The sequence below is a fragment of the Protopterus annectens genome, chromosome 3.part0, assembly GCF_019279795.1.
Source record: "Protopterus annectens isolate FY-2018-M chromosome 3.part0, PAN1.0, whole genome shotgun sequence".
Classification (NCBI taxonomy): domain Eukaryota; kingdom Metazoa; phylum Chordata; order Ceratodontiformes; family Protopteridae; genus Protopterus; species Protopterus annectens.
In genome coordinates this window covers 405,743,897-405,888,075 of record NC_056731.1, presented here as the reverse complement: position 1 = coordinate 405,888,075, position 144,179 = coordinate 405,743,897, and positions in this window count along the sequence as shown.

The window sequence follows — 144,179 nt, the reverse complement described above, 5'->3', positions numbered from 1 at the left end:
AATGACTGAGTCATACTTGTACTTGCAGTTGAGTGACCTGAGTGCTTGCATTATGTGGTGGATTCCAGCGCCCAATAGGCAGCTTACTGTGACCTTCTCCTTACTTAATCTGGTGAGCGGGACGTCACTGTGTCTGACAATGGAGTCACCTATGACAGGTGTGTCTGGCATTGTGTTTGGCCTTAAGGGCTGTGAATGTTTGGCACACTGACTCTGTGGTCTATGTGTTGCATGTGCTGTGCCCTGTGGAGGCAGTTGTTTTGGTGTCTGCTTTGGTGGCCTCTGCTGTTATGGTAGACCTGTGATTAGAGGCTCCGAGTATGTCTTTGTGTGTTTATGTGTATGATTTGAAGTTGTGATAGTGCTATGTGAGACTGGGTTTGTAGTGTGTGTGGTCACCTTCTCCTCCTCTCTGGTCCTGCCAGTCCTATGTTGAGAGAGCTCAGCCTCCAGTTTGGCTATATAGTTGCATCTCTTGCATGCATTTGTGTTTGTGGGAGAAGGAGAGGGTTGTCTGTGTACATGAGTCAATTGTAACATTGCCTCAATATTCCCAGGTTCACCAGCTGAGCAGGAGAGGACACTAGCAACTGATCCCTTGACATGCTAGAAGGAATAGACAAAAACTGTTGGAAGACAGGAAGATATCAAGCCCCCCAAACCACATTATATTGCTTGACTGACAATACCTACACATACACCATAGTTTCATAGTTTCATAGTTTACTACTAGGCTATCTGCCCTAGTGCATTTATAAGCCTAGCCATAGTGATGTGGCTATTGCCACCCCTTATAGTGGTAATAAGTGTACAGAATAGATTCGAATATTGTGCCTCTCACTTAGTAGTGACACATTATGACCCCATACATAATTGAATACCTTGACTGTGCCTCTGTCTAGTAGTGACACAGGAGGACCCTGGGGTAAAACTACAATCCCACATCCAGTTGTCCAGACTTCTCTTGAAGAGAGTCAGTGAGGGACTCTGTCTAACATGAACTGGGATACTCTACTAGAGTGTGAGAAGCCTCTGAGTTATGACTCTGTCCCTCCAGCATGTCCTATACATGTATGTGCTGAGGTTGAAATCTTCAGCTCCCATGGTTCTGGTGGAGTTGGATTGCTTGTAGTGGAGCATGTCCACCACATCCTGATTGGACATGGTCTTGTATGTCAGGCATAGGTCACCTGTAAGTATGCGGTATGCCACTGAATAAAGCTGGATTTCCTTTAGTCTGGAAGCATATGACATGTGTTGTAGACCCCTGATCTCCTTGGTAAGGTACTTTTGGGGTCTCTCCAGCTGTTGCAAGTGCTGGGTGAGGTACATACCAAATGGGGCTTTGTATTCAATCATGGGACTGACAAGGGAGAAGTATAGTGGTACAATGACCTCCTGTGATCTGGATGGAAAACCCTTCATGATAAGGTGGGCAAGATAGAAAGTCTTTCTAACCACTTTGGCAACATGGGTGTCAAACGAGATGTCACTATCTACATGTGTCCCCAGGTGTCTGATTTGTATTCTGTGCTCAGTGGGTTGCTGTCTATGTATTGATTTGTGGGTACTTTGTTCCTCCCAAAGGGGATGACTACACATCAGTTGCAGTCAGTTTCAGGCCATGATTCCGGCACCAGCTATCTGTCTTTGTAATGGCATTCTGTAGGATGTGTGTGCCGGCTGATGTATTCACTTATGGTGCCTAGGTTGCAGTCAGCTGCAAACTTTGTCAGCCACAACCCTCCTATGTTTGCTTTCACATCTGAAAAGTAAATGCCAAATAAGAGGGGTCCCAGGACAGATCTTTGTGGGACACCAGTTGTGACTGGCTTTGAATCTGACAAGGCACCTGCAATGTCGACTTTATGGGTTCTGTTTCTTAGCCATTTTGCAAACTATCCTGTGACATATGATGTTATATTTCAGCTGTTGAGCTTGTCTATGATGCCTGAGTGGGGTATTGTGTCAAAGGCCCTAGCCAAGTGCAGGTAGGCTGTGTGGACCGCGTAGCCCTCATCAATGGCCCTACTGACAGTATCAAAATAGTCAACTAGGTGCAAAAGGCAGGATCTGCCCTGTACAAAGCTGAACTGGGTGGGATCAAGGGTCTGTAGGTCACCAATGTCTCTGTTTAAGAGCTCCATAATGACTCTTTCCATAGCTTTGCAGACAAGGCTGGTTAAGCTTGTGTGGTGGTAGTTCCCAGGGTCTGTGGAGGCATCTCCTTTGTGGAGTCGGACCACTGTTGCTGTACGCCAGTGTTCAGGTACATATCCTGTAGCAAGGCTAAGGTTATATAGCATTTGTCTATACGGGATTAGCTCCTTCTGGAGTTCACATAGCATGCAACTGGGGATACCATCAGGTCCCATTGATGCTGTGTTCTTGTCTTTGCTGAGTGCGGCTCTCACATGGACATCTGAGATGACAGTGAGGTTACATTCATCTGTGATAACTATCTTCTGTTGGGGGTGAGGGAGGGGGAAAATTGCACTGAACCTGTCTGCCAGAATGTTGCCAATATCTGTCAGGTCACTGAAATATATGTTGTTGTGTACCAACTCAGAGCATATTTGAGGGTTCCCACCCAGGTGTCTGACATAACTGAAGAAGGCAGTGTGGTTATCTTTATCGTCTTTGGTGTTTATGTCTCAAAGTTGACCTTGGATGTCTTTATGAGAGAATGTAGCTTTTTACTAGTGCTGCTCACAGCTGCCTTCCCTTTAGGAGATGTAGCTCTGTCTTGCATTAGTATCCTTCATCTGTTATACAGTTTGCTTATGGCTGGGGTCCACCAGACAGGCCACTTTCCCTTGGTGGAGAGGGTCATGTTTTTATTTGTGATTGCATGGTCCATGCTATCTCGGAGATGTCCGTAGAAAGTGTCTGTGAAGGAGTCACCATTGTGTGTTGTGGTTTCCACTGGCCCAGTGGGCTTAATGGATACCATCTCAGTCCAAAGAAGTGTGAAGTCAGCTTTTGAGGTGTTTGTCACTATACTCTTTGTATTATACTAGCACTGACACAAGTATAGACAATTTCCCAGATTCCATCAAACAGAATGGACATGCAAAATGTAACACTTCCACAAGAGGGGTAAGCATACTGGATGTGATAATCAGAAATATGTGTACTGGATGTCAAGATGAGAAGTGTATCCCTCACTGGTAAGACCAGACCATAGAGTACTCACACTGTAGTTACACATCACGACCCCAGTCTCTGGCCAGACTACCACAGTGAAACACATGTATAAAGCATAGCTTGCACCCCTACGAACCAATGTGGAATCCATGAAAAGCCCTGTGCAGGTCCAGAATATAGGACACACTGCAGAACATGTTATACAGGCGTACCATGAACACAGCCAAGACTGCTTTGAGTCTGCAATCACAAACAACAAGACACAATGCCATACACCCAGGCATCTGGCATGCTGGACACCATAAATTACTAAACCATTGAAGAGAATGAGGAAGCTACCACATGATAGATCAAACATGAAAAGTGAAGTAATCAGTGATCACTAGTATGGCAATAAAATGTGTCTACACATACAATCCACTAAGGCCAGGCAAAACAAGTATAATCTGTGAATCCAGTGGCAATGTGACACCTGTCCCAAGTACACACACAACAACAACTCACCCCAATAAATACAAATGTATGTGATAGACGCAACCAGGTAGCCAAACCGGGGCCTGAGCACCCCCTAAATCAGTACTGTCAAAAGTAGTCAGGAGGACAAGGTAACCACATACACCACAAACCCAGTCCCACATAGACCTACAACGACTATAAACCAAACACATAAACACAAAAACATTCCCAGAGGCCCTAATTACAAACACACAACACCAACACAAGCCTCCAAAGCAGACACCCAATAAAACAAACCCCAGACATAGCACATGTAACACATAGTACACAAAGCTGGTGTGCCAAACAGTCACAGGACAGAAGGAGAAACAACATGCCTGATACAGTTGTAATAGGTGACTCCATAGTGAGACATGCTGCTGTCCCAGGGATGGCTTGCACCTGTTACCCATGAGCATCTGGATATTGCCTAAGGCTTTTGCAAACTACAGAGATCCTCCCATAGTCAAGGCCGAAAAGAGCAACCCACCACCATAGAACACAAAACTGGAAAGAAACAGAAGGGTAATGCTGATCAATGCCAGATGTGTAAACCTCAATATGCATGCTCCTGAGGCCCTCCCAGTATGGAGAACATTGATGTCTGTCCAGTGATACAAACCTGCTGCAAGCCTCGTGACAGCACACCAGCACTACCAGGTAATACCACATATCATGTGTTATGGCCTCAAAACCTGTAACAAAACATAAAAGGAGGGTGAGTATCCATATTCAGCACAGACAGCCATACGTCCAGTTAACTGACAATGCTTATGTCATTGCAGTCCACCCATGTGCAACTAACTGTAGGCAAGACTGCTGTACAGTCTGTAGCATGCTACAGACCACACTCTCACACACAGGAACCCCACCCCACTGTCCTGAAGACAGTGGACAGTATGAATGTACCACCAAATACAAAACAAGGTACACACAAATTACCACATAGGTGGTAAACCATTATGTGTGGAAGGAGTAATCAGGGACCTAGTGACACAAGTGGACAGTCACCTGTTATGTGACAGCCATATCACCAATTTGTCTAGGAAGACTGTCTATATTGGACACTGTATCATGAAAGGATTCACATCTACGTCAACAAAGGTCATTGTGCCCCTATACTGTTCCCCTATCAGACCATATTGTAATACAATGCCTCATGTGGGATGTACATTACCTGGCACCTGCAGCAGTTAGAAAGACCTCAAAGGTACCTCAGCAAGAGTCAGAAAGGGTCTCAACTATATCTCATATGCTGCCTGGCTGTAGACACCACAGCCGAATGCAGTCACATACTGCCAACACAGAGGCATTGTATGTCTGTTGTACAAGTCCATGTCCAACACAGAAGTAATGGACATGCTCCACCCCAGAAAAATCAAAGCCATCGGAGCTGTGTGAGTCAGAGATGTCAACCTTAACACATAATCAAATAGGATGTGCTGGAGGGACAGATACCTAACCCTGAGTCTCTCCACACCCTGGAACAGAATACCACTACATGTTAGGCAGAGACCCTCACTGACACTCTTCAACAGGAAGTTAGCAAAATGGATGGATAATTGTAGATGTACACTGGGGGTCTTTACTGTGTCATGTCCAGACAGAGGCACAGCTAAGTAAATCATAAGTGGCCATAATATTCACATAGCAAGGGGTGGCAAAAGCCACATGCACTGTGGCTAGGCTTACAAATGCCCTAGGGTGGATAGCCTAGTATGAACCTATGAACCTATTATGATACAAATTGTACAGGACACTAAGGATAACCCCAAGGCTGCTGCAACTGATGGTAGTAAGCGTGTTGTGAATTCCTGGATATGCTCTGGATCACACAAATATTACAAACAACATACCAAACACACACACGTATTGCCAACATACATCCTGACAGGTGCAGTGCAAACCCCCCCCTCATAATGCCAAATATCTTTCCCAGCAGACTGCTGCCTCCCTGACATTATGTCAGCCTTACCACAGGATATGTACCCAAAGAGCAGTGTACAACAACAGTGGGTGTTCTCAAGAAAGGTGTCGCCTGAATGGATACTAAAAACAACCACCACAGAATCCTGAGAAGCTTGGTCTGCAAAGCTATGGAAAGGAACAGCATGTACTGCAGACATAACGATATTGGGGATCTATTGACACCTGACCCTACCCAGTGTGGGTTTATGACGTGCAGACCCCGCCCCTAAACATGTGTGACTCAGTTGAAACAGTGATTGAGGTCACTGATGAGGGCAATGTGGTCCACACAGTGTAGCTGGACCTTGCAAAGCCTTCCATACAATACCCTACGTGTTCAATATAGATATGCTCACCAGCTTATATATACACCCCAATGTCACTAGAGGGGTTGCAAACCAGATCAATGACAGAACTGACATGACCAGACATGCTGCAGCCATGTCAGACTACAAACCACATATAACAGGTATCCCACAAAGCTTGGTCCTGGGACCTTCCCTGTCTGGTATATATGCCCCATAGGTACAGGCCAACATGTAAGGACTGTGCCTGAACATGTTTGCAGAGGACTACAAACCACCTAACATATCTGACACTCCAGCTGACACAAGCATCCCACAAAAGGGCCACATATAAACAGACAACTGGTGCCATAGCCATGTCAGCATGTGAAATGGAGAAAACTGTATAGTCAACCTCTGTGGATATACAGTAAGTGACCACCAATTACCACATAGGTGTTAACCCATTACATACTTCACATGTAATGACGGACCTGGGTACACAAGGTGATAGATATCCTGCATAGGACAAACATGTGGCTGTAGTGTTAACAGAAACAATCCATATACCAACCTAATCATGAAGGTTATGACATCTAGATAAGGGGAGGTCATTGTGGTTCTGCAGTTATCCTTCATCAGCATTACAAATGACCACAACAGCCCCTGTGGGGTGTACCTCAGCAGACACCTCCATCAACTGTAAAGTCCACAACAGTACCTCACCAGGAGTATCAAAGAGCTGGAACACATGTAATGTGTTGCCTGATTAAACAGAGTGCAACTCCACACACTGCCATGCTGGCCACCCAGACGCAAGCTGTGCCTGATGTAGTAAGCCATGTCCAAGCTGGAATCAATGAACATGCTGCACCTTGTACAATCTGAATGGCAGTGAGCTATGCACATGAGGGACCTGAACCCCAGCACTGACATACATAGGACAAGCTGTACTGCATTATCCATAACACAGAAGCCCATGAGTAAACTACCAGTACAGGTTATCCATAGAGTCACTCATTGATTCTCCTCAACAGGAATCTTAATGAGTGGATGGGAGATGGTAGGTTTACCCTGGGTATCAATGTTATGTCACAGGTAGACAGAGGCACAGTATACTAAACAAGACATATGTCATGGCAAACTACACTTACAATGTGTCAAAGGACAAACACACTCTCTGACTAGCATTAGAAATGGCCTAGGGCACATCAGTAGTGTTTGCCAATGCACACCTATGTTGTGGAATACACTACTGATGTTGGATGAGGCTGTTGTAAGTAGTTCATATCCGAACATAATGCAACATGGTCAGATAGGTTCATAGGTTCATAGGTTTATACTAGGCTATCTGCCCTAAGGCAGTTATAAGCCCAGCCCAGAGTTTTGTGGCATCGCCACCCTTATATGGAAACAATACTGTGCCCATTAGTTTGTCGTGCCTCTGTCCAGCAGTGACACAGAGACGATCCCGGGTAAACCTATGATCTCCCATCCACAGGTAAAGATTCCCTTGAACAGAGCCAGTGAGGTGCTCTGCCTCACATGGACCGGGATTGTATTCCACAGCATAGGGAGTCTCTGAGTGGTACATCTATCCCTCCAATATGTCCTACTTATATCCCTGCTAAGGTTTAAGTCACTTGCCCTAGTGGTTCTGGTGGATTTGGCGATTTTGAGGTGGAGCATGTCCATTACTTCCTGGTTGGACATGGCCTTGCATGTCAGGCACATGTCACCTCTGAGCAGACGGTATGTGACTGAATAGAGCTGGAGTGTCTTCAATCTGGCAGCATATGACAGATGTTGGAGACCCTTTATCCTTTTGGTGTGGGACTTTTGGGGTCTCTCCAATTGCTGCAGATGTTGGGTGAGATACATCCAGAATGGGGCATTGTACTCGATCATTGGTCTGATAAGTGAAGAGTACAGGGGAACAATGACCTCACTAGATCTGGATGTGAATCCCTTCCTGATCAGGTGGGCAATGTAGAAGGTCTTTCTAGCCATGTTAGCAATGTGAGTGTCAGGAGAAAGGCCACTGTCAACCTGGGTCCCCAGGTCCATGATAACCTCCTCTGTGCTTACAAGATTGCCACCTATATGGTAGCTTGGGGTTACCTTGCTTTTCCCAAAGGGTATGACTATACATGTTTTGGCATTTACCATCAGGCCATGGCTCTGGCACCAGCTATCAGTGTCCATGAGTCCCTTCTGAAGGATATCCGTGTCTGATGCACTGTCCAGTATGGCGCCCAGTTTGCAGTCATCTGCAAACCTTGTCAGCCAAAGTCCTCCCATGTTGGCCTGTACCTCTGAGAAGTAGATGATGAACAATAGGGGGCCAAGGACTGAGTCCTGTGGGACACCACTTGTGACTGGCTTGGAGTCTGACATAGCACCAGCAACTCTAACCCTGTGGGTCCTGTCCTTAAGCCAGTTTGCAACCCATCTTGTGACATATGGGTTTACATTTAGGTTGGTAGGTTTTTCTACAATACCCGAGTGGGGTATTGTGTCGAAAGCATTTGCAAGGTCAAGGTAGGCTGTATGGACTGCCCTTCCCTCAGCAATGGCCTTAGTGACTGTTTTGAAGAAGTCGACCAAGTTCAAAAGGCATGATCTGCCCTTGACCAAGCCAAACTGGGACGGGTCCAATGTCTGCATGTCCCCTATATCTTTGTTTATGAGCTCCATTATGATCCTCTCCATAGCTTTGCAGACTAGACTTGTTAAGCTTATGGGGCGGTAATTACCAGGGTCCATAGAGGCACTGCCTTTGTGCAGATGTGCACAACTGGACCCTAACCAGGCTGTTGTGCACACTATGGAAATGTAAAGCAGTGATAGGACTAAAGCCCAGGATACTGTCCACCACAGTGAAAGTGCTGAACCACTACACTATACAGTACAACAGTGTTAGGTCAGTATGAACGGATGTTGACAATTGTATGCAAAGTATCCCATGCAAAACCTGCAGGCACAGTATAATCCCTGTTGTGTTCACAGAAAAAGCATTTGGACAGTAACTACACAACATGGCACAGAACACACAACCATAAACTGGAGATATTTGTTGAAGGTCACACTCATCCACAAATGTGATGGGCTGCAGAGTTCAACATATGGAAAGCTCACACTGGGCATGCTCACACACACAGATAAATGAGACATCTTTCACACAACATGCCATGGGAAGGCTGAACTGGGCATGCTCACACACTTAGTCCAAATGTTACTCTTAGCAACTGTGAAAACACACCAGAGGATGCTCATTCCCCTTTCTAGACACTGATCATGTCAGCACCCTATAAGTATATCAGGAGAAAAGGAATCTCCCAGTAATCTGAATAGCGTGCTCCGCTAATGTGTCCATCTCTAGTGTCATAACATAGTTAAGTAGAGGTTCAAATCCAGCAAGTGGAAAGTGTGTATGAAGGAGGGTAAGTGTGTATGGAAGGAACATCCTTTTTGGCAACTGTGAAAACACACCACAGGATGCCCATTCCCCTTTCCAAACATCGATGATGTCAGCACCCTATAAGTATATCAGGAGAAAAAAAATCTCCCAGTAATGTGAATAGCGTGCTCTGCTAATGCGTCCGTCTCTAGTGTTATAACATAACTAGGTAGGGGTTTGAATCCAGCAAGTGTGTGTGAAGGGGGGTAAGTGTGTATGAAAGGAACATCCCTTTTGGCAACTGTGAAAACACACCACAGGATGCTCATTCCCCTTTCTAAACTCTGATGATGTCAGCACCCTATAAGTATATCAGGGGAAAAGAAATATTCCAGTAATGCAAATAGCGCGCTCTGCTAATCTGTCCGTCCCTAGTGTCATAACATAGTTAGGTAGGGGTTTGAATCCAGCAAGTGTGTGTGAAGGGAGTAAGTAAGTGTGTATGAAAGAAACATCCCTTTTGGCAACTGTGAAAACACACCACAGAGCAATTCCCCTTTCTAAACTCTGATGATGTCAGCACCCTATAAGTATATCAGGAGAAAGGAAATCTCCCAGTAATGCGAATAGCATGCTCTGCTAATGCGTCTGTCACTACTGTCATAGCATACTTAGGTAGGGGTTTGAATCCAGCAGGTGGCAAGTGTGGGTGAAGGGGGGTAAGTGTGTATGTAAGGAACATCCTTTTTGGCAACTGTGAAAACATACCACAGGATGCTCATCCCCTTTCTAAACTCTGATGATGTCAGCACCCTATAAGTATATCAGGAGAAAAGAAGTCTCCCAGTAATGCGAATGGCGCAATCTGCTAATACGTCCATCTGTAGTGTCATAACATAATTAGGTAGGGGTTTGAATCCAGCAAGTGTGTGTGAAGGGGGGGTAAGTGTGTATGAAAGAAATATCCCTTTTGGCAACTGGGAAAACACACTACAGGATGCACATACCCCTTTCTAAATGATATCACAATTATTTATGGCTTTTGATTACAGACATGTCACGTGTGTTTTGCCCACACAGAATGCCCATGTGTGCGGGTTGTCTCTCACAATAATGCATGACATTGATTAAGCCAATTATGGCAATGCACACATGATGTATGTGTGTGCCAAATACACATATGTACCTGTGACATTCAATAGTTACCATGTGTGATGCCTGCCACATGTGAATACATGGTATTTGCACAGGGTAACATTATGACTGTGGTCTTCTGTGCAGATGCTGCATGTGGGATGTGTATATACAGTGTGAGATGTAGATGCTATCAGCCTAGTAGTGAGGGATACACACCTGGTCTGGGGCATATAGTCTACATGTTGTTGATGAACAGGTGCTGCATGTTTTCACCTGTTGTGGGAGTGGTAAGACGTTGTTCCATAGCAATGCAGTGACCGCATGCTAAGAACCGTTCAGCTAGGATGTTGTAGCTACAGTAATTCATTAGCATTCAGTAATATGTCAGCATCCCTGGTGAGGGTCTGATGCCAACCAAGGTCAGGGTTCTACCAGCCTGTGTCACTTGCTCAGTGATCCCTTCCATGTTCCCTATCATGTATCCCAGTGAGGGACATCACACATCAGCTGTAGTGGCATGGACAATGACTGAGTCATATGTGTCCATGCATCTGACTGACCTGTATGCTTGTGTTATGTGGTGGACCATAGTGCCCCATGAGCATATCACTGTGACCTTCACCTTGTCCAGCCTGGTGAGCATGTCCTCACTGTACTGGACAATTAAAGTACCTAACACAACTGCAGCAGGAGTGTTGTATAGCTGTACAGACTGTGCTTGTTTGGCACACAGGATTTGTGTGCTATGTGTTATGCGTGCTGTGTGCAGGCCTAACGTATGCCTGTGTGCCAGCTGCAGAGGTGTCTGCCAGTCATGCAGGATGCTATCCTTAGGCTCCACGAATGGGCCGGTGTGTTTCCGTGCTTGTATTGCTGTCAGTGTAGGTCCACATCAGACTGGTATTGCAGTCACTGTAGTATTTCATGCCACCTGACAGGTTATGCCAGTACTGGGTTCAGAGTGCTTAGTCCACAGTTTGGCCATGTGTTTCCATCTCATACATGTGTTGTACATCCATGGGTAGGGATAGGGTTGACTGTGTACATGTGGCAGCTGTGACATTACTACATGACTCACATATTCCACAACTGTACCATAGAGGTGGCTGACAACTGACCTTTGCACATGCTACCATAGTATTGAGATTGCATTGGTGATTAACAGCACATAGGGCCAATGGTGAACAAGATACATAGGTCCATAGGTTCATACAAGGATATCTGCCCTAGGGCATTTATACACCTAGCCAGAATGTGTGTGGCTTTCACCATGCATTGTAAATCTATCTTGCTATGCCCTTTTCCAAGGTTAGTATACTGTGCCTCTGCCTAACAGTGACACATAAGTGATACCCAGGGTAAACCTACAATGTCACATCCAGTCATTAATATCACTCTTGAAGATAGTCACTGAGTGACTCTGCCTAACCTCTATTGGGATAATATTCCAGAATGAAGAGAGCCTCTGAGTTATGAATGTGTCCCTCCAGCATGTGCTATGTATATCACTCCTGAGGTTCAAGTCTTTCCAGCGTGTATCCTGATGGGATCTGGATATTCTGAGGTGCAGCATGGCCATTAAGTCAGGGTTTGACATGGCTTTATATGTCAGGCACAGATTGCCTATGAAGAGGCAGTATGCCACTGAGTAGAGCTGCTGTTTCTTTAACCAGTCAGTATGTGGCATCTGTTTGAGCCCTTTGATCCTCTTGTTGAGGTACGTATGTGGTCTTTCCAGTTGCTGCAGGTGTCTGGTAAGGTGCATGCTGATAGGGTTATTGTAGTCAATTATGGGCATGATGAGGGATGAGTAAAGAGGCACAATGTCCTCCCCTGATCTACATGTGAATCCCATCATGATGATGTGGCCCATATAAAATGTTTTCCTAACCACTTTGTCCATGTTGTTGTCAAATGGTAGAATGGTATCAACCTGTGTACACCAAGGTCCATAATTCCTTCATCTGCACTTAATGGATTAACACATATGTGGTACTTTGTGGTCACTTTGTGTTTGACAAAGGGGATGACTATACGCTTTTTGGCATTCAGCTTGAGGCCATGGCTGTGGCACAAGTCGTGTGTTTGTAAGAGGCCCTTTTGGAGGATGCATGTGTTAGCTGGAGAGTTGATTATGGCGTCTGGTTTGCAGTCATCTGCGACTTGCTCAGCCACAGTACTTCCATGTTGGCCTGTACCTCTGATAAATATATAATGAACATGACAGATCCCAGGGCTGAGCCTTGTGGGACACCACTTGTAACTGGTTTTGAGGCTGACATGGCTCCAGCAATTCTAACCATGTGTGTTCTGCCCTTGAGACACTGTGCAATATCTGTAGTGACATAGGGGTTAATATGTACACTGGTGAGCTTCCCTAGAATGCACAAGTGGGGTATTGTATCAAAGGCTTATGCAAGGTCCAGGTAGGCTGTGTAGACCTCCTTCCCCTTGACAGTGGCCTTGGTGACTGTTTCAAAGAAATCAAACAGGTTTGAGAGGCAGGATCTGCCATTAACAAAGCCAAACTGTGTATGTTGACATGTCTGTAGGTCCACAATATCTAGATATGTGAGGTTCATGATGATCCTTGCCATAGCTTTGCAGACAAAGCTAGTCAGACATATGGGGCGAATAGTGTCCAGGATCCGTGAAGGCACCACCTGAATGTAGAGGGACCACTGTTGCTGTACGCCACTCTTTGGCCACATATTGTGTAGTGAGGCTGGGATTGAACAGTAGTGTTATGTCTGGGTGTAGCTCTTCTTGGGGTTCATGTAGGACACAGCCTGGGACACTGTCTGGTCCCATTGATGCAGTGTTTATTGCTTTGGAGAGGGCAGCTCTTACCTGAGCATCTGGGATGTCAGGGGGGGCAGCACTCTGCTGGGAGACATATTTGCCCTTTTGGTGTGGTGGGGGGAGAAGGTAGCAGTGAACCTGTCCACTAGGATGATGGCAATGTCTGTGTGTTTGGTATTTCGTGTGACATCTTGGACTACCTCTGAGCATATCTGGGTATTACCACCCAGGTTCCTAACATAACTACAGAAAGCCTTGTGATTATCCTCAGTGTCTTGTGGAATCTTCTCTCAAAGATGGCCTTAGACAATCTTATGAGTGCCTGTAGTTGTCTTCTAATACTCATCAGTGATGCCTTCACATTTTGGGAGTTTGTTGTATCATGTAGTGGCTTCATCCTTCTATTATATAGTTTGTTTATGGCTGGTGTCCAGCACACAGGACGTCTGCCTTTGGAGGATTGGGTCTTGCTTTCATATGTGATTGCATGATCCATGCATTCCTGAATGTGTCCATAGAATGCCTTTATACAGGTATCTGCAGTCTGGTCCATATTTTCAACAGGCCTGGGGGCTTTGAAGGTTTCCACATCATTTATGAGGAGTGTGAACATGCTTGACATGAGCTGTTGAATGATGTCCCGCCCTCCAGACTGAGCAAGGTGAGGGTCACATTTAGCTACCTGTCGGGTGATAGAATGTGCCACATAACACAAGCACACAGGTCACTCCACAGCAAGTACAAGTATGAGGCAGTCATTGTCCATGCTGGTGTGAACAACCTGAGACGTACCTCCCTGGACCACATGGAAAGAGACACAGAGGAGCTCTTACAGCACCCTCTCAAACTCAGGACTCCCACACAGCCTTCATGCTGACACAGGAGAGTATAGATTTCTCTGCAAACACCATCATACTGGGTGACATCAGCTACCCAAACATAGACTGTGAACATTACTCAAGCCACAATACCCAAGCTCTAGGGTTCCCATAGTTCAGACACTCTTTAGCTATGGAACAGGTAGTCAACTTTCCCACAAGAGGGGCAGATATACTAGACCTGATCATCACAAACATGAGTACAAAATGCTCACCACTTGAAGTATATCCCTCATTGTTGCAATTGAACTATATACTAATCACACTGGAGTACTGGATCCCCCACATATGCAAACCTCAAACACATCAATGTGTGTGTGGGAAATGCCCCTATTAGCAACTGTGACAGTACACTACAGGATGCAGATTCCCCTTTTGAAACACTGATGATGTCAGCACTCTGTAACTATATTACCTAAATTAAAGTTCGCCAGTAGTTTGTGTAGCGCGCTCTGCTAATTCGTATTTCTCCGGTGTCATAACATAGTTAGGTAGGGGTTTGAATCCTGCAAAAGGAATGTATGGGTGGGGTTTGTGTGTGCGCATAATGCTGTGAGGGGAAAAGTGCCTTTTGCCAACTGGGAGAACACACTACAGGGTTCACATCCCTCTTCCTAAACACAGATGATGTCAGCACCCTCTAAGTACAGCATTAGAAAGGCTTTCTCCTACTAATGCAAATAGCACACTCTGCTAATGTGTCTGCCTCTAATGTCATAACACAGTTAGGTAGGGGTTTGAATCTTGCAAATGGAAAGTATGTGTTTTACTGTGGGTGGGGTTAGTGTTTGTGCACAATGGTGGGGGTGAGATGTGGCTTTTGCCAAATGGGGCTATGCACTGCAGGGTGCACATTTCCCTTAACAAACAGTGATGTTGACAGCACCCTATACAAACAAAACAACAAAAGAGAAGGTGTTAGTACTAATAATGCATGTAAGGTAACACTTCTTCAAGTAATGTCCGCAAAACAAAGTAGGATAAACGAACAATCCTTTTACTCTATATAAACAACATGACAACAGACAACTGCCAGTACTCAGTATAGTGCTACATGCTGCTGTAACACGCACATGTACCAGAATAGACCTAGATAGTGTTTTGAAGCCTGAATGTGGCAAGTGTGTGGATGTGGGATGTTTCTGTGTGTGCATTTTCATATGGAAAACATGTTGGATGTGGCAATCAGGGTACCACAGTACCTGATGCACATAACACTTTTAAACTAATGAGGTTGCCTGCACCCTGTGAGTACAGGTAGAGAGGAGGAAATCGGTAGTAATCCACATAGTGCACTTTTCAAATGTGTACCTGTCATGTATAGACAGCTACTCATGTAGGGTAATAAATAATGGGAATGGCAGGTGAGCGTGTGCATGTGTGGGGGTAGCAGGGTGTGTGTAAATGCATGTGTGACAGAACAGATACATATAGCTGAATATACATAACAGCACATGATGCACATTCCCATAGTCAATGGTAGCATGTGATGGTGTGCAGCTGGTACACTTTGGTAAGTAGTATGGGTGCAGATAACAATTCAGGACATTCATACAGTTACTGCAGCAGGAATGCTGGGATATACACACAATCATAGTGGAACAGTGAACAGTTACCAACATGTTACTACTAATACACATCTATGTAGTCACCCTGTGCATCAGCAACGTGTTTACCTTTTCCTGCACCAATGTTGTAGTATGCAGGAGGTGGCACAGTGTCATCATATGCACAGGGTGTGGGTTAGGTATGCCCAAGCCAGCCACTGGTAACACCAATTGACATGTGTGTGTATGTGTGTTTGTGAGGGGCAGCAGTACAGGGTGGACCAGTGTTGGTGCAGTGTGTGTGTGTGTGTATGTGTTTGCCCTAAGTGTTAAATTTCTGCATGTGTGTAAGCACGCACACAGTCCCACATAATGGCTGCCATGTACAGGGTTTTGTGGACAGCCACAGACTGCACCTGTCAGGTCATCCAGATCAGTGTCTGTGGGCATGGACACGGTACCTGTGCCTGGCAGGGGTGCTACAGACCGTATCCAGTACTAACCCAGACTGGGTACTGTCATCGGAAGCGGGGGTGTGTTGACTGGACACAGTTCCCTGTTGGGACTGTCCAGAGCCATGTGCACGTGGTCTCCTGGGGCGTCCTGATGACAGCACAGACCCAGCATTGCTGGGGCTGGTGCTGGCACTTGAGGTGCGTGAGTGGGCCTGTTGTTGTCTGCGGCCACTGCCAGCTGGTGCTGTTGCCGGCATACGGCCATGTCGACATCGCAAACGCACACCATCGCCCTGGCCCATGGACATCTGGTTGTGGAGCAGCTGTTGTATGTCCCCACAACATCTGTCAACGACATCTGTGAAGTTACGAATAGCATTCGCAACGTCACGCATGCCGTCTGTCATGGCTGTGCGACATGCTCTCAGCTCCCTCAGTTCCTGTCTGGTGTACCTTTCCATATGAGCCTGTGCCTGCATAACAGTCCGAAACATAGTGGAGGTTGACTCCTTGGGCACGTCAGCCAGAGGCAGTATGGCCACGGATGCCCCCACGAGAACCCATGGGCGACTGTCTGTGTGGTACCATTGGAGGACCCTGCTCATGGCTGCTTTGTGGGGATGCATGTACCACAGGTACCACATTACCCTGATCTATGCCCACTGCATACTGTCCATCACCTAGGGACAATGGTGACAAAGGATGTAAAGGCAGGATGACTGTGCGCATTGAAGGGGTTGACAGCTGTGTACTGTCAATTGGCTGACCAATGGCGGACCCAGACACACCTTCCTGCACCATTATAGACATTTCATCATCATCAGTACCTGGGGCACAAGATTCAGGTTCCCTGCTGCAGGTCACCAGAGCAGCACCAGAACCTACGGGAGGAAAACAGGGAACACAGATTACAGTCTCAACACATATTTGACAGAGATGCACTTCAATACTAATGCACACATTCAGAAATGGACACACGCACTCATGGACACACACACACATGCACACATGGGCACAGGCACACTTGCACACATGCACACCCCACAGTAAACACACACATCAGTACTGAGTTACACTACTCTTACTATTGTTAAACTGGGTATTGCAGGTATTATTAAACACACTCACCAGCATGTATACTACAGAGTTACACTACTCTTACTAGTATTATAAATTGTTTTTCAGGTAAAGTTAAACACACTCACCAGCATGTATGGTCTGCCTCATTGCTAGATGGGAGGGACCTGGAAATGTGAAGAAAGTAATGTCAGTGGGCACAAGTGTGCCATTTGTTTTGCATATGATACAGTACAGTGGTACACTAGTTCCCTTATACACATCAGCTGCTCATAATGTCTGTATCACACATGCACAATTACATATCATGATGACAGATACATACCACGTGCACACCTTATGCGTGCATGAAGTAACAGTGTACAGAACAGTCATATGTACATACAAGGAGTTAACTTTAATCTCACCCTTACCTCTCTTCAAACAACAAATCAAACTGTACTTCCAAAACCACTGGCTTTGTTCTTGTAGTACTCCAGGCTAACTTCCCTCTCCCCACCCTCTCTTTACCTTTAACCCCTCATCGTGCGTAAAAACTAGCTTCTACCCTGTTTCTTTTCCCTTGCTGTCACTCTATGCTCTGACCTACTTCTCCCATCCCTCCCACCTCCTCTTGACTGTCTTCCTTCTTTTCCTCACTTCCCTTCGTGACTCCTGCCTCTTCCCTATTATTTTATCTTTCATACTCCTTCTACGTCTCTACCCTTCTGAGCTTTAACTATTATCTATATGGCTTTTGCCTTATTGCATAACCGTTATGTTTTAGGTAGAATTGCTTTGAAACCGACAGAACATTGTGTATGAGTTTAAACTGTTTGAGTTCCTTAAATGTATGTTGATTTTATTAACAAGCTGATTTATATTTCTATTATTTTGTATGTCTTTATTAACAACTTGCCTGTCTGCCTTTATTATGTTATGTGTGGAGCTTTTCTCCCCAGGCCTCTACTGAAAATGGACATATATCCAGCTAGACTAGCCCAGTCAACAAATGTAAAATTAATAACAATAAATAAATATGGCATCTTACCTGCACGCTCGGTGTCTTGCTGCTGTGTGGACCCAACCTCCATCATGATGCACGACTGATGCTGTTGTTGTTCTGGGGCTGGATCCACAACACTTAGCAGTAGCCCCTCCTGTCTGGTGAGGGGGGATGTGTGGCCACCCCCCACCTGTGGCAACCTGTTGCCTGCGGATATCTGCAGCATGCTGGCGGACATTTCTAATCAAATCACTGCAGTGATGTCTCACCTGCTCATATGTCCTCTCATGCATGCCAACATCATTTATCCTGCTAACAAGGTTTTGCCACAGTGCAGACCTCTCCTGCTGATTCTGGGTGGTGCGTCAAAACAGGATGGCATAGTCACACACCAGGCTCTGGTGGATCACGTCATCCTCTGCAGCAGAGTAGGCGGGGTTCATTTTTGGAGCCATATTCACCTGGAAAAGTACACAAACAGGTTATCAGCATAGTACCTCAGCAATATATGGTACACATCCTATACAGGGAGTATTAAATTGTACTTATTGCTGCTTGGTTGTAACTTGATTAAAGTGTAGCTATCATTCTAAGTCTTTTGGATTAAGCACTTGGCCTTCAGACCAGTTGTTTTACATTAGGGGGGTTTGTGGCAAGCACTGTGGTGGCAGGACACATAGCTTTCATCCTTCTAAGTTGGGAACTGTTGATTGAGAGCCCAGTGTCCAAGTGTATTAGTTTTGGTATAAGCAGTTGGCCTTCAGGCCAGGTATTTAACATTAACAAGGTTTGTGGTCTGCACTCTTGTGTGAGGATAGGCTGTACTCTGCCATTCATAGCTGGGAACTTCTGGTTTCAGGTTTATAGTGCCTGCATATTTGAGCTGTATCTTACTGACATTGGTACACCTTGTTTGCTGTAGCAAACACTACATCCAAGCCTCCTGAATCTAGCTTTGTTTATATGCTTGTTATCTGTTAGCTTGTTATTTCACTGGTACACTACTTCCACATAATACACAGCTTCTCAACACTTCTGTGACTCACTACTGATATCTGCATTGCTTACTGTACGTATTTCCTTGTTACACATGACAGCAAGTGACTGCTTGTCATTTTTGCATTTACTTAATTGTAACACATTGCACTTAAGTTACCTGGCACTTGCTCACTGAAGCTATTATATCAGTCAGCAGTAGTAAGTAATATCAGTACACCCTCACTCCCCACTGGACCTTGTTTTCAATTATTACGGAATTCACAATAGTATTCTAGCATGTCCAAAGGTCAGTTGTCAGTCTCCTCTCCAGTCCAGCTGGTGAGTGTGGTAATCCAGAGGCAATGTTATAACAGCTGCATGTACACAGACAACCCCCTCCTCCTAACAATAAATTCAAACACATGTGAGTGATGCAACCATATACCAAACTGGAGGCTAGGCTCTCTCTACTCAATACTGCCATAACCAGTCAGGTGGAGAAGGAAACCACACTCACTACACTTCCAGTCTCACATAGACCTACCACGACAGCAAAACTAACACATAATCACACAAAAACATACTTGGAGGCTCAGACTACAGATCTGCCTATGCAGCAGAGACCTCCAAAGCGGACACCCAAGCAACCACTACCACAGAAACAAACACGTGCAACACATATCTCACAAAGCCAATGTGCTGAACACTCACAGCCCTTAACAGTAAACAACACACCTCAAACACATGTAATAGGTGCCTCTATCATCGGGCACACTGACATCACGTTCACCAGGCTTAGCGAGGAGAGGGTCACAGTGTGCAGCCTGTCGGGCACTACGACCCACCACATAACACAAACACTCAAGTAACTCCAAGGCAAGTACAGGTATGACTCACTCAATGTCCATGCTGGTGTGAATGACCTGACACATACCTCCCTGGACTACATGACATGAGACAGAAAGGAGCTCTCTGAGCATGTAGCCCATGACAGTATGACCCTGACCTTGAGTAGCATCTTACCCTCACCAAGAATGATGCCACAATATCAAGGCAAGATGATCCCTTTCAACAATTGAATGAAGTACTGGTGTCATTCACAGGTGAGCCAATGCCTGTCATCTTGGGGTGATATGCTGTACAAGCCACGATGCTTTGCTAGGGAGAGCTTGCACCTGTCACCCCTGGCCTTTTGGATTTTGGCAGAGGCTCTTGCTACACCCATAGTGCCTTTATTAGGCAATGCTCATAAGGCAAACCCACATCCATACGTATCACAAAGGATGAGGAACTAAGAGTGATGCTACTCAACACCAGAAGTCTAGACCTCAGGATACACGCACTCAAAACTCTACTTAGCATTATGGACATCGATATCTGTGCAGTAACAGAAACCTGTTTCAGGTTTCCCAGGAGCACACCAGCACTAACAAGTTATACCTGTTACCATTCTTGTCGGCCCCAACACTTGGACCAGACAACAAAGGAGGGTGAGTATCAATATTCATCGCAGATTCCCACACCTCCACATTGGTGGCAAAGTACCACATAGGTGTTAAGCCATTGAGTACAGAAGACGTAATTGGGGACCTGGGGAACAAACTTGATAGCAATCTGTCATTTGTCAACCACATGGCCAACGTGGATTGAAAGACATGTTATATAGCCCAGCTAATCATGAAGGGATTCACATGTACAGGGGAGGTCATTGTGCCTCTTTACTCATCCATCATCAGGCCTATAATTGAGTACAATGCACCTTTTGGGATGTACCTAACCAGACACCTACAGCAACTGATAAAGCCCAACAGTACCTCATCAAGAGGATCAAAGGGCTCAAACAGATGCCATATGCTGCCCAGTTAAAGAAAATCCAGCTGGACTCAGTGGCATACTGCCTGTTCAGAGGCAATATGTGCCTGCCATATACAGCCATGTCCAACCCAGAAGTAATGAACATGCTGCACCTCAGGAAATCAAAGTCCCATACAGCCACACGCTCAGGAGACCTGAACCTTAGCACTGACATAAATAGGACATGCTGGAGGGGCATATTCCTAACCCAGAGGCTCCCTTCACTCTGTAATGAACTCACAGTACAGGTTAGGCAGAGTCCCTCATTGACTCTCTTCCATAGGAATCTGGATGAGTGGATGGAGATCATAGTTGTATCCCGGGGTATCACTTCTATGTCACTGTTAGACAGAGGCACAGTATACTAACCTCGGAAAAGGGCATAGCAGCATACATTTTAATTGGGTGGCAAAAGACAAACACATTCTACTAGGCTTATCAATGCCCTAGGGCAAATAGCCTAGTATGAACCTATGAACCTATGTGTACTGCTATAGTACTTCTGCCATATGTTGCATGTGTGTGTGTTGTGGGGGCAGCACAGGTAATGGCCAGATATTTCTGCACAGGCAACACATCTGAAACACTCTGGGTGTTCATCCCTACATACTGTATGTGTGTTGCCATCCAACTCTGTGATGTGGACACACATTACTCAGCCTGGATATACATATCCCAACAACACCACAAGCACAGTACACTACCTTGCTATGTATGCATGTAATTACACAGTTATTCACTAGTTAGGACTGTGATGCTATCCATGCAGCCCACTGGGCCAGTGGAAGCCACAACACACACTGCTGGCCCCTTTACAAAAGCTTACCACAGACATCCCACATAGTGCATGTACTGTGCACACACATATCTAACCCAGACCGTATGCACACCACTTATTTATCCTGCCCAGTGGACTACAGATACAGGCACATTGTATAACAATAGCAGGAGGCTACTGCAGCACGGGGCAGATTCACATGAAGGCAAGGCATCTGTGGTCAGCAGTGTTAACATGCTTCACATTCACCACATGCACAGATATTGGCAACATTGTTGCAGACAGTTTAGGTGCAGGTACCCCCCCCCATTCTCCTACACAAGTGGAATTAGTTATCACAGATGACTGTAACCTCCCTATCATCTCACATGTCCAGGTGAGGGCCACCCTCAACATTGCAGAACACATAGCATCACTGTTACAAAATGGTATCCCTGGATGTGTGATACGTTCACCCCTAGAGGACATAGCACCACATTACAGACTGATATTAATCCCTGGCCATACTACAGGATATGTACCTGAACAGTGCCATACATACACAGTGGTCCCACACCAATGAGGAGGAACCTCTACTGACCCTGGGAACTACTGCATCATATGCATAACTGGCCTTGTGTTCTAAGCTATGGAAGTTTTAAGTATGGACAACATGTACAGCAATATTACATATGTTTATATTTCAGGACTATGTACACACAACCTATCTCATGGACATACCTATAGATAGTGAACTATGATACATTTGGTGGTGTCACAGTAAATGCAGTATTAACCTGCTACTTTGCATTACCTGTGTTTGTGGCAGCTGTTGCTGTGTCACTGGTGCTGCTTGCTGCTTGCTGTTTGCTGCTGCTGCTGCTGATGCTGCTGGTTTTGCTACTGGCTGTCTTTATTTCTGTTTTGTTCTCTCTCTGTCTCTCTCTCTCTCTCTCTTTCTCTTTCTCTGTTGGTTTTGTGCAATGAATGTATTGCATGTGTGGAGTGTGGGTACTGGATGCTTTTGTAGGTACCTGCATAGGTCTATGTGATGGCCTCTGCACCAATTGTAAGGCAGCATTTGCTAATTGCATGCAGCCAGTTGTGTACTGATTGCATGTCTTACTGTGATTTCAGGACAGTGCTATAAAAGGGTATGTGAGATAGGTGTTGCCCTTTCAGATTGTAAGGGCGTGGACCATGCTGGTATGCTGTTGACAGTGTTCTGTGAGTGTGAAGGTTAGTACGTCTCTCATGCTTCATGCTGTGTTGTAAATTCAGGTTGCTGCATTACTCTCACCTGTTCCCTGTAGTGAGTGTGTATGCATACTGACACCTACAACTATATTTCATATGTATTGCTATATATATATATATATATATATATATATATATACGTGTACATATATATACTTTCATATATGTACATTAGCTGACATTATTGGGTACAAGCTAACAATTAGCAGGACTGTTTCTGTTAACACTAAACTAGTATGGGAATCCAGTAATTGGGACAGTAAAAGTCTGCCTGACATGCTTTGGGTAGTACACATCCTATATTGCCTTTATCTTCATTCCTACTATTACATGTTCCACTTATTTTAGCACTATATTCCTGTATGAGAGTCATGGCTTACTGGTAGGTCATACAGACTAGTGTTACAATGGTCTTGTGGTAGGGCCTACTAGTATGCTTATATTTTGCTTTCAAATTGAGTACAGGGCCTATCAATCAAAGTGCTGGAGGCACCTTTAAGCAGTTAAAGGGGTTAGTAGGTCTCACAGGAGTCAGGCTGTGTTGCAGATTCTGGTTGCTGCATTTATCTTCACTGTTTCCTGTAGTGAGTGTGTATGGATACTGACACCTACCACTATATTTCATATGTATTAATATATATATATATATATATATATATATATATATATATATATATATATATATATATATATGTATGTGTACATATACATACATATATATATATATATATATGTATGTGTACATATACATACCTTCATATATGTACATTACCTTACATTATTATGTACAAGCTAACAATTAGCAGGGCTGTTTCCATGAACACTAAACTAGTATGGGAATCCAGTAATTCAGGCATTAAAAATCTACCTGACATGCTTTGGGTAGTACACATCCTATATTGCCTTTATATTGATTCCTACTATTACATGTTATATATATTTTAGCACTATGCTCTTCTATGAGAGTCATGGCTTAGTGGTTGGTCATACAGACTAATGTTACCAGCGTCCTGGGTTCGAGACTAACAGTAGGAATTTATTTTTCTTTCAAACTGAGTATAGGACCTGTCAATCAAAGTGCTGAAGGCACCTTTACACAGTTAAAAGGGTTATTAAGTCTCACAGGGGCCAGGCTGTGTTGTAGATTGTGGTTGCTGCATTTATTTTCACTGTTTCCTGTAGTGAGTGTGTGTGAATACTGACACCTACCACTATATTTCACATGTATTAATATATTTATATATATATATATATATATATATATATATATATATATATATATATATATATATATATGTGTGTGTGTGTACATATAATACTTTCATATATGTACATTACCTTACATTATTATGTACAAGCTAACAATTAGCAGGGCTGTTTCCGTGAACACTAAACTAGTATGGGAATCCAGTAATTCAGGCATTAAAAATCTACCTGACATGCTTTGGGTAGTACACATCCTATATTCCCTTTATATTGATTCCTACTATTGCATGTTATATATGTTTTAGCACTATGGTCTTGTATGAGAGTCATGGCTTAGTGGTAGGTCATACAGACTAGTGTTACCAAGGTCCTGGGTTCGAGACTGGCAGTGGGAATTTATTTTTCTTTCGAAATGAGTACAGGACCTGTCAATCAAAAGTGCCAAAGGCACTTTTAAGCATTTAAAACCAGGTCTGCGCTCGTTTGCGCGGAGTTCACGCATGCGCACTGGCGGTGAGCTCCACGCACACAAGCGCACACCCGCGCTATTTTCTTTGAAAGAAAAGAAAAAGGGGTGACAGGAAAGTGGTGAAAAAGGGGTCACAAAGAGGATAAGACAGTAGGGAAACAAGCTTGGAATTTGCAGGAAGGATGTAGGTGAGGCCCATAGCTGCCCATATCTTTCTCAGCAACAGCTGTGCATTTGTATGCAATTTGGTGTGAAATTTGGAACCTTCCACCCCTGAGAGAGGTGTCAGGACAACATTAATACCTGCTGTACAGCCAATTGTAATTAACAGTTTCAATGTCCAGCGGACATGTGTGCAACATGGACAGCTATGTATGGGGCGTAATTTTTTTGTGGGTACAGAGTGCCCTTTTTTTTGTTTTATCAGGTGAGAGTGGTATGTCAGGTGAGGTAGTCGGTATAGCTGGGGAGGTAGGTTGGGTAGGTTAACAGACAAGACAGACAAGACGCATACATGGGGCGGTGTATGACACATGTGGGGGGGGTTACACAATTGACGGGGACGGAGGTTGGGATATCCAAGACACATGAGCCCACAGATGGCAACAGTGGAACTGATATCCCCACCCATAGGCAATTGCCACTGTTCCTTCACAGCCCAGGACGGGGCTGTGCTGGGGGCTGTGCAGGCGGGACAACAGTCAAGCCGTGGCTGTGCCACCCGGGCCTCAAGCTGGCGTAGGGGCCCAAGAACAGAGTCTTGGATCTCCCTTTGCACCACAGACCGGACACCTTGGAGGGTGAGTGGACGTGCTCCTCCGGCCATGCTTGCAGAGGGGGGACAGGCCCCATCCCCTGCAGCGCTTCCACCCGAAGGTGGCACAGGGCCACCGGAGGAGGGTCCGGCCTGGGCACTAGTGCCAGGTGCAGTCACCAGCTGAGGTGGGAGAGGTGGGTCCGCTGGGACCTGCCTTCCCAAGCGTTCTAGGTTTGTGTGTATGTTATGTTAGTTTGGGTTAGTGGCATATTATTTCATTCAAATTAGTTGTAACAGCATGCATTGGTATTCCCATTAAACAAACACCCAGATATTAACACCATTGAACAACGGGCATATCAATATCACATGCATTATTTGAACGGAAATACACAATCAAACAACATGCAGGGTTGATTAATGGCAACAGGCCATCAGGTTTGCAGGTTTGCAGGTATGACCAGGGCACATGCAACAACAGACATGCATATATTTTTGAAACAGGACAAATGTCCATGGTTAATGAAATGTTCACATGCCAATATTTAGTGGTTTTTTTAATTTGCAATTATAGGGTGGGGTGGAGAAAGAAAATGATGACACATTCATAAATTATACATTGATATACATTTGTAATAGAAACACAATTAACTTGTGGGTGATAGTTTCAAATGATTTTTACTTGACTGTCATGCTAGACCTGTTACAGATACATCACTATCCTAGTTATTTTGAATTTGATCAGATACATCATCCTGCTACACTTTGATGACAGGGCAGGGGACAACTATGGATGTTTAGTATGTCAGACAATCATTCATTCTATCTGCAAATTGCTGACTGTGATCACCATATACAGATTTTGGCCTGAACATTCAAGAGTCAGACACACTGAAATCAGTTTGGGATGTTAAGTTTTAATTCCCACATGCATTTAGTTCTGTAGAACCACACTGAAGCTTATATATTCAGGTGTTATTACTACTTTATTCATTGATACATGACCCTTTCTGTCACTCTCACACATCCTGCAATTTCACAGTTCAGGTTGGTACTTCTAGGCTTTGTTCACATATTAGACCTGTGGGGATTCCAACACTTTCCAGCAGCCTCACTTCTGTCATGATTCAGCATTTCAACAGGGGATATATCTCACATGTGATTACCTCAGATTCTGAAGCTGTACTCTTGAGACTACTGCAGGTTATACTACATTTAATTAATGGTGGGACATCTGTATTACAGCACTATTTATTTCTATCACTTATATTTCCAATTTCACTTGCATACTGATGAACTTGTTGCAGCCATACCTGCAGACTTTTACTTGCTGCTTGCACATTCTATTACTTTTAAGCAATACACTGCAGTGTTCTGCTACATGCTACACTATAATATTTATTTACAACTACTAGGTGGGGTTACTAACCTGTCGATTCATAGACCGGACACCTGCAGCTGTAATACAAAACAAGTAATATTGGGATACACATCTCCATGGTATCAGCTAGTTGAATTCCTTACATACATAAGTAAAATGTAACTTACTCAGTAGTGGGGCGTTGGGCATATCCCGGGCCTCCTGGATCCATTGGGTCAACTGGTCTTGCTTACGTCGCTTCAGGTCCGCATGGTGGTGACGGACCTGCTCACCACTGCGTGGAATCCCAGTAGCACTAGTAAGATCATGAGCCAACTGGTCCCATGCCTCCGCCCTGTACGCTCCCCATGAGACCTGGCCCTGCATGAGTTGGGCCTCATGATGGTGAACTAGGAGCCAGACCATGTATCTGGACTCCTCAATGCCCCACTGCTGTGCTCAAAAGCAACGTCCCTCCCCTACTCCACTCATTCTGCCTGCAGGTGTATTCTACAATCGTTTATGCTGTGTATTCCCGCCTATGGGGCTTATATATGCCGATTTTCCCGCACATTTCTATGATTGGCCGGTTTAGAATTGTATCTACTTCACAGAAACTGCTTTATCATGCTCCATTTTGGATTACATCCTATATATATGCTATTTCTGCATTTCTAAGTACTGCTGTCATGGCTTAGTGGTTTAGTACCTTGACTCTAGTGCATGGTATCCTGGGTTTGAATCTGACCACTGTATTTAAATTTTTATGACTGTCTAGAAATGACTTCAGGACCTGTCAATCAAACATGCCAAAAGCACTTTTAAGCACTTTAAAACCAGGTCTGCGCTGGTTAGCTTGTGGGCACGTCGCGCAAACGGTGTGCGCTGGGTTACACCTTAATTGGCTAGTAACACACATGTTAAACTAAGCACAGCTAGTTGCACATAGTTTGAGCCTGTTAAACCAGTGCTTAGCTCTGAGCAAGCAATTTGCAGTTTGTGAAACACTACTTAGCTACGGGCACTCTGTCTCACTGCAGTTTAGCTTTCAGTACATTTCTAACAATTTTTATTCTTGTATTACTTGGAAATATATGCTCCATTTCATTCCATTTTACAAAAGGAAATACTTTTACATTTGTGCAATACTGTCAGGGGCCTTTTTAGTGCTTATTTACCAAAGAAAAAAAAAAGGGTGTTGTGTGGGCTCGAACCTTGCCTGCCTGCTCTCAAGCCAACAACTCTACCGCTCTGCTATTACTTTTTGGCTTACTTTGCATATTTAGTTCTTATATCCTTTTCCACTGATTGCTAACTGCAGTTGCGCTAGTAGCACACCCGCGCACACAGTAGCAAACATTTACGGGGTTTAAAAAAAATAAAACAGTTTTTATTTTCATTTTATAACATCTGTTCACTCTTTACATTGCTGGTCTGTGGGGGCATGTGTTGTGTAGTGTGTTTATTCAGATTTCCATGGCCTTTCTCATGGCTGTTTACTTTCAGCCATTATAGACTTCCGGGGGCGTGTCAGCTTGCAGGGCTTAGCCAACGGACACGCCCCCTACTGTCTTACACGGTCCGTGTAAGAGTTACAGTGTGATTCAGCATGCCTCATGCACCTCATGCATATGCATGACATGCTGACATCACACCGTTTAACTGCAGCCTCCGTGTAAGAGTTATAACTCTTACACGGAGGCTTCCTGAATCTGGCCCAATGTCTGATAGGTAAACATGCTGTTGTTTGGTATTCAGTAATGACGTTTTTTTGTCTTGATTGTTTTTGTTTATTTAAGCTGAAACACAGCTGCTATTTTGAAGAAAAAAGAGAATTTATACATGGTGTCAAGTAACTAGCTACCTTTAGATAATTACGTTTTTTGTCAAATCACAGATAGAAGACTGTGAAGGAGAAGGGGTAACAATAAAAAAATAATGCCATGATTTAACAGACCATGTTGATGTCCTGAATTAATAGAACTAGGAAATAAACATTTATTTCTTACTTTATAGCATTCCTGAATGCCATATAGCTAAATGTACAATGTTCATCAAAATACGAACTTTAACTGTATTGCGTGTAATACTGGAGTTTTATACTCAAAATAGCTACTTTATCATCTTTTAATTCCCAGCATTAACTTCTGCCTTTTGAAGCCTGCTTAGATGATAAAAACTTCAACCTTTGTGTATGAAATGAAGATCTGAACATTTTAGCAATGCATTGAAGCCAATATTCTTAAGAAATATATAGCACAAATCATTCTGCACAGATTAACTGATTTGCTCCGCAGTGCTATGTACTGATTCACAGCCATCCAAATTTCCAAAAGAACAACATCTCATTACATGGGAATTTGCATGAATATGAATCACTCCACAGTGCATTTGGAAAACCTGCACAGTGGAGCACCTACCACTTCCACTGTAGCACAGGTACCTATGTTGAGAGGTGGGTAGGTAAGTACTAGGCTAGCTGCCCTTATGGGCAATTTTAAGCCTAGCCAATTTCCATTTTCCTACTTGAATTAACCTGTCCCATTTAGTTAATATGGAAAACAACCACTTTGAGTTTAACTCAGAATCAGTGATGTCATTTGTTGCTACCAGCCCTACCAGGTCCCTTAAGGACCAGTTATTTGAATTTGAGAAGTTGTTAGTTAGAGAATAGCTACTTGCAAAATAATTTAGAGAACAATATAATTAAAAAGAGATTACAGATGTGGAGATTTCATAATGGAGTAGTGGTTGGCTTGGAAAAACAACGTGAACTAATGGAAGTATTCAACAGAGCGGGTTGTGATTTGTTGAGAATTATGATAAAACACAATAATTTGATTTTGGAACAGTTAGCGGGAGACATTGATGCATTCAACAATTCCATTACTCATTCTTTATTATTCAAACACTTTGAAATTAATTACCACAACATTTTTAAATCAGTGGATAAAACTTGTGACATCATATTAAACAGGAAGCTCTCTAAGTTCAAAAGAAACAAGGAGAATTGCGCTAAAAGGGCAGCTTATCTGAAGCCTCCAATCAATGCTAACCATCACTCACACACCCATAATGACTGGCCTATTGGTGAAGGGGCTTACAGCTCATCTATTCAACATTTGAACGATGGTGTCCTGGGTATCCAAGGGAAGGTCTCTTTGGAACCAAGTTAGGTTGGAGAGAGTTCAGAACAAGAGACAACAACCAATCATAGAGGAATAGTCATGTAGCGAAGAGACTTTTATCCAACATGGGGTGAGGCCGAAGAGTAAGTTTTCCAATCGGAACAACTTCAGGAAATAGTGACTTGTAACACATTTTTAGTTCAAGGATATGTTAATTTGATTTCCAGTACATTAAAAGATTTTAAAATATAACAGTTTCTCTAATAAACACATGCTGATGTACTGGCAAAAGGATTGACTTATATACCAGCAAAAAGGGCTAATACTGTACACGTTTTAATTGATCTTAAGTTATTTACATGCAAGTTTAATTTAGTGTTATTATTTTCAAATGCTTATGATCAATTAAGTTTAAAAAGCTCAAGTTGTTTCAACCCCCCCCCTAAACAACCATATCAGTATGTATGAAAAGATTTGTGAATTTGAAATTAGAAATTTATTGAATCAACCTTCTACATGTAAGTTTTTTAACTTATCCCAATAAGAATTGGATTGTTTGAGGGATATTTGCGATGATAAAAGCATAATTGTCATGAAGCTAGACAAGGGGGAGGTCTGGTTGTCATGGACAGCACTGATTATGATCATAGAATGCTTGACCTTTTGTCAGGGGATGAATATTGTGAAGTATCCCATAATGAAGTATTCATGGCATTTACTAAAATCGACAGTGCATTAACTGATATGTTATTTTCAGGGCCAGTTGTTTAAAGAGGAAATAGAATTTATGTTAAATGACAAACCAGCCATTGCAGGGATTTTTGGAATCTCCAAATTACATAAATGTGTAGACAACCCCCTTTAAGACTGACAGTAGATGCCACAAGATCTAAGACATACTATATTGCAAAATTTTTAGATCACATGCTTAAGAGATGTTTAAAGAAGTTGCCCTACGTATGTAAAAATTCTTGTCAACTTTTAAAGAAAATAAATAAACTGGATTTAGGTTCATAGGTTCATAGGTGCGCTCATAGGTGTGTACTAGGCTAATGGCCCTGGAGCCTTTACAAGCCTAGCCCATAGGATTATCCTGGCATCGTGCCACCCCGACATTAGTTGTCAGTGCATCTGTCGAGTAGAGCCACTGGAGTGATCCCCCGGGGTGAATATTCTGTTTCCCATCCACTCATCAAGATTTCTCTTGAAGAGGGCCAGTGAGGTGCTCTGTTTGATATGTATGGGAAGTCTATGCCATAGCATGGGCAGTCTCTGGGTTATGAATCTATCCCTCCAGCATGTTCTGTTGATTGTGGTAATGAGGTTGAGGTCTCTGGAGTGTGTGGTGCAAAGGGAAAAAAAAATCAGCACTGCCAAGTCTCGAGCCCTGGACCCTGTACACTATAGTCAGAACAATGTACCATTACACCATTGGATTTTGCAATTAACAGCGTTTTTGTGACCACAGATGTAACCAACTTATATTCAGACATCCAGCTTATATTCAGTCATCCCCCAAGAGATAGGTTTACAATGGTTTGAAGAGCAACTTTTTGCCTTGTCTGAGTTAGGAAGTGACAAAGTAAACACAGCTGTTGCACTGATGGATACAGTGTTAAGGGACAATTTCATCTACTTAAGCAAGTGACTGGAGTGGTGTTGGGGGCAACTTGTGCCCCCAATTTTGCCAGCTTAGTTATGGCTCAATGGGAAAAGGATTGTGTGTTCAGCAGTCAATTTAAAGGGTCATGGTCACCTTATACATATTTCTTGGATGACATATTTTTATTATGGCTAGAGACTCATGAAAAATGAAACAGGTTTCTAGATTATATCTTGATGTTGAATTAATGATAAATTTTGCCATTTTATGTTATGTTTCCAGTGTACATCATAAGGAGACTTTTTCCAACATATATTTACATTTCAATAGTTGCCATCCGAACGTTCAAAAGAAAGCCTTGGATAAGGGCCAGATGGTGCATCTGGCCCATTTGGTTTCAGATTTTAGTACTTTCATTACTGAACGAGAAGGATTGCTAGATATGTTTTTGCAAAGAGGGTACCCATTGAATTTTTTATCAGAAATTATAGTATTATTGACAAAGAGATTTCAATAGGTTTTATGCCCCTTTTTAAACCTGAACACATATATCAGGAACATTAATCAAGGTATTGAGAGCAGCGGTGAGAATCATGTTTCTAAAAATTTTAAAAACAATATAAGATTATTTATAAGCATGTATTCTATTGACCAATCACAAATCAAAAAAAACAGATCTCTTAAGGATTTGTTGGAAAGTGTGGTACCAAGACGAACACATACAGGCACTGATCACATCCATTCTAAGATGTGCAGAACATAAACACACACACACATACACACACACACACACACACACACACACACACACACACACACACACACACACACTCACACACATGCAGTGACACACAGATGTGCACATGTATACACTTATATTTATATAGAGTGCAACATTAATTCCACTGGTTAACTGTTTACTGGGCAGGATGAGGCAGCTTCAATTTACTCTGACAGATTCCTACAACTAGAAGCCTATACTTTTGCTTCATAAGAATGCAAAGCAAATTTAATACCTTTGGTACCCTGCCCTGTACTAGTTTGAGTGCTAGGAATCCCAAACTACACAAGTACTGTAGACCTTTTCCACAGAGTACTATTTTGCATGTAACTCTCTGAACCTCAGTGCTTAGTGTGCACAGTGATTATTCTAGGCATTGAGGGGGGTGTTATGAATCAAAATGATCTTGTGGAGTATGCAAGACTGCTTACATTACTCTTGCATACTTCACAAATTACCATGAATTCCAGCCATAGTGTATTCTAATGTAATTATGTTTCTGAGAAGCAGAGATATGAATTTTACTTACTGAGGTAAGAAGCTAAAAACATGCATTTGTCAATGCTGGATGCTAGCTTGCACTGGAATTGCATTGGATCATTAGCAGTTAAAGCTGCTTGATCATAAATGATCATGTAGAAGCAATATACAGAATTTTGGTCTTAATAAAAATATATATTGCATTTATAAGCACTGCTAAAGCACTAATAAATAACTGAAATATATTATGCATGCCTCAATGAAAAAAATTATCACAGGAAAGCAACATACCTAATTTTTATTTTGATAAAATCTCAATTATATTGCTTTTCCAAGGGCTGTCAGAAGTTCTACCAAACAGTTAAAATTTACAAAAACTGGGTGACACATTTATGCAAGTAGTAATGCTACTCCTTCCATTTTTGTTAAGTTGCTTTAGCTGATGATAAGGTATAACTGTTGATTTAGGGTGTTTATGGCAGTTCTGTTAGTGTTTATTTCTGTTTCAATATGTATTTATGCATTGTTTCACTTTTGGTGGAGTCTTTCTATTGCATTTTGTACGTGAGTGTGTGTGTGTGTGTGTGTGTGTGTGTGTGTGTGTGTGTGTGTATGTGCGCACGTATGCGTATGTATAAGTGTGTGTATGCATGTGTGTGTATGTGTGTGTGTGTGTGTGTGTGTGTGTGTGTGTGTGTGTGTGTGTGTGTGTGTGTGTGTGTGTGTGTGTGTGTGTGTGTGTGTGTGTGTGTGTGTGTGTGTTTAATCTGACTATAAAATATTGTAGTTAATTTTTTTTGCTGCTATGGAGACTCTTGCTTTTTTTCACAGAATTCACTTCTTTTATACTGATTCTTTTCCTGCTTGTATGATTTACACATTTGCTTTCACCGGGAAGATTTATTTTACAGATTTGAATATATTTTTCTGTTCCTTATAAGGTAATATATTTTAAATGCCATTAATGTTGTAATGTGTGCTTAATCTGTGTCATAATACTGATTTCTGTTTTATTTATTTATTTTTGTCATACTTTTTTGCAGAGCTAGTCATTATTTGAATTGGGGTGCGTATTTCTAATATTTGGTGTTTTTATAATCATTTTAGTTTTTCCTGTGTTTAATAGCTTTTCCCCACTAAATGGCTTTAAGATAGTGGCAGTTTGTAAGGTTTTAAAGTCTCTGCGGTGGAAGGGATCTGTGGTTGAATGTGAAGTCTAGGTGGTCTGCATTAATTTTCTCCCATGCAGCAAAGCTGATTTGATGCACAAAACAAATAATTTCACCCTATAGTGGTCAAAATGAAGCCAATAAGAAAAAAAAATACTATTCCATGGCAAGTAGTAGAAGGACCAAGAACACAATATTAGCATATCACAGGTTTAATCTTCACATTCATCTTACAAAAAACTGACTTCTTCAGAATAAGCACAAATTAAGACACTCGTTATATAAAAACTAACAATCAAAGTTATGGGCTCAGAATAGGAAGTTTTATACCAACTTAAGGTCTGATGAAAGAATTCTCATGAATCAACTGAGGGGGGATAAGGGACTGCGTATCATGACCCCTGACAAGGGCGGTAGTATAGTAATATTCAGTTCAGAGGGTTATTCCAACATTATGCAGAATATTTTATTTAATGAAGAGAATTATGCACAGGTTTCTAAGAACCAAATAAATATTGCATATCAACGTATTGACAGTTATTTAGAAGAATATGCCCTGGACAAATGTATTACTAATGACCTCCTTAATTTTCTTACTAATTCCTATCCTAAGGTGCCGGTCATATTCGGCATCCCAAAAATACACAAAAGCATCATTGAACCACCTATTAGACCCATTGTTGCTGCCAGTGGCTCCAAAACACATAATCTGGCACTGTGTGCAGATAAAATTACTAAGCATGTAGCGGAAAGAGCAATACATCTAGTTAAGGATTCCTGGGATTTTCTAGGACAGCTTAAACAAAATCTATGGGCAGCTGATTTGGTATTTTTAACCATTGATGTGAAAGATCTTTTTTCTTGTATTCCTAAGCAAGAAGGACCAGAATTATTTGAAGAGTAAGAGTAATTAGTAGAGTAAGCAGATTTAGTTTGGTAATGTTTAACAATGCATTACATTTCCTCTCTACCCTGTTACTAACTTTTTCATAAAAATGTTGATACTGTGAAAACAGCAAGGGCCGGATTCACAAAGGCTTGCACGGAGTAGAGTAGAGTAAGACTCCATGCAGCCAACATGTCCGCCGAGCGATCTAGGAACAGCCAGTAGGGGCGTGCAACAGAGCTCTCAAAACGAGTCCTACATGGACAGGGCTTGGATATGCAAATTACCTCAATTGCAGGCGAAAGCAATGCAAATGAGGTAAATTTGCAATCCAGGAAACCCGAACCTGTCCGAGTAGGAGTAGTGTTATTTGCAGAAATGTACTCAGTTGACAACTGTGTACGGTTCTGCAAATAGCAAAACGAAGCTGTGACAGCTCCAAAAAAAGGATGCATTTACATGAGTAAGCATGCCAATGGCCAAAAATACAGCCATTGGCAACTTTACGTGCTGCAAAATAAAAATAAAATAACTTTTCTTTTCATCCCGATCTCTGGGGTTCAAGCGTAGTGCAGTGCTGCGCAAACGCGCTGCACTCTAAAAAACAGAAAATCAATAATGAAGATCCACAAATGTGGATTTTAATGCTAATATGAATTTACAATGCAAGTAAATGGCAGGCTGAATACAATATGGCCACCGAGTAGAGGTTGCTAAGGGGGGGGGGGGCTCAGTCTAAGAGATGTAACCAAGCATTAGTAGGCAATCCTATGTAAATGAAGGTTAGGATAGTGAATCGCAAGTTTACATAGCAAATGAGAACAGTCAGTGGAGTGTAGGAGTAGGATAAGGGGAGTAACAGAGTAGAAGATAGGTGACATCACGAGGGGGGGTATGTATGAAAGAAGTGAAGCTCATTGGAGCCGAGTGGCATGTGTCAGCTGTCATTTACACATCATTGAAAGAGGTGTGTCAACAGGTAGGCTAGGTAAAGGCAAGAAATTGAAGGTGTGTGCCGTGGATAACACCAAAGTTTCTTGCTGAACGTGTATGCGTGCATGTGTGCACCTGTAAACCCAAGTAAGACAGTGTGCACGCGTGTAAGCGTGAGTGCACACGTTTAAGCTGGAGTAAGCATGTATAAGGCTGTTTAAAGAATTGTAAGCGCATTTGCGCTGGTGTGCCCGCGTTTTAACAAGAATAAGCAAGTTTTAGTCTGTGTAAGCATGTGTGCACGTGTGTGAGCTGATGTGTGCGTGTTTGCACTTGTGTGCGCACCCCCCCCCCCCCCCCGAGGAAACAGAAAGGAAAAAGGAAGCACAACAAATAGTAGGAAGCTACCAGGGAGTACTAGCAGAGCTAGCAGGTAAAACCAATCAGAATCAGGCAATTACACAGGCAGTACACTAGCCCAGCCCAGCACTTAAAACTCTGCTAACAACAGTCCATTATGTTTCTCTCAAGATACACTGCAAAACTGCAGTAAGCTAATAGAAGTGAAAACTGAAAAAGCGTTACTGAGACAAAGAAATGTTAGGGGCTGCCATTGCTGTTATAAGGTGACATATGCAACATGCTGAGGATGGTGACAATGCAAATGTTGCTGGACATCCCACAGTGAGGAGACGGAGAAGAGTGTACAGGACCAGGGTAACCTACCAGGGGCTACATGAGCTGGAGATAGTGGAGCACTATAGAGTGGACAGAGACCTCTTGCAGCAAATTGTTGAGCTGTGCAGGCCATGCCTCACACACAGAACCAACAGAGGGAAACCCATCCCAGGGGAAACCAAGGTATGTGTTGGCCTAAGAATATTAGCAACAGGTATCTTCCAGAGACCAACTGGTGATATGATGGGGATATCACAGGCCTCAGCATCCAGGGTACTGCACCAGTTCCTGGATGCCATGTCAGCACATGTCAGTGATCATGTATATTTCCCCAATTCCCATGAGGTATTGGCCAGCAATATGCATCTCTTCCAGCAAATAGCAGAATACCCTGAGGTAGTGGGTGCAATAGACTGCACGCACATACGCATCAAAGCACCAGCTGGTGAGCGGGGTAGGGTCTACTTCAACTGCAAAGGCTTCCCCTCCATCAACTGCCAGGTCATGTGTGATGCCCAGGGCATAATACTGAATGTGTGTGCTGGCTGCCCTGGAAACTACCATGATTCCCGTATCTGGCATCTGACGCAGCTGTACCAGACATTTGCCAATGGGGACATCCCACATGGTCACCTAGTGGGGGATGCTGGCTATGCACTGGAGCCGTGGCTGATGACACCTATCAGAAACACACACACACCTGAAAAGGAACGCCATAATGAGGCACACGCACAAACACGAAATGTAATCGAGCATGTGTTTGGGCTGCTCAAGTCATGGTTCCGGTGCCTGGACACATCTGGTGGAGCCTTGCAGTACTCACCAACTACATGTACCCAAATTGTCATGGTATGTGCTATGCTACATAATATGATCCTGCAAAAACAGCTGCAGCAGGACCAGCATAGGCCTGGGCCAAACAGCCCCCCACCATTGCCAAGGCCATCACAGGCAGAGCGTGACTCGGAGGAGGAACAACCTGAGCCTGCCCCAGTAGGCAGAAGGAGGCGTGCCCAGTATGCTTTGGCCTTGGCAAAGAGGCAACGCATAGCACATACACTGGCTCAGTAGGAACTCTGAAAATTATACCTCTCTCTGACTCGCACATATAGTAAAAGGGATGCCTAAGTTGACACTACCTCCTTTCAAACATGTATAAGGAGTGTAGTATGTGCATCCGACATAGGCAGCCCTGCAGCACCACCTGAGGCATGATTGCCATGTGTTAAGCAATATAAAGCAGTGCTAAACAGCATTTACCACCATGTAGTATATGTAAACAAAATCACACACACCAACTAGCACAACTGTGGTCAATGTTGAGTAATATTGGGCAACGTCCAGCAATGTTGGTTAATATTGAGCAATGTCAGACAAGCTTGGTCTAAGTAGGGCATACCTGAACAAAAGCCAACATGCTCATATTTGCTCTACTGGCCCTTAAGCAGTCTGGTCTGCTCAGTATGAAAATATAAATCAGTGATGGGCCTCGAACCCAGGATACTGTGCACTATAGTCATAGTACTGAACCATTAAATCATGACAGTATTGCAGTTGTCAGTCTGTATGAAGAAATGTTGATAAGTCTATGCAAAGCATCTCATGGAAACCCTGCAGTCACAGCATAATCCCTGTTGAGTTATGACACAAAGGTGAGTCCTGCAGTAAGAATAGAACCTGACTTTCAACACACACAGTATAAATGTTAATATTAGTCATGTTCACACACATCAACAAATGTAGTGGACCTCAGACAGCAACATACTGAAAGGTCACACTGAGCATGCTCACACACTTGAATAAATGAGACAAATGTCAGGCAACAAAACATGGAAAGCCTGAATTGGGCATGCTCACACACTTAGGCCATGTCTGAGTACAGCAGTGGGCCACACATATCTGGCAGTTGCATGTATTAACCCAGGAACCTCTCACTATCCAGCAATCCACCCTGTGCACACATTTATATGACAACAGACACATATATAATATAGTGGAACCCTGTCATAATCAAATATGTTCTGCAGATACCTAAGTTGTTCATAGAAAGTGGGAAAGCAAAGACGATAAAAACCTGCAAACAGTATCATCAATAAACATTGTGCATCCTGAACATTATCATAGGTTCAGAGGTCGATACTAGGCTATCTGCCCAAGTGCATGTACAAGACTAGCCAGAGTGTGTTTGGCTTTCGCAACCCTGTCAGATTAGTACACTGTGCCTGTGAATAGTAGGTCACACTAGATAGCCCATTTACATTTAGTCTATTGTGCCTCTGTCTAGCAGGGACCCAGAAGATATCCCAGGGTAAACATACGATCACCCATCCACTTGTCAAGATGTCTCCTGTAGGTGGTCAGTGGGTGGCTCTGCCTATGCAAAACTGAGATTACAATCCGGAGTGAATGGAGTCTCTGGGATAAGAATCTGTCCCTCCAGCATGTCCCATTAACATCTGAGCTGAGGTATATGTCCCTGGAGTGGGAGCTCCAAGGGAGTCGGATATCCTGAGGTGGAGCATGTCCATTAATTCTGGGTTGGATATTTCCGTAAACAACAGGCACACTGCACATCCGAGTAGGACATAAGCGACTGAGTAGAGCTGGAGTTACTGTATACAAACTATGCAGGGAATCCGTGTGAGTCCCTAGATCTGCTTGTTGAGGAACTTTTGTGGCCATTACAGTTGTTGCAGGTGTCGGGTAAGGTACATCCCAAATGTGGCATTGTAACCAAGCATGGTCGTGATGAGTATAAGGGCACAATGACCTCACTTGATCTAGATGTGAAACCGTATGGGATAAGGTGGGCTATATAGAAGGTCTGTCTAACCACTTTGGCAACGTGATTGTCAAAGGTGAGAGTACGAACAAGTCGTGTCCCCAAACCCTAACAACACCTACTGTATGTAATGGATTACTACCTATGTGGTAATGTGTGGGCATGTTGTTATTCCCAAAGTGGATGACTATGCAACTAATGGCATTTAGCTGTAGGCCATGGCTCAGGCACCAGTCATCCATCTCTGTGAGACTCTGTTTGAGTATGCATGTGCCAGCTGGAGAGTTGATTATGGCACCCAGTTTGCAATCATCTGTGAACATGGTCAGCCATATTCCTCCTGTGTTAGCCTGTACGTCAGACAAATATATACTGAAAAAGAGAGGTCCCAGGACTGAGCCTTGTTGGATGCCATGTGTAACTGGTGCATAGTCAGACATGGCACCTGCAATACTGACCATGTGAGTGCTATCCCTGATCCAGATAGCAATCCATCGTGTGAGATATGTGTTGATATCGACGCTGGTGAGCCTATGCATAATGGCTGAGTGGGGTATTGTGTTGAAGGGTTTTGCAAGGTCCAGGTAGGCTGTGTGGACAACCGTCCCTACGTCGATGGACCTGGTAACTGTTTAAAGAATACGAACAGGTTCAAGAGGCACGATCTGCCCACAACAACACTGAAATGTGTAGGACACAGTGTCTGTAGGTTCCTGATGTCTATGTGTATGAGTCCCATGACAATACGCTCCATAGCTTTGCAGATCAGGCTAGTTAGGCTTATAGGGCGATATTGTCTGTGGTTCGTTGTGGCACCAACTCTGTGGAGCAGGACCACTGTCGCTGTACACCATTTCTTGGGTACATATCCTGTAGTAACTCTGATATTGAACAGTGACTTAATGTGAGGGTTACGTCTGTCATGAAGCTCGTGTAAGACACAGGCCGGGACATCGCTTTGGGGAGGGCAGCACTCACCTGTTTATTTGTGATGTCAGGGAGGTTACACTCTGTTGGGATGGATAGTTGCTCCTTAGGGGGGATGGGGGAGACATCTGCACTGAACCTGTTTGCCAGGATGCTGGCAATGTCAGTGGGTTCAGGGTATGTTTAGTCAGTATGCAGTAACTCACAGAATATCAGTGAGTGTCCACCCAGGTTCCTGACATAACTGAAGAAGGCCTTGTGATTGTCCTACGTGTCTGGTGCAATTGTCCGTTAGAAGCGGGCCTTAGATAAATTCATGAGTGATCATAGTTGTCTACTAGTACAGATCACAGATGCCTTCCCTGTCTAGGATTGTGCTCTATCATGTAGTAGCTTCCTCCTTTTGTTGTACAGCTTATTAATGGCCGGGGTCTACCAGACAGGTCCCCTGCCATTGGAGGAGTGAGACTTGTTGTTATTTGGGATAACACGATAAATGCAGTCCACTAGGTGTCCATAGAATGTGTATGTAAAGGATTCAGCAGTCTGAGCCATATTTATCACTGTCCCAGGGTCTCTGAAGGATACCATCTTGGTTTGGAGAAGTGAGACGTTTGCTTTTGAGAAGTTCACCAAGATTACCCAGGATGGGTGTGGGGACAGGATATGGATGTCCAGTAAGATAAATGTATGTTCTGACCTTACCAATGAGGATTATATTGTTAGTGTGGAACATAGAGTCCCCATGTTGGTGATGATCAGGTCCAATATGTTTTCTCCTCTTGTGGGTGTGGTGACCGGTTGTGCCATAGCATATGAGTTTACAAATAGTAGCAACTGTTGGGCAAGGGTGTTGGGGCTTGAGTAGTATTCCCAGTCAATGTTTGGGTATTTGAAGTCACCCAATATAATGGTGTTTGGGGAGACCTTCATATTCTCCAGTGTTCCCAGGAAAGCTGAGTGTGGTTCCTGAGTTTGGGAGGGTGGTCTGTAGCAGGCAACAAACTGAAAGGCAGTTTTGCACAATGTTAGTTGCACATGTATGGTCTGTGATGCTTCGTGCAGTGCTACTAACCCGGAGGTGTGTGTATCTGTGATGTATATGGATACTCCCCCTATTTGTGTTGGCCGTTCCAAGTCTTGTGGTCAGAAAGCATGGTATGAAATATAACCTGGTAGTGCTGGTGTGCATTTGTGAGCCTGAACCAGGTGTCTGTTAGTGCACAGATATCGCTATTCTCCATACTGAGGAGAGTCCTGAGTGGGCGCAATTTGAGGGTAACACATCTGGCGTTGAGCAGCATTACCCTTAGTTTCATTTACTCTATAATGTTTATGGAGGTGGGTTTGTCTTTTGAGCCCCGCTAAAAAAAGGCACTATGGTGGTAGCAAAACACTTAGCCAGTATTTGAAAGTCCAAGGGTGACAGGTGCAAGCTGTCCATAGCAAAGCTACATGGCATGTCGAGCATGTCACCCCAGGCTAACAGACACTGGATTCCCTTTGAATGACACCAATATGTTAGCCAACTGTTAAACGTGATAAGTTTGTTTGTATACTGTGACATTATACTTGGTGAGTGTAAGATGCTACACAATGTCAGGGTCTTACTGGCCTAGGCTACATGATCAGAGAGTTCCTCTATGTATCATGTCATGTGGTCCAGGGAGGAACGTATGAGGTTTTACGCACCAGCATGGACAATGATGGAGCCATTTCTGTACTTGCTTTGGAGTGACCTGAGTGCATGTGTTATGTGGCAGATCTTGGCACCTGACAGACAGCTCAAAGTGACCATCCCCTTGTTCGGCCTGGTGAGTGGGACGTCAGTGTGTCTGACAGTAAGTGTCACCCATTACAAGTGTATTAGGTGTGTTGTTTAGCCCAAAGGGCAGTGACTGTGTGGCACACTGACATTGTGAACTATGTGATATGTGGGTATTGTAGTGGGGTAGCAGTTGTTTGTGTGTCTGCTTTGGAGGTCTCTGCTGCTTAGGCAGAGTTTATTTAGAGCCTCCGAGTATGTTTATGTGTGATAATGTGGTTTGATTGCTGTCACTATAGGTTTATGTGAGACTGATATGTGGTGTGTGTGGTTACCTTCACCACCTGATAGACTGTGCCAGTCATGGGTCGAGAGAGCTCAGCCTCCTGTATGTCTATATAGTTGCATCTCTCACATATATCTGTGTTTGTTGGGAGGAGGAGAGGGTTGTCTGTGTACATGAGGCAGTTGTGACATTGTGTCAAAATCACAATATTCACCAGATGAACTGGACAGTACACACAAAACCGACCCCTGGACATGCCAGGATATTATGATGACATACTCTGTAGACTGATCACAAAGGATCAGTAGGGTGTTAAGTGTGTAAAAGAGTATAACAGGGATTAGTGCTCAGGTTTGTCTGTGTTTTGTAAAGAGTAGCTGCGAAGGAGTCCAGACGGAATCATGACACCTCCTTCAGCTATGTCATAAATAGTAATGTACACTTATATATGTCCTGGGTCTGGGCCAACTGTACCTGACTGACAATGCCGACATCCTGTCAGACAGGCCCATATATACATACCCACCTCCCACTGACGAAAGTCCCTATCATCATACCAGGAGATATCACATGTAGAATGGGTGAACAGCTCCCCTGAAAGCCAAAAGCATGGCAGCAATTGGATTACATTGTTTCCCTATATGTGTCATGAATGAACTACAGAACAAACAGACCCTGCACCTGAGCAGTCTGTTGAGCCTCACCCTCTCCACAGGATCTGGAACCGTTGAATGTGTTACAGCAACATATGGCACTCCCCACAAGTGTTGGTACACAACACACCATGGGAAGTATAGTCCAGTAAGCCTATGAAGTCTGATCTGCAAGGCCATGGAGTCCATCATGGTTGAAGTCATAAACAGAGCTATTGGAAGCTGACAAACACACAACCCTACCAACTGTGGTATGTTCATGTGCAGATCATGGTTCCCAAACATGCTAGACTGTTTGCAAGGCAGCCACCCAGGACGTACATCACTGAACGGAGCTACACATGTCTCACATAGACTTTGAATAGCCCTTTATCAACATGCATGCCATGTTAATGTGTATTTCTGTAGTATCATAACATAGTTAGGTAGAGGTTTGAATCTTGCAAACAATGACAGTGTGTGTTGGCGTGTATGTGTGTAATTTCCTTTGAGAGGAATGCCCTTTTTGGAGACTGGGAAAACACATTAAAAGAGGTACATTCCTCTTTGGAAATTCTGATGATGTCAGCATCCTGCAAATATAGCAGGAGAAAACAAAACACCCAATAAAGCATATAGCACGCCTTGTTAATGCGTATCTCTCTAGTATCATAACATAGTTAAGTAGGGGTTTGAAACCAGCAATTGTTGAGTGTGTGTGTAACACTGTTGGTCAATGCGGTGTGGGTTTTGCTTTTACTATAGTATGACATATCAGGATTAAAACAGTATGTGCATTGCACACATCAGGTATCTGTGTGGCAAATAAATATATGTACATGTGACCTCAATTAGTACATAGGTGTGAAGCCTGCATACTACATGAATACATTTGTTTCCTTTGACAGATTGTGCCTCTGCTTCTCAGATCGTAGGTTGCATATGTATGTATGTGACAAGGCCGGCCACTGTAGTGATCTGTGGCCAAGGTCATCTGTGCCACACACACCCATGACAGTTACTATAGAGTAGTGTGAGTGAGGGTACATGCCTATGGTATATGTCAGACATGTTCATACACAGCAACGACTGGCAATAATGGACAGTCATTATAGGTGTACAACAGCCTTGTGGATATGCATTCAGGCCCCTAATGTCTTATGTGCTACACCGAGGGACTCCACAATACCTCTGGATATGTGGATACCAAGGGACAAATGACATAACACGTGGCTGTAGGTACACATTGGTACCCAACATACATGTTGGGGGCTACCACCTATGTGGTACTGTCGGGATAGTATGTATAGTAAATGTGGATGACTATGCCATAGTCGGCTTAGTGCATACAGCATGTGTCGGACAACAGGTATCTGTCTGTATGATACCCTTGTGTAGGATATGTGCCCCATCCAGAGAATACATTGTAGGCCAATGCATGCATTTCCAGACATGGATGGACATATCCCTAGTGTGTTTGCATGCACCTAAGAGGCCTATATGCCAAACAGATGTGGTCCCAGGAACAGGTGGCAGTCAATACCACTGGTTACTGTTATAGTAAAGTACTGGAAGGATCCCACTGTTACTGAGTTCCCTACAACTGTGTGTCAGTTGTCAGGACATCATCTAATGATTGGTTATAGTCATGCTGTTGAGGTTGTGTATACTACCAGAATGCAAAACATTGACAGATATTAACAGTATCACCCACAGCATAGTGTCAACCCATGTCATACACACATGTGTACCCATGTTAGTACATATCTGTAGTAGAATGCATACTGGCCATCGAGAGATACTATGAGATGTTAACAATGTGTAAAACAGGGTATGTAGCACATCCCATGTGTCCACTATGCACGTACATGCAGACAGTGCGCACCCACCATGTTCACAGATGTACACCTGCTAATCTGTACTGCACAAATAACACACGTACTGTCCACTCACTAACACATGCTGGCAACACTATACACTTCAGCCAAGTGGCACATGGGGGGACAATACATACTCAGACCTAACACTGGTGTAAACAATGCTACATTGACAATCAGAGCTTTGATGCATCATGATTGCTCAGATATACCTACAAGGATATCATTACACTTTCCTGTTGACAACTTGCTAATATTGCTACACTGCTATAATGTCACCCTGTGCAGCAGCACCATGTTAGCCTGTTCCTGCATCAATGTTACAGATGACAGGAGGTGGCACAGGTGTCATCATATGCACAGGGTGTGTTGTTGGTTTGCCAGAGCCCAACACTGACCCATCCAATCGACATGTCTGTGTGTGTGTGTGTGTGTGTGTGTGTGTGTGTGTGTGTGTGTGTGTGTGTGTGTGTGTGTGTGTGTGAGGGACAACAATACAGCATGGGCCAATGTAGATGTAATGTGTGTGTGCATATGTGAGCCCTAGTTGTTTGGTTAATGTGTGTGTGTGTCTGCATGCACACAGCTCCACCATGTGGCTGCCATATATGGGAGGATGTGGGACAGCCACAGACTGTACCTGCCAGGCTGTACAGATCACTGTCTCTGGCCACGGACACAGTACCTGTGCCTGACAGGGGTGCTACGGACAGTATCTGGTACCAACCCTGACTGGGTACTATCATCAGAGGCAGAGGAATGTCGAGTGGACCCATGTCCCTGCTTGGACTGGCCAGAGCCACGTGGTCTACTAGGACAGTCAATCGACAGGCCAGCCCCAGCATTGCTGGGGCTGGTACTGCCACTACAGGAGCGGCTGTGATCTGTGGGCCATCCACGACGACTGCCAGCTGTTGATGTTGCTGGCATGCGTCCGCATCGATGTCTCAACCGTCCCGCATGGTCCTGGCTCATGGAAAACACATTGTGGAGGGCATCTAATGTCTCCCCCCAAGTCTGTCAATGACCTCGATGTAATTCCAGATGGCACCGGCAAGGTCATGGATGCTGTCTTTGATAGCGGTGTAATGGGCCCTCTGCGCCCTTAGTCCCTGTCTGGTGTACGGTTCCATATGTGCCCGTGCCTGCATTACAGCCCAGAACATACTCGAGGTTGTAAGACCTGTGAGGGCACATCTGCCAGGGGCAATATGACCAGTGGTGCTCCCCTGAGAACCCTTGGACATCCGCCTATGTGGTACCATTCCAGGAATCCAGGTATGGCTGCTGTGAGGGGATGCAAGTGCCATGGGTACCACAGTATCCTGGTCAATGCCAACTGTATGCTGTCCCTCGGCTAAGGCCATTGGTGATGAGGAATGTATTGGCAGTATGAGTGTGCGCATAGATGGGGTGGAACGCTGTGTACTATCGATTGGCGGACCAACGACAGACCCTATCAAACCTGCCTGTGCCACAATACATGTCTCATCATCTCCACTATTTGTGGCAGTGACTTCAGGTTCCCTGCTGCATTCAGCCACCCCAAACTCAGCACCTGTGAGAGGAAGACAGGAAACACACTTAACAATCTGTACATGATGTTAGCACACATGCACACATGCACACATGAACACATGAACACATGCACACATGAACACTTGCACACATGAACACATGAACACATGCACACAAATACACTCCTCACTACAGCAGATACACACACACCAGCAATCCAACACATACTCAATAGTGGATGAAGGTGGGTGACAGTATCACAAGGCAGTCACCTCACATGTGTCAGCATGCAGAATATATGTTGCTCAAGACCATGCAGTGTGAGTGTAGACGACCCTATTTAATGACAGTATACATGGCTTTGATGCATGTGTGTAAATGTTCAGTGATTGGCTACACCCTGGAACACAATGTGTACATGGACATAACATTGCTGTGCAAGTATTATCAGCTCTGCAATGTCCTGTGCACCATCACTCACAGGTATACATGCCATGGCTGCATGTGTTATCTGTGTGACACATAGATTTCCATGTCTGATTACAGTGTGTGTGTCCATAGCAGATAATAGTGGGCACAGGTGTAGCACATGCATGCTATGTACACACATGGGATGAGTGGTGCATGTAGACGTGAATGAATCCAAATGCTCGACATGGCCATTGTACAGCTGTTATGGTGAGTGTGGGACATATTGCAGATATGTCGGTGCCAGCCATGACATGGCATGCTACACGACTGCAATATTAAACACCACACATACCCAATGTGTGTCATGTGACCTATACACCCAATGGCATTCCAGGACATATATGTGTCACTTTGTACAGATGATGACTGCTATGCATATTGTGTATACTGGCATATGTAAGCACACACACAACATGCTATGCATATTGTGTATAGGTGCATATGTTTGCACACACACAACATTGAGGTGCAAAGCAATGACTGCTATGTGTAGTACTGTGGTTACTGTAACTGGATGGGGTGTAGTACCATGAGCCATCATCATCATGCATCATGTGATCACTCATGGCTACTAATGTGTGACAGACCACTGCCTAGCATGCTGTACCTGAACTGCAGTGCCATGGCTACGTTCACAATTACACAGCCACTTTGTACATGGGTGTGTGTTGCCCAATAGGGAGCATTGCCTAACATGACTGCGTTATGTGTTGATGAGTGTTGCACAGCCCCATGATAGGCCTCTACCCCTGCGGTATATCATGTGTGTGTGGATGACATGTGGGATACTGAAGTGTGACCTTACAGCAGGTGTGTGGTAATGTCATATGTAGCATGTTGAGGTGTACTGCGTATGATAAACGTGTTATGTTGTGTACAGCTGTAGCAACTATGCCTATCCAATGTGCAGTACGGTGTTGTCACAACTGTGTCTGATGCTCTGTGTATTGCATGTCATTGAGGCAGCTACTGACATTACTGAGCTGTGCAACGTCTTACAGCAAACATGCACGGCATGCATTATGCGTAGGTGTGTTACGTGTACATGGCCTACACCTCACCTATGACATGCACATTTCATTACCAGCATTGCAGTTATACCACACTCACCAGCATGGATTGTCTGCCCTGCTGTCACACTAGAGGGACCTACGAGAATATGAGAGAGTTTGTCAGTGGCCACAACTTTGGCATTGCTACTGTGGGTTTGCTAAACTACAGTAGAACAACAGTCGACAGTCACAGGTGTACAGATAATATTTCAAATATCAGTATTGCACAACACTAGGCAGCACAATTGCTAAACACACAGTACACATCTCACGTAGACATAATCTAACAATACAGGTAACTGTAGTCTACAGATAGGGCATGTTACTTGCACGCTCCATGTGAACATGCTGGGTGGCTCTGGCCTCCATGACAACACATGTCTGTGGGAGTTGCTGTTGTTGTCCAGGAGCCACCATGCTTAGGAGCAACTCCTCCACTCTGGTGAGGGGGGGGAATGAATGGCCACCCCACCACCTGTGGCAAGCTGTTGTCTATTGATATCAGATGCACGCCGCCGGACATCTCTAATTAAATCACTGCAGTGATGGCGTACCTGCTCATATGTCCGGTTATGCATGCCTATGTCATTTACCCGATGAACAAGATCTTGCCACAGTGCAGTCCGCTCATGCTGGTGCTGGCTGCTTCTGGAAAACAACAGTGTGTAGTGCTGCACCAGGCTTTGCTGGATCTCCTCTTCCTCTGCTGCTGTGTAAGAAGGGTTACGTTGGTGGGCCATCAGGCTGAAAGAGAAATGAACAATATGTGTGAGCGAGTCCTGTGGCACACTTTACACCCTTAACCACAGATATCACTTCACTGCCATATATACCATCCGTTTGTCTGTCAGAGGATACACACGTTCAATACCACATATTGGTTCTCAGGCCACAACTGACTAACAGTGCCTGGCACACTCTACATATCAAACCACTATACAACAGTACCCAGCACACTGTTTGTGGCACAATGCACAACCTCGCCACAGGGGTATATATCATGCTAATGCATGAACAAAGATGTCATCCATTGCAATGAATGTAAAGTACAGTAACAGTAGTACCAGTAAACCACCCTAGTCATTGATGCCATAGCACTGCCTAACATATGTGCACAGTTGTTAATATAGGTGGCATACTGCTGTAACAGAGTATATATGTTGCTAGATACACACGTATACCCTGTAACACACATATGATTGCGGCCATGGTACAGGCATAATTACACACACATCAGACAAACATGCAACACACCACTGTATGCCAACACAGATGAGCTTTACCTGTGTACCATACAGTACTGTGTGCCACTACTTACAAACCCTTATGCCTGAGTTATGTCCTTTGTGCAGACTACAGGAAACACACAAGACAGTGTTTCCAAGCAATGTGAGCACACACCATATTGTGCTGTTTAGGCCTACAGCTTCAGGTAGTACTACAGTTCATATGGGAGTTGGATTCACCAGCAGTACCACTCACTAAGCATACATGTAATGCTTTAGCCTACAATGGGACACCACAGTCATCAACAAGGAACTACGTCACATCATATGCCATACTACTATGTCTGCTTAACAATAACATACACATCTTTTGCTGGCCTCACAGCTAGGATAGACACTACCATGTCAGATATAACTTCACACTATGCTATCACACCTTTACAGACCTTGTACATATTCAGCGTTACACTTATTCAACCTCACATAGCAGGTATTGCATTGAGTACATGTGTGAGTGCATAGTGTCATAGGTAGGTGAGATGCTATTGGTCCTAGGGCCTACAGCAGCCTAGCCATAAGCTATCCTGGCCTTTGCCACACATGTACTTTGATTTCACTTGCCCCTGTCAACCAGAACCACAGAGGGGATTCCTGGGGTGTATTGCCAATCTCCCTCCTCAGGGGTATTTATGACAACTGCTAATGAGGAGCCTTGCTTGCTATTGCTAGGTGGTCTATTCCAGAGTATGGCATATCTCTGAGATAGGAACTTATCCCTCCAGCATGTGCTGTTTAGTGAGCTGAAGAGGTTTAGGTCCCTAGAGCGTGTAGCCTGGAGGGATTGTGATATGTTGCCATGGTGGTTGTCACACAGCTATGGGTCTGACATACCTCTGTATGTCCTGCAGAGGTCACCTTTGTGTGGGCAGTATGCAATACAGTCTAGCTGTGGTTTTGTGAGTCAGTCTGCATAGGGCATATGTTTGAGGCCAGTATTACCCTTTGTGAGGTATGTCTGTGGCCTTTCCACTTGCTGTAGTTGTCATGTTAGATTCATAGATTATTAGATTCATAGATTCATAGATTATTACTAGGCTAGCTGCCCTCATGGACCATTTTTAAGCCTAGCCAATTACCCCCTGTGAGAATCAAACCCTGCACCTTGTGCTTCTTAGGTAAACACCTTAACCATTACACCACCCTCCAACATACCACACGGGGCATTGTGATGAATAGAGGGGAACACTGACCTATATTTCCCTAGATGACACACCTGTTGTCATGGCACATACCATATAGACAGATTACAAGTCTAGTGTGGCACTGTCTTTGTCAAAGGGGAGGCTACTGTCCACCTGTGTCCCATGTTCCCTTATCACACCTTCAGTGTTAGGTAGATTTCTACCTATGTGGTAGTTAATGGGTATAGTGTTTTGGAAATGAGGAATGGCACTGCAGTATCAGCACTTGTCTACAGTCCATGCCTTGGTCACCACACACCTGTTGCAGTACATATGGCCCCATGTCTCTCTCTCTCTATATATATATCTATCTATATATATATATATATATCTATATATATATATATATATATATATATATATATATATATATATACATATCTGTACACATACATGTACACATCCATTGCTGTACATATAGATGTACATATAGGCACATGTACAGTCCACCTTTCATGGTGGGGATATCACTTATGCGACAGTTATGTGATCATATTGCACAGTGCTGTGCAGAATGCACTTTGGTGTCCTCAGCCCATGTAGCTTTAGCAGGCCTCACTGGCTGTAACACAGCAGATCTGACAAATCAGTCCCACAGCGTTTAACCACCACATGACATATATCAGCACTGCATGCTGTTTTCTATGCCTCACATTACGATCTACATAGATATATGCACATAACAACCTTCAACGACATATATGTGTCCACCCTTCACTAACAGTTGCAGTATGTCCCTTGCCCTATGCACATGTGCAGATACAGATAGATATGTACTGCTGCTACATATGGATGATTTGCAGTGTGTAGAGTACTCTTCAGGAACATCTACTACATGCCGGCACATACATATGAGTTACATACCTTACCTTTGTTTTCCCCTGCTCCATCTGTTGTTATTGTTTTTTTTTTTTTTTTTTTTTTTTGGTTGTTTGTTTTGGGTTTTCTCTGTCTGTTTCTGTCTCTTTTCTCTGTGTCTCTGTCTGTGTCTCTGTTTCTCTTTCACTCTCGCTCTCTATCTCCCTGTTCCTGCAATTATATTATTGGATGTGTGGACAGCAGGTACAGCCTGCTTTCTAGGTATCTGCACATGTGCATGTGACAGCCTCTGCACCAATTGCTGCCCACCATTCAGTAATTGCATGCAGCCTGCTGTGTGGTGATTGAGTACTCACTGTGATTGTAGCCCACTGCTATAAAATGCTAGGTTATGTAGGCGTAGCCCTTTTAGCTTTCCAAGGTGGGGTCCATGCTTGTTTGCTCTGGACACCATTGCGTCAGTCAGAAGGTTGGTATATGTCTCTTATTTGAAGCTAGGGTTGTAGCCAGTGATATGCATGTTGTACTCAAACCTGAATGTTGCTGCTTCCAGTACACACTTCTCAGTTTAGACATGTGCTCACCCCTCTAAATGCTAACACAGGATACATGGGAGTATGTACTTCCTTTCTGAATTAGACAATTAACTGCCATACAAATGTGGTTATTGCAATGTATTCCTGTGGCACATGCACTGTTTGTGAATTGATATACTGTAATTATTAAGTTACTCACTTCTGAACAGTTTGTGGTTTGTTTGTGTTGACATTAGCACAGGCTGATCAACACAACTGGACATATTTCAGTACTGAGTATGCCTACCTACACCCTTGTTTTTGCCTGAATACACAGGTATGTTGTACCTTTGGGTAGGGGTGCAGAACCAGAAAGAGCATTTTTTATTATCGTGTGAGGTTTATCTTGCTGAACATACAGGGTTGCTGTGTACCTGTTAGTCTATCAAGGCAAGTAGTCTGTCTGCGTAGCTCCCACCTGTGGACATATCCAGATGGTACCTAGAGGTTAGCCTATTATTCTTTGTCTGTGCACCACACCAGTCTTTTCAGCACTGGCACAATGGCATTGTCGCAGTTGGTTGCTAGCAGTATGGCTACATCCTGTGATATTTCTGTGTTATACTCCTACATAAGGGCATGCTTGTGGAACTCCTTCCAAAGCTATTTGCAGAGTGTGTAACAGCAGGAATGCTGATATGCCTGTGTGTTTCTGCCTCTGCCAGGCCTCAGATACTCTCAGGTATATATTTGAACGGCCTCAGTGAAAGGTACATATAAGTGGGATACACCTGCAATATATTACAGACATATTGCAGTTGAGACTTTCTTGGTAATCGGAGCATATGTATTACTACACCATTTCTGATGTGCAAGCAGTGTCTACTCTCACCTATTGACATTATTCATTAAGTGTGATTCCCCACTTTTCTGCCTAATGTTAATACTTTTCAGAGTAATTCAGAGGGGCACAGCTAACATTTGTTTACAAATCAGGGACATACCTGTAAAGCAGTCACAGTTGGGGAGTCTGGCCTCTGCCCTATTCAACTTTGCCAGTGTTTATCCTGGTCTGATAATGTGTGGTGTTTGTAAGGTGCTACTGTAATATTATTCCCTGCTAGAATGGCTGGTTCTCTTTTCACAGTCATGTCATGCAATTCCACAACTGCTGGTAAAGGCCAACAGAACAGGATTTGTGTTATGCCATTCCTAATTTCCATTTACATTCCCTCATTGTAATGCATGATATATTTATTTCAGCACCAAGTTATTCGTATATCTGCTGTGGCTTAGTGGTAATTCATGCAGTCTATTGTGTCAATGGTCTGGGGTTCGAGACTGAGACAGGTTTTTTCTTTTGCTGCTGAGCAGAACAAGGGCCCTGACATAGAGTGACTAAGGCACTTTTAAGCAGTTGTAAGCGGGTTTGCACAGGTTTGCGTGACACATAGCTAAGCGCACACATGTGCACACTCGCTTAAACCCGCTAACTACTGCTTAAAAGTGCTTACTCCCACTAACTCCCGTGCTAATTTCTTTGAAAGAAAAGAAAATGGGGAGATAGGAAAGTGGTGAAAAAGGGGGCACAAAGAGGGACAGACAGTAGGTAAACAAGCTCGGGATGTGCAGGACGGGTGTAGGGAAAGTCCATAGCTGCCCATTTCTTTACCAGCAACAGCTGTGCATATGCAGTAAATTTGAAGTGAAATTTGAAACCTTCCACCCCTGGGAGAGGGGTGAGGACAACAAAGTATGTTGTACTGCCAATTATAATTATCAGTTTACATGTCCAGGGGTTGGGAGGGTGGCTTAATGGCTAAGGTGTTTGCCTTACAAACACAAGGTGCAGGGTTTGAGTCTCACAAGGAATAATTGGCTAGGCTTAAAATGGCTCGCAAGGGCGGTTAGCTTAGTACTAAACTATGAACTATGAACCTATGTGTGTGAAATGGGCAGCTATGTATGGGGCATAATTTTTTTTGTGGGTACAGATTGCCCTTTTTTTTTCAGGTGAGAGTGGAAAGTGAGGTAGAGGAAGTAGGTATGTTTGGGGAGGTAGGTTGGGGAGGTTAACAGGCAAGACAAACAAGACGCATACAGGGGCAGTGTAGGACACATGGGGTGGCTGAACACAATTGACGGGGACGGATGTTTGGAAATCGCAAGCCCATGAGCCCACAGATAGTAACAGTGGAACTGAGATCCCCATCCATGGGCAGTCACCACTGCACCTTCACAGCCCCCAGGGTGGCTGTGCTGAGGGCTGTGTAGGATGGGCAGGCTCACCTGTGAGACATGCCACTCTTGCCTTGAGCTGGCGTACGGGATCAGCGACTGAACGCTGGATCTCCCTACACACCACAGCCCGGACCCTTCAAAGGGTGACAGGTGGCCCTTCTCTGCCCATGCTTGCATGGGGGGGATGAGCCCCATCCCCTGCAGCCCTTCCACCTGAAGGTGGCACAGGACCAATGGAGGAGGTGAGCCTGGGCTGGGAACCGTACCTGCTGGTGCCAGGTGCACTCGCCAGCTGAGGAGGGACAGGTGGGTCCGCTGGGACCGGCCTTCCCATACGTTCTGTGATTAGGTGTGTTTAATTACAACTTAAACAACAGCATTCCAGATTAGTTGTAACAGCATGCAGTAATATTCCCATTAACCCAACACACTAAGGTTCCAACAGTTGAACAGCAAGCATAACACATGCATATATTGAATGACAGTGGATATTCCAACAGCATGCAGGGATGATTGGTAGCAACAGGCCACCATGATTGTGGTGTTTGAACAGGGTGCATGCATCAAAGTGAATGCAAATATTTATAGAACAATAGGACATATGTCCCAACAAATATTTGAGATTACACATACCCACTGAGGTGTGGAATTGCATGGTTTATGCACATACAGTTGGGTGGAGAAAGAAACCTCAATTAACATCTTATAAGTACTTTTAGTCTACACTACATTTCTAGTGACTGCAAGTGTATATCCCCTACATGTATTATTACACTTGCAAACATGCATTAGGTTGTGTAATGGGTTTGGCTAGTTCAATATATATCTGACCTATATCTGACATACAAACTGTCCAAGATGCAGATATTACTCCTACATATTTCTTGATTTCATTTATATTTCTTTATCTACATATCTGGATGTTTTCATATGACATTTTCACTTCTTTTTATACAGAACCCTGCATTTCTTGAAGCACAGTCACATTTCTGGGGAACAAATTAACATGCTACTCATGTGCCAGATTTACTTATGCATGCCAGCCAGTAACTGACTGTTGAGGACTGTATATATGCTTCACAGCTACTAGCACTTCCATCACCCACTTTAGATGGAACTGCACAACTCTGGGTTGCCAGCACTTATTAAAACAGTACTATTTGTATAATGCAAGGGTACAACAACATTTCAAAGTTAGTGACACAGACACACTCTGGGTTTTATACCTTTATTAACTTTATTAATTACATTACACACTTTTACACAGGCTCACTTCTTTATTTGATATAACAGTGCATATGGAAGATAAATTCAAGACATATTATACCTTTATTAATAGGTTAGAACACTCTTTTTCAGGCTTACTCACTTATTTTATATGACAGTACCTGCAGAGATATTATTCCGGACATATTTTACCTTTCTTAATGGGTTACTACACTCTTTTTCTGGTTATCTAACTTTTTTATATGACAGTACATGCAGAGGACTTATTCAGGGCATTTTATGGCTGTATTATTGGACTACAACACTTTCTTTCATGCTCTCTCCCCTATTTTATATAACAATACATGCAGAATAATCACTAACCTGCCTGGTGGTGCAGCCTTAGCAGCCTATCTGCATAGGCTTGCTGATTCGCAGCACGGTCACCTGCAGCTGTGAAGTGAATGAAGGGATATTGAGACATACCTATCCATTATACATACTCAATTATCAATTCTTACATACTGCATTCCATGGCTACCTACTCAGTTGTGGGACATCTGGCATCTCACGGGCCTCCTGTATCCATTGGTTCAGGCGGTACTGCTTCTGTCTCTTCAGGTCTGCATGGTGGTGACGGACCTGCTCACCAGTCCGAGGAATGCCTGTGAGGTCATGACCTAACCGGTTCCAAGCTTCTGCCTTGTACTCCATCCCTTGGAAATGGCCCTGCAGGAGTCTTGACTCATGACGGTGGCCAAGGAGCCAAACCATGTATTTCGACTCCTCGATGCCCCAACGTTGAGCTCAGAAGCATGTACCCTCTCCAGCACCAGCCATTCTAACTGCAGATGTAAGTTACAATCAGTTATGGCGAGTATTCCTGCCTATGGGGCTTAAATATGCTGCATTTCCCGCACTTTTTTGTGACTGGCCATTTTTGAAAATTCTTGGCTGACTGCAGACCTGCTTAGGAATGGTTAATCTACCATTGTTAACAGTGGCTGTTTCTCCTAAGCTGTCATGGCTTAGTGGTTCAGTACTTTGATTATGGTGCACAGAGTCCTGGGTTCGAGCCTTGTCATTCATTTTATTTTAATACTATCCAGACAGGCTAGGGGGTGTGGCTGTGTTTAAGCAACTTTGCTCTACATTGCTCCACATTGCCCTTACGGTGCCCTGGTTGGCATGGCGTGCACGTCCGTGCAAACCGATTGCACTGGGTAAAGCGCTATTTAACTATGGGCAACACTATTGTGCTGGGTACAGCGCTATTTAACTATGGGCAACTCTATTGCACTGGGTAAAGTGCTATTTAACTATGGGCAACTCTATTGCGCTGGGTAAAGCGCTAATTAACTATGGGCAACTCTATTGCGCTGGGTAAAGTGCTATTTAACTATGGGCAACTCTATTGCGCTGGGTAAAGCGCTAATTAACTATGGGCAACTCTATTGCGCTGGGTAAAGCGCTATTTAACTATGGACAACTCTATTGCGCTGGATAAAGTGCTGCTTAACTGCGGGCAATTATATATCAGGATCCTTTAAAAATATATATTTTGTTCACTGATACAAAGGCCATTTCACTGCTTTTTACTAATATTTTAATCATATATGTCATGTATTATTTCATATACTGATTTAAAACACATATAAGAAGGGGAGTGGTGGGACTCGCACTGTGAATGCCTCCTCTTTGTGCGAATGCTTTACCATTACGCTATTGCTATTTGGTGGGATTTGTATAAACATTTATTTCTTATGCTCTTCCATGTCGGAATTGTAAACCCCCATCACAGTTATAAAAAGTAAAACATTCATTTTATTTTTTTTAAATTCCCGAAATAGCTGCCCATATTTGTACGTGTGTGCATAGGGGCTAGGTCTAATGGCTGTATGAACAGGGAAGCTGGGAGAGTCTACTGGGATAAAAGTAATACTCTAATCAATGAAATGGAAATATGGCTAAGAATGCAGAAATCATTGTTATAATGTGTTGTTCTAAGTAGCCTAGGGTAGAAAGGGTTAACCAGAGAAGTGATCGAGAATAATTAAACAGAGCTATGAATTAATAATATAGCAAAGTTTGGGCTTAATTGGTCTAAAAGGCAAAAAATGGAAAATAACCAATATAAATGGACCCCCTTCCCAATGGATAACAGGGTAGTTGGGGATGGTGGGATGAATTTTAGAACTTACTGAAACCTCAGCACAGAAGCAGCTTCTTAACTTGACAAGGAAAAATTCAACATGGTGACCTTAGTGGAGTTTGCTAGATTTGTCGAGGAATGCCTACTTATCCAACATGGTGACCTTAGTGGAGTTTGCTGTTTATGTTGAGAAATGCATACCTATCCAACATGGTGACCTTCGTGGAAGTTGCTGGATTTGTTGGGCAATGCCTACTTATCTTGGAGAGAAGTCAAGATGAGGCATGGAGAGGAGGCAACAGATAATAGTATGGCTTAGAAACAGCATCAGATTAACAGGGCACACAACACAGACCACTTGAAGTGCAGGAGTCAGACAGACAAGACAGAGATGTGCTGTTGTAAAGTAATGAAGAAATGGTGGCTAGTTAGCTTCCAATGAAGGATGAAATGGTGACTAGTTAGCTTCCAATGAAGGATGAAATGGTGACTCTAGTTAGCTTCCAATGAAGAATGTTCTGAATTATAAAACCAGTCAAGTGCTACATGCTTTTTTTTTTTTATAAATCTGGAGAACTCCGAGGAAGGTTTGCTATGAGCATACATTCATGTGTGTTTTTTCTTTCTCAGGAAATGTATCTAAGTAGCTATTATCTTGTCTGACTTGAGTTACCTTCTTTACTGGTCCCTATTTATCTCCCCATATCTACTGTTTTACCATGCAGCTGCTCTCCACTCTGCCTTACAACTCTAGCTATCTTGTGGGTGGTTACTTACCTTTTTTTTCAGGTTAATACCCACATCTATAGTACCACTGCAATGTTATTCTTCTTCCCTCACCAAAGTTCTTTAAAGTATATTTGATAAGTTTATGGTTTCATAGGTACTTACTAGGCTATTAATCTGTGAAAATCTTAAGAAGCCTAGTCTTACATTCCCATTGTAGTTTTTAGCCCTTGTACTTTACATAAAAATAACCATAGGTAGGCAGAATGAGGAAATGTTAGGATATTTATTTGTTACCCCTATTTACCAGGGACATGGGTTCTAAACCAAGAGTGAATACATATGAATAGGGTAAGAGAAGTACTTTGCACTTTCTGCACATGAGAAATTCTCCTGTCTTCTTCTACTTGGCTTTTAACTTCGGCTGATTAAATGGCACATGCCTTTTAACATTGCTGAATTTAGATGGGACACGTTAGCTCTAGGTGATTTTTTGATATCCCATCCTGACCCTGAGCTCATGTAAAAATGGGAAAAAGGAGCATTATGATGACGTCAGGGACTAATGGTGCTAGAGCTTCCCCAGCAGTCCAAAATGAGACTGATTTACTTAATAAATAAGACCGTCATATGTCAGCTTTTTCCTCACGGCAGGCAGGATTTTATCATTTCTTTTGGGAGATCCAGTTTTTATGTTGTTTTCATCTGTTGAGCCGTTCTTTCTTACAAAGTTTTGAAGCAAGCTTTTCATTAATTAATTAATTAATTAATTAATTAATTAATTAATTAATTAATTTCCAGTTTGGTTACAGGGGAGGCCACTGGGTCAACATGACCCATTTTCAGTGGAGGCCCGGGGAGAAAAGCTCCAAGAAAGCATTGTACAAGTTCAATTACAATAAAATGCAGGAGTATACAAGATAACATTGTATTGAGAAACACAAATAAGAATTTACAACAAGCATAGTAGGCAGAATCTGTTAAGAGAGAAGTTAAGGGTGATTCAGTTACTTTTGATGCAAGGGAAAATGAGTGTTCAGAGTGAGTGTCAGTTAAATTACATTTGTTGAGGAATCAGATTATGCTTGTTTTATATACATACTTAAAGTACAAAGTAGAAAATTATTCACAATATTTACATTAATTACAGGTTTAGTCAAGTGAGCACAGCTCTAGGAATTTTAAGTTGATTAAAGATAGTGAAGCTAAAGAAGTTAAAGAGAGCTTGTAAAGGGTTATAGGTATGAGACTGTGGGAGATTAAGAGAGCTGAGTACCAGGGGAAAGGACCCCTAGGGCATAGAGATAGCAAAGATTAAGTAGGGTGGAGGCAGGTGCATTTCCATTTAGTGGACAAGTGTTTGAAAAGTTGACTTTTGAAGTTGTCAGAGTTAGAGGTGACTCAGTGTGGAGGGAAGGGAATTCCATTTTTTGCCTGGAGCATAAGAGAGGAGCAGTTGGCCAGCAGGGCACTTAGGTTTGTGGATAGCAATTAGATTCTGGTGCTCAGATCTAAGTGTTCTGTTAGGAATATAAGGGGCAAGGATATTAGCTAGAGCAGGGCATTTTGTGGGATGGAATATAAGTCTATGTGCTGTGGATAGTTGCAGGTAGTCCAGGTGGTTAGAAATTTCTAGCCAATTCAAGGATTGAAGGGTGAAGCAATGATGGGTGGAATGTTTGGAATTGGTGGCAAATTTAGAGATTTTATTGTAGCAGTTTTCTAGTTTGGAGGTTGTAGAGGCAGACAGGTTGGTTAGGAGAGGAGCACCATATAATAAGGAAGGAAGAAGATATGTAGTGGCCAGAGTATGCCTAGTGGAATTAGAGAGAAAGCAATTGTTCCTATACAACATACCTAGCTTTTGGTGTTTTTTTTAATGTTTCGTTGAATGTGGATGTCGAACTTGAGGTGTTCATCAACAGTTATGCCTAGGAGTTTAGCAGAAGGTACCACTTCTATGGGTGAGTTTGATTGGCTAAGGACTTTGAATTCATTTTTGTTATGGGAGTAGGTCTTAGAGGGGGGGGTATAGTAGGATTTTAGATTTTATTGCATTGAGAGAGAGGTGGTTTTGGTGCATCCAGTTTTCTGTTGTGAAGAGTGCAGTTTGAGTTTTTGTCAGCAGTTCAGAGAAGTTAGTAGCAAAGCAGACTAAGGTACAATCGAAAGCATATTGAATGATTTTTGCATCTGGAATAGCAGTGTGGTGGTTACTGATGAAAATGTTGAAAAGCATGGGCCCGAGGATGGATCCCTGTGGTACGCCTGTTAGGGTAGGTAAGAAAGAAGAGATGAGTTCTTCCATTTGATTGCCTGAGATCTGTCTGCTAGATAACTAGAGAACCAGGATAGAGTTTTTGTTGAGAGGTGAAGGTTTGAGAGATGGCATAGTAAGTGGTTGTGGGAAACAGTGTCAATTGCCTTAGACAGATCTAGTAAAACAGTAGAAACTAGGTGTCCAGAGTCTCGGGCTTGATTGACAGTTTCAAGGAAAGAGAGAAGGGCAGTTAAGGTGCTGTGCGCTGGGTGGAAACCATGCTGGGTGGGTGTGAGAAGATTGTTTTGGGTTAGGAATGGCATAAGTTGGTAGTGAATGCATTTTTCAAGGATTTTAGAGATTGGGGAGAGCAGAGCAATGGGGCTAAAGTTAGAGACACTTGTATGTTTGCCTCCTTTATGGAGAGGGATGATATAAGCTGAGCGCCAAAGTTTGGGGACGTAGGATTCATTTATGGATCTGTTTATAATGATGCTGATTGGGAGAGCAATACCACCTGCCGCATATTTTAGGTAGGAGGGGGGAATATTGTCTGGAGCGTTACTGCATGGTTTGAGTTTGGAAAGGACTTTTCTTATAAAGTTTGTGGAGACGGGTTTAAACTCAAACAGAAGAGGAGGGTTGTTAGGAGAGTTTGGAGGCTGAGAGTGAGGGGCAGTTGGGTTATTGTTTTGAAAAGATTTGGTAAGGGCAGAGATGCTTTCTATGAAAAATGAATTGAATTCAGTGCCTAGTTCCGGGTCGGATTTGCTTGGGTCAGGACAGGGATTATTCTTTGTGCCTGGATGGAGGAGAGAGTTTATAGAATTCCAGAATTGCTTTGGGTTTTTATTGTTATTGGACTGGAGCTTGACATAGTAGGATTTTTTGTCCTTGGTGATTAGCTGTTTTACTAGGTTGTGGAGCTGTTTATACTGAAGCAGGGTAGTGGGCTGTTTATTATTTTGGTAGAGCTTCCAAAGTTTGTCTCTTTGGTGCACAGCCTGTTTTGTTTGTTTGGAAAACCATGGAGCTGTGTTAGTTTTTATTCTTTTATATCTTGGGGGGGGGGGGAGGCTAGGGAGTTTGCCAGTTCATTTGTTTGAGTAAGTTTGAGAAAGTGGTGGGGTTAAAGTTGGTGAGGTTACGAGTGTAAATGTATTGATGTTGGTATGGGGAAAAGCTAGTGGAGCGATGGATGAAGGCTGGGAGGTGGTCACTAATGGTATCTGGAATTATGCCTGTGTTGGTTATTTTGTTAGGATTTGAGACTAGGATCCAATCTAAAGTGGAACCAGGGGGATTTGTTTTATTAGGTCGAGTGTTAGCGTGGGTTATTTGAGTAGAGTTGTAGAGACTGATGGATAGGGATGGCGAGGGTCTAATTATTTTATTCCAGTCAATATTCACATCTTCTAAGATATAGGTTTCGTAGTTAATTTTTGTGGATGACCATAAGAGAATCTCCTCGAGAGTTGAGCTGTTATTACCAGGAGAGATATAGAGGGCAGTGAAGCAAATATTATTGTGCTTGTTTAGCTTAAGTAGTCCAGCAGTTAGTTCGCTGTTTTGGAATTGTGGGATTGGAATTTGGAGGGGAATTAAGGTGAGGAGGTTAGAGTAGACTAGGGCAGTGCCGGCACCTTTTTTTCTTAGTCAGTCATTTCTGAGAATATTGAATCCTTGGGGCAGGATCTCTGAGTCAGCGATGAAGGGTTTGAGCCAAGTTTCAGCTATGGCTACGATGTCAGATTGGTTGTGGTTTAGCCAAGTATGGAAGTGGTGAGCTTTGTTACAAAGACTCTGTGCATTGATAGTAATGATCTTTAGGTGATTAATGTGGGAGGAAGAAGTTGAGGGGTTGGTGTTGTTATTACAGTGAGTAGGACCGGGGTTGGGATGGATATCACCGGCTTGGATTATGTTGTTGAAGGGAATGTCTTTTAGACATTTTGGTTTGCTAGGAATGTGTTTAGGGAGTTTTGAGGTTAGATTAGGTGACAGTATCTTAGCTTTGCAGGGGAACAGGAAGAAATTATGGAGGAATAGGTGGAGAGGCTTGGGCTGAATAAGAAAGGGGGAGAAAGAGTGGAAATGTGAGTAATAGTGAGGATGAGGATGGAATTGTATGGAGGTTACTTTTATGGGTAGTAATGGACAAGTAAGGGAGGAATATGAGCTAGCATAGCATAAGGGAATTAGGAAGAGAGAAAGGAGACACTGGACCTGGAAGGTGTGGTGATTTAAGGAGGTCATGTCAGATGAGAGAGAGAGATAAGTGTAGATATGAAGGGGAGAGAAAGGCTGATAATGAGAGAGGGTTTAAAATGGGATTGAGGTTTTCTAGGAATTAAGGGAGAGTGGAGGAGAGTATGTCTGAGTAGGTGGATTATGAGTGGAAGAGTGTGGGAGGGAGGGATTTTGGTGGGAGGAGTAATTAATGTATTACTTATCAGATCAAAACTAACACTTAGTAGTCACAGGATAACTATATTATTATAAAAGAGAACATACACTCTAAACAATTAGAATTATACACACAGTAATTATAATATACCGGTAAGATTGCTATTATGAGACAAAACAAGTAACATTAATAAAAGGCAAACGTTATCTATATCTATAACAAATCTATCTATACACGCACACACACACACACACACACACACACACATATATATATATATATATATATATATATATATATATATATTTTTTTTTTTTTTTTTTTAAATAAAATAGCAATAGCACCACTTAGCATCTCAGCTCATGTCTAATAGAGTCAAAAGAACATTACATCAAACACTTGCAGTTTAGATTAAAAGATCAACAATTTTCAAGCAGTTGCAAACATTGTCTGACACAGTTCAACTACTATGTAAAATGATACCTCTAAAACAAAATATTACTAAAATTTATGTCAAAGTTTTACATAACATTCTTAACTCAAACCCTTTCAGTACTAGTGTACCAAATTTTAAAATAATCACTGTTTCCTTATAAAATAAACATTGTTTAGTAGAATAAGCCTCCTTTTCTGAATATGTATAATTGTAGCTTTTAAAAGAGACGTCTACTCATCACATACCTTATTACCGTCTCTAGCTACTGCTTTAATCTATCCCTCTGTTCTGACTTACATCGCTAAGATGTTCCTGCAATCTCACTTTAAACTTCCTGCTAATTTGTCCAAGATATACTAAATTACAAGTACATTTAAAAACATAAATGGCAATTTATGTGCATTGGCAACTAAGATCTACTCTCTTACTATTAATATAATTAAATTGGGGATCAGTAGGGGGCAGACAGAATACCTCCCAAACTGGAAGGTACTTTTCTTAGAAACTCTCAATGTGGAAGATATTTTCCTTCTTTTTTGTTGCAGTTATTTCTAACCAAGTCATCTTTCAGGTTCTTTCCTGTCCTGTAAGGAGACACATATACTTGCAGGCAAGATATTTCTTAACTCTTTATTCTCTCTCAGAAATTCTCAGCCCTCTTTACTGTATTTACCAATCAATATGTCAAGTTATTATATTCCATAACCAAATATATATGTCTTGCTTCTGTTTATCAAAAACCTTATCAACTTCTTCCAGATAGTAAACATAACTAGCTTTATTTACTTCCCTCCAATGCATGCCAGATGCTTTATTATAACTTTCTTTCTCTGAATTCTTATATCCAGAACATAAAATCTCAGATTAATTTTATTAGCGTCCCTTAAAAATAATTCTCTCAGTGTAGCCCTTCTAGCTGTTATCAGATCACCATATGGGAATGCCCTAAGTACATAGACAGGGTGACAACTCAAAGTATACAGGAGAGTTCTGTTATTAGTTGGCTTTCTAGAAAGGTTGCTAAATATCTGTTGGCCAAAAATACTTGCGAGAGTCACAACTAAAAAAATGTATAGTACAATCATGAATTCCATAAGAAAAACTAAGACCAAATCTTTTAGTCTTTAACTTATCTACATGAATAGAAACATTGTTGTCACCTTTATATGAAAAGACAAAATCATCTATGTAACCAAAGTATGCTACCATCTTAGCCTTTAAAAATACTGTTCATACGTTCCTTCTCAAGTATCCCATAATACTCTACATACATTCCTTCTCATGTATCCCCTAAAAATATCATATGGAGGAGCAGAATTTGGCTACATTGCCATTGCTGACTGTCGCTTAGACATATCTCCACAAAACTGGATGAAACTACGAGTGAGGCAAAATTCTCTACGTTCATATATTTAGCTCTAACAGTGTCTCCAAGATACCTACACAAAAGTTCCATTCCATACTCATGCTTAATATTAGTAGAAAAACTATCCATACTCATCCAAAACAATGACATAGGTCCATGTATATATGTGTGTGCAGATTCAGTAAGATATGGGAAGGCATACATCGGAAATACAAGTAAGCATGGTGATTGAAAATGGAACAGGTGCACTGAAATGCAGTGAGTGCTGGGGTTAGGCATTTGCAGTACCATATTAAAATGCACACAGAGGCATAGTTGTGCATGTGTGAATGGAAACCAACCAGGAAAAGTGTAATGTAATTATCACTTCTGTCTGTCCACTATCAAATCATGCAAACAAGAAAGCGTGACCTCACATATTGTACTACTATTGTCAATATCATTACTAACATATGCCAATGTCAAAGAGGTAATGCATGTCACAAACTGAAGCTTGTCACCTGGGTCAGATACATTTTCAGAAAATTCTGTTTCATAAGAAATTTCAACAACCACTATAGATTAATTTGTCAGTGGTCAGCACAGTGGCCATTGTTACAGGGTCAGAATGACACAACAGGATACACAGAGGATCAACTGTCAGTGTTACTCTAACACAGTCTAGGGCACCCATGCTGATCGCTCACACAGTGGTCTTGGCTGGCCCTGCCACATCCAGAAACACTTGGCCCATTTTGTTTTACCAAGGAGCTGCACGTGCTGACACTAGCATGTGGGGACACAGTGTGGGAAGGAGCATGACTGGGATGGGACTGTCTGGACATGACTGTTGGGCTCACAGTGGAGTGGCCAACAGCAGTTGTGTATGCAAATTGCAGTACAAACATTAACGTCCATGACCAAGTGTGGCTCTAATGAGACAGGGTCTGCCTCTCTCCACTGAAGGTAATCTGCTTAGTACAGTTACAGCATATAACACTCAGTTAGTACTATGGCACTGTTCTAACAGCACCATAACAAGGCTTTCAACAAAGCATGCAAGAGATACCATACTGTCATGCTGTGCAGCCAATGCTGCCATGATTTCTCCATGTCTGCACTCCTGACCTTCATGTAACACACACACACAGCTTGTATGCTACATGATCAGTGACATGGGCAAGTGCACACCAGTTCATATCCATGATGTCACTGCAAATGTTCATTCACCTGAAAGAGTAGGCAAGCACCCTCAGGCACATGTCCATGCACAACAGCTACACTGCCATGTGTACTGCAATGGGCAGTGGTGCTCTGTCATGGCGAAGAGTTACCATCATTACCAGACACTACATAAGACAGTTGGTCACGGACATCAAAATGTATGAGTATACCCTACTGTCATGACAGAAGGCAGAGGCACAGAAAGCTATGGATCACACCATAGTATATAGAGACACTTATGTGACATGTGTTTCTGCTGTGCAGATGTTGATGGGCCCATGCAGCTGAAAAAAACAAAACATCACACATCTGGCTGGGAGTGTTATGTATGTACTGTCATACCACTTACATTGCACATCCACATCATGTGTGTTTCTGGGTTCACTGCAAAATTCTGCTGCTCCAACACAATTATAGCAATACATTAATATTTGTGAAATAAATATCTTTAATGGGTTAGTATGCATGCTGCAATGGTTTGGAATGTAGGCCATTACCTGCTTCAGTACCTCCCCTGGGAATCTGACAATCACAACTTGTGGTATAATGTGATACCTAGAACACAGTTATCTTGTCTGGGGAAGCAACAGTGGCCCACCTCCAGTGGCATTTGGTTCTCTCTCATATCAGCATATGCTGTTAGCTGCATGGAAGTTCATGTTGGAACAACATCACTGACAGGCCTCCCTGGATCTTTTTGAACCACATCATGTGTGTTTCCAAGTTCATGGCACAGTTCTGCTGCTGGAATACAAACGTAACAATACATTAATATTTATGAAATAAATATCCTTAATGGTGTAGTATTTATGCTGCAGTGTTTTGGAATGTAGGCCATACATGCTTCAGTACCTCCCTGGGTATCTGATGATCACGACTGGTGGTATGCTGTGATGCCTGTATCACTGTTATCCCTTCTAGGGGAGTTAAGGATGGCCCACGTCCAGTGCTATGCTTCACCCTCTCATAGCAGAATATTCTGTTAGCTGCATGGAGGATCATGCCATAGTGTCACCAACAGATCTATTGTGACCACCTACAGCATTAATCATGTCTGTCAGGTCAGTCCACACTTCATTTCTCCACACAGTATTTCCTGTCCATCTAAGAAGGCTGCATCCATGCTGAAGAAGAGCCTCAATTATAATTTAATTCTCTCTGTATGAGAAATTGTCACCTCCTACTTCTGTCTGACATCTGGAAACAGTGTCATATGCAAATGTAATACTTTATATGGGGGTTTACATATTGACGTAATGATGTTACAAGCATATGTCAATTGACTTGCTTGCCTTTCATTTACAATGCAAAGCTATGCAAAACAATCCTTTTCATATATATATTGTGTTATGTAGTATAGAAGAATAGAATGGCTATGAAAACAGTGTCTGAAAATGTAATACATGTAACAATCTAAAACAGCTTGGAGTCTTGGAGAAAACAGCTGTATAGGTCAACCATGGGATTTGAACCCATGACAGTGGGTATCACAACAAGTAAAGGACAACTTCACAACCATTGTGTTACACACTCATTACTGTTGTAATGGTGTTTCCACAGTTATTCATTCAAACATAATGTGCATGTGTACCCCAAGAATATTGTGTGCCTGTCATATACAACCGCAGATAGTGACACAAACAGTGAATGTTACTGTCATTATATGGTATAAAACACATAATAGAAGTTATGCAGAAACAGTGAATAATATACTCATTTATGGAACAGGACAAGAAGACAAACTGATGAAATAAACAACTGAATCAAATTACTTGCCAAAGAACCAGACCGAGTACTTCCTAAAAACTTTAATATGAAGCGCTTTTCGTCTTGCCTTTTAGCAAGACTTCTTCAGATAACAGATATTTTCAATACTACAAGTTATATACACATTAAATCAGTCACATAATCAATTTAAAAGCAATAAAGCAGACACTTTTTCACTACAACCCTCCCATAGCATTCCATCTGGCATTTAATCCCTCAGCTCCCATTATGGAAACTTTTTTACTCACTACATACAATGTAAAAAATTGTTATAATTTATATCTACATACTTATGCTAGTTTATAACAAACTTACTTTCACACTTAATATACTTCATAATAATTATTTATAAATTAGCACAAATTAAACTTCTTAAACTTCCCAACTTTAAAATACAGAAAATGGAACACATTTCATTCAGATCAGGGTAATGATATGCATCAGTACGAAATTGCCACAACAGTTCCAATCTTTCTAGCAACAATGTTTCTGGGCCACCCCTTCCATCTGGTATGATGCAGTCTATTGCTTGGAATTTAAAATGATGTTGTGGGTATTCTTTTATATGCCTTGCTAAGGCATTCTCCAATTTTAATTTATTTACTAATTTACTAATAGCATATTGATGTTCGTAGACTCGTTCTCTCAGTCTTTTCTCTGTTTTGCCTATATAGAAAGCTGGGCAATTTTGGCACAAAGCTGCATACACCACTAGCTTAGATTGAATGTTTTCCATTTTTTGCATTTTAAAGTTGAGAAACTTAAATAGACGAAGTTTAATTTGTGCTAATTTATAAATAATTTTATTATGAAGTATATTAAGTGTGAAAGTAAGTTTGGTATAAGCTAGTATAAGTATTCATATATAAAATTATAACAATTTTTTACATTGTATGTAGTGAGTAAAAAAGTTTGTATAATGGGAGCTGAGGGGTTAAATGCCAGATGGAATGTTCTGGGAGGGTTGTAGTGAAAATATGTGCTGTATTGCTTTTAAATTGATCATGTGACTAATTTAATGTGTATATAACTTGTAGTATAGAAAGTATCTGTTATCTGAAGAAGTCTTGCTAAAAGGCAAGACAAAAAGCGCTTCATATTAAAGGTTTTAGGAAGTACTTGGTCTGGTTCTTTGGCAAGTAATTTGATAAAATACTCATTTATATTACAATGAACTGCTACGCACTTGTGGCTACATATCAACACCGTAAATAGTGAACAGTCAAAGCCATCCTCATTTTGTTTGTATCAGAATTAATTTGTTAACAACTACTACAATATTACTGAGTATCAGATAGGATCGGCAAACTTTTCAGTGAATATATAACTTATGGAAATCCTCAGAAGTCCTTGGTTTCCATAAATGTATCACAGACAGTACAGGCTAATCAGAAATGACTATGGATAGATTTTTTTCCAGCCGTATCTGTAGTAAATGTATTATTGAGTATTAGACAGTATCTGTAAACTAGTCAGAGAACATACGACTTATGGAAACCCTTAAAACTCATTGTTTTCTGTAAATATACCACAGACATTGCAGGGCAATCAGAAATGACTACAGATATATTTTCATTTCATCCTTATCTACTATTCGAAGGGACTATTTCCTATTATCCATACAACTGCATAAGTGGAAAATCTGCTGGTCACTGATGCTTATTTACCCGTCTGTATGCACATTGTTCAATTCTACACCCCCTCAGACATACAGGTTGTACTGTAGACAATTCAGCCAAAAGAAGGATTGCCAATCTGCATAATTTGATTTATACAGATTAGTGATAATATATTTATGTGATATGAGCAGTCTATTCCACCCAAACAATGTCAGCATTTGCAGTTTACCACTGAAACCAGCTGTACATCAGCTATACCTTAAAGTGTGAGTGCTATTATAATATTGAAGTAGCTGAACAACATTGGAAACATGAGCCACAAAGCATTATAAAAATGATGAAATTTATGTCACATGGGATCACCCATTACCAAATTTTCAAAAATAGATGTGAGAAAACCAGATACAGTAGTCCAAGAAAAGAAGACAAAAGTAGCATTGATCATCAAAATTGCTACACCCAGCAACTACAGTGTCTTGCATATAGAGAGACACAGAGTCATAAAATACCGGCATTTGCAGGCAGAAACAAGGGCAATGTGGAGGAAGGCTACCCAGATAGTTCCAGTAGTAGTAAAAGCAATGGGTTTTATAAAAAAAGAATTTACAATCATACTTAGATATGTTGCTGGTACATATAACTCTGTATGAATTGCAGAAGGAGCCATTACTGGGCACATTGTGGGTGCTACAAAGAGCTCTTCTGGTTAACATCACAGATTGAAACAATAGTAATTTCATAAACTTTAATCATACTTTGACTTAGGAATAGGGTCCATTCCCATCATGGTATCAGAAATCTGAAAGACTTGGAGAAATTAAACTGAGAGATAATAAATCAGCAAGCAAAGGAGAGTAGTATTGCTGGAATTGAATTCATCCTCAAACCTTGGTGAGCACCTTCATGAGGTGGACCTTGTTTTTCACACATTCTCACCAAGACAACACTGATAAATAGACTATATTTTATATAGCATATATCTTGGACAAAAGTAAGTTAAAAAATAAAAAAAGATAGCCGGATGCACAAGACCCAGGATGAAAAAGTGTCCAATTCTGGTAGGTGTACTGGTGCCAGTACTGGAAAAAATGACAGTGCAGAATCCTCAAGACACAGAAATATTCCTAAAGTGGGGCTAGGCAAGGCTCAGGGGGGAGGATGACCCCTGTTGTAGAGGGAAGCTGTAGTCTACAAAAATCACAAACAGTGGTAGGCCAAAAAAGAGCCATAAAGATGATAGAGTGGACTAGTGAGGAAAGGAAAGAAATTATGTATTGCTAACATTATGCAAGAAGCCCAGAATTTCCAGGCAGAAGATATACAAAAAGATTAAGAAAGAAATTAGAGGAAAGAAAAATAGTTGTACAAGAAATACTGTCAGAAGCTTCAAATAAAAATTTGTGTTCATTAATACAATACATTTATGAAAAACATTATATAGACCAAGAAACCTTGGACCATTTGAAAAAAGAAATGACTAAGGAAGTGCGAAAATATAAAGAATGAAATCTAGAGATTTTTGAAAGGTATAAAAAGAAATATGGACATAGGAAAGAAATAGAGATTTGATATGGTACAATATTTATGCAAATGAGAAAGCCAAATTAATCCATAAAAAAGCAGCCCCAAAAATATTTGAAGAGAAATACAGGCAAATGCATCCATCCAGATATGGAAAATTTCACAATATAAAAAATAAGATCACAAAGAGTGAAAGCTGAACAGAAGATTGATAAAGGAGATATTAAAAAAATAGAAGCTGTAGTTATGGAATACTTGCAAAGTAAGGATTTAATGTAGAAGGTTTAAGTTTAACACAGGTTGTATCACAGCATGATGGAACAAAGAGTCCCCCATATAAGGAGAAACAGGAGGAGTAGGAGACATCTGAAGAAGGAATATGGAAATGGGAAACAAAGAGATTTAATTGTTTGTGTCTCTCAGCTTTTCCTGGTTAGGGGTCGCCACAGCAGAACTCCGGTCCACTAATGATTGGTAGTTGATTTTTACGTGCCGAGTTACCAGCCCTGATTCACAACCTTCAACGAAGGTACACACATTCACGCATATCTCCAAGCAGAAGACGCTCTAGCTGAGAATTGAACCGGACAGCGTCTTACTGTGAGGCGACAATGCTACCGCAGCACCACCACCGTATGGTGCAATATTTAGGTCAAGGAGAAAGCAAAACTAATCAATAAAAAAAGAGCAGCGTCAAAGATATTTGAAGAGAAATATAGTCAAAGGCATCTGGATATGGAAAATTTTACAATAAAAAAAATAAGAAAACAAAGAGGAAAAGAAAAAAAGAGTATTAGTAATGGACAAGATAAAGAAATAGAAACTGAGGTTATAGGTTACCTGCGAAGTCAGGGATTTGGTGTAAATAATCTAACTCTGATAACATCACAGTAGGATACAGCAATGGATCCCCAAATTAAGGAGAAATCAGTGGAGTCGGAAACATCTCATCAATTACCATATGAAGATACTTTGGAGCCTGCCATAGGAAATCAGTACAAAAGTTTAGTTGGAGTTGTACAGCAAGGGAAGGAACAGGAAACATTGGCAACTCTGATGAAGTCAGTGTTATGGAGTGATAGGCCAGTGAGTTCCCATATGAAAGAGCAATGGATGACACCGGATGAAACTGAAGAGAACATGGCACAGAAAGATGCTCTGGAACTTACTATAGAATGTCAGCAGGAAATGGAGAACAAAGACTGTGCCCTCAGTTTAGAAGAAAATAATCTAAGAGAAGAGTTGCCTGATTTAATAGAGATAGATGGACATATGAAGATCAATAAAAGAAATAGACTGCAAAAAGTAAATAAAACCCCAAAAGTTAGAAGCCTGATAATACAAATGAGCGCAATAATTATGACTGTTCATAAATATTTGTGCGATATAACAGAAGTAAATAGGACATAGTACTGTGGAGCTGAATTAATAAAAGATAAAGTCTTACCACAAAAACACAGGGCAGTAAGGGAAAGGAAGGGGAGAAATCAAATGCCATCATGGAAATATTGAACAGAAAAAAAACATAAAGCAATTAAGACAAGAAGTGTCACTGTTAGAAGAGTATAGAAGAGGGAACAGATCAACAAAAATACTCAGAAGGATACTTGTGGCAAAAGAAATGTGTAGTATCAGAACAGATCAGGATCTGTCCTGCACTATCACAAATAACACATTAAGCTGTCTATTTAACAGATTAGGTCATGGCTACAACTTGGCTCCCAGAAAACAACAAAGTATAAAGACTCCTCATCTTCTCTTTGTGGGCAAGTTAAAACTTTTGTAGCTCATGAGATGAGGAACTGAAAGCACAACTGTAAGTGGTCAAACCTTTTTCAGGTCTATATCAGTTTGTTGAATAGTCTATTCAGTGAATCACTATTTGTCAGACCCACTTAAACAAAAAGTCAATTTAGACAACGATCATATCAACGATTTTTTCACAGGGAAAATTAGTTGTTGGCCATCATCAGGGAATTTGCCCCTTTCCCCACTGTAGCACGATCTTGGAGTTAGGGATGTGTGGGGATTACAGCCCCCACATCGGGGGGGGGGGGTGGTGGTGAGCAAAGCACCCACTTTGCTAAGTTTTAAAATGTGTAGTGTTTGTTACGATCGGTAGTTGACCGACTATTTTTTTCCCTGTGAAAACATTTGCTAAACAATTGTTCATTAAAGTGAATTTTCACTAAGTGGGTTCGATGAATAGTCATTTGCTGAATAGACTATTTGACAAATTGATATAGACCCAACTTTTTCAGATGATATAAGAATGTTATTTGGTCTTGATAAATGTGCAAAAGCAACCTTTAAAGCAGGAAAGCTGCAGCACCAAGAAAACATCAGCCTGGGACATGAATGTGATATAAAAGAACTTGAGCAAGAGGGAGTGTACAAATATTTTTTTAATTGATGAAGGATCAACAATAAAACATGAACAAATGTGAATAAAACTTAGTAAGGAATATTTTGGAAGACTAAAATTAATACAGAACTGCCATCTAGGGACAAAGTCCAAGATATAAACCAATTTGATTTTCCTGTCCTAACTTACAGTTTTGGAGTGACTGACTGGTCCCAAAGGTGGTGGATCAGTTGAACAGGAAAACAAGAAAGATGGTTCATGCTTATCAAGTGATTTATAAAAATCATTGTATACCAAGACTATATATTCCCCATTTTGATGGATGTATGGGTCTCCTTGAAATTGATTACATGTATAGATCTGCAGTCATGAGACTGCATACACATCTGTTGACCTCACAAGAACCAACATAGTGAGAATTTTAAAACATGACTTCCCTGCTTAGTTTAGCAGACGCATATCAGTGTCAAGCAGGAATGGAAATCAGAACATAAGTAGATAAATAGCAGGCAGCAAGTGAATGTGCCATAAAAAACAAAAGAAAGAATATAAGGTGAAGGATCAGATAAGAAGGCAAGAAGTGTGGAAAATGCATAAATATAGTTGCAAGTACAGAAAACTTTTGGAACAACCTCTTGCTGATCTGGATCGACTGCAGGAATGGTTAAGGAGAGGTGAATTTAAATGAAAAGACAAAAGGTTAATATTGGCGGCTCAAAATAGTGGACTACATATATGTTGATTTACAAAGCCCATTGAACATGTGGGGCAGCCAAATATAAGTTTGTTGAACAGAACTGGAAACAGCTGCACATCTTGTTGCTGTTTGTGATATACTAATGGTAGAAGGACTGTATACTGAAAGGTATATTAATGTGGCAAGGGTCCCAAAAAACAGAGCGTGTTGAGGCAACACCACGACTATAAGAAGCTAACCGTTAGACTGTTAAATAACTCTAAGTTATTATTTAAAGGTAATTAACTTAGAGTTATTTAACAGTCTGACGGTTAGCTTCTTATAGTCGTGGTGTTGCCTCAACAAGCTCTGTTTTTTGGATTTCGTTTGGTTGCTGCATTTGAGGCACTTTACCCTTGATTGTGGATTTTCTACAGAATGTGGCAAGGCTGTTGCATTGGGGATTGTAGTAGGAGCAACGTCTCTTATAAAAAAAAAATTACAATCATACTTAGATATGCTACTGATACAAGTAACTCCATATGAATTGCAGAAGGAGTCAATACTGGGCACACTGCTGGTGCTACAAAGAACACTTCCAGCTAAAATCAAAGATTGAAAGAATACTAATTTCATGACCTTTAATCATACTTTGACTTAAGAATGGGGTCTATTCCCATCATGGTATTAGAAACCCAAAATACTTGGAGAAATACAAAAAAAATGAGTTTAGCCATGTGCACATAGCTTTTAGAAACAATTTGCACAATACATAATCAATGAGATTCATTAACATTCAGTGTTTTGGAATCCCATTTGCACACATCCAAGAAAATTCTTGAAATTCAGTGCATTAATCAATAGCTTAGCATAACAGAAGGGTGCTCCATGCAACTATCCAATAGATATCAATAAATGGGAATACCTGTAACACTTGCCTGATGCCTTTCAATAGTTTAGTAACAGTCTATATGCTCCAACTAAAAATGTGATATTGATATGTTTACTGCTCATACCATTGCTACATGACACCTCAGCTAGCATCTTTGTGAAGGCATTTTTTTTAATCTGTTTCAACTTCAATACCAAGGATGTTGACTGCATGAAGGCTATGCTGTGTCTGGACCAAGGAGGAGACCACTCAGATGCTCACTGTCTTTGCTGGACATGAGCAGAGGATACAAGCACAGTACAGTGCCATAAATGGAACAGGATTGTAAGGGAGTGCTGCATACATTCTGGGATCTACTGGAGTGGCATGCAACTTCATCACTGCTATGAAGACCTGAACTGGAGAGATGCATAGGATTTTCACAGGAGGATTGCAGAGGTCTGATACCAGCCAGTAGATGCCTACAGCATCTTTCATAATCCACACATTAACACCTACATCAAAATGAATGTATTTTTTAGATATATCTGTTTATGACACTGTTTCAATTGTACTTTATAGGTGTCTGTACTGATACAGTAAAGCAAATGTAGTTAACATTACTGCGTCAATGCCTTCTGAGGTTATTCACAACTATACTGGGATAGTGTATATGGTGCATTAATGCAGATAGCACTTAGATCTTAGTTGTCTATGCATATCTCTATTATCTGCAAGATCCTAGGAGCATCCCATAGCAATTCTGTTTGATAGAAGGAAGTATGTTGTCTCATAGCTCAAAACATTAATCAATAAGCCCTTATGAATGTTTTGGGTTGAATGTGGGTTTGAATCCTCATACAGAGTATTTTTGATGTTATTTTGATATTTTGCTATTTATTATATAAAAGCAGGCATGGGAAATACTTGCTTGTTAAGTTTGCAGTATAGATTTTTACACAAGTAGTATGTACATGGTGCATTAATGCCTATAGCACTTACATCGCAGATAACTACAAATATCTGTTATCTGCAAAGTTTCTGGAAATATCCTACCTATGTCAAAATGGCTGTGTATGCAAGTGCTTAGTAATACACACACGTAGGTTACTTGTACATTTTGAATGTCTATTTGATGACCCACCACTGCCATCCAGAAATCAAGGAGCTTCAATCGTCACTATTGGCAACAGTGGGGGACGTTCGATGAGAGGACAACAGGAACACACACAGTATTTTCAGATGCAGCTTTCTGCATCACATGCAATTTCCCTTTAGACCACACAGAGATCACAGTCAGTTCGGGACTGATTCCTCTACCATCCTCCAGTTTCCCAATAAGACTCCCCACTGGCACAGCTATAGAGCTGGGATCTCAGTTGAGTGACCAAGCCAAGACTTCCAGCACCCTCTCTGTCCAACCAGTGCTTCGTGTCCATACCCAAGTAGCTGACACATACACCCTTTGAGGTTTGCTTTACACACACATACACACACACACACACACACACACACACACACACACACACACACACACACACACACACACACACCTGGGAAAGGCTGGCACAGGTTTACTAGCTATGCCTCCTTCTGCCCAGACTATAAGATAGTTTTCACTGCCACCAGTCACTCCTCCCAGCTACCTTAAGGCCCTTAACAAAGGGTGTCCAATCTTACTATGTAGTATTAATATTAACACAAATGGTAGTTTGACCAAGAGCAAGGCTATTAGGAGTGACCCACGCAATGTCACCATATAAATATGCAAGTACTCTCAAAACTTAAATATCTTGACACAGATCAGCCACAATGAAAGATTTAAATATATTTAATAATAAATAATAAAAGAACATGACAGATACTAAATATATTCACAGTGACATCAGAGTTCAAAACCAAAGGAAATATTTAAAATAACAGTGCAGTACAGCCTCACACAAATAAAGGAAAACATCTAAACTAAGCTTCATTATATTCCTGACTGCATTTAAGAGAATTATATTATTCCCAGAAACCTACTTCATTAGAGCAAGGCAGATGTGGTGAAAGGTTATTGTTGTTGTTGTTGTTGTCAGGTCCCAGACAGAATGCAGAATGCCCTGTCTTACTAAGAGACTTCTCAAAATAATATCTAAAATATTACTGCTGGGATGGCTTGCAGAATGACATAATTTCTGGTCATCTGACTTGTAGTTCTCATGCAAACCCCCATTGCTGAAGCTAACAGTATTTAGTATCTATCTGTAAAAAATACTCATACAAGGGCTTTTGCTCAGATATTTGGCAGATGCTGGAAGTCATAAAACAATTACATTCCTTCATGCTTCTAAAGTAGCAATTAGTTCACCCTAAGCACAATACAGACAAATTTGTGGTACAGACTTTGTGTCTCTTGCTGCAGTGAAACATCTTTATGGTGTGGCCTGTAAAGTAATTTAATTTCAGATACTTTTCTAAAGTTTGCTGGACTGAAGTTAACCTCCTGTATTCCATTTTCCACTGTAAAATGTATACATTTAAACAGTTACAATAGTGCATGTTCATTTCTGTTCTCTTCCAGTAGGGTACACTGTGGATACATTTTAAACATAGCACTTTACAAATGCCTCTTTACAAATACCTTTTCAACACAAACATCTGTGCAGAGCAGTTTATTATACACATGACATACATTTCTAATACATTTGAAACACAAGCATCTTATATAAATTAATTTAATATTCACAAATGACATATAATTATTTACAAAATTCCAGCTAGCCGTGCTGGAAGCACCTCCCTTTGTCACACTTCTTCCCCCCTTCAAAAACATAAGCTAGTTTTTCAAGTAACCCTTGAGAAATGGTGCTTTCCCCCATGGTGCATTACCCCATTCCCTGTCTTGAGATTCCAGCTGCCTTTGCATTGCTGACCCCAATACAGTGTTGCACTGTCATATTGTATGGCTGCAACCCTAGGCTCCAGCATATTAACTTGGGATTTTGATGGCTGGCTCCCTGTAGCCATAGATCCTCCTCAGATTCCTCCTGCCTTTTATTGCAAATACTTAGCACCAGATCCTCCCTATCATGGTAAGATTTCATCATGTTAACATGGCAAAGTTTGTGCCGCTGCCTCCTGCCTAGCAGTTCTACCATGCAGTTAACATCACTGACCTTCCTAACCACTTTGAAGGGTCCCTCCCAAGCTGCCTGCAGCTTATTGTATCTGACAGGAATAAGAACCACGACCTACTTCCCTACAGCATGCTCTCTGGCTTGAGCATTGCTGTCATATCAGACCTTTTTCTGCTGTTGGTTCAATTGCTCTGAAACAACTCCTCAATCACAGGCAAAGGCATCAAAAGGGCTTTCACCTTGTCTCCTGCCTTGCCTACTTTTTGATACTGCTCACAAGTCCTGCAATATCCTGTTACATCCTTGGAAATCCCACCTAATAAAAGTTCTGCAGAATACATCTCTTTGTACACTTTATGCCCATATGACCTGCAAAGGGAATGTCATGGGTTATGGCTAGAAGTGCCATATGGTAGGCTCTGGGCACTACCAACTGTTGCATTCTCACACCCTCTAGCCCTCCCTCAGGGGTCCATTTTCTATACAGTAACCCTTTGTCCCAGTATACAGATTCCCCTTTTCCCTGAGAATTAGACACCTCCCTAGCTACCTCCCTCAAGCCTTGTAATGTAGGGTCTGAGAGCTGAGCCTGTCTCAACTCTGTCTTTGTAACCCTTCTCAGCTCTCCTTCCACAGGAAGTCTGGTGTCCTCTGACAGACATGCCTTACTGTCATGCAGTCACTCTGACCAAGGGAACATCAGTACCCACCACCAGCTGTGGCTCACCTTCAGTCTCATTGCTGCAGGGTAGCTCCATCTCTAAAGTAACCACCTCACCAGTCCTGGCTTCAAGTGTACAGTCTGTCTGGGTTCCCCTTAGGGCCCCAGACCCACATGCCTGTCTCCAAGCCTGACTGCATGTAACTGCATGCACACAAGGTAGTGCATTATTAAAATCATTCCCTATCAGGACATCTGCAGGGATATCCTCAAACACACCTACTTGCTTACTTCCTTTTCCACCCTCCCAGTCAATGTGAACCCTAGACAAAGGTATTTGGAATGGGGTCTCTCCTAAATATCTGAGTGGAGTAGACTGCCCAAGCAAGTAGTGCTCCTCTTTAACCATTGCAGGCTTCACAATGGTTAGGTCAGAGGCTGTGTCTCTCTTAGCAGTGGCCTGTTTCCCATCTACTAAGATGGATATAACCTCTTGTGGTAGTTTGGTATCCATGTTGTCTCCAGACAACTTACCACTGACATTCTATCAATTCTACTTGCTGGCTCTGATGACATTTATATGCTACATGCCCCCACTGGTTACATTTAAAACATTTAACCCTTGATCCTGGCTGTGTACCTGAACTAGTGGCTTCCCCTGTTACTGGCAGACTCTGTTGGGGAGGTTTAGGCTGCCCACCATGAGTTCCCATATACCCATGTTTATCACTGGGTATCCTTTTCCTGTGCAGTGATGGTTTGCTTGCTAGGTATAGGTCTCCTTTTTCTCCAACTCATCTGTGGTGCTGCATTCTCTATCTGCCAACAAGATCCTCATGTCAAAGTGCTAAGGGTTTGTTCCCTCAGCAAAAGGTCTGCCAGCCCTTCAAAAGTGGTGACCTGACACCCACTCAGCCACCTATGAAAATAAGTGCTTAACTCAGCAACATAATCGCACACACTTTCATCTTTGCATCTATGCTGAAAATGTTTTTTTCCTATAAGGTTCAGGTGTCAACATAAAGTATTCCAATAAACAATTTTAAATGTATTATAATTTATGAATCAGTATCAGACAATTTAGAAACAGCAGTTACAGTTTTACCATGGAGTACGGGGGTCAGGAACCATACCCAGAGTCCTTGGTCAACATTATACTGTTTACATACCCTTTCAATTATATGAAAAAAAAGTATTAACATTATCACCCACTGTGAATTGTGGAAGAATTGCACTGACCTTTATTGCCTCTGGGGTTCGGTTATTCCCTTCCACATTACCTCCATGTCCCTGGCGAAGAGTTAGCATTTCTTTTTCATGTTGCTTCTGCCTCTCATTTTCTTCAGCTTCCAGACATCTCAGTCTTTCTGCTGATTCTAATTCCAACTGTTTCTCCATTTCTTCAGCCTCCAAACACCACAGTTTCTCTGCTGATTCTAGTTCCAAATGTTTGGCCTCCAGTTCAAGTCTATTTAACTCCAGACAGATTTTTAAGTCCTCTGAGGCAAAGTTGAACTGTCCATTTTTTGAGAGTTGTTCATCTCCAAGGCCAGTCTGGTTGTCTTCCTGGTTGATGGTTTGTGATGTAGCTGTGACTAAGGCTGCAATAATTATACCTTTAGTCAGATTGGCATGCAGCAGTCCTTTGGCTTGGCACATCTCAACCAACTGGCTCCTTGTCAGTTTGCCATTATCCTCTGCTGACATCCTTGCCTGATCTTCCTGACTAACTAAGCTAAATACAAATAAATAAATAAATAAATAAATAAAACTATTGTGATATGAAACTCTGAATGTCTACTGTGTGGCTGCTTGAGAGTACAAAGACCTTCATCAGTGACTTCTGTTTACAGGCTACAGAAGTTTAATATCCACACCAATGAATCCAGTATGCAATGTCATGATCCCACCACTGCAAGCCAATTAATATGTGATGTGAATATCCCACCACTGCCCACCAATTAAGATGCGATGACCCACCACTAGACCAGTAATCAAGGAGCCACAGTCTTCACCACTGACACCTCTGTGGGATGTTCACTGAGAGGATAACAGCTACACAGACAGTATTTCTAGATGCAGCTCTCTGCATCAAGTGCAATTTCTCTTAAGAACACACAGAGACCACAGTCAGTCTGGGACTGGTTCTTCTACTTCCTCTAGATACCCAGTAAGACTGCCACTGGCACAGCTATACAGTTGGCATCTCATCTGAGTGACCAAGTCGAGACCTCCAGCACCCTCTCTGTCCAACCAGGCTTCATGTCCCTGCCCAAGTAGCTGACACACACACCCTTTGAAGTTTGATTTATATATACTCCCCCCCCACACACACACACACACACCTGGGAAAGGCTGGCACAGGTTTGCTAGATATGCCCCCTTCTGCCCAGACTATAAAGTAGTTTTCACTGTCACAAGTCACTCTTGCCAGCTACCTTAAGACCCATAACAAAGGGTGTTCAATCTTACTGTGTAGTATTAATATTAACATAATTGGTAGTTTGACCAAGAGCAAGGCTATTAGGAGTGGCCCACACAGTGTCACCAAATAAATATGCAAGTACTCTCAAAACTTAAATATCTGACACAGATCAACCACAATGAAAGGTTTAAATATATTTAATAATAAATAATAAAAGAACATGACAACACAATACTAAATATATAGTCACAGTGACATCAGAGTTCAAAGCCACAGGAAATATTTAAAATAACATTGCAGTACAGGCTTACACAAATAAAGAAAAATATCTAAACTAAGCTTCAGTATATTTCTGACTGTAACTAAGAGAATTATGCTATTCCCTAGAAACTTACTTCATTAGAGCAAGGCAGATGTGGTGAATGGTTCTTGTTGTTGTCATTGTCAGGTTCTAGACAGAATGCAGAATGCTCTGTCTCACTAAGAGACTTCTCAAAATAATATCTAAAATATTACTGCTGAGATAGCTTGCAGAATGACATAATTTCTGGTCATCTGACTTCTAGTTTCATGCAAACCCCCATTGCTGAAACTGGTAGTATTTATAATCTACCTGTAAAAATACTGATACAAGGGCCTTTGCTCAGATATTTGTCAGATGCTGGAAGTCATAAAACAATTACATTCTTTCATGCTTCCAAAGTAGCAATTAGTTCCACCTAAAAACAATAGAGAAAGCATCCTGGTACAGACTTTGTGTCTCCAGCTGCATTAAAACATCTTTATAGTGCAGCCTATAAAGTAATTTAATTTCAGATATTTTTCTAGAGTTTGCTGGACTGAGGTTAACTTCCTGTATTCCATTTTCCACTGTTAAAATATATGCATTTAAACAGTTACAACAGTGTATGTACATTTATGTTCTCATCTAGTAGGGCACTCTGTGGATACATTTTAAACACAGCATTTTACAAATATCTTTTCAACACAAACATCTGTACAGAGCAGTTTGATATACACATGACATGCAATTCTAATACATTTGTTACAGAAGCATCTTATATAAATAAGTTTGATATTCATAAATTACATATAATTATTTACAAAATTCCAGCTAGCTGTGCTGGCAGTACCTCCTTTCATCACACTAGTCTCAATATTATGTCATAATCCATTCTTGTTTAATATTGAATTGCCCTCCTAACTAACTTACATATTGATGTATTAAATACCAGTGATGAACTTTAATTCCTATCATGTGTAGTTATGCCTGTCAAGGGCATCCACATGTTCTGTTGCAAAGTATGAGATTCCAAACTCTGAAGTGTTACAGTTGTTTGTTATTGCAGTTAGTATTGTGCTGACATACAGTCACGACTGCATGCTTTTGTGTTTCAAATGCACAGCACATGGCAGATGTTGTACCGTTCTTTTACCCATCCCATATTTTAGAATTACGAATCTATGTGTTTAATTCTTTCCAGCATAATCATATAGTTGATTTTTTTTAAATTACATCAATCCATCTAAGCACCCAAGTTGGATTATCTAGGCAGGTAGATGTCAGGGTTGTAGTGCAAACACAGATGACAGGTATAGGTTTGAATCTTGGCTCCTCTCATTTGTAGAGTCTATTCTGTGTGTGTAGTATTGTGTGACACAGAAATAACTGACTGTGCAAAATATGAAACTGTATTTCATGCCAAGACTAGATATGTTTTCACTGTTGTTTTGTAGATAACAAACATATATTGACCTCATACAATCCTTCTGTGGCAGTAGTACATCCTTTTTATCCATTTTGCATGTGATGAAAACCTGGCCTAAAATCAAATGTTAACATTCATTTTCCCAAAAAGACTCATAACATTAGTTTAAAAAAATCAGTTTTGCTTGCAGCTTCAGGCATGTAAATATTAATGCCAGATTACCCATACTGCATCTGTAAGTTAAGCACAATAGTTATTGATTCCTTGTGAATAATATCTTAGATTTAATTTAAATGCTGTCATTTTAGTTATAAGTAGGATATGTTTGCTAGCTGCATTTTTTAAAGTCACAACCTAAATGATAGATATCTTTGTGTAACTGTCATTGTTCTTTTAATGTGAAGTGATTCACATGTAAGTTAATTATGCTGTTAGAACAGCAGTGGTAGTAAACATTTATGCATAGTAGTATTGCTCACTGACTGTTTTGATGTGCATAACTTTTCTGTTCTATTTTTGAATGGGTATCTGCTGTCTTAATGCTGTTAGATAATTTCTGGTATACATATCAGTTCAGCATGATGTATACTTTTGTATAACAGCCCTATGGTGGTTTGTTTACCACAAAATTATACACCATTTTCTATAATTGTTGTTCACAAAGCCACTCATGTTCTTCTGTTATGTCTGTTTGTTACTTAATGAATGATCATCTTTACACTATTTGAATTGTGCAGGCACATAGATAAGAATAATACAAGCATAGCTGTTTGTGTGTGTATATTTGTGTGCGTGTGTGACAAACCATAAATTTATAGATGTCGCATGTTGTCACTGTGGTTAGGATTGCCCAGTTGTTCTAAGGTGTTGTATTGCATTTCAATTTTATGATGTTGTGATGTCAGCCAATAACCATGTTGTATTGCTCATCTCATTTGCATATATATTTTAAGTTTATCACTAACTGTTCTTATTACTATGTACTGATAAATAACATCAGTTTTTCAATGAATTGTTCTTATTACTATGTATTGAATAAACATCAGTTATTCAAGGGATGTCAGTATAACATTAGTTGCACATAAACCCAAGTTATAGTTATGAATAATTGCCAGATTGACAACTCAACACAAATATGTGAGGTACACATACAAATAATGGACCATGGAAGTAAGGTTTTTCTGTCAGATTGTCTTCTTGGCATTATTGTAAGGTATATATCAGAGGCCTTGTTATAAATATTATGTTCATAGGTTCATAGGTTGGTACTAGGCTATTGGCCCTAGGGCCTATAAAAACCTAGCCATAACACTTCCCTGGATATTTCTTCCCACAATATTTACTTCCCTGGACCCCGGTCTAGCAGGGGGACTGATGTGATCCCTAGGATGAATTTACTATCTCCCATCCAATCATCAAGGTTCCTTTTGAAGAGGGCCAAGGAGGTTCTCTGCTTGACATGTATGGGCAGTCTATTCCAGAGTATGGGGAGTCTCTGGGTCAGGAACCTATCCCTCCAGCATGTTTTGTTCATTGTGATGACAAGGTTTAGATCCCTGGAGCGTGTGGCTCTGAGGGATTGTGATTTCTTTAAGTGGAGCATGTCCAACAGCTCAGGGCTTGACATGGCCTTGTATATTAAGCAGAGATCACCTCTGAGTAGATGGTATGCCACAGAGTATAGCTGGAGTTTTTTTAGATGGTCAGCATAGGGCATCTGCTTTAGGCCTGTGATTCTTTTAGTGAGGTATTTCTGCGGCCTTTCCAGCTGTTGCAGATGTCTTTCAGGTACATACCAAATGGGGCGTTGTACTCTATAATGGGTCTAATGAGGGATGAGTACAGTGGGACAATGACCTCCTTTTTTCTGGATGAAAAGCCCTTAGTGATGAGGTGTGCCACATAGAAGGATTTCCTGACTGTTGTGGCTATGTGGTTATTGAAGGTGAGACCACTGTCCACCTGTGTCCCTAAGTCTCTCATCACACTTTCACTGTTTAGTGTACTGCCACCTATGTGGTAATTCATGGGTACATGTTCTTTCCTAAAGGGGATAACTATACATTTCTTGGCATTAAGCTTGAGCCCATGGCTCTGGCACCAAGCATCTATTTCTGTAAGGCCCTTTTGTAGAATATCTACATAATTTGGGGATTCAATAATGGCTCCCAGTTTGCAGTCATCTGCGAACTTTGTTAGCCAGAGTCCATTAGTGTTGGCCTGTACTTCAGAGATGTAGATGTCAATCAAGAGCGGTCCAAGGACTGAACCCTGTCACTTGTCTCGAGCTGGATTTGGGTCAGCTACTTTTACAGTCTGGGTTCTGTCAGTAAGCCAGTTGGGAACCCATTGAGTGATATAGTGATTTATGCCCAGCTTAGTAAATTTATCTATGATTCCAGAGTGAGGGATGGTCTCGAAGGCCTCAGTGAGGTCCAGATAGGCTGTGTGGACCACCTTACCCTTGTCCACATCTCTGGAGACTGATTTGAAGAAGTCAATCAGGTTCAGGAGACAAGATTGGCCCTTCACAAACCCAAACTGGGTGGGGTCCAGTGTTTGAAGGTTGCCAATGTCTTTGTTTATAAGTTCCATGATAATGCGCTCCATGCCCTTGCAGCTCAGACTTGTCAGACTTATGGGACGGTAGTTCCCAGGATCCAAGGTGGATCCCCCCTTGTGGAGTGTAGCTGTGCAACACTCAGTGGGCACGAAGCCTGAGGTGAGGCTATGATTAAACATGACACTTAGGTGAGGTGCCAGTTCATTTTGTAGTTCATGTAGTACACAGCCCAGGATGTCATCTGGTCTCATGGATGCTGTATTCTTAGCTTTGGAGAGTGCGGTTTCTACATGTGTGGCTGTGATTACTGGAATTTGGCAATCTTTTGGTATTGAGATGGGCCCTTTAGGGGGTGAGAGAGGGTGAAGTTGGCACTAAATCGATCTGCCAGGATATTGGCAATATCCTTGGGATCAGTATATTTAATGTCATTCTGTTGTAGCTCAGAACAGATCTGAACATTGCCATTTAGATTCTTGACATAACTATAGAATGCCTTGTGGTTGTCTTTGGAATCTTCGGCAATTTTATTTTCGTAACTAGCTTTGGAGGATTTTATGAGGGATCTCATCTTCTTACTGAGGTTGGCAAGGGAGTTTTTTGCATCCTGGGATTTTCCTCTTTTCTGCAACAGTTTCTTCCTTCTATTGTATAGTTTGTTTATGGCAGGGGACCACCAGATTGGCTTCCTTTTTTTGGAGGAGAGTGTCTTGTTTCTATTTGGGATGGCACAATTCATGCACGAGTGGATGTGCTCATACAGTGCCTTACTGTAGGATTCAGCAGTCAAACTTTCAGCTCCCGCCTGCATGGGTGTCATGAAGTTTGTCACTTCTGACTTGAGTAGCATGAAGTTGGCTTTGGAGAAGTTTTTCACGGAGGTTTCCTTACTGGGGGGTGGGGGCGAGATGTGGTTGTCAAGGGTGATTATCTTATGGTCAGACCTGACCAATGAGGGGGTGACCACTGGTGTGGAGCATCTATCTCCCATGTTGGTAATGACCAGGTCTAGGATATTGGAACCCCTGGTGGGACAATGGATTAGCTGATCCAGGGCAGTGGAATTTATGAATTCCAAGAACCATTGGGAAAAGGTGTTGGTACCCGAGTAGTTTTCTCGGTTAATGGCAGGGTAGTTGAAATTACCCAGTATTAGGGTGTTTGGTTGTATCTTAATATTTTCCAGTATGTTTAGAAAGGTGTAGTGAAAATCTTGGGGCATGGTGGGGGATCTGTAGCAAGCTACAGTTTGGATTAGAGTCTCACCTACTGTTAGTTGCACCTGGAGAATTTCACATACATTGTGTTGGGCAACTAGCCTGGAGGTGTGAATATCCTTGTTGAATATGAAAACTCCTCCACCTTTAGTGTTTCAGTCTTGGTTTAGTGGCCGAAAAGTGTGGTAAGAGTTGTAGCCTGGTATTGCAGGGGTGCTCTCTGGAGCCTTGAACCAGGTCTCAGTTACTGCACAGATATTGATGTTCTCCATTTTTAGGAGTGCCTTGAGAGAGTGCATTTTGAGGTTTAGACTTCTAGCATTGAGTAGCATTACCTTCAGATTTTGCATGCTTGAATCTGTTATGGTGGTGGTTTTGTCCTTTGAACCTTGCCTAAAAAAGGCAATATAGGGATGGCAAGAGCTTTAGCCAGTAACCTGAATCCCAGGAGTGATAGGTGCAGACGATCTCTGGCAAAGCATTGTGGTTTGTTGATCATGTCATCCCAGGCAGACAGATACTGGATCCCCTTTGAATGACACCTGAAGCTTAGCCAGTTGTTGAAGTCAATCATTTTGTCCTTATACTGTGGTATCATTCTGGGCGAAGGCAGGATGCTACTCAGGGCTAGGGTCATATCTGCCTGGGCCACATGATCCGAGAGCTCTTCCATGTCTCTTTTAATTTAGTCCAGGGAGGTACGTCTCAAGTCACTCACTCCAACATGGACAATGATGGAGTCATATTTGTACTTGTTGTGGAGTGACTTGAGTTCATGCGTTATGTGGCAGATCCTGGCACTCAACAGGCAGCTGACTGTAATTTTCTCCTTGTTCAGCCTGGTGAGTGGGACATCAGTGTGCCTGAGTATAGAGTCACCTATGACTAAAGTGTTGGGTACGTTGTCTTGCCTTAGGGGCTGTTGTTGGGTAGCACACTGGTGTTGTGAGCTATGTGTCACTTTGGTTGTGACTTGTGTTGGTTTGCATTTCAGCTTCAGAGGTCCTTGTTGCTTGGGCAGGTTAATGTTAAGGGCCTCTGCATATGTGGGTTTAGTGTTGCTATGTGTGGGTGTTGATGGTGTGGGTTTTGAAGGGCTATGTGTTGCTTGAGGTATAGTGCAGGTGTTAACCTTCTCCTCTTGACTGTATATGCTTGCTGGCTGTGCATGTGTGCAGTTTCTCTGTGTATTGCATGCCATGTAATGCACTGGAGTAACTTAATGACACTTTATGATGGACATTTTGGCCCACACTTGGCCTTATATTCATATCATCAATACATATGGATAACAGGACATGAGGAATGTTGCATGATCGTGACTATACACCTGCTACCCTCAATTTTTTATTATACAAAATATAAATACACCTTATGGTTCATATTTTCTGACAATTATGCTTTAATGACACCTGTAATGAGTTGTGATACATCTTGAGCAAGCATCACATCTACTATCTCGTATGCTTTGGTCATGTTAATTGCATACCATAGCCTGTCTTTAACATAGTTTAGGTCCACATCTGATAGCATTTTATGACAGACCTGTTTTGCACATGACTGCGATGTATGTTAGACACCATTTTGTACATTGTTACAGATTGAAATCATGCCTTTCATCCCATATGGAGTTACAACTGGATAAGGTCTTACAGTATTGTAATATGACATACAGAAAAGTTTCCACCTGTAAATTATGTCATTCTGCATTTGTTATGTACTCATATCTTTTGGGGAACAAGGATTATGTATGTATTTTTTTCTTTACTGTGTTTACCCTTGATAAAACATGGGACCCGTATGCCTCTTCTATCAGATGCCAGAGACAACAATATGCCAGAACACTGCCAGGCAAGTCAGACTCCAAGGACCAGGATGATGGTCATGAAGGGGTCAATGGTGATGATGAGAGATCAGGACCTGCATGTGCCTTCATTCATGCTGCTCACTGTAAAAGAGGTCCACCACCACGATAGGGAGACAATTTATGGAACCAGATCTGGGAGATGATGACAGACATCTTCCAAACACAGATGAGGGACCTGATGGGGATTATTTTTCCAGGACATACCATGTGCAGTGTCCAACTCCTTCCTGAGATCACACCAGAGATCATTTGTGATGGTCGATCCTATCATGGTGGCCTCTCAAGACTATAAGTATTGTCTTTGTGATTCAGTTATGTAATGCTGCTACCATGGTGTTTATTATATCCAAAAATGTACTGTATAAGCACGGTTGTATAGTCATATTATATTTCTGTCATGCTTTTCTGATACACATCTTACTGTACACTGCACATATCATTTCATATGTGGCATTATGTTGCAATATGACCCATTACCACATTACACATGTGGTAATCAATTTGATGTACATTACACATGCAGAAATCAATTCTATGTACATGATATGCTGTACTTAATTCATACATGGCTCCATATGGGTGGGGGTGCTGCTCCTTATGTGTGTGTGTGTGTGTGTGTGTGTGTGTGTGTGTGTGTGTGTGTGTGTGTGTGTGTGTGTGTGTGTGTGTGTGTGTACTCTTGTGCATGTAGTGCAGTATAATATTGTTATGTCCAATACACTGTGGCCCTGTGTGTGACAGATATGATACTGACCTTGGTTGTTTACCTTTCACAGGCAGGGTCGAACTTTCTTGTCTATTCTGTGCTTGGCTAGATTTACTCATCTGTGCTGTTGCTTGGCTTATGCTTGCACTGTTGACCAACTACTTGATAATTGGATTCAATATCTACTGTGTACTGCAATCCCCATTTATTTCCCCACAAACATACATGTCATCAGTCATACACATTCAGGTATGACTGTCACACAGTTTACCAAATTTCAGCACCGAGTATTGTATAGGTACATATGTAGTTCTGCATTGCACCACAGCTGTTATGTATCCCTACCCTGTTTGTCCATTTGCCCATTTTCCTTCACCCATGTTGTAATGTCTGAATATGTGCTGTCTGTATTCCTTACCACTCCTTTATGTTTATTTCCACCCTTTTTCTGTCATGTATTGTGGTATTTGGTATACGTTTATACCTTCTGTTTTGCTCTCTTCCTCCTCTTTCCTTGTCATTTCCATTCCTTCTATTTTCCACAAAAAAAAAAAAAAAATGGTGCCTATTCCCACCCCAAAAAAAAAAAATCCCCTGCCCCTCTGACTGTCCCTCAAGACTTTGCTATTCATCATACCTCTGTAAAGATTAATTGCTGCTTTTCTATCAGCTTATTTCATTGGGTGAGTGCATCACTTGTGTTCTCTACACATGTCCCATACCGATTCTTAGCTACAGTTAGCCATGGCGAAGTGGCCATAATTGCCCTTTGCCTTAATTAATTTTTTATTTGATATTTTGTGGATTCCATCTAATTCTGAAAATTTGGATGAGTATATTCATATACATGCCTGTATGAATTATAATGATAGCTGTAATTGTTTGTAGATATTTGTCATGTTCTAGGCAGCTAGGTGCAGATTTGTATTCATTTAGTGATTTTCTGGCTGTTGCATTGATCTTGTATAATTTCCATTGATGTACATTGGTAATGCACATCCCAGTTTGTGAAACACTTTTCTTGACATACAGATTTGAAGTGACTGCTTGAGACACATTGGTGGATAAACCTGTTTTGTGTTAAGTTATTCTCTGTACACTGAGGCATACTTGCATTATTACTTGGTTATCTGCAACTTTTGCTTGGAACTCAGTGAACTGAGTCAGATTTCGCCAGCTTTATGGAATCTGACCCACTAGATTTCTAGGAATCAGGGCTATGCACTAGTAATTTACTACAACAAAAATATTTGTTTACTTTTAAAACATAAAATGTGTAAAAATGTACAGAGTAAGTTATGGGGGTGTAAGCAGTTAATTTCAATGTATAGAAGTAACAGAATAGAAATATGACTGAGAAGTGTTTGAGATTAAAACATGCCATATGAAGAGATGGTATGGTGACGGAGGGTACATTATTCCTCTTAGGCTTGTGGTGGGTTACTCAATAGCAGCAGGATTCAGAATAGAATGTGAATGGTGTGAAATGACCTGCAATAGGGTTGCAGGAACAGAACAGGTAATTTATTTATTTATATTTTCATTATGTGGCTTGTCCACTGGGTTATGTTTAACTTTTACAGAAGTTTAGGGTGACAAGCTGCAATAAACAGTGACAACAATAGTGCAAAGCAAACAATATTAGTGAAACAGTACAATAAGCATTAGAGGTTATGTAAAAACAAAGACAGATGTTGAAATCTCATTTTGGTAGTTTTAGTTTACAGAATAACAACAATACAGTCCAATAAAGAATGATAAAAATGTAGTAAAACAAACAGGATTAGTGAAACAATACAATAAACATTAGAACAGGAGATTAATATACAATCAAGAGGGATGGTCTGCATTTTATTGGGACAGTCAGAATTATACATCAAAGTTATAGAGTTCTGAAATAAAACATGTCAACCAATATAGCATAGACTTTTATAAATTCATTCCAGATCTACTGTATGACCAGCATTAAGAAATGTAACCACATACCTGCATATGGTTAGCAACTTGTATTTCTAGCTATTAATTTTAGGTTTTTTTAAGCTTGGTTGGAACGATGTTGTCCACATGGCTTAACTGCTCAGTAAAGCAATAGGGAAGACAGGTTTTAAGAATGTGAAGATTATATGCCAAATTTATGTTGTTTTATGTTTAGCCGCATAATTTGTAAGCAGGGTGTCACCCTTTGTTGACATAAGCCAGACAGATTCTGCAGTGTTTGCTTACTGTTCATCAAGATTCTATTTGACATTAGTTTTGTCATCTGAGTGACAACTGGTTCTTCCACTGTTTAATGGTTGTCTTTGAATTCTGTACATCTCTATGTGCTAAGTTAGCAAGTGTCCTTGCTGCATAGTGGTTCCATGATGAATACCTCTAGTCATAATTTCTAGTGCCTGGGGGTTTAATCCTGACCAGTAGTCCCTATCTTTGTGACATGTATATATTCTCCCTGTGTCTTTGGGCTTTTCTCCATACGCTATAGTTTCATTCCATTCTCCCCAAAGCATACCGGTTGGTTAGCTAATTAAAACTGCCCATATGAATTGCATTTACAATTGCCCTTTCAGCTAGAGTTTTGACTTAAAAAAAGTCAGAGGTGAGCAAGTTTGCTTACCTGTTTAACAAACAAATAAATAAACATATTTTCTCATTCTCTGGTACTTGATTTATCCTGTTCAGGGTCATAGTGCAGTGCTGACCTATTTTGGCAGCAGTAGGAGACAACTAGTCCTGGATAAAATTTGTATTAGCTAATAAATGCTTATTTCCTGAGTTGCATGTTAAAACTGTTAGGTAGTTTTGCATCATACTACTCATAAATGTTAACATCTCTCTTCTACACCTCCCCTGTTATACTATTGTCAGCATATCAACATTTCTGTAGTCTGGAGCTCTGGGCACTATTTCCTGATTACCTGTTTTTAGAACTCGACTCAGATTTTATACTTTGCCCTTCCCCTTCCTCTTCTTTCCTTGAAACGTGTTTCTTTTAAATGCCCTTAAAGATGGTCACTTACCTGATGGAAATACCTGCCTGCATGGTATACCTCCTGCACAAAATATGGCCTATGGTACCTGTACAAACAAGAGATAGCCTCTTTGGCTTATTCTACTTTTTATCCTTGTTAGTATCATCAACCTTTGACCTCAGTCCACAGTGCTTTGTATAAATAGGCTGAGGTCTAGTCACCCTGTGAACTCTTGTCTTTTATAGTACTCCTTTTTTTAACCTGTAGTTCATGGCCTCTGGTAGCATATTTGACTGAAACTAAAAACCTAGGTGAATATTAAACAACAACAAAAAAAAAAGAAACCTGGGTCAATAAATTACTACTGGCAAATAGATGTTTCCACAGATCTGAACTGGACTTTAGAATGTTTTTTTTTCCATAAAACACAAAAATACTTTTCTGCAAACAGAGTGCATTATTGCCTTTAGCCATTAGGTTGTGTGCACAGCATACAGACAGAAGATAATATGGTGCAAAATTGTGCTCAGATATGAAAATATACAGTCTGAAAAATGCAACATTTGAATGCTATTGCTGTATTTAGTTGTTGCTTAAAATGGCATACCAGCAGTTGATTGTTTTATTACAGATATTTAAAGGCAGTTCATTTTGATTTGAATATGCTGCTTTATGAAGACGTATATAAGGTACCAGGTTGTTTATTAAATTAATAGAGGGGCCATGATTAATGTGGTTAACACCCAGTGATCTGAATTTAGCACATTAAACTAATATGACTGGAGTAAGAATCATGCCATCTTGCATGAGCTGTCTGAAACTAGATAAACCGCAGCCAGATTAGTTGAAATTTTACTTCTCAGCAGTGTGTTAGCATTCTTGTTCACATAGCACTCTTCCAAAGTCTCACAGAAATCAATAAAGCGCATATTCACTTTCTGCTTGTGTAATCAACCCATACATTGCCTTCTTGTGTAATTATGCAATCTGTGCTTCAGCTCTGCCCTTCAGTACTGACACATACCTTTTTTTATTGAGAATAAATAAACCCCATCCTTAGTTCTTCTACAACAGAGACTAATTAACATGTTAGTAAACAATGTGTTTCTTCCTTTAGATAGAGCAGTCTGAAGATTTCTGCCCATCTTCCTTCTTTCTGTACCTTAATTTCAGAGATGGTATCTTACATTCTGCACCTTTCTTTGTAAATTCTGTGAATCACTCTTAAACCTGGCCCTAGACTCACTACTGTTGCCAGTTGTTATCAGGTTTGATTAGTAATTCTGATATCCTTGAACTACAACCTTCATTACATTTCATCAGATGCACTCCAGATTGCTGTTGCTGTGTTATGTCTGTATTTACCCATGGCCTGGTGGATCCCATCTCATAAGGTAGTATACAGAGCCTATACTTCTGTGACAGGAAGCATAAAGGGGTTTTCCTTTCAAGTAAATCTCCTTGGGTGAAGTTGTAATAGGTTAATGGAAACTTTCATAAAAGTCTGAATGTAGTGATGAAAGTTTTTTTACTTTGTAAGAAACCTCATTTCCCAGAGACCACCCCCATCCAGTCATCACAGTGGTGGTGTTCACCCACACTATATGTGTGCATTTCTGCAATGAGGCACTGCTATTGTCAGGGGCCTTGACCTTCACAAAGGAGACTTGTGAATGAGTAACATCAATTTCTTACCCAAGATGAGAGACTGCCTTACATTAACTTAACCTGCCTGTCACCTGCCAACATTCCTATGATCCTGGATAACTTCTAAACCTGAGAAGCCAGCAGGACAAACAGACATCCAGCCTCTGCAGTACTTGGTGTATGAAGAATCAGATCTGGCCTTCTCATTTTGACTGTAAGAAATTAACTATGAACCTGTCAAACACAAACTAATCAATCCAGAAGGATCAAGGATTTGGTTTCCAAGCCTATTTACTATACAACATACATAACATAACTATCATCTTGCTTTGCAGTGGTGTAAGCCTCTGCATCCCCGAGTTTGGCAGACTTTATCCCCTCATTCTACTTGCTTAGATATAGAAGTCACATAGCAGCTGTGAAAACAGAAGCAATCTGCAAGAGTGGACATAGTCATCACACAAACTGTGATCTTATAGTTAGGTTATTTGCTGAACAATATGGTTTATAGAATGTAATGTCATGGAAATGAGGTCTGGGATCATAGGATCATAGGAAGTTACTAGGCTATTGGTCCTGAGCCCCTTACAAGCCTAGCCAAGAATTTAGCCCATGTTCCAACAAGTCAGCACCCAATGCCCCATCCAGGAGGGATACAGGGAGAATCCCAAGGGTGTATTTTCTGTTCCCCATCCAGTTATCCAGGTTGTGCTTAGAAAAGGTTAATGAGATTATCTGCTTGACGTGGAGAGACAGTCTATTTCACAGAAGGGGGAGTCTCGGGGACAAAAATCTGTCCCGCCAAGTCCTATTGATGTCACAAACCAGGTTGAGTTTGCGCATGCAGGTTACTTGAGTGGAGCTTGACTTGTGGATATGCAGCAGTCCCATCAGAGCGGGGTATGAGATTGCTTTGTATGCCAGACAGAGGTCACCTCTGAGGAGTCTGTATGAAACTAAGTAGAGGGGCAGGGCTTTTAGCCTATCTGTGTAGGGTAGATGTTTGAGGCCCTGGATTCTCCTGGTGAGGAACTTCTGTGGTCTCTCCAGCTGCTGCATGAGCTTTGTGAGGTACATGCTGCAAGGGGTATTGTACTCAATAATGGGTCTTTTAAGGGAAGAATACAGGGAAGTTATGACCTCCTTGTCCCTGGATGAGATACCATTACTAATGAGGTGGGCCATGTAGAAAACTTTCTGTACAATGGAGGCAATATAGTGGTCAAAAGTCAGTTTGCTATCCACATGGTTGCCCAAGTCCTTCATGACTGATTGCATGCTTAGGATCTTGTTATTAATGTGATAATTTGTGGGGACGTCACTCTCCCCAAAGTGGATGACGATGATGATGCATTTTTTGGCGTTTAGTTTGAGGCTATGTTTTAGGCACCAGTTTGGGTGAGACCCTCTTGCAGGATGTCCACATCACTAGGGGAATTGATGATAGCACCCAGCTTGCAGTCATCTGCAAACCCGGTCAGTCATAGCCCACTGGTTTTGGCTGGCACCTCAAAAAAGTATATCCCAAACAACAGAGGCTCCAAGATCGATCTCTGGGGTACACCACTCATTACGAGTCTACTGCTTGAGGTGGCTTCCCCTATTTTGACTAGGTGGGTTCTATCAGTGAGCCAGTTTGCTACCCATCTGGTAACATATGTATTGATGCCTAGTTGATAGAGTTTATCTATTATACCCGAATGGGGAACAGTATTGAAGGCTTTGGCCAGGTTAAGGTAGGCTGTGTGCACCATCTTCCCCTCATCCATGGCTTTGGTGACTGTCTCAAAGAAGTCAACCAAATTTAGCAGGCATGATCTCCTCTTGACAAAACCAAACTGTTTGAGATTGAGTGTTTGGAGGTTGCCAATTTCCTTGTTAATGAGGTCCATGATAATCCATTCCATGGCCTTGTAGATCAGGCTAGTTAGGCTGATGGGTCTATAATTTCCTGGATCAGTGGACACTCCACCTTTGTGCAAAGGGATGACAGTGGCTGTACTCCACTTTCCAGGGATGAAGCCAGTTCTCAGGCTTTGGTTGAATAGGGTGCCTAATGATGCTGCAAGTTCCTGCCTGAGTTCATGTAGGATGCAGCCTGGGATGTTATCAGGTCCCATGGAGGCTGTATTTTTTGCCTTTGAGAGGGCAGTGATGACTTGCTTCCTAGAGATAAGGGGAGGGGGGCAGGTGCTGAGGATGTCCTGATTTACTGATGGGGGACAGACGGGTGAAGTTTTCACTGAACCTGTCTGCCAGCAGGTTGGCTTTATCTACGGCATTTGTATATGTGGTGTCCTTGACTACCAGTTCTGAGCAGATCTGAGTGCTTCCTTTGAGATTGTGGACATATGTGAAGAAGGCCTTATGATTGTCTTTAGTAGATGTGGCCAGTTTGGACTCAGAGTTTGCTTTGGAAGATTTCACTAGTGGTCTTTTTTGCTTGTTCAAGCTAAGGAGAGATTGCTTCCAATTAGACATCTGCTCCTTCTTGGTCCTGGACAGCAATTTTTTCCTTTTATTATAGAATTTATTTATTGCAGATGTCCATCAGACAGGTTTACTCTTCCTTGAGGAGGAGGATTTTGTCCTGTTGGGTAATCCTGATTCCATGCAGCTACATAAATGCTCATATAGTACTTTGGTGTAGGTTTGGACATGTGTGCCAGTTCCTATGGAAGGGGAGGGGGCTGTGAAACTGTTTATACCTCCCCTCAGGAGGTTGTAATCAGCTTTGGAGAAGTTTTTCTGTCTGACCCTAGCTGGGCGGGGGGGGGGGGGGGATTAGTGGAGATGGTAACTTTGAAAGTGACTGCTTTGTGGTTGGATCTTAACAGACAGGATGACACTGTAGGGATGCTGCAGTGGTTACTCATGTTGGTTAATACAAAGTCCAAGATATTATCACCTGTTTTGGGGATGTCGACCAGCTAGTCCAAGGCATTTGCATTGAAGAAATCAAGGAATCTCTGGGCATTTGTGTTTTGACATGAGTAGTTCTTCCAATCTATAGTTAGATAGTTAAAGTCACCCAGGACCAGGGTAAGGGGTTGAATCTTGATAGATTTGAAGAGGTCCAGATAGGTGGAGTGGGCATCTTGAGTCAAAGTTGGGGGCCTGTAATTAGCTATGACTTGAATAGGGGTCCTGTCAACAGTTAACTGCACTTGGAGTGCCTCCTGTCTGTCATACTGTTTGACCAGCCTGGAGGTGTGTATGTCTTTAATATATATTGCAACTCCACTTCCTTTTGATTTGCTGCCCATGGTTTGGTGTCTGAATGTATGATAGGATGAGTAATCTGGTGTGGCTGAGGTGCTCTCCGCAGCTTTGAACCAGGTTTCTGTGACTGCACAAATGTCAGTATCTTTCCATGGTTAAGAATGCTTGCAATGAATGGAGTTTCATGTTTAGACTCCTAGCGTTTAGCAGTATGACCTTTAATTTGCTTTTTGATGACATTTTTATGTTGGTAGTTTTGACCTCATGGCATTGCCTAAAAAAGGCACTATGGAGGCAAGAGCCTTTGACAGAAGCTTGAAGCCCAAGGGAGAAAGATGCAGCCCATCTCTGGCAAAGCATCGTGGTCTGTTGGTTATGTCTTCCCAGGCTGTCAGGTACTGGATCCTCTTGGAATGACACCAGAAACTAAGCCAATTGTTAAAGTCAGTCATTTTCTGTTTGTATTGAGGCATCATTCTGGGTGACGGTAGAATGTTGCTTATGGATAGGCACATACCTGCCTGGGACACATAATCAGCAAGCTCAATCATGTCTCTCTTTATGCAGTCCAGGGAGGTACGTCTGAAGTAATTCATGTCAACATGGACTATGACAGCGTCATAACAGTAATCAAAAAATACTAAACACTGCCAAACTAAAAATAATAAAAAACATCTTAAAGACAGCGAATCAACTTTAATAAACACTTTAAAATATTCAGTAAGCACTTTTGTCCACACAGTGAACTTCCTCAGACTGAATAAATTAGAATAATAACATCTTTATATAACACCATCAATTAAATCACATAATCCATTAGATGTAATAGACTAATAGCTTAATGCTTTAACCCTTTCCTTTTCAAATACTCAACAAACTCCTCCTTGTTATTTAAACCAGGGCCCGGGGTGTAACAAGCATCTAATTCCACTTGACATTTATATTCCATCCAACCTAATTCATCTTCTGCATCTAACTTTGAATCATATCTTTCTATTTGATCTAAAACAAGAAATTTTAAATCTACCTTACATTTACTAGTTTTAAAATGCTTGCTTAAAGCATTGTTATCTTTCTGGGCTGCAATAGCATACTTATGTTCGTAAATCCTTTTATTTAGTTCTCTAGTTGTCCGTCCTATAGAAAAAGAGTTGCAAGACATGCACTTAGCCATATATATCACAAATCTAGATTTACAGGTGTATCTTTTTTAATTTTCATAGTTCTATTATTAATATTAAATTCTATATTAATATATTAAATTCCTCGGCACCTGTATAAAGATAATCACAAAAACTGCAGTTATAACATTTAAACATCCCTACTTTGGCTTCGACACTCTTGCACAAACTCCCAATTTTGATTGAAAATAATTCTTAAAACTTTTGCTGTCCTTTTGAACAAAAACAGGTGCCTCACCTACTTCCTTTAATAAATTTGGATTACTACTTAAAATCTTCCAATTATTTTTAACAATTTATTTTATGGCTCTAGCCTCTACACTATTAGTAAACTACATAGATGTACTATAATTTCTATTAGCAGGTTTCACATATTGCTTCCTATCAAGATGTCTTAAATTACATACTTCCCTCTAACTTGCTTCCACTACTTTGGCTCGGTAACCTCTATTTTTAGACTTCCCACATAAAACTGCACCTTCTTCTTTAAATCTTTGCCATTTTTTGTTAACATACTAGCCTGCATTAATTGTCCTTTGACAGTGTTAACCTTGGTATTCTTAGGGTGCATACTAGTATAGTCCAAATAAGAATTATTCTGTACCTCTTTTTTATCTATCTTAGTAAGAAGCCTCTCATTTTCTTCAAAAACAGTAACATCTAAATATTTGATACTTTGCCATATTTCCAAGTAAATTTTAAAAACAAACTTGCATTATTTATGTAATTATAAAATTCTTCCAAACTTTCAAGCTTCTTCTCCAAACAAAAAGCACATTACCTATAAAATGCTTATATATTAAAATATGGCTAGAAAAACTACTATTTAAAATATATATTTTTTTCCAACCATGCATAAAAACATTCATATAGCTTGGGGCCATAGCAGCCCCTATCACTACTTCATTAATATGTTGAAATAACTTGTCATTAACAGTACCTGTTGTTGAGAGGCTTGAGTGCATGAGTGATATGGTGAATTCTGGCACCTGACAAACCAATAACAGTGACTTTCTCCTTATCCAGCCTGGTAAGGAGCACATTTGTGTGTTTCACAATCGAGTCTCCTATGACTAATATGTTGGGTTTATGTTTAGGCCTCAGTGGCTGTGAGACACAGGCAGAAAACTGTTGACCAGATAATCATTGAATACATGATGGGTAAATTTCTGTGGACTTTGTTTCTGGTTTACTCGCTTTAAACAGAGTCACCGCTGTATTTTGGCCACGTTGACTCCATTTCTGAATTCTTCACAGCATACTTTCCAGATGGTAAGGAATTCTAGTGAATACTATGGATTACTGCAAAATCTGTAGCAAAACTGGAAAAATGATATAAAAATGCAACCTGTCATTAATATACTGCAACAGGCTGCAGTGATGCAAGCCATAAATGAGAATGTGGCTGTCATACCCCTCAACTGTTCAGATTTTCATAGAATGTCCAGATTTTTTGCCTCATATTTCTGTTCCTCATAAAATTTGTGGTTTTCTGGATTTTTGTGGCAAATCAATAAGGACTGAATTCACTAAGTAATAACAGGTATTTGAGTTTCAGATTTCATATCCTTCAGATAATGTATGATAGCACAAGAGCTTTTATTCTAGCAACTTTCTGTGTTTCTAAGAGCAATATTTAAAATGTGTCCATATATTTGGGGCTTTGTCCCTCTGTTATTTTTGTCTTTGTCCAGATTTGTTGTCCTGAGAGGTTGAGAGCTATGGTGGCTGTGCATCCTAAAAGGCAGTCAGTTAGAGTCTAAACTAGGCAGACAACTGGTGCAGGCTGTCTGCAGTATGTGTGCCCCACACATGTCTGTGCAGACCCTGCAAGGAAATCACATCCCTCTTGAAACCAAAATGTGTCTCAGCCTGGGAGTACTTGCATATGGTTTATTTCATGGGGATGTTGTGGGAGTATCACAGACAGCTCCCAGTCATATCCTGGCAAAATTCCTGGAAGCAATGTACAGCAAGGTGGATAACTCCATACAATTTCCACCCCTCCCCATGCAGCAGAGAACTGTAATGTACCAGCTCTATAAAATTGCTAACTTCCCACATGTACTCGGTGCAATAGATTGCACACATACACTTATCGAGACATCAGCACATCCAGAAGCAGAGCAATACATAACCAGAAAGGGCTCGCTATCCATCAACTGCCACGTTGTGTGTGCATCAAATGACAGCATGACTGTATTCCAGCAAGGTAAAATACCTGAGGGACTGCTACTGGGTAAGTACAGGAACACAGCTAGTATGCAATTTAAGGATACCCCTCTCAACAATATCCATTATGATCAAAAATGTTTTTATTCGCCAAAAGTGACTGTGGTTATCCACTTGAGCTGTGGCTAATGGCCTTATACCATGACCCATTAAACCTTGCACAGGAGGCCTACAATAGAGCGCATGCAACAACCAGAAACACCATAGAGCATGTGCTTGGTGTACTGAAAGCTAGGTTCAGATGTCTGGACATACATGGGGGTACACTTCAATACACACATGAGAAGGCAGCACAGATGATAATGGTGTGTCTCATGCTACAAAAGATGTTAATTACAGCATGTAGTGGTCTTCCAGCTGCATGTGTGGGTGAACTACCCCAAGAACAACAGATTTCTGAAGAGGAGATCCCACAGGTATCAGAGGAGGAGGCTGTAAGGGACAGAAGACAAATGTATAGACAACTTAGTATGTAACCATAAGTGCAGGCACAGGGAGCACGGTAGTGTTATGACTAGCCACACATACATGAACTAGCTATGTTTATGACACTATTAGACATACTGTAATGCTATCTAAGGCAACCTCGCTGATATCTCACACCATGATCTGCTGTACCCAGCCATGTAAAGAAACATGTTGCCCTGCTAGCTCCACATAGGAGATTGATGGAATAACAACAACATGTAGAGGTGAAAGAGTTTGACTGTGAGTTGAAGGCCTTGTTGTAACAGGTGGGACCACAGCAGATGGTTCATCAGTTAGACTCTGTGCAGGCTGGACCACACAGACACTGATATTCAATGGTATGGTGGTTCTGTGGACAGGTGACCTGCTTTTCCAAGGCTGCAATCTGCTGAGCACAGTCAGGCAACACAGACTTCTGCTGGTAATATAACACTGTTGCAGAACCATAGAGACCAGGGTCTCTACCAACTGTGCTAAAGCTAGCAGACTGTCATTCTGAGTCACCAATGCAGCCATTATCTCACTGGGTCTGCACTCTTGTCTTTCATGCATTACACATAGCTGGTGTGCCAAGTGATCTGTGACATTTGTAAGTGCATTGATGTCTGACCAATGCCATTACTGTGACTGTTTATTTGCCTGCAGCAGGAGGTGGACACCATCTGACACCTGGCAATGCACAACATCTGCAATCTACTTCTACTCTGATGCCCTATTTCAGGTGGTTGTGGGGAACTGCCATCAGCAGCAGTCTTGACTGGGATCTGTCATTCAATGGCCTTACCCTGTTCAACACCAATGTGCCATCATCCTCTGAATGGCTAGAAAGTTGACCTCTACATCTGAGGCTACAGCTGCAGCAACACAACTGTCAACTTCTTGGATCATCTCTCCCAACATGTCAAGGTCCTGTGTGCCATGGACCATAATACCATACTGAAACACATCTAAAACCGCATCATGATTGCTAGATGGGCTAATGGATGATATAGATAGTTGATGTGCTACAAGATTCAAAGCACAGATCAGAAGAATGTGCTTACATTAAAAATGGCTAGCGCCAAAGACATATGACATATATTTCTCATTGCAATGTTACAAATAATAATGACTTTACATGAGGTCTACTAGATGCATGTTTCACAGAATTTACATACATGGATTATGTAATTTGGTAACAAGGCCAACATACATGACTTATGTGAGGAATTAAAAAAACACACACCTGGCAACACCTCATGGGAAGACGGTGCTGTTGAAGAGGGAAGAACTTCAACTATTGTAGGGAAAAACACCATTAGTGATCACATCACTGCCACCATTAACCAGGTGTACACAGTTAAAAAGTACAGAAGGTGTGACATACACATACCACTCGCATGTGCACTGGATGAGGTTGATGCAGACCATCCTATAAATGGGAAGAAGGACACAGAAATTAATGGGTGACAACAACAGGATTAACAGCAAGGATAAGTATGAAACATAGATAATAACATACCATTGATAGACTCCTGCTGTAGAGAAGTTGTGAGTTGTACCATGAATCCTGCATTGGGAAAGTAAAGAGAAAGACAACACAGTAATGTCTTTAGCAAAAACAATACTGACAGCATCACATATACAACACAGTAACATGGCCTGCACATACTCATGTGATGGATGTTGCAACTGCGCAACAGATGGGCCTGTGCTGACAATAAATATAAATGCCATGTATCATTGATGCAAGTATAATAATTTTGCTGTAACATACCTGGTCTGTATGAATTTGAACCCACATGGCTTGGGCCTCCACTGGATTCAACTGTAGTGTACAATGTTAGAGAAATAATAATATGACAGTAAACAGCACTGCCATGAAATGAGGCTGAGACAATAACAAGGTAGTGGTCACAGTAACAGTATGGAGATACTCACCTGCCATTCCTTAGTTTCGTCCCAGAGTAAATGGACCTGTCAATATTAATGTAAACAGCATTACATGTGTTGTTTGGACTGTTCTTTCTGTACTTCAGTTGTATGGATACAAGTCATTAGGCATACATTCATAATCCTCACCCTGTGTGGATGTGTGTGCATGGCTCAACTCTACTGCTGTAAATCAAAAACAATACATGAATATGCATGCTACAGCAATATGCATTAATTGCCTCTATACCGAGGTATGTAATGGAAAATAAGACATATATGTTTGGCCTGGAACTCGAACTTCAAACCCACCCCAGGGGTACATCACTCACCTCCTGTATGCAGTGAGGCTAGAAGCATTGTAATGTCATCAGGGGTTCAATGTTGGTCCAGCATCAGTGGCATCCCTCAATCTGCCATAACATCTCAGTCTGTTGGCTACATGAAGGATCATGTCTGAACAGTGTAATTTACAGGCATCATGGAATCAGCTGTGGCCTGCAACTGCATTTGTCATGTTAGTGAGGTCAGTACACATTTCAAGTCTCCAAACTGTGTCACCAGAATGGTCTAGCAGTCTCTGTCCATGTTGCCAGAGAGCATCAATTATGACTGAATTTTCCTTGGGGGAGTAGTTGTCACCCCTAGAGCAAATGGCCATCTGATAGACAATAATACACACACGATAATATTTCTATGTAAGCCCATTTCTGCAGTTGAGTATGTGGACAGCATACATCAACATAAACAGTATGTATTCCTGTGCAATGCAAAGGGCTGCATAACACTGTCTGTGGCAAATACTAACATGGCATATAAAAACTAACAATGCCTTCATACATAATATTTGTAAAATCAAAATAACTTGTAATATCTTTAGAGTTTGACTAGAACCCCTCACACTATATAACACCAGAAAGAAGCCAGGAATCCACACAGAAGTAGAATTTAGTGCTTTCGTCTCATTATTAGAAACTTCATCAGATTCTGATGAAGTTTCTAATAAAGAGACGGAAGCACTAAATTCTACTTCTGTCTGGATTCCTGGCTTCTTTCTGGTGTTATACAGTTTGTGTGGTCGTGTTTCACAACCCCTCACACTACATAAGTATTAAATGGAGGTCCAACAACGGCATCATGCCACAGAAGTCTGCATGTAATACTACAGAAAGTAACAATTGAACAACTTAAGGAAATTGTCGGAAAATCTCAGGATCTGTAGGCAGGCCACAGAAAGCATGGATCTTTAGTACATTGAGCCAGTAGTGATAACACCTTTGTTAAGAAGCATCATTGAAGAAATATCCGTAACAGCAACAGTACGTATTTTTTAAAATTTTGTTAGGAAACCTGAGTTAGGAAATATCCATGATATCAACATAACAGTATATACGGATAGTGTCAGAATCAGTAGGTTTCTGTAGATACACCACAGAGTGCAAGGAATTACCAGTAAGAATTGTGGATGATCTGTAAATTTGCTTTTATATACTGTTAACATTTGCAATGCAAATCTGTTTATGCAACTGCATATGAGACTGAAATCAAGCCAACGTCACTCCATTAACTTATAACAACTTCTATTAAAGATAAGATTTTGAGTAAAAATTAATTTAACCAGGTAACTTTGGAAATGACTGACTTGAAGACATTTAATAATCACCGAAACAGAAATGCTACCAATTGCCAATGTACATCTCACTCTGAATCATAGAATCAAAGTGCAGCTAATGTGCAGGCACCTTTAAGTACCATTTTTGCCACACAAAATTAATGAGGTTCATTGAAATTCAAGTTTTGGAATCCCATTTGTGCATCTCAGTGTAAATTGGTTTCATGTGCAGTAACACCCAGGTGTTCTGCGTAAACACCCATTAGGTAATAGCAAATGGTACCATGTGTGGCATGTGTCCATTATCTGTCATTGATCTGATAACACGTACCTCATTAAGCAATTCTCAGTGTTTGTATTTTTCAGACTTTTTCTCATTTGTGGATCATTATAGCTACTTTGAGGAGGCTGAGATGTGTCCATGCTCCCAAATGGACTGATGAGGAGACAACCAAGATGTTGACTGTGTATGCTGGATTGGGGCAGCGAATGAGAGTCATACCCAGAATGTTTGCCATGACAGATGTGTGGAACTGGATTGTGAGGGAGCACCATGGATAGACAGGGATCTACTGCACTGGAGTGCAGGTTTACCACTGCTAGGATGACTTGCATCAGAGGGATGTGGAAGAGCTTTGAAGGAGGGTCGCCGAGTTGCCAAGGCAGCCTGTAGATCTTTACTGTAAGTGTCACTATTCTACGCATACCTGAGCATTCCTAGAGAAGTTTGATGTATATTATACCCATATATATCAGACAGATGGTTTTATATAACCATTTAGTAGCTGCTGTGACAATTAGCTCATGGGGACAATTAAGTGGACATTATAATTGCTGTCCCTATAACTGTGGGTTTGATTCTCATGTTATTTAATAATGTTTATAGTATCCATAATAATGACCTTTGTAGATGCACGTATGTTTTACAACATCTAATAACATAGCCACTGTCCTCCTGCTCACTGATGCCTATAGCACCTAGGCTAAGGGTGACTGTGCAATTCACCATTTTCCATTATTGTGCTGCTGTATTGCCTATTGCACCATTATACGTCAGAATGAAAACCCATACATAACTTCTTGAATTCATTATTCTTAACAAAGTAAACAGTCATGTTTGTTTAAGACAAAAAGGAATGTCTGTCCAACTGCTTGCACATATGTTATCGTTTATGTGCTGATAGCAGTTATGTCTTTACAATTAAATGTCCAATAATTGTTTGTAGTTTTTGTATTCATTTGTTCTCTGCAGGAATTCAAATAAACACCTGCAGTACCTGTTTGTTAAATTGAAACATCTGCTGCTTGTTAGCTCAACCTGTAAGGAAACTAGCCAACTTGTCTACATTTTGGCATGTTGTGGGTTCCAATCCACATAGGGGGAACATACATGCAATTGTTATCTTGGTTTACTTCACCCATAGCATTTCTTTGAAGAAGCATATCCCAATAATTGATATTAATGTTTATGTTGAGCTTGGTTACAAATAACTGAGTTAGTCATTGAATTCCTAAGAACATGCCAGGAATCTGTAACTTTCTGCTAATTTGAGCTTTGTTACAACATCTGCTAGCTTGTAAGCAAGCAGGCCAGTGGGTCTGCATTTTTGTATGGTGTGAGTTCCAATCCACATAGGAAAAGCATATCTGAAACTGTTATCTTGGTTTAATTTGCCCATAACATTTCTTTATAGAAGCATAATCCACATATTGATATTATTGCATATTTTGAGCATGGTTATGAATAACTTGATTATTTGTCAAATTCCCACAAATATACCCATTATCCATAACGCTTTGCTAACATCAACTTTCTAACAAAAGGGTTTGTAAAGAAATAGACCACAGGCTCACATTTTGGTGTGCTTTGGGTTCAAATCCACAAAGGGTAAACATATCTGAAACTGTTATCTTAGTTTAATTCACCCATAGTGTTTTTTTATAGAAACATATTCCATCTATTGATATTATCCTATATCTTGAGCATGGTTGTGAATAACTTGGTTATTTGTTGAATTCCTACAAACATATCCTTAATCTGTAACTGTCCATTAAAATCAGCTTTTTAACAGCAGTGTCAATAAAGCTTGCTACAGTTATATGTCTGATCAGTGCTTTTGTTACTACTGTATACTTTGTAAAAGTACTATCAAGTTCAGTTTTGTCATTAAACATTACATTTAGTGCAAGAACACCATCCTCCTCATCATTTGAGGGAGTGGGATGGGCAAACTAACAGTGGAAATGTAGAACAGGGAAGATGTATGCATTTGCTTAGTGTTGTGCACCTCGACAAGGAATATCATGGCCCTCACACATACCTTACTGTGTCCCTTATGTACAGCAACTTGTATGGTTCTGTTCACAGAAGCTCTGTGATACATGAAACTGTCCCAATGTCTGAGGAATGAATGATTCCCATTTCTGTTAATGTTTCTGGACACTGTGCTGGCATGAATGTTCTAGGATCCATATTAATATATTATCTCCCATCCAGATGATGTCGTAAAGCCACGTTTTTTCACTGAAATCAGAAGAGACTTTGTCAGTCAAGATGGATTAGTTAAGCTGAGAGCTCTAAGCTTACAGGTTGGCTGTATAATGTAGGTGCAGGTTTGAATCGCATGTCCTCCAATCTGTGTTCAAAAATGTTAGAACCTGTATATAGCACTGAAAATGTATGTTGATCATCTAACATTCTTCATGAATAAGCTATCTTAGAAAGTGTTCTGCTCAATATGCATTGCTGTTATTTGAGGAATACTTATTCAACATTTCTGTTTTTAGGCAAGGAAGATTGGACCAGAAACTGAATTCTGTGCATCAGATGGATGCACAGGCTAAAGGAACAGCAGAAGAAGAGAGGTGTGATGATTACATTTTATGTTTTATAAAACAAAATGCATCTGATCCTGTTTACAGGTCTGTATTTTTCACAATAACATGTACATTGATTAGAATGCAGGAATATCCATTATTCGTCAGTAATGTAAGTGAAATTATCACACTATAGCTGTGCTTATTATAACTGTGATTTAAATCCAAAAATGTTGAAACCTCATGTAGGATTAAGCTATTGTTTCAGCACATAAGTTTTGAATTGTACTTCACAACCTAAATAACTGTTGGATTGGTATATCTATCACACATATTTTGCTTATAAGTATTAGTGCTTTAGTTCTGGCTTGTAATGTATAGGTTGGTGCATTTATCCATATAGCTATTTTCTAGTGATTGGTTTGTTGTGTATATCCTGTCTCTTCCCTAACTGAATAGGTGTACGCTGTGTCAGTGTTTGCAGACTGTGTGGCATGCCATGCAGTTGTTGTTGTAGCTGCCTACAGCCCTTTACTGTGGGTGTTTTTGATAAAATGCAGTTCTAGCCTAGGTTTACAGACACCTCTACAGATAAACATTTCATTACAGCAATTCATATTCAGCACACTCTGCAAGTCAACAGTGGTATTGCATCTTGCTTCAACACTTTGGGTGTTTTTGTTAAAACACAATTCTAGTCTAGGTTTACTGGCACTTGTGCAGATTAAAACATTTCTTTGCAGCAGTTTATAATTCACACACCCAGCAGGTTAACATTGGTATTGCATCTTCCTTCAACTCTGGGTGTTTATGTTAGAACACAATTTAAACCTAGGTTTACTGACACTTGTGCAGATATGCATTTCTTTGCAGCAGTCCATAATCAACAAGCATCATCAGGATGTTTGCATTTTACAGGCTACTGAGTGGTACTAATTATAGGTTGATCATGCATACAGTTGTACACATACAATACTGTTAGTACAAATATATTACATTCTCATATGTCAAGCTGTGGCGATTGAACATATAACAAATTTGTTACCATTGTATTCATTGTACTGATGTGTGTTCAGCCAATTATTGTGCTGCCTGACTCAGATTTTTAATATATGGCTTTCAGTGATGACAATTCATTTATGAACCTAAACTGGATTCCAGGTAGGGTTCATTGTCATACAAGGTCCATTATCGTACCAGGTGAGGTTGAATGGAATTTTGAGAGGAAGGAGACATAGAGATTCTGCGGGCGAAGCGGAAGGACTCCATGGAACTGCCAGCAGGAATGAAACTGCCGTAATTTGGAACAAAAGGGCGCAGGAGGGCAGGAGGATGCATGTCGTGGGCCCCAGGGAGACCTTGGTTCGGTGTATGGATGACTTGCAGAAGTTGTGAGCATGTAGCATGGCCTATTGTCCATAGTATTGTTATATCACTTTCACCTCATTTTAATAATGACACTTGATGGCTGTTTATATAAATCATTCCAAGCAGACAGTACAATGTCTAGATTTCAGCATTCATACATTTTTACAACACTAATGCCCTAGGTGTGTATCTCTAAGTGTATACCAGTTTTCTCAATAGAATACTGATGTTCTGTTTATGAGTTGGACATTAACGGTCAAGCATTTATAAGTTACCTCTGTCCATAATGGATGTGTGTCAGTCTGAGTAAATTTTCATCATTGTTATATAAAGTTCTGCTTAGCTCTTCATAGGGATGTTCTGTGTGATACACATTTGCACTCCTTTTCTGTTGTGTTTTGCAATTAAATTTGACAGACCATAGGACCCATGGACATTCTCCTGCCAGACAATAATGACAAGTGCATGCCAGGCCACTGCCAGAGTCTTCCGATGATGACAAAGATGATGATGATGATGATGAGAAAGATGGAAATGCACTTGCTCGAGCCATCGTGCCTGCAGCGTGGAGGAGATGATAACATGACCAAAATCAAGAAGATTATCAGGAGGATATTGGGAAGGTCATGACCAAGGTGTTCTGAACTCAGACGAGGGACATGATGGGAACCATCTTTCAGGATATGGCATGGGCTATGTACAATTTGTTTGGGAATATAGCTCATGAGGTCATTCGAGAGTCTCAGCCTAATCAGCCTTGTTCCTCTGGTCTGTAAGTATAGCCTATGTGCTCCACTTGTGTTATACTGCCGACATGCTGACTGCCATATAATTGACTGGACTGTATATGCACTCTTGTCCATGCATACCATGTAGCTGTCATGCCTATGTGTTATTGTCATGTGAGATTAACTTCTGCTTCAACGTGTGCATGGCACACATTAACACATTACATTTTCCTCCCACATTCAGTTGTCCATGCATTGTGGCAGTTAACCTGCAGGCAGTGCTGCAAGATGTAGACTGTAAACATGTGTTTTCTACTGAGGCAAATGACAACATATAATGTCCATAATCCATCACTACCACTATATTATGGCTTGGAGCTGTGTATTGCCATATCATGTATGTGCAACAGAAGGACATGCCATTCCCAATGTGTTTTAGATGACAGCTGCTATGATATCCACTGGCATGTTTTTTGCCATGGGTTGGCAATACTGATGCCATGTGGGATCATATACAGGTATATGCAGTCCTCATTTTCTCACTGCATCAAACAGCAATGTAACAGTAATCTTTATACAGTATTACAGATTTATTCATTAACAATACATTATGCTATGCTTAACTGATTGTACATGTTGCTGCACATAGTTGGATCCATACTGGCACGCCATTGCACCTTTGACATTCAAGCATTCACTGACTTATGTACTGTCATGATGTTCACCAGAGTGTCCTCTGATCAGTGATGAGCAGGGTGGGTGACATACACCTGTGTTTGTTTTTCAATATTTACATGACAGTATATGCATATGTGCTTGAAATTCTCAGCTTGCTTACTATGCATGATGTTATATAATTGCACATTACTATGTATGTGTGTTTTATACATGGCCGGTTATGTGAACATCAGCAATCATTTTGCCCATATGACATACATTTTCCACATGATTAAATGTATTTTGTTTTGTCTTCTACAGCACCCTGTGTGATATACACATGTATTTGTATTGTGTCAATTTACCTTGTCCTGCATTTCCCCTTATGAGTGCCCAGGTTGTCCACCTCCCATCCGCCAACATATTTCTCTGTTAAATTTTGCAGATATGTTTGCCTTTGTTGCAATTATTGACCATTGCCACATATGTTTTTGACACAGTGGACATGTGCCAAATCTATGGCCATTTTATGGATGTAGGACATCTGCATACAAGTCACTGGCTACTGCTTGCAATACATCTTTGTTCTCATTATAATTACATGTTAACCATTGTACTTTGTTGACACCCATGTGCACAACCTGCTATATAAGCTGTAGTGTTATATTTTTTGTCAATATTCTTACATGTCATTGGTGTGTATATGTGTATTTACCTTGATTTCATGTACATTCCATTTATGTCACTGAAAGCCATACATACACATCAACACCTGTGTGTTGTCTTTGATGTGGCATATGTGTGTAACATTTATGCATTCCATTATATGTTTGGTTGGGTTGTGTACAACTACTTGTCTATGTAGCAGACATGTTTTGCTTTTCTACAGTATTTCTGTTTGGCACTGTACTTGGTTGTTTGCCGTTCACATGCATGGTTTAATGTTTGGTTATGTCTTCTGCTGGAGTCATCTAGCATTGTTAGACCTGCATGTGCTTATATGTGATGTTGCTTGGCTTACACCTGCACTGCTGATGGATTACTTGGATATCTGTTTAATTATCCAATTTGTGATCCTAATTTATTACCCTCCAACACACGTCTACTCTCAGTCATACACATCCAGATATGACTGCAGCACACTTTGCAACATGTCATAACATGATAATGCATATTATGTTTTCCTGCATTTCACCATAGCTAATACACATCTGTACCCTGTTTGATAGCTTTCCATTGTCCATGTTGTACAGTTTGCCCATTTGTGTAACTTGCCTGTATTTACTGTTTTTTTCCAACTTTTGCCTGCCTTGTGTTGTGATACTGTTTTTATTGGTATACCTGCTGTGATGCCCTTCTACTCATCTTCCCCTTTCATTACCTTTCCTTCTATTCTTAAAAAAAATGGGGCCTATTCCCACCAGGAAAGAACATGCCCATGCCCCTCTGACTGTTCCTCAGATTTTCTTATTCCAACATCCTTCTTGTTGTCCTTCTTCGCCCGTACCCCGCATTTTCTTTTCTCTCCCACATTTTCCTTAGGTGTTTACGTTACTTGTGTTACCCACACACAAGTCCCAAACTCATTGTTAGCAAACGTTAACTGTGGCAATGGGCCATGATTGCCCTTCACCTTTAATTTTTTTATTAAAAATATACAAATTCCATCAGAATCTGTAATTACAAGTAGACATATACTTGTATGTGTCTTAAGGAGATATCCTTAGTTGTCTATATGCTTACTGCAAAGATTGCTGACAATATTACAAATGGCACTGCATCTTTAAAACAAGCATTTTTTGTGGTAGTGAATGAATTATGGAAATACCCATAGTTACTTTTAATGTTTCTGGGCAAATTTTTGCCAAATGTATTATGAATGCCATGCAGCTTACATTGGGATGGTTGGGAGTTGTTTTTTATTGTATTATAATGGAGTTGATTATATTCCATAGTTGTCATTAACCTTAATGGACAGATTCTATTTCATATACGTCTGTATAACTAACAGGATGCTTGAACTGTGATCATCTTTCCCTAACTTTGTTAATGTACAATGTATTTTAATATTAATTTTTCATTACTTATGGTTTACTTGTGGATTTGTACTCCTTTATGTACTGAGCTATTCTGAGTTTCTAGAGGTACATTTACATACTACAATGTTATCCACAAGTTTTGCACCAATATTGACAAAATGCACCAGAATCTAGTCCCATATTTCTTGCATATGAAAATTGTATCAGACAGAAAAAGAAAAAATATATATAGCCTCTCATTTTTAGTCCAAATATTCTTGATGAGTAAAATCTTTTAGTAATTCATGTACTCTTAAACAAATCTAATCTCTAGAATAAATCAGAAAGTCTAGAAGTAATTAATTGTAATCTATACCTAAATCGTAGCAGTCGAATGATATGTATGTCAGCTCCATTAGCAATATAATAATTTCTATATTTATTCATTTATAGTCATGTGTCCCTGTTTTCATTGTCTTTAATTAGTAATGACTACTAATTTTCATCTTTTTCCCCCCAAGAGTTTTTAGAAAAAAATCCTATACCTCATTACTCTACTCATATAGAAAAATCCAAATGTAAATGTGCCCCATGAGATATAATGCTTTGTAGTGTGTTGTAATTGCAGAAAAGTAACCTTCTTTCTGATCATCAACAAATACACGCATATGTATGTATATGTGTGTGTGTGTGTGTGTGTATATATATATATATATATATATATATATATATATATATATATATATAATGAAACTGTATAACAATTTACCAATGCATATTGGTATCCACTCTTTGCAAAAATGAAGGCTCTCATACAGTCATCCATAACATTTTAATGTTGAAATTTTTTGTTAAATTCAAGTTAATATGTTTTCTTGCAAACTGTTAATTAAACATATTAAATACTTGTCTGTAACTTTCTGACACATTAACCTTTGAAAAACATGGTATCATTTGAATGTTACTGTGTAGTTCAATCTTACCCAATTTCATATGTGTCATATTAGCAATTAATTAGCCATAATTTTCAGATTAATGTAATTATACATAGTCCTTTATTTAACCATTACTGTAAACATGTAAAATATAGTGTGTTCTTTGATGTCCTAGCAATACAATAGCTTGTATTTAACAGCTCACATTAAAATTCCAGCCAAAAAAATATCAAAAATACCATCTTTCACATAGACTTCTAAGTGATAATATGAAAAAGAAATATTGTCAATCTGGGATGTTTGCTTAGTCATAGCTAAAAGTGTTCCTAATTCTCTTATCCCATTCAGGAATACTGATTTAATAATCTTGTCTATCAAAGCCAGAATGTACTTATTCATAGTTAGTCCTCAGATTCACTAATCCTCTGTGCAGGACTACTCTAGTCCTGCACGGGAGCGCCAGTTTAAGAGGAGGATGGCAGCGCACCATGCATATTAAGGAAGGCGCGCTGCCTGAACACCTAATGCTACACGGAGTATGGATGAGTGCAGGGGGCGTGGCCGAGAGTAGAGCTCTCAGAATAAACATGCCCCTGCAAAGTAGAATAGAAGAATGTGTACATAAAAGAGCGAGACTGCACATAAGTGTCCGCAGATCCCCGCCAACAGTCCCCATGTGTTGAATAGCAACAGCACACTGAAAAAAAACATGAAGAAACCCATGTAGTAATGTTTTTAAAACTCAGAGTACAGCTAACCGTAGGTGCGCGGGTTTGCCCATCGCTTAGCTACGGGTAAAGCAGCATGAAAGGCTGAAGAGGATAACAAGGAAGGTATAGCAAATGAAGCAGCACAACAATAGTGTAGTGGTCAGAGCATCTGCCTAAGGAGGAGGCATTCCCAGCTCGAGTCCCACTACAGCACATACCATTTTCCAAGTGTAATCTGTATACGAACAATTATGTATATTTTATTGCTGTAGAACCTACCAAATAACAATTAAATGTGAACTGGAGTACTGCATGAAATGCACATGTGAACAGTCAGTACCAGAATGAATAAGTCAGCAATAAGCAGGCGTAAGCACAGATAAGTAGAAGTAAGCAAATGTAAGCAATAGTAAGCATGTGCAAGTGCATATGGGTGGGGTGAAGCACCGCAGACACAAATCAAGCAAAGGAGACGCTAACTGCATGTAACACACTGTGACCAGAAGTCAGCAATACCAACCTCTGCGCAAACCCGCTCACAACCGCTTGAAAGTGCCTCAAGCACACCGTATCAAATGGCTGGTGTCATGCGTGGGTCTGTGTACATTAACAGAGTCAGTTGTAGGTATTGCAAAGCATACGTGGTACACAAGGATGGCCGGTGTGCACACGAAACACAGTATCCAGCAATACCAGTCAACATTACCGGATATGTAGCTAAAGAATTAGAGGTATATGTGCCCGTATGAATACCCATAACTATACAGATATATATATCTCCCCTCTCTGTAGTACAAATGTATACATACATAGATAGACATATAAATAAATACCCACAAATACAGATATACATATGCAGACACACATACAGCCACATGTCATTAGATATATATATACAGCAATATGTAGATATACATGTATGCAGACATATATATATATATATATATATATATATATATATATATATGTACATATATATATATATATACATATATATATCTATATTTATATATATATGTATATATATATATATATATATATATATATATATATATGTAGATATATATATATATATATATATATATATATATATATATATATATTTATATATATATGTATATATATATATATATATATATGTGTGTGTGTGTGTGTGTACGTAGATATACACAGATATATACCTATGATAAGATACAGCACCCAAGAATGACATATGTTCACAGGCTATGCCAATGGAGGTGAGGGGCCCAAGCAAGAAACGTGTAACTCGTAGTATGACCCCCCCCCCAGCTGGACAGAGGAAACATACAAACAAACCCACAAACAATGTAAACAGTCCACTACTCCCCAGATCCCAGGCAGGATACAACCGGGGGGGGCACAGTGGACCTGTTAAATCTAATCTTGGAACAGAGACAGGATCGTCCCTTGTGGGACACCCCAAAAATTGTCATATTATGGGAGGAAGCCCGTGAAATGACCTATCAAGGCAGGGTGTGTACAAACATGGAATATAAGGGTGGGAAAGCCTGATGACTCATGGGTCGAGACAACGTACAAGATGGGTCCCGTGAAGTGGAGAGTGGCCAGTGTGCAGTGGTATGTTTAGACCCGACCAGCACCCAGAGTAAGGATGAGTGCTGTAGAGGAGGTGTGGATGGGGGAACTATGGGGAGCTAATTATGGGTCTAGGTGTGGAGGTGTTTGCTGGAGTGGGTCCATATGGACAGCCCCAGGAAGGTAAGCAATAGTGTTCATTGGGCAAAGGCACCGCCCAACAGGCAGCCACACCCGCTACGAGTCCCACTGCAGCAACGTCTATTTTACATGGCAAACAACGGAACAACCAGATGTAGATGTATATATGTTGAGGTATGTGTGTGCATATCAACTCATAGCTACATGGAGATATACCTCTCCCTCTCTGTAGTACAAATGTATACATACAGAGACAGAATACATATAAATACCCACATATAGATATATACATATGCAGACACCCATACATCCATATGTCATTAGACATATATATACAGCAATATATAAATATATATATGTATGCATACATTTACAGATATATATGTATATAGTTATGTGTGTATATATATATATATATATATATATATATATATATATATATATATATATATATATATATATATATATGTGTGTGTGTGTGTGTGTGTATAAATATACACATATATAATTTTGTTCTGCTAAATACTTGAGCTTTGACCGGCTAAGATTTGCCTGCAATGAACGACATATAAGTGAAATTAAATACACTTTTATCTTCACGTTTTTCATATAGTACTGCATTTTATCTGTTTTTGTTATTACTGAATATTAATTGAACTGAAAATTGTGGCACTCTGTCTCTACAGTTAGGTCTCACCCCCCCCCCCCCCATTTTTCTTTTGGCGTTAATCTTGGTGGCTTTGAAATTGCACGCACCTCTTGTAAATTTGTATTTGGATACTCCTTCTGGGCCCATTTCATTTGCTTACTCAACTGAGTGCAGTGAGGTCATATTCTGATTTCAGGCACTCCTACTATGTACAAAGAGAGCACCTGGGAAGAAAAAAAATGTATAAGTTTGTTTCCTGCCTTTCCTGTAAGCACTCTAGTCCACATACATATTTGCTGTATCCAGGACTATTTGTAAGCTTCTGAGCCCCCAAACCTTTCTGTGTTGGAGAGAAGCCTTCTAGCTTAATTTTGTTTCTTAGAACTAGCCAGTTTTTTAGTTTCAGCACTCAAATCTGTTTCTTTGAGCTCAGGACTTGTTCAGAACTCGTTGTAAGCACTAAATAAGCTACAAATTACTACAGCACTCAACTTTTCTCACTTGTCTAGAGGAAAGCAATTATTAGTACTTAATAAATAAGCACCTATCCAGGCATGTCTAAGGGTCAGCTCCCGGTGTTTTCACCTGTCTACCTGATGAATCTGGGCATCTTGGGGCAATGCAGCAATTGCCTCATGTACACAGACAACCCTCTCCTCCTATCACCCAACACTACAACCTGTAAGAGATGCACTTATATAGCCAAACTGGAAGCAAAGCTCTCTTCACCCAAGACTGGACTAGACAGTCAAGAGGAGAAGGTATACACTTGCACCACACCAAACTCATCATATAGTCCCTCAAATCCTACACCACCAAAACACACACATAGAAACACAAAACACACACTTACATTTGCAGAGGCCCTCAATAAAAACCTGCCCAAGCAAGAGGGACCTCCAAAGCTGAAACCCAAGCAAACTACACCCCCCAACACAACCCAAATGACACATAGCCTAGAGTCCCAGTGTGCCACTCAACCACAGCCCATAAGGCATAACAATGTACCCAACACGCTAGTCATAGGTGACTCTATAGTCGGGCACACTGATGTTCCACTCACCAGGCTAAACAAGGAGAAAGTTATTGTCAGCTGCCTGTCGGGTGCCAGGATCCGCCACATAACGCACGCACTCAGGTCACTCCACAACAAGTACAAATATGACTCTGTCATTGTCCATGTTGGTGTGAATGACCTGAGACATACCTCCCTGGACTACATAAAAAGAGACATGGAGGAGCTCTCCGATCTTGTAGCCCAGGCAGGTATGACCCTAGCCCTCAGTAGCATCCTGCCATCACCCAGAATGATACCACAGTACAAGGACAAAATGATTGACTTCAACAATTGGCTAAGCTTCTGGTGTCATTCTAAGGGGATCCAGTATTTGTCTGCTTGGGATGACATGATCGACAGACCACGATGCTTTGCCAGAGAGTGCCTACACCTGTCACCCTTGGGATTCCGGATACTGGCTAAGGCTCTTGCCATCCCATATAATGCCTTTTTTAGGCAAGGTTTAAATGACAAATTCACCACCATAAAAGGTACAAGCAAGCAAAATCTGAGGATGATACTCAGTGCTAGAAGTCTAAACCTCAAAATGCACTCACTTGAGGCACTCCTTAAAATGGAGAACATCGACATCTGTGCAGTGACAGAGACCTGGTTCAAATCTCCAGAGAGCACCCCTGCATTACCAGGCTATAATTCATACCACACCTTTTGGCCACCTAACCTGGACCAAAGCACTAAAGGTGGAGGCGTGTCCATATTCATTAAAGATATCCACACCTCCAGGCTAGTTGCACAGCATAATGCATCTGAGATTATCCAAGTGCAACTGACTCTGGGCAAGACCACAATCCAAACTGTAGCTTGCTACAGACCCCCCCGCCCCACCATGCCCCAGGATTCCCACTACTCATTTCTTGATACACTGGAAAATATTAGGGTACAACCCAACACCCTAATAATGGGCGATTTCAACTGCCCCACCATTAACTGGGAAATCTATTCGTGTACCAACTCTTTTGCTCAACGTTTTCTGGAATTCATAAATTCCAACACCTTGGATCAACTTATTCATACCCCCACCAGAGGCAGCAATATCTTAGACCTGGTCATTACCAACATGGGCGACCGGTGTTCCACACCAGAGGTCAATTCCTTGTTGGTCAGATCCGACTACAAGCTAATCACCCTAGACATCCACATCCCGCCCCCACCCCCCCATTAGGGAAACCACCGTAAAAAACTTCTCCAAAGCCAACTTCACACTTCTTAAGATAGAAGTGGCAAACTTCATGACACCCATACAGATGGACAATAGAGGTATGACTGCTGAATCCTACACAAATGCACTTTATAAGCACTTACACGAGTGCATGGATTGTGCTATCCCTAACAGAACCAAGATGCTATCCTCCAAAAAAAGGAAGCCAATCTGGTAGTCCTCTGCCATAAACAAACTCTACAACAGAAGAAAGAAACTGTTGCAAAAAAGAGTAAAATCCCATGACTGGAGGAGCTCCCTGATCAGCCTCAGTAAGAAGCTGAGATCCCTCATAAAATCTTCCAAAGCTAATTACGAAAACAAAATTGTCACTGACTCTAAAGACAACCACAAAGCATTCTATAGCTATGTCGATTCTCAATGGCAACACTCAGATCTGCACTGAGTTACAGCACAATGGCACTAAATATACAGAACCAAGTGATATTGCCAACATCCTGGCAGATAGGTTCAGTGCTAACTTTACTCCCCTCTTACCCCCAGAGGGCCCATCTCTATACTGGAAGAATGTAAAGTTCCTGTAATCATGGCTGCACAGGTAAAAAACACACTCTCCAAAGCCAAGAACACAGCATCCATGGGACCTGACAATATCCCAGGCTGCATTCTACATGAACTACAGAACAAACTGGCACCCCACTTAAGTACCATGTTCAATCATAGCCTCACCTCAGGCTCAGGGGTCTGATTGTCCAGACCTACACCCAAATGCAGGGTATATACACAGCTGTTGCTGTAGACGAAATGCCCAGCTGTGGACTTTTCCGTCAGCCATCCTGCACATCCCTGGACATGTTCCCTGCTATAAGTCCCTCTGTGAGGCCCAGTAACACCACATACCTATCGATCCCTGTTGCATTCATAGTAATATCCATAGTCACAAGTAGGTGACACCCTCCACACAACTATATTGGCAGAATCTGGAACCCCGAACCCTGGTGTATTACCGCAGCTGTCCCAGACTATACATGTAAAAACACATGAAGGGAAAAGCCAAGCACACTTGGATCACCACCTGGCAAAGTTTGCCACCACCCAACACTCAGACCCCTACACCAACTACTGATATCTCCTTTCCTGCCTCGCATACATATCCCAACACCCTGCAAACCTGCACTACTGCACCCCCACCAATCAGTCGAAGCCTACTATACAGTTAAATTTACCTCCCCTCCACCTACCCAACACCTCCACTAATCACATCTACTCTACAACACAGGTATGGCATATGTAAACCTAACCCAAATACCTGAGTGTAGCCGAACCAGAAATGCTAAACAGGAATTCCACTTAACCTTACACTGACCTTCGTGAACAGTCATACCTGACATGTACACCTGACTTAAGCATGTATAAAACGTACATGTACATGAAGTAGCGTGGGGGTATGCGGCAGCCAGCTGGAGTACGCCTGTGTGGGGGGCGGTATTCAGATTAAGCAAAGTAGAAGCAAACAGGTTCAAGAAACTGTAACTGGAGGTTAGCAGTGCTTACCGTCACACAAACCCATGCAAACCCACGTGTCCTGCCCAGCAACAAAATAAACTGCCTCTGCAAGGCTTGAACCCTGTACACTATAGCCACAGTAGTCACCCACTAAACCATCATAGCAATACAGATGAATGAGGTATCAGCAAACTAATCCTCACCACAGGTAAATCAAAACAAAGATGTGAACTGAATCTATGTACAGTGTGAGGTGGTCTACCTTGCTACTTAACATAAATATGTGAACTGGACTACTGCAGCAAGCATAGATGTGAGGTGTTATTGTAATAAAGTGTAGAAGTCCCCAGGTCCTTATACAGTGTATGTACACATGAATCACAGATAACAGACACATAAAACCTGTAATGAAGAATATATTACTGCCAGAAGGCAAATATAGTGCAAATTAACTATTAAGCAATGCTAACCACAGCAGAGCTCAACTTAGTAAGAGTAAGCAATGTGTAGGGGAGCCAATCCAATCTACCTACTGGTATACCCCTATAAGCACTGCCAACCTTAGGTAAGCAGGTGTGCCCCTAGCTTAGCCTCTTCAAACCTGGCCAATCATGGGAAAGTGTGGGTAAATGGCTGTATATAAACCACACAGGCAGGAATACATTCCATAAGTGGTGGTAGCTTCCTACTGCAGGCAGAATGGCTGGTGTGGGTGAAGGCACTTGTGTTAGAGTGCAGCGCTGGTGCATCCAGGAGTCATAACTCATGGTATGGCTCCTGGTACAACACCATGAAGAGAGACCACTGCAGGGCTAGAACCAGGGCTCGCAGTATAAAACGGAGGCCTGGGACAGTCTCGCCCGTGACCTCACCAGTGCCACAGGTATCCCCCGGGCTGGTGAGCAGATCAGGCATCACCATGCTGACCTGAATCAGCGGAGGGGGGATGTACTGGAATAGTGGATCCAGGAGTCTCGGCAGATGGCTAATGCCCCAGTACTGAGTAACTACTCATTCCACTAAGTAGTTAAGAATTGACTAGCTTTTGTATACTCTGGATAGTTATGGCTAAATATCACTGTATACCTCTGACATCTGAAGATGAGCAAGCTGTGAACCAGCAAGTCCATGATGCTAGGTTGCAAAGGCTGCGTTGCGAGGCAGATTAGTATTCCTCAGCATGTACTGTCATAACAAATACATATAAGAGCATTGGAAAGTGTCTTACCAATAGGAATACATGTGTAATATTCTGTAAATAATGGTATAACCCCTGAAGTGCTTCTGAGTACTCTTCTGTCATATGTAGTTGAACTGTTGCATACTATAAATAGTACTACTGTATTAAGCAGTGTTACCCACACTGTGGTATGCAGATAAAATGTGTATGAAGGTCTGTATAACAATGTTGGAAGTGCCAAGAGGTCAGTAATATTGTACAAGTGAGGGAGACATATATAGAAGACAGTAGAAAGCCTCACATCAATTCCCTGATGGCACAGTGTACTGTGATGTTAACTGTAATTTTGTTGTCACACACAGCAGCGGTTTGAAACCCAGGAGTGCTAGTAAGCTGTATGCATAATTGTACCCCACAAATGTATGGATTTTGTTACAATGTTCAGATAGAAAGCTGTATGTATAATTACACCCAACAACTGTACAGAATTATCTAGAGTGTTCAGATAGACAGTTGTATGCATAGTCATACCCCACAACTGTTCCAGTCTGTCCAGCATGTACAGATAAATGGCCCATATCAGCAGCTTGGTACCTGGTCCTCCTGAAAAAGCAGTGTGAAGAACCCAGAAATGTAGGCAGCTGTTAATGACATATAACAGCAAGTCAAACAGGTACATAGTCATAGAATGTGTAGGAAAGACAAACCTGTCATTGTAGCACCGCACCCAAAGTGTATGACAGCAATACACAACATATGTTGCATTAACATCTGCATCTTGTCACGGCTGTAAGACACGGGTCACGTATATAATAATATATAAACATACCAGTGTACAATATAAGGCCATTGGGTAGTGTAATAATACTTGTGAGGGAAATATCACTGCAGTGACTAGGAATGTTGTGAAACTACAAGGATATGTCATTTGTTAATTGAACACTCTCTCACCCCTACCATATGTGCAAAATAGCCCACTGACACTCCTCAACTGGTATGCGTATACTCCAAACATTTGTTGAGACATATGTCCTAATGGGTCGTGCATATTCACATGTGTTGCTATGCATGTGCCATGTTATAATACACCCATAATGGTGGCCTGTTGCCATCAATGACACCTGCATGCTCTTGTATTGGCCACTGTTATTCCATATATGCACGTGTGCTGCTTGCTCTGCAACTGTGCTAAATTCGGCATGTTGGGTTAATGGGAATACCTATGCATGCTGTTATAACTAATCCTGAATGCTGTTACTAAACCATATCTGCCATAAACCGGCGACAACACAGTTCATATGGGAAGGCTAGTCCCAGCGGATCCACCTGTCCCACCTCAGCTGGCTATGGCACCGGACACCAGCACATCTAGGGCCCAGCCTGGGACCTCCACCTCCAGGGGCACTGTGCCACCTTCGGGAGGAACCACTGCAGGGGATGAAACTCACCCCCTCTCAGAGCGGGCGCAGAGGGGAACCTGTCACCCATCAGCAGATCCAGGCTGTGGTGCGTAGGGAGCTCGATCTGGAGTATCAAGAGTGGCTATGCCAGCTTGAGGGCTGAGTGGCACTATTAGAGGGTGAGCCTGCCCTTCCTACATAGCCCCCAGCAGAGCCACTTTCGGGGCCGTGAAGGTGCAGTGGTGACTGGCCACAGGTGGGGACATCAGTCCCACTGTTTCCAGTTGGGGGCTCATTGGCTTGTGACTTCCACACACCCTTCCCCATACAAGGTGTTTACCCCCACACATGTGTCATATACCGGCCCTGTATACATCTTGTGTGTCTTGTCTGTTAACCTACCCAACCTTCCTCCCCAAATATACCTAGTACCCCTCCCCAACATCCCACTCTCACCTGAAAAATAAAACAAGGGCAATCTATTCCCACAACAAAATCATGGCCCAAACATAGCTGTCAGTTTTGCACACATGTCCACTGGACACATGTAATCTGGTCTATTTGGCATCACAATGAATATATGCTGTCTTCACCCCTCCCCCAGGGGTTTGAGGGTCCAAATGTACATGCAAATATAGTGTATATGCACAGCTGTTGCTGTAGAAGAAATGGGCAGCTATGGACCTTTCCCATACCCTTCCTTCACATGCCTTGCTATTGTCCCTACTGTCTTTCCCTCTTTGTGCCCCATTTGTCACCACTTTCCTATCAAGCCCTTTTGCTTTTATGTCAAATAAATTAGCATGGGGATAAGCAGCAGTCAGCACTTTTAAGCAGCAGTAAGCATATTTGTGTGGGCTTGCGCAGGGGTAAGCTATGCCTACACAGGTTGAGAAATCAGAAGCTAACTGACTGTACGAAACCATAAGCAGAGGTTAGCAGTGCTTACCATTGCACAAACCCACACAAACCTGCTGACAACTGCATAAAAGTGCCATAATCCCTCTGTAGCCAACGTCCCTTGTTCTACCCAGCAACAAACTGTATTGCCTCTCCAAGGCTGAAAACCAGGAACCTGCATTCCATACACAAAGTGATTCACCACTAAACCATGGCAGATATACATAACCTGATGTTTTCACAAACATATTATCCAGCACAAGCAGTCAACAGTACAGGAAATGCACTAATATCATACCACACAACCACTTAATGCAAGAATTCTGGACAAAAGTCTGCCAAAATGTGGGTACAAGTAGGGATATATGTCAAATACTGCTCTAAGACACCTAAAATATTGTTAATCACACAGTGATATGTATTAGAACACATATCTTGAAGGAGATGAAGTCTGAAACACAAAAGTGTTGGTACGAGTTACTGACTACAGTCCTGTGATCATTCATGTCGATTGCCAACAGAATGAGGTACAGGCCAAAAATATGATCCAAACATGCATGGACATATGGACAGATATATATCTGGAAATGTAGACAGACAGCGTTATATATATACTGTGTATAGCATTACTACATGGGAATAAACACCTGAACCACTCACTACAACATAACAGACCATATGCACTGTTAATGGGGGTGGGGGCTCAAATGAGGGATACCTGGTAATTAGTGCTCTGTTACCCCCCCCCCTAACGGATATGCTGTGCAATCCAATACCCAGCACATGCATATTTTGGCTACAGGATCCTCCATGACACAGCCATAATGATTTCACAGTAAGCCAATTCACCTGTAAATGTCAGGGTGATATCTGTAACATAACATGCAGAAAAGTAATTCTAACGTAGGGAATGTACAATGTGGAAGGGATACACATCACAATGATTCAGATATGCAAACACATCTCTACATTGACAAATATGTTCAGGTATATAGTCAAAAATGAGCAAACAAACTTGTAAAAATGTGTAGAAACAGGCAACCTGATGTCCAGATAGTCAATACTAACCACAGGAAACAAAGTCCAAGTTTCTTCTTTAACGTAAAAGTATTTTATTTTTCAAAAAGACAACGTTTTCGCCGTGACCCCTGTCACAGCTTCCTCAGAAGAAGACAAGTAAAACAGCTAAACTGGTCTGTTCAAATACTCAGTTAACAGGAAGTGACAAATAATTGCACTTCCTGCACTAATTGACTCAATAAAATAATGAATAAAATCATGAATAATCATAAAACTCCATTGAATTATCTATAAATATTGTATGATAAAGAAAACATAAAATGTTCTTACTAGTGCATTTACATTAACATTGTAAAAATTATGCATTAAACCCACAAAATAATGTACATATAGGCATTACCTAAAGTAGCTCCTTAGTTTAAGAACACATGAAATGTTACAGTTCTCATTGAGGCCATCTAGCCTAAATGCATCTAAATTCAACTGCCATAAAAGCTCGACACACTCAAGAACTATCTGAAAGGGGCCTCCCCTATCGGTTAAAGGTACTTGATCAATACCCATAAAACAAAAGGAGTGGTCAGGGTTACTGCTAACATGTTTTGCTAAGGCATTCTCTAAAAGAGGTTTTTATGGCATAAAGGTGCTGGTATATTCTCTCTTTTAGTTTCGATTGTTTTTCCTATGTAAAAGGAAGGGCAGGAATTACACAAAGCAATGTACACCACTGACTTTGAATCACAAGTAATCCTCTGCTTAATGTTGTATTTTTATTCCTAACTATAAAGGAATTTCCAGTTCTCATCACTTTACACATGTTGCAGCATCCACATTTAAATGAACCTCTAGGTCTTATGTGACCATAAGTGTTAGAAGTATGCTGTAAAAGTTCTTTCAAATTATTACTTCTCCTGTAAATTACATAGGGCTGACCTAACTTGTCAATCAAGTTAACGGAATTAATAACTAGTGGCCAGTTTTTTAAGATAATGGCCCAAATTCCTGTTGAATTCAAGTTAAATTGGGTTATAAAACTTAAAGAAAAGTTTCTCTGCTGATTTAGTAAGGAATTTTGGTGTGCTAATTCATTATCATTAGTAGACCTACCTACATTAGATTGATCAAGTAGTGGTTTATACAACCCTTTTGTTCTTTTAGTGTCAACTTCATTTATAAGCCCTTCTAAAAGAGGGACAGGGTATCCACGGTTTATAAACATACCTTTCAAAAATTGGCACTCAGCTTTAAAATCGCTGTAAGTGCTACACATCCTGCCTGCACGCACAGTTGTCCTTTGACAATAGATTTTTCTGCCTAGGTGGATGTAGACTAGTGTAGTGCAGGAAAGAGTTGCAGTACGTCTGTTTCCTGAAAATGCCAGACAAATAAATCTCTTCATCTACTTCTTTAGTTAGTCTCACGTCCAAGTAGTCTGTTTCTATTGTTGAAAACCTATAAGTAAATTTTAACCATTGTGTAGAATTATTCAAATAGTCTACAAAAGTTTTGCTTCAACTTCATTCCCTTTAAAAGGATAAATATGTCGTCAAAACCTAGTGTAATATTTTATCTTCTGCATTACAGTTTCATTAGATAGTATATAAAGGTTTTCCCAAAGGCTACAAACAGGTTAGCCACACTGGCTCAAGGGAGCCCATGGCTATTCCACATTTTGTAAATAGAATTTATGTTCAAAACAAAAGTTTGATGACAGTACTATGCTCAACAGTTCTGTTACAACGTCAATCTCCACTTGTGGTGCATTTAAGTCTTAAGAAGCAGTTGAATCCATTCAACTGCCTCATTGTGAGGATGGATGTATATAAATCAATGACATCCACAGTCAAAAGTTACACTCAAGGTCAAACTTAATACTGTTGATATCACGTAAGAAAGACCAGGAGTCTTTGCAAATAGTAGGTATTTTCTTTACATATTTTGATAGAATACTATCTATCAATTTTGAACAGGGTAGGTCATAGAAGACCTACCATCTATTAATGCCCTCATGGGAGGATTCTTTTGGTCTTTGTGTATCTTGGGTATTCCGAACATTACAGGCAACTTTGGCTGAATAATGTCAATATAGTTGTATGTCTCTAAGTCTATTTTGCCTGCTAGGAAAGGTCACGGAAATACCCAGTACGACCTTGAACTACATTAATCTCATTAAGGAAGAAGTAACATAGGCATCAGATGATAACACTTGCATCATTTTTCTGTGTATTGAACGTTGTCGAACACTACCAAGCCCCTCCTTTGTCAGGTTTCAAAACCTGACAGTTAAAACCCAGGTTTTTAGCCATTCACGTTGTGCAAGTGAAATATTCATCTCGTTCAAAGTACTACTTGATTTTTGTGTAGAAAACAGATGTCTTATATCTAATTCACACATTTGTTCAAATAGTAATAAATTTTGTTGTGTAGGAGGGTTAAAACGCTAGTCAGTTTCAATTTGTCATTAACATTTGTTGTTTCATTGTTAAAATATAATTTTAAATTTAACTTGCGTATGTAGCATTTCAGATCAATCAAAACTTAAGCTAAACTTCCATAGGTACTTGGAATAAAAGTGTATCCAAGAGCTAACAATTCAACTAAGTCAGAATCTAGTTCCAAAGATGAAAAGTTATAGATAGTAAAGTCTTTCCTTGTGTTAGTATATATAACAGGGCCTTGCAAAAATCCCTCGGACCTGTGGGAGAAACATTGTCTGTTAACGTTTCCTCCAATACACATTCCCCCCTTGTTTCTTCTGTTGATTCCCTAAAAAATCTTTATCATTAGGGAACTCTAAAGGAACCTTCTTATTCTGGTCAGTTCTCCTGGTCCTCTTTGGTTCTTATAATTGTAGTTAACAGCAGTGGACCCTTTTAACCTATTACTTCTTCTAACTTCCTGTCTAGGTGTATTAGTAAGGTGTTCACCATTTTCACCTTCCAACGAAATTAATTCAGCATTAACAGAAGTAGAAGGCCCATTTAAACCAACAGTATTGGACCCTGCACTTGGAATGTTCAAATGGGAATATGCTTGGTTAGAAAAATAAGCTGTTCTATCCCTTACTAACTTCTTATTTTGTTAATTTTAATTTAAGTAACAATGCATCAATGCTAGAAAAATACGATTAGTCATATTTAAACTGCAAAAGAAGTATTAATTTTGATTTCTTCATCCAAAACATTCACTTCAGAAATAAGAGACAAGATATGCATATCATAATGTTTAACTATCACGTTTAGCAATTGTAACCCCTGTTCCTGAAACAAACATTTCAATTCTGAAAATACACTTGGTCCAACAGTAGTCCAGAAGGTGAAGTTGTTCCTAAGGCCTTTTGGAACCAGTTTCTCATTTAAACATTGCCTAAAATAAGCAGCTTCCAGCTGCAGTTTTTAATTTAAGCAACTTAATGTCAAGTACCTTTAAACGGTCACTAAACCAGTTGTTGTCGCTTTCTTGAACAGGAAAAGAGCTGGCAGTTGACCCAGTGTTAGCGCCTGACAAAAACGGGTTCTCTTTATTAATCCAGTCGTTCAAGGTTCGTTCCTCCACTGGCTCCGTCCTATGCTCCTCATTTAAGTTAGATGCTGTTGAAGTAATTGGATTAGCATTAGTTCCTACAGCATGACTAGTAGAAGGATCCGAAAGATGCATGGAGTTGAAGGAAACAAGTCCGTTTCCCTACTGGTAGAAGCAGTAGCGTTTTGAACAACAGAACTTCCTGCCTGTTGTTTATTTGGTCGAGGAGGCAGTCCTCTAAGCTGTTGTGCTGCAGGAAGTAGCAGACCCTTCAGTCAGAAACTGAAACAACATTCTGGTTTGCAATAGTTTCAGACTTTTCTTTCTGTAAAAGTTGGAAGTTGCTCTAAAACATCCATACGAACATGTAAAGCTTCCAATTTTTGTGAGATGGAAGCCAATAAAGAGAATAAGTCTGTTTCACTTGATTTTTCAAAAGTAGCTGTTAGACAAAGGTTAGGACTAACAGGACTGGCAGGAGTGCCTGAATCCATGGCAATCAACAAACAGTCAAAATGAGCAAACACACTTGTAAAATGTGTAGAAACAGGCAACCTGATGTCCAGATAGTCAATAATAACCACAGGAAACAAAGTCCAAGTTTCTTCTTTAACGTAAAGTATTTTATTTTCAAAAGACAACGTTTGCGTGACCCTGTCACAGCTTCCTCAGAAGAAGACAAGTAAAACAGCTAAACTGGTCTGTTCAAATACTCAGTTAACAGGAAGTGACAAATAATTGCACTTCCTGCACTAATTTGACTCAATAAAAATAATGAATAAAATCATGAATAATCATAAAACTCCATTGAATTATCTATAAATATTGTATGATAAAGAAAACATAAAAATGTTCTTACTAGTGCATTTACATTAACATTGTAAAAATTATGCATTAAACCCACAAAATAATGTACATATAGGCATTACCTAAAGTAGCTCCTTAGTTTAAGAACACATGAAATGTTACAGTTCTCATTGAGGCCATCTAGCCTAAATGCATCTAAATTCAACTGCCATAAAGTTCGACACACTCAAGAACTATCTGAAAGGGCCTCCCTATCGGTTAAAGGTACTTGATCAATACCCATAAAACAAAAGAGTGGTCAGGGTTACTGCTAACATGTTTTGCTAAGGCATTCTCTAAAGAGGTTTTTATGGCATAAAGGTGCTGGTATATTCTCTCTTTTAGTTTACGATTGGTTTTCCTATGTAAAGGAAGGGCAGGAATTACACAAAGCAATGTACACCACTGACTTTGAATCACAAGTAATCCTCTGCTTAATGTTGTATTTTTTATTCCTAACTATAAAGGAATTTCCAGTTCTCATCACTTTACACATGTTGCAGCATCCACATTTAAATGAACCTCTAGGTCTTATGTGACCATAAGTGTTAGAAGTATGCTGTAAAAGTTCTTTCAAATTATTACTTCTCCTGTAAGTTACATAGGGGCGCTGACCTAACTTGTCAATCAAGTTAACGGAATTAATAACTAGTGGCCAGTTTTTTAAGATAATGGCCCAAATTCCTGTTGAATTCAAATTGGGTTATAAAACTTAAAGAAAAGTTTCTCTGCTGATTTAGTAAGGAATTTTTGGTGTGCTAATTCATTATCATTAGTGGACCTACCTACATTAGATTGATCAAGTAGTGGTTTATACAAGGTATGTTTATAAACCGCGGATACCCTGTCCCTCTTTTAGAAGGGCTTATAAATGAAGTTGACACTAAAAGAACAAAAGGGTTGTATAAACCACTACTTGATCAATCTAATGTAGGTAGGTCTACTAATGATAATGAATTAGCACACCAAAATTCCTTACTAAATCAGCAGAGAAACTTTTCTTTAAGTTTTATAACCCAATTTAACTTGAATTCAACAGGAATTTGGGCCATTATCTTAAAAAACTGGCCACTAGTTATTAATTCCGTTAACTTGATTGACAAGTTAGGTCAGCTCCTATGTAATTTACAGGAGAAGTAATAATTTGAAAGAACTTTTACAGCATACTTCTAACACTTATGGTCACATAAGACCTAGAGGTTCATTTAAATGTGGATGCTGCAACATGTGTAAAGTGATGAGAACTGGAAATTCCTTTATAGTTAGGAATAAAAATACAACATTAAGCAGAGGATTACTTGTGATTCAAAGTCAGTGGTGTACATTGCTTTGTGTAATTCCTGCCCTTCCTTTTACATAGGAAAACCAATCGAAACTAAAAGAGAGAATATACCAGCACCTTTATGCCATAAAAACCTCTTTAGAGAATGCCTTAGCAAAACATGTTAGCAGTAACCCTGACCACTCTTTTGTTTTATGGGTATTGATCAAGTACCTTTAACCGATAGGGAGGCCCTTTCAGATAGTTCTTGAGTGTGTCGAACTTTTATGGCAGTTGAATTTAGATGCATTTAGGCTAGATGGCCTCAATGAGAACTGTAACATTTCATGTGTTCTTAAACTAAGGAGCTACTTTAGGTAATGCCTATATGTACATTATTTTGTGGGTTTAATGCATAATTTTTACAATGTTAATGTAAATGCACTAGTAAGAACATTTTTATGTTTTCTTTATCATACAATATTTATAGATAATTCAATGGAGTTTTATGATTATTCATGATTTTATTCATTATTTTTATTGAGTCAATTAGTGCAGGAAGTGCAATTATTTGTCACTTCCTGTTAACTGAGTATTTGAACAGACCAGTTTAGCTGTTTTACTTGTCTTCGTCTGATGAAGCTGTGACTGTGGTCACGGGCGAACGTTGTCTTTTGAAAATAAAATACTTTTTACGTTAAAGAAGAAACTTGGACTTTGTTTCCTGTGGTCAGTATTGACTATCTGGACATCAGGTTGCCTGTTTCTACACATTTTACAAGTTTGTTTGCTCATTTTTGACTGTTTGTTGATTGCCATGTACTCAAGCACTCCTGCCAGTCCTGTTAGTCCTAACCTTAGTCTAACAGCTACTTTTGAAAAATCAAGTGAAACAGACTTATTCTCTTATTGGCTTCCATCTCACAAAAATTGGAAGCTTTACATGTTCGTATGGATGTTTTAGAGCAACTTCCAACTTTTACAGAAAAGAAAAGTCTGAAACTATTGCAAACCAGAATGTTGTTTCAGTTTCTGACTCGAAGGGTCTGCTACTTTCCTGCAGCACAACAGCTTAGAGGACTGCCTCGACCAAATAAACAACAGGCAGGAAGTTCTGTTGTTCAAAACGCTACTGCTTCTACCAGTAGGAAACGGACTTGTTTCCTTCAACTCCATGCATCTTCGATCCTTCTACTAGTCATGCTGTAGGAACTAATGCTAATCCAATTACACCACCAGCATCTAACTTAAATGAGGAGCATAGGACGGAGCCAGTGGAGGAACGCCAACCTTGAACGACTGGATTAATAAAGAGAACCCGCTGCTTTTGTCAGGCGCTAACACTGGGTCAACTGCCAGCTCTTTTCCTGTTCAAGAAAACGACAACAACTGGTTTAGTGACCGCTTAAAGGTACTTGACATTGTTGCTTAAATTAAAAAACTGCAGCTGGAAGCTGCTTATTTTAGGCAATGTTTAAATGAGAAACTGGTTCCAAAAGACCTTAGGAACAACTTCACTCCTTCTGGACTACTGTTGGACCAAGTGTATTTTTCAGAATTGAAATGTTTGTTTCAGGAACAGGGGTTACAATTGCTAAACGTGATAGTTAAACATTATGATATGCATATCTTGTCTCTTATTTCTGAAGTGAATGTTTTGGATGAAGAAATCAAAATTAATACTTCTTTTGCAGTTTAAATATGACTTAATCGATTTTTTCTAGCATTGATGCATTGTTACTTAAATTAAAATTAACAAAATAAGAAGTTAGTAAGGGATAGAACAGCTTATTTTTCTAACCAAGCATATTCCCATTTGAACATTCCAAGTGCAGGGTCCAATACTGTTGGTTTAAATGGGCCTTCTACTTCTGTTAATGCTGAATTAATTTCGTTGGAAGGTGAAAATGGTGAACACCTTACTAATACACCTAGACAGGAAGTTAGAAGAAGTAATAGGTTAAAAGGGTCCACTGCTGTTAACTACAATTATAAGAACCAAAGAGGACCAGGGAGAACTGACCAGAATAAGCAGGTTCCTTTAGAGTTCCCTAATGATAAAGTTTTTTTAGGGAATCAACAGAAGAAACAAGGGGGGAATGTGTATTGGAGGAAACGTTAACAGACAATGTTTCTCCCACAGGTCCGAGGGATTTTTTGCAAGGCCCTGTTATATATACTAAGACAAGGAAAGACTTTACTATCTATAACTTTTCATCTTTGGAACTAGATTCTGACTTAGTTGAATTGTTAGCTCTTGGATACACTTTTATTCCAAGTACCTATGGAAGTTTAGCTAAAGTTTTGATTGATCTGAAATGCTACATACGCAAGTTAAATTTAAAATTATATTTTAACAATGAAACAACAAATGTTAATGACAAATTGAAACTGACTAGCGTTTTAACCCTCCTACACAACAAAATTTATTACTATTTGAACAAATGTGTGAATTAGATATAAGACATCTGTTTTCTACACAAAATCAAGTAGTACTTTGAACGAGATGAATATTTCACTTGCACAACGTGAATGGCTAAAAACCTGGGTTTTAACTGTCAGGTTTTGAAACCTGACAAAGGAGGGGCTTGGTGTTCGACAACGCTCAATACACAGAAAAAATGATGCAAGTGTTATCATCTGATGCCTATGTTACTTCTTCCCTTAATGAGATTAATGTAGTTCAAGGTCGCACTGCGGGTATTTCCGTGACCTTTTCCTAGCAGGCAAAATAGACTTAGAGACATACAACTATATTGACATTATTCAGCCAAAGTTGCCTGTAATGTTCGAATACCCAAGATACACAAAGACCAAAAGAATCCTCCATGAGGGCATTAATAGATGGCAGGTCTTCTATGACCTACCCCTGTTCAAAATTGATAGATAGTATTCTATCAAAATATGTAAAGAAAATACCTACTATTTGCAAAGACTCCTGGTCTTTCTTACGTGATATCAACAGTATTAAGTTTGGCCTTGAGTGTAATTTTTGACTGTGGATGTCATTGATTTATATACATCCATCCTCGACAATGAGGCAGTTGAATGGATTCAACTGCTTCTTAAAGACTTAAATGCACCACAAGTGGAGATTGACGTTGTAACAGAACTGTTGAGCATAGTACTGTCATCAAACTTTTTGTTTTTGAACATAAATTCTATTTACAAAATGTGGAATAGCCATGGGCTCTTTATGGAGCCAGTGTGGCTAACCTGTTTGTAGCCTTTTGGGAAAACCTTTATATACTATCTAATGAAACTGTAATGCAGAAGATAAAATATTACACTAGGTTTTGGACGACATATTTATCCTTTTAAAGGGAATGAAGTTGAAGCAAAACTTTTGTAGACTATTTGAATAATTCTACACAATGGTTAAAATTTACTTATAGGTTTTCAACAATAGAAACAGACTACTTGGACGTGAGACTAACTAAAGAAGTAGATGAAGAGATTTATTTGTCTGGCATTTTCAGGAAACAGACGTACTGCAACTCTTTCCTGCACTACACTGTCTACATCCACCTAGGCAGAAAAATCTATTGTCAAAGGACAACTGGTACGTGCAGGCAGGATGTGTAGCACTTACAGCGATTTTAAAGCTGAGTGCCAATTTTGAAAGGTATGTTTATAAACCATGGATACCCTGTCCCTCTTTAGAAGGGCTTATAAATGAAGTTGACACTAAAAGAACAAAAGGGTTGTATAAACCACTACTTGATCAATCTAATGTAGGTAGGTCTACTAATGATAATGAATTAGCACACCAAAATTCCTTACTAAATCAGCAGAGAAACTTTTCTTTAAGTTTTATAACCCAATTTAACTTGAATTCAACAGGAATTTGGGCCATTATCTTAAAAACTGGCCACTAGTTATTAATTCCGTTAACTTGATTGACAAGTTAGGTCAGCCTATGTAATTTACAGGAGAAGTAATAATTTGAAAGAACTTTTACAGCATACTTCTAACACTTATGGTCACATAAGACCTAGAGGTTCATTTAAATGTGGATGCTGCAACATGTGTAAAGTGATGAGAACTGGAAATTCCTTTATAGTTAGGAATAAAAATACAACATTAAGCAGAGGATTACTTGTGATTCAAAGTCAGTGGTGTACATTGCTTTGTGTAATTCCTGCCCTTCCTTTTACATAGGAAAACCAATCGTAAACTAAAAGAGAATATACCAGCACCTTTATGCCATAAAAACCTCTTTTAGAGAATGCCTTAGCAAAACATGTTAGCAGTAACCCTGACCACTCTTTTGTTTTATGGGTATTGATCAAGTACCTTTAACCGATAGGGAGGCCCTTTCAGATAGTTCTTGAGTGTGTCGAACTTTTATGGCAGTTGAATTTAGATGCATTTAGGCTAGATGGCCTCAATGAGAACTGTAACATTTCATGTGTTCTTAAACTAAGGAGCTACTTTAGGTAATGCCTATATGTACATTATTTTGTGGGTTTAATGCATAATTTTTACAATGTTAATGTAAATGCACTAGTAAGAACATTTTATGTTTTCTTTTATCATACAATATTTATAGATAATTCAATGGAGTTTTATGATTATTCATGATTTTATTCATTATTTTTATTGAGTCAAATTAGTGCAGGAAGTGCAATTATTTGTCACTTCCTGTTAACTGAGTATTTGAACAGACCAGTTTAGCTGTTTTACTTGTCTTCTTCTGAGGAAGCTGTGACAGGGGTCACGGCAAACGTTGTCTTTTGAAAAATAAAATACTTTTACGTTAAAGAAGAAACTTGGACTTTGTTTCCTGTGGTTAGTATTGACTATCTGGACATCAGGTTGCCTGTTTCTACACATGTTCAGGTATATACAAATATCTATCTATCTATCTATATATATATATATATATATATATATATATATATATATATATATATATATATATAGGTTCATAGGTTCATAGGTTGATACTAGGCTATCTGCCCTAGGGCATTTATAAGAGTAGCCAGAGTGTGTTTGGCTTTCACCACCCTTTTAGATTAGTTGACTGTGCCTCTGTATAGTAGGTCACAGAAGATAGCCCTTTTAAGGTTAGTTTACTGTGCCTCTGTCTAGTAGGGACACAGAGGTGATCCCAGGGGTAAACCTACGATCTCCCATCCACTCATCAAGATTTCTCTTGAAGAGGGTCATTGAGGGGCTCTGCCTAACATGGATTGGGATTTTGTTCCAGAGTGAGGGGAGCCTCTGGGATATGAATCTGTCCCTCCAGCATGTCCTATTTATTTCTGTGCTGAGGTTTAAGTCCCCGGAGCATGTAGCTCTAAGGGATTTGAATTTCCTGTGGTGGAGCATGTCCATTAATTCTGGTTTGGACATGGCTTTATACGTCAGGCACAGATCGCCTCTGAGTAGGCGGTAAGCAACTGAGTAGAGCTGGAGTTTCTTTAGCCTAACTGCGTAGGGCATCTGTTTGAGTCCCTTGATCCTCTTGGTGAGGTACTTTTGGGGCCTTTCCAGTTGCTGAAGGTGTCAGGTAAGGTATATCCCAAATGGGGCATTGTATTCAATTATGGGCCTGATGAGTGACAAGTAGAGGGGCACAATGACCTCTCTTGATCTAGGTGTGAACCCTTTCGTGATAAGGTGGGCTATATAGAAGGTCTTTCTAACCACTTTGGCAACGTGATTATCAAAGGAGAGATTGCTATCTACTTGGGTCCCCAAATCCCTAATTACGCCTTCCGTACTTAATGGATTACCACCTATGTGGTAATTTGTGGGCACTTTGTTTTTCCCAAAGGGGATGACTATACACTTTTTGACATTTAACTTTAGGCCATGGCTCTGGCACCAGTTATCCGTCTCTGTGAGACCCTTTTGGAGGATCCTTGTGTCAGTCGGTGAGTCGATTATGGCACCCAGTTTGCAGTCATCTGCGAACTTGGTCAGCCATAGTCCTTCCATGTTAGCCTGTACCTCAGAGAAATATATAACGAACAAGAGAGGTCCCAGAACTGAGCCTTGTGGGATGTCACTTGTAACTGGTTTAGAGTCTGACATGGCACCTGCAATTCTGACCATGTGGGTTCTATCCCTGAGCCAGTTTGCAACCCATCTTGTGACATAGGGGTTGATATTTAAGCTGGTGAGCTTATTTATGATGCCCGAGTGGGGTATTGTGTCGAAGGCTTTTGCGAGGCCCAGGTAGGCTGTGTGGACTACCTTCCCTTCATCTATGGCCTTGATGACTGTTTCAAAGAAGTCAACCAGGTTCAGGAGGCAAGAACTGCCCTTAACAAAGCCAAATTGGGTAGGATCCAGTGTTTGGAGGTTCCCAATGTCTTTGTTTATGCGTTCCATGATGATACACTCCATAGCTTTGCAGACCAGGCTAGTCAGGCTTATAGGGCGATAGTTTCCGGGATCCATTGTGGCAGCACCTTTGTGGTGTGGGACCACTTTTGCTGTACGCCATTCCTTGGGTACATATCCTGTAGTAAGGCTGAGATTGAACAGTGACTTTATGTGAGGGTTCAGTTCTTCTTAGAGCTCATGTAAGACGCAGCCCGGGACACCGTCCGGTCCCATCGATGCTGTGTTTTTTGCTTTGGAGAGGGCAGCTCTCACCTATGCATCTGTGATGTCAGGGAGGCTACACTCTGTTGGGATTAGACATTTGCTCTTTTGGGGGGGGGGGTTGCACTGAACCTGTCTGCCAGGATGTTGGCAATGTCTGTGGTTTGTGTATTTTTTGTCATTTTGCACTAACTCAGAGCATATCTGGGAGTTGCCACCCAGATTCTTGACATAACTAAAGAAGGCCTTGTGACTATCTTTAGCGTCTTGTGCAATTTTTCTTTCTAAGCTAGCCTTAGATGATTTTATGAGGGATCGTAGTTTCTTGCTAGTACTGATCAGAGATGCCTTCCCTTTTTGGGATTTTGTTCTATCATGTAGTAGCTTCCTTCTTCTGATGTATAGCTTATTTATGGCTGGGATCCACCAGACAGGTCTCCTGCCTTTGGAGGAGTGAGTCTTGGTTTTATTTGGGATAGCACAATCCATGCATTCCTGTAGGTGTCCATAGAATGCGTTTGTAAAAGATTCTGCGGTTTGGGCTGTATTTTCCACTGGCCCGGGGGCTTTGAAGGATTCCACCTCGGTTTTGAGAAATGTGAAGTTTGCTTTTGAGAAGTTCTTCACCGTGGTTTCCTTGGCTGGGGGTGGGGGCGGGATATGGATGTCCAGTGAGATTACTTTATGGTCAGATCTTACCAATGAGGGGTGTACTTCTGGTATGGAACATAGAGTCCCCATGTTGGTGATGATCATGTCCAATATGATTTCCCCTCTTGTGGGAGTGGTGACCAGTTGTTCCATAGCATTTGAGTTAATAAATTCTAGGAACCATTGGGCTAGGGTGTTGGGGCTTGAGTAGTGCTCCCAGTCTATGTTTGGGTAGTTGAAGTCACCCAATATGATGGTGTTTGGAGAGACCTTCATATTCTCCAGTGTTCTCAGGAAAGCCGAGTGGGGTTCCTGAGTTTGGGAGGGTGGTCTGTAGTGGGCTACAAACTGAAAGGCAGTTTTGCCCACTGTTAGTTGCACATGGATGGTCTCTGATGCTTCATGCAGTGCCACTAACCTGGAGGTGTGGGTATCTTTGATGAATATGGATACTCCCCCTCCTTTGTGGTACGATCTGAGTTTTGGGGCCGAAAAGCATGGTATGAGGTATAACCTGGTAGTGCTGGGGTGCTCTCGGGAGCCTTGAACCAGGTTTCTGTTACTGCACAGATATCGATATTCTCCATACTGAGGAGAATCACGAGTGCGTGCATCTTGAGGTTTAGACTTCTGGCATTGAGCAGCATTACCCTTAGTTTCTTCTTCCTTGTGTTGTCTATGGAGGTGGGTTTGTCTTTTGAGCCTTGCCTAAAAAAGGCACTATGGGGGTGGCAAGAGCCTTAGCCAGTATTCGAAAGCCCAGGGGTGACAGGTGCAAGCCGTCCCTAGCGAAGCAATGTGGCTTGTCGAGCATGTCATCTCAGGCTGACAAACACTGGATCCCCTTTGAATGACACGAATACTTTAGCCAATGTTAAAATTGATCATTTTGTCTTTATACTGTATATATATATATATATATATATATGTATATATATATATATATATATATATATATATATATATATATATATATATATGTATATATATATATATATATATACATATATATATATATATATATATTTATTTATAGGTACATACACATATACACAGACAATAGGTATTAGTAGCCATACATATGTAGGAGTAGTGTGGAAGTACTGGGTGTAAAGTATATCCCTCCGCCACAAGCCCTGTAACTGGTACCTGTGAAATGTGCAGTGTGGCAACCTGTCCAACAAATGAGAAAACATACGTTAAACATATACCCACTCACAGTTCAAAGGACATGACATGACACACAGGTATTCATACACAGACAACCTTTATTTGTGTACTATACAATAATGTATGTTATTACTTACAGCACATGAAATCTTACATATGTAATCAGTGATGAATGCAAGGCCCACACAAAACAGTAGATGCAAGCAATGTGGATATATAACATACTATGCTGTCCAGGCCAAGGCCTTCAATCAGTACAACAGTAGACAAAGGATTTGCCTTCAAGATGGGTAACAATCAACAATTACTGATGTATTTCAGCAGCCTCCAATTACACCCTGTAGTCAAGCCCTAGAGGGGAATGTAATAGTTGTGGTAATGTTAATGTATCGGACACATGTATGGACCCTGACCAATATATTTTGTGGGAGTCCACTATATGACTGGGATGGTAGCAGGAATGCTAGCAGTAAATAATGATAGGCCATTACCCAACAACCCCTAACTGTATCACAGCAGGACAAAGCCTGCCATATATGTGGAAGCCAGAGGCAGGCACACAGGGCCATACTTGCAATATTGCTGTTACACATCCTGGATATTGCTGTGTTACAGGATTTGTTGCAACATACCCTTATGAAGGAATATGACATCAGAAACACAAATGGATGTAGCTATGTACTGATAGCATGCAACAGACAGACTATCAGTGATATATGTAGGGCAAGACCTGTGTAGTGCACAGACCAAACCAACCACACAATCCACTGGCCATCCATGTGGATAGGCCCACAGTTGAGAGCTATGCAGACAGACTGCATTCCATCCTAAACAACTATGTACACACAAACACTGCAAGACCAGCAATATACAATGCACATATGAACACTACTCACTCTGTCTGTAGGTCTGGAACCCCATATGAATGTGTAATTGGCATCTGTAATTCCTGTTGTAAGAGGTATTGCAAACTGCTATCTATAACACTGCTGCCCACATACAGGAAGGTTTTCCTCCATACCGGAAAGGTTAAGGGACAATGCCCACATGAATCAGTATTTTGTAGTACTGGGTTGCCATGACAGTGGTTATCTGAAGTACTACTCAGCAGGCTGCATGCAGTTAGCAACTGTTGCACACTGATTGGTGCAGAGCCCATCACCTGATCATGTGCATCACTTACAAAAGCCATGCTGCAATTCATTCAAACCAGCTCAATCACTCTAGTGGAAAGAGAGAGAGAGACAGAGACAGAGAAAAACACACACAGCGAAAAGAAGTATAAAATGTAAACTGTAAACAACAGGCAGTCACAGCTGTCAGGAAAAAAATGACAGGTATGTAAAACATATATGTATGTAATTGAAAGTAGTATGTGGTATAGAATAATAGGAAATATGACGTGGAATGTTGATATGAGCCATCTGTAGTTGTCCCAGTAATGAAGTTTTGCTAAACAACTGTTCTGGAGAATTCTGTCTGTCCCTGTAGGCAGTGGGACATATCCGCCTACTGTTTCAGATCAGCAGCGAATGACAAAGAATTAAGCCATAATATGCATCTTTGGTATGTTAGTGTGGGCAATAGCTGGTGGTAGAAGTACTGCCGTCATGATAGACACATGGGTGTCAGAGCACACCACACGCAGGATAGTCATGTTAATGTCTAATGCAGCATGCACAAATGCCATACGAGTATAATAAGCTTACCAGCAATCTCTCACCATATATACCACCCTAATGTTAGTCTGTTCATATATGACACCTGGCTGTGTTGCAGAAAGGCAGAACAGTGCAGCTGTGAATGAAAGACAGTTACGGATTGTGGACCAGATGTCTGAATGCACCTCACATAGAGCTAATTATCTGTGTGATATATAATTAGACACGTATGTCTACAGATATACAGAGAGTCATATAGATGTAGGTATATAAACACCCACAAGATATATCTAGACATATATATATATATATATATATATATATATATATATATATATATAGTGGCACTGACAATGGCATGCAGGTGAAATAGTCTGTAACAGGCAAGCAGAGATAGTGTCCCCACAGGGAGCATGGCTACAAACACATAGCACAGAGCATGGCACAAACACATAGCACAAAGCTTGGTACAATACAACATATGTCCCAATGGTAGGTAAGCAGCTGGTATACCAATTGCATTCTATGAACAGTTTGTTGTAGCTGATATGGTGGGAGGAGACACAGATGTGTATTAAGAACTGGTAACCCTGCTGTCTGGTTGCACTGACCTGTTTCCATCTTTATGTCTTCTAGGGAGGATGCCCCATATCCGTCTTCTGGCCTACAGTGCTGCAGAGACCGAGGTGATACTATCACATTTGGTGCAGCACTATGAACAGCTGTTCAGATGGACAGCCCAAGACCAGCAGGAGAGGACCGCCCTGTGGAATGAACTAGTCCACAGGGTCAATGATGTCGGACTGCATAACTGCAGCTATGAGCAGGTCCAGCATCATTGCAGCTACCTGCTTTGCCATGCACGTCAGCGTGTTGCTGCTGTATGGGGAGACCACCTCACAACAGGGGGGACAAGCCATCCATCCACCCCTCGCCCATGTGGAGGAGCTACTCAGGAGCCTTGTGGCACCTGCCCACCTGCAGCGCCAACAACTGGCAGGGTGCATTGTGGAGGTGGGTGCCACCAACACACTGCCTGAGGAGTGTGCAGGTAAGGCCCCAGGGCACATCAGTACACCACTCGTGTGTATGCATCTGCATCTGTACAGGTACAACCTGCAAATCTGAGATGTCATATACATAGTCTGTTGCTGTGTAGTAGTAATAAACAGACGTGCATAAGCTGTAGTATTGTGGACCCCTACTGTAGATGTAACATAATGCTGCACTCACCCTTTACGAATGCCACAGCTGTAGCCACTGACAAGAACATTCTCACACTCTTATGTAGGTCCTTCCAGGATACCACCACAGCAGCAGCCTGTAGCCAGTGAGTATGGTTCATGTTTATGCATGACAAGACACTGTGCATGTAATGGCTATGGGATATTCCATGCACACATCTAGCACACCTACCCATACTGCATGCTGTACACGTTCACGTTTTGTTGTTGTGAAATGCACTGCATCACAGTAGTGATCATGCTGGGGTATTGGAAGGGTACAATAGACATATGCATGATTAACATCCTGTCATTGTGCAATGTGTCCACAGGGATGGGAAGTATGGCAGAGCACATGGCCTACAGTAGGGACATATGTGAAACACCACCCTCATGGCTGTAACTGCACACAATCAGGTTATGTAACTGTGGCAGATGCAACCCTGACCCCACAACAATAGTGACAGCAGTGTGTGCACTCCAAGGGATGTGCACATGAGTAGACCTTGCAACCATGCAGAGTTCTGGGACATGTGTAGGGTAACCCCCACAGCCATGGTAAGGTCTGGTGGGTGTCAGTGTAATAGTCCTGTACTGGTCAAACATGCACTGCTGATTTTGTGATCTGTAAAGCAGACATCAGGCATTCACACAATATATCCGTTCCCATATCATCCCAGGTATGAGGTGCTGTAACACACAGGGGCTGTGAGCATTGGAGCTGACATAACAGACACAGTGCTACATAAGCAGCATTGGTTTGTACACTTGTGTGGTATGGTGCACAGTACAAGGCAGGGTGCAGAACAGGTCAACAGTAACGTTTTGTAAATGGGTGCAGTGTTAAAAAGGGGAAGGGCCATTACCTACCAACACAGCCCATGCATCACACACATGTATACTGCCACTGTGATGAGGTCACTTTGGTTGCACTGCATGCTGTTGAGCACCAGATGTAATGCATGCTGACAGAAGGGTAATGGGAGGACTTTGTCTACAAAAGGTGTGCAACCCCACATGTAGGTGTGTGTGTGTGTGTGTGTGTGTGTGTGTGTGTGTGTGGCGGGTGGTGTTGAATGTGTGTGCGTGTAAATGCAATCTGGTGGAGTGTGGTCGATGCATGTCTGATGTGTGTGTGCATGTGTGTCTGTGCGGGTGTCCATGTATGCACAGGCAATAGTGGGATTGATCACATGGCAGTACTTCTCCTTGGGATTGTGCTGTAGATGTAGTGACACATGAGACACTAGGACAGCCTGTCCAATATGCGAACACAGGACAGCTGATAGCATAACAAGGTCTGTAGCTGATGATGATGGTACTGGTGAGGCATAGATGGGGTTGTCAGAGGCCAACACTGCACCTACATGTGTCATCACCTTCCTAGCCACCCCAAGCCTGCACACAGTTACAGTGCCCCTACAAACCCCATCACACGTGGCCATAGCTGAGGGACAGTTGGCGCTTGGTGCCAGTGACCAGGAAGGTGTGGGTGTCGATGCTAACTGTGTTGAGTCACAGTCAGCATAGCCGGATGTCTGTCAGGTCACCACATCGGCAGATGTACCATGGTGCTAGTGGGAGGGCTGCTGGTCATCATGCCCCTGGCAGAGGTGCCACAACTGGTACCACCAGGAGCATGTTTCAGGCTGTAATGGAGGCACAAGCATGTATGGACATGCACACCAGACAGGGCCTGAGCTGCAGAGGGCTGCTTTCTCATCTGTAAATGGCAACCTCCATGACATTGCCTCTGCCCTCCAAGAACCTACCAAGATCATGGATAGATGGTAGGGTGAGATGGTGGGCCTCCTCGACAGTGGAATGTCCGTGCTTGAACATGTGGTGGGAGTGGTGCAACATCCGCGTGGATGTAGGCCAGAAACACCAGCAGCTGGTGGTCAACGTGGACATGCCACACCACCAAGCCGCTCCTGTAGTGGCAGTACCAGCCCCAGCACACCACTGGGGGTGCTGTCCACACCACACCATAGCAGGCCTCGTGCACGTTGCCCTGGCCAGTCCCAGGCAGGACACTGTTCCAGCGGACACCTGTCATCATCAGGGGAGAGTAACACCTCAAGGTCTGTACCTGCACGTGCCTGTGGAACCCCTGGCAGGCACAGTCAGCGTGTCCGTGGCTGGTGGCACTGAACTGCACACCCTGCCTGGTATGGTCTGCAGCTGTCAAACAACACATGTATAGGGTGGCTACATGGTAGGATTGTGTGCATGCATACCCATACACTATGCAACCACACCTAAGGCAACCTCATACCTACATACACCATATCACCATGCTCCAATCATTGAACAAAACCCCTCACCCACACTCATGGTGACACATGTATGGACCACCCTTGGCCTCTGGCAAACCAGCAACACACCCTGTGCATATGATACCTGTGCCACTTCCCTGTCATCCATAACATCAATGCATGGACAGGCTAACATAGTTCTGATGCACACAGTGACTGTTATAGAGTGCTGTAATGTACTGCAGTGTGAGATGTTGTCAGGGGTAATGTGTAATGCATACATGTCAGGTAGTGTAGCCATGCAGCTATGATGCATTTCAGATGTCAGTAACAGTGATTATCTCCATAATGTTATCCATTTGTGTTGCAGGTGTACATGTGTCAGCAGGAGGATGGTCTGCAGTCATATTTCACAAGAGTATGGCACTGTGGTGACACCATGGTGACCACACATGGGTGGTAACCTCAGTCCCACTGTTACCACTAGGGGGCTTGTGAGCTTCCGCTATTCTAACACCCCTCCCCATCAAGGTGTTCACCCCCCACATGTGTCATATACCGCCCCTGTATGCATCTTGTGTGTCATGTCTGGGAAGCCTCCCTCCCCAAATATACCTATAGCCCCTCCCCAACATCCAATTCCCACCTGAAAAGATAATGGAAGGGCAATATGTTCCCATGAAACAATCTCGCCCCATACATGGCTGTCCATTCTGCACATGTCCACTGGACTCATGTAATCCAGTCTAATTGGCATCACAATGCATATATGTTGTCCTCACCCCTCTCCCAGGGATTTGAGGGTCCACATCTACCTCCAACTGCAGTGTTTATGCACAGCTGTTGCTGTAGCAGAAATGGGCAGCTATGGACCTTTCCTACACCCTTTCTGCACATGCCTAGCTATATCCCCTACTGTCCTACCCTCTTTTTGCCCCTTTTTCACCACTTTCCTAGCAACCCTTTTTTCCATTCCTTTTAAAGAGGTTAGAATGGGGGTAAGCAGGAGTGTTCTGGCCAGCAACAAAATAAACCGCCTCTGCAAGGCTTGTACCCAGGACACTGCACACCCTACACAAAGTGATTTCCCACTAAACCATGGCAGGTGTACATAACCCTGATGTTCCCACAAACATATCATCCAGCCCAGTGATTCAACAGTACAGGGAATGTATTGCAACATATAAATGTATGTGTGTGAGTAAATATATTAATGTCTAAACAGGTACAACATATTGATACATGTAGATATATGTGTGTATATATATATATATATATATATATATATATATATATAGA